The sequence below is a fragment of the Populus nigra genome, chromosome 4, assembly GCF_951802175.1.
Source record: "Populus nigra chromosome 4, ddPopNigr1.1, whole genome shotgun sequence".
In the NCBI taxonomy this organism is placed as follows: Eukaryota; Viridiplantae; Streptophyta; class Magnoliopsida; order Malpighiales; family Salicaceae; genus Populus; species Populus nigra.
In genome coordinates, this window is record NC_084855.1 from 14,203,534 (window position 1) to 14,321,414 (window position 117,881).

Below are 117,881 nucleotides of genomic sequence, written 5' to 3' on the forward strand. Positions count from 1 at the left end.
ATTTGGCTTGTTCTCATTTCCTGACTATTATTGTGCCCTATCAAACTTGCACACCTAACAAAACTTAGAGATGGAAGCTCTGCAAAGACCTGTGAGACATAACATAACAAGGTTCAATGAGAACCATGTTACAGGGAGCAACACAAAGACAGAAGTATTAACATATGTGACCTTAGGAAGAACCAAAGCAGCTACTACGCGCTCAACAAAGATGATCGCACGAAAATCCTCCGTGTGCTGATATCTGAGAAGTATTTTAATCAGTGACTGCACTTTAGGGGTCACTTTTCCATCAGCTACAGCAGCTCCTATTATCACATCAACATGTTCTCCACCAGAGACAACTACACCACAGAATTGAACAAGGAGAGAAGTGTATCAACATCATTTCCCTTCAAAACTACTGAAAACTGCTAAAGTTGTAAAATCAAGAGCAGAACTGAGGTCTGCACAGCGGTTCACACTGGTGGGTCATGTCCCCGGTCACATAATGAATATTGCATATGAGAGGTACACTTCCCTAAGTTTCCCTCTATGCCAATGGTAAGGTATTTTTGACACACTGAGATCATTTGTTTCAAGCAGTTTCAAGCATAGATCACTATACCAAGGAATTAATCTAAATTTCCCAACTAAATGGTTCTACACTACTCCTAATTATACTTTTACCGATGCAACTCCTAATTGTACTCATACAATAAATAATGGATTCAACTTTCTCCAGAAATTTCAATTCAATAATTTTCTAATTGTCAAAGTGAAGACTAAATCTAAGAAATTCAGATTGGTACAGATTTACAATCTCATCTGCACCAAGCCTTGATCTCAAACAGGTAATTGGGCCAGCTATATGAACCATTTTGTTTCACTATTATAGACTTACTGAATGTTATGTTGGCAAGAATTAACAACACCCACCATGACTGTCAGGGAGCTCTCCCTCCTCAATCTCATCAAAACCAGGCCCATCTTGAATATTGTCATTCCCATAGTCTGAAACTTTTGTATCCTTGTCTGTAACAGCTCCCTCTGTTAATTGGCATTGTAAGAGCAACACGACTCTTTCCAGGTAGGATTCTTGAAACTTAACATCAAGCTGATAGTTTGCTCTCTCGTCATTTTGTAAGGCAGTCAGAAAGGATTGTGCAACCTGCAATAAACATGGATGCAAAACCAAGTATATTGTTATAGCCATACAAAGTTACAGTCCCACAACGCAAGATCCTCAGAAAAAAAAATGTAGAAAGAGTCCTATCCATCAGCAATTTCAATAAAGTCATCACTCTCAAGATTCATGGTGGCAGGCCCAAGACATTTACCATTGTACTAAGCAATGGAACCCTAAACAATTGTGTTTTCAATAACAAAGGACAAAGTAAACCACTTTGTAAGTACCTTGTAAGCACACCACTGACCCAGATCACCAAGTGCATAATTAATTGCCCTCAACTTTTGAATTAAGTTAGCAGCCCCATCACTTTCCGTTCTTTCAGAGACACCATAAACCTGGCGCAGCTCTTCCTTGGCCCCAGCATCCCTAGCTCCCATAAATTGCCATTTACTTCTTCTCGAGCTTGACTGTGCAGCTTCCTCAACAGCCACTTCGATTTGCTTTATTTGTTCATGAAGGTACCACAAGCTAGCTGCTTTGTCGTACTCCACCACAACCTCTGCCGGCATTGGTACATGCTTTTCCAGTTCCTTGCGGTCTTTTATCGTACAAACAATTGAGTCCAGTTTACTTTCAAGATTGCGGATCTTTATTGCACAATCCACCTGACTTGAAACACCTGAAACACAACACTATAAGTACAAGGTTTTACAGCTTGAATACGAACAAAAAAATCCTGATTAAAGAAAAACTCTTCTAGGAAAGCAAACAGCTTCAAATTCAACAGTCACAAATTAATGAATACCCTTTAAGTTAACAGGAGAAGCTGTCATTCCAAAAATCGACGGTCTCTTCTCCTTGGGAGTTGTATGGTAAAACTCAGACATCACAAGAGAATATGGATGTTTCTTCACAGCATGATGACACTCATCCAGAATGAGGAGATTTATGGCTTCCATTTTGATTATGCTGTGCCTCAGAATGTTCAAAAGAATTTGGGCTGTCATTACTAAAACCTGCAGAGAGAAAAAAGCAACTAAATAGATCAAGGAACAAGCTACCACCAGAGTGGAAGCAAGCAAAATATGTATCTATTTCTTGTTACTAATGGAAATTTTGCATAACAAAAAAAAATAAAATTCAATGGACCACAAATTAGACAGGGATAGCCATAAGCAGCAACTCCATCGGTTTAAAATGACACATATTGTTGAAACACTTGGGCAACAGACAACATAAGTGTTATGAATGGTTGTTGTTATCCACTTTTCTAAAAGAACATATCTAAAACTGTGGCAGCTGTGATGGAAAGAGATTTCCAGGGTGTTTCCCCTTCATTCTTACTAAATGTAACCCCATTAATGGTTTTGATAAACTCCCAGCTCGATACATTAGCTACGTCGTAAAATATATTGAGAACAAAACGACAGGCAGATCAGATAGCTCAAAAAAACACATTCATCATCAAAAATTCTGGCATTCCTTTGTAATAATATTACCCCGATATGGAAATAATAGCAAAACACCCTCAAACATACCTATCTTCCCTTCATCAAAACCCAAAAAAACCATTTGCATCAGATGCAAAAATTTCTGGAGGTATTGTCACAGGTATCCCTCCCCTAAAAAATAAATTTCAACACAAAAGAAAAGATGCAGGGCAATGCACAACCAAATGATCGATTGGATTTTAACTTCTTTTCATTCTGCACATTATTAGGGCTTAGAGCTCCTTAAAACCTTGTGGCTCGCATATTATTTTGAGCCCAGCCTCTTGTGAATTAGTGACTGCGCTCAAGTCTAATTTTCAAGAAAACTTGGGACATACAAACACCAATTTGAGAAAAGTCACAAGGAGCACTGAGGTAAGAGAGAAGCCAGCAAATAAAACTAATATTTATACAAATCACACAATAAACATACTCAAAGTTTGGATAAGAGACTAGAATGAACTGCAAAGGTGGTGACCCGATTCTCTTATTACTGTACCTTCCCCAGACCTTTGGGGTTGTTAAAATAAAACTTCTAAGATAAATGGTTCAAATTATCAGATGCTAGAAAACAAACGGTTTCCCACATATAATTAAAGATACAGCAACCATAAGAAGAAACTACTGTTAACTGCAACAAGCCCCAAATTTCTTTGCACTGCTAATGTTTTAAAAAATCATGTCAAATTAATAGCCATTGTCATAATCACTGGTGATGACTACAGTGAACATGTGAAATAGAGAACAGAAAGATATAACAATTGAATATCACCAAAATATAGCTGTGGAATCAAAATCTAACATAAAGAAAAACTTCAAGAGCTACCTGTTTTGTTTCAAACTCACGCTGCCATCTTCGAGTATCCCAGAAATCTTGACCCATCTCACCACAATAATGGCCCACTTGGTAACCGCGCTCACGAATAACTTCTGCTTGCTGAAGTCAGAAGAGCAAGACAATATAATCAAGCAATACTTGCAGTCAATGAAGATTATCAAAGTTTTACATTCCTAAAGCAGCATAGTCTTCAGAATAAACTACCTGATAAACAAGTGGAACCTTCGGAACTAAAAATACAGCTAGAATTTTTTTATTCTGCCTTCGCAAGTCATTGCAAATGCTTCTGATGAGGAGTACAGCAATGAGTGTCTTCCCTGCCCCTGTTTCAAGAAAAGCTATTGTATTTTTCTTCTTAGCCTGGTCAAGAACATCCAATTGATACTGGCGGGCCTGTTCTTCAGGGACTTTCTCTTTACTCTCCTCTGATTTCTTCTCTAGCTCTCCTTTGCACTCCTGAATTTTGTCATTTGCCTCCCTTCCTTCTTTGTTATGATCAGCTTCCCAAGTGCCCAATCGGAAAACCATGTCTTTGGACCCTGAACGATCCCTCTCCCAATAACCCCTAAGTTCTCTTTCCCTCCAATCCCTATCTCTACCATCCCTCCTATTACTACCACTATATCTATCTCTTCTTCGACTAATATCCCTATCCCTTCTGTCGCTTTCATCCCAATCCCGTGACCTCTTCCTGCTAGAACATCTCTCCCTATCCCTATGCTCATGCTGCCCTCTACTAGAATACACTCTCTCATTTCTATAACAACAAAGTCTAGCCCTTTTACCGCACCTTTCATCACCATCAATACCTAGCTCCGTCGACTGCTCATCCTTCTTCCCATTTTCTTTAACAAAATTGTTTGAGACCCTCTCTTCTCTCTTCCCATTGGACAAATTCAACCCATTACCACCATTCTCCACCTGCCCTTTTCTGTCAATATTGTCCTTATCACCACCATTTGATTGTGAAACCGAGCTCCCATGGCAAACTCCATTTTCAACATTAATAAACCAACCATCACCAACAATGCAATCCCGACTTCCATTGGAAACATTAGCTGTCGTACTAGCATTATGAAGAGGAGGAAGACCACTACCATTCTTGATACTATCAAGAATGTGATCAATCCCTCCAAAGAAATCATTATTAACATTGGAATTATTATCAACAGATAATTCTGGAACAATTGAAGTATCAAAATCAACAAAATCATCTATAATATCACAAGAAATATCCTCACATGCATCAAGCCAGTAAGACGGACCACCTCCACCTCCACCTCCAATCCCCGAAACCCTACCATTACTCTCGCTCTCCATTACCTCAGATAATTTAACTAGTAGTGATCAATACTCTAAAAGGAGAAGAAAGAAAAGTAAAGTAAAATATAAGAAAATCAAGAAAACAAAAACAGAATCAAAATCCAAGCAAAAACAAATGAATAAGATCTCGATAAAGCGAATGAAAGAGAGAGTGGGTGAAGAGGGGGTTTGATTGTTTCTTTTCTTTTTCTTTTTCTTTTTCTTTTTCTTTTTTTCTTTCTGAAATGCAGATTAGGGTGGATAGACCGTACGAAGCACGCGAATATTTAAGAAGGGTAATAAACAAAAAGAATTTCTTTTTTAATTGCTGGTTGGTTGTGTGATTCTTTTAGATTCACACGGTCTATCAACCCTTAATTCTGCTTCCTTGCTCCTCCCTTTTTTCTCTCCTTTAGTCTTATCTTCTGATTGAAATCAAGCAAAACCTCCAATCCCAGCGTGATTTCTCTTCTTCTTCTTCTTCTCTCTCCTTATGTTCTCTGCAGTGGCTTTGGCTTTCTTCTTATATTCTCTTGCTGGTTTAAGGAAGATACGAAGCAAAGAAGGGGCTAGGCGAGAAGGATTCTTTTTCTCTTCTTTTTTCAGCAAAAAAACAAAAATAAAAAGAAGAAGAAGAAGAAGAAGAAGAAGGAACAGAAGACAAAAGGAGAGGAAGTTAAGGGCTTAAGGCAGTTCTGTAAGCAAAGTAGAGTAAGACCGTAAAAAAGCAGTGTTGGCCTCGAAGTTACTTCTGCGTGATTTTTTCGAAACTTCTGGCGGTGTACGATATCTTTTAATGTAGCAAATGATCTCCCGACGCGTGTTTTCTCCGCACCGTGGGCTCTTCTGAATGGTCAAGGCTGCCGGGGTTTTTTTGTTTTTTTTTTCTTCAAGGAAATTCAATAGTGGTTGCCTTGTTTGTTGCTTCATGCGTTTGCTTGTTTCCTGATGCTTTCGCAGCAAAAGGAGGGGGAGAGGGTTTAGGGTTAGAGACATGGGGGCATTGAATTTATGTTAGGAAAAAAGAGCCTTGACACGTGTCAATTTGACGACAGTAGGACCCACACGGGTGGAATTTTGGTATCATTCGATGGAAAAAAGATCGCCGGTAAGCTACAAAATATTTGCCGAAATGATAGGTCCGTCTGATGGGACATTCTGGTCCGTTTGATATATTCTTTTTTTACTATTTTTTAACCCGTATGAAATAAATAAATAAAAAAAGGGAATTATTCCCTATATCTCAGAACTGAATATATTTTATCCTATGAGATCTTCCATTGGGGGACCTAACAACTGTGTGTGTGGCCGTGATTGGGATTTTTTAGTTTCAGATAAATGGCCGTAAGTGTCATGATTAAGTTCTTATTTTCCTCATTCATTATTCTATATTGTTGACACGTTGCTTTTAGGATTGTAAAGTTAATTTCATTATATGATTTAAAAAAATTTTAATTCTTGATCGTTTTTTAAAAAATAATTAGTTGATTCGTATTAATTTGGATTAATTTATTATATTTACAACTTGGATCATGAGATTATATTAACAAATCAAAATAAATTATGTACTTTGATTTTTAACTAACTCAATATTAAAAAATAAAATTAAAAAAAAATAAGAAAAAAAAAAAAACAACCCAAGTCAACTTGCTAAACCTATAACTTGAGTCATGAGACTAAGATAACCCCACAAAAAGTAAATTAAAATAAATTATGAAGTCTAATTTTTCAAATAAATCAATGTTGAAGGATGAAATTAAAAAAAAATCAATTTAGAAAAGATAAAAAAAACATGAGCAGTATTATCTCAAGTTAACCCGTCAAAACTATGACCCGGGTTATGGAACCGAGGTAACCTCATGAAAAACAAACAAAAAAAATGATCCAGATCATGAGATCAGAATATCCTAATAGAAACTAAATCGAAACAAGTCATAAAACCTAATTCATAATTAACCTAATATTGAAAGATGAAATTGAAAAAAAAATATCAATTAAAGAAAAAGGAAAAAAACCTCAAGTAAATCGAGTTAACTTGTCAAATTCACAACACTCGTCATATGACTATGATAACCACATAGAAAGCAAACTGTAAAATATCATGAAAATCAATCTCTAATAAATTACATATTGAAAAATAAAATAAAAAAATATATAAATTTTTAAAAAACATTATTGTAATGAATAATATTTTGTAAGGTGGTGCATAGTTAAAGCATCACCTCTTTTAATTTTTTTTGTTAATATGCATGAACTATTTATACTTTTTTTTTCTCTGATTTTCTTTTGGAATTCAGTGGAATAAAAAAATAACCTTGTTCAAAAAATATTTAAGAAAATAATATAGTTTAGTGAGTCATAAGCCTCATCTACGACTCACGAGTCATATACGATTGCAAACCACAACACCATTTCCTTTCCTTTTTTCCCCATATCTTTCCTACTCCTTCATTGCCCCTCGCTCTTGTCACGATCCACATTGCACTACCACTATCTACCTCTACCCTCACCATAAAATACCCACCTATAAAACACGATACTAACCCCTTTTCTCTTTTCACAGTGAAGAAGACCAACTCTCTCTCTTCTTTCACCTATGTCTTTCTCTTGGATTTCGACCACCACTCACATTCAAGAGAGGCATATTACTTCCTCTCCCCCTATCAATTTCATAGAATGGGTGTAATTTGTGTTAATTGTTGATTTTGATTATTTTAAGGTTTAGAATTAGGGTTTTTGAGGTAAAATAAGTGTTTTGTTAATTAGGTTTAAATTATATTAATTAGCTATAAAATACATGAATTTGAGTTATTGATTTCATTATTTGTGAAAACAATCAATGATTTTGGGTTGTTGTCGTTTATGAATTAGGTTTAAGGTTAAGGTTTTTTAAGAAAAAATTAGGTTTTTATGAATTAGGTTTAAATTATGTTAATTATCTATGAATTTAAGTATGTCATATTGGTATAGTTAAGAAAGATATGGAACATGAGGATGTTGAGTTAGTTGAGCTACTAAACCAATTTATGTAACCGCTTTAAAATTTAAGTATTCACCGCTCTAAAATTTAAGTATGCGAGTGGATATGCCCAAAACGCATGCAATGAATAATAGGCTTTGAGTCGTAGAAATTCAGGCTTATCAGGTGATGAATTGAGGGTTAAAATTTTTTAGAGATAAGTCTTAATATATTGTTGCAATTAAGCAGTGACATGTTAAGAATTCATTGAAGTACAACGTCTAACATTCAACTAAAACTTATATGCAGTTAGTATACATTCAAGTACTAACATGTAGATGGTATTTGTGTAAGGGTATCACTAGAGGTCCGATTTATTTGAGATTTCAAAATGAAAGGGTCACACACATATCAGATAAACTCAGATGAAAAAGTTTGATATAAGTATGAATGTTACAAATATTTAAGCTACTATACAATGAATTATGAGCCATTGTGATTGCATATACTGGTCTAAATATATATGGATGTCCAATTAGATGAAAAACAGAAAAGGAGTTGAAAGAGATCTACTCATTTGTATAACGAGATGGATGGTAGAGAGGGGCACTCAAAAAATAAATATGGTGTATGCAATGAAAAGGGTTATAATAGGAAAATATGCAAAATAGATAATGCATCTTAATAATTGTATTTGTTTCAAATTACTAACATAGATTATTTTTTTACATTTAAGAAATTTTATATTTTAATTGTATTGCAATGCAAACAATTTGTTTTGATAGGACCTCGAGGTAGACATGGTTTGACCCGGGGGAGATTCATTTGTTTCTAGTAGTGCCAACTATCATGACCATCTAACGTGACCATTTGGTTGTGCAGATGAGTCCAGATGACATATCAGTTTTATATATGCAGGACAAGCTTCATTTTGAGTTAGAGGGTGCAAACTTGTCCACGAGCGTTCTAAGCATGTTCACGAGATAGGGTGATTTTTAGATTTAGTTAAATTATATGTTTTAATATTTTAAGAATTATGAATTTAGTTTAAATTTAATAAGATGTTATGTAAATTTTTATTGTGTTTAATTATGAATTGTTAATTTTGATGAATTGCGAAGTGTGTTGATTTTTTAATTGTGTTGGAAAGATGAATTGTGAAATTTTGAGTTATTTTTTTTTTTGTGGCAATGGGTTAAAGGCTTGAAAAAAAACACATTAGACTTTTTTTTTATCAGTCGCGCCCAACTCACTAATATTAGAGAAAAATGTTTTAAGAAAAAATCATAGACAATGATGGCCTTTGATATAAATAAAATTAATTTTATATTAAATAATATACATTTGTGATTTCAAAATATAAATGAAAGAAAAAAGTAATACTAAAAGAAAAAAAGAAAAGAGCACAAAACCAAGAGTTTCCCCCATTAAAATTCTCTCACCCCTCCCTTTGTAAGACTAACGCTCAACCCTATTTTGTGAGCTGAATGTTAACCCCTTGTAAAAACTTCCTTCCTCGAGAATCATCCTGGGATGAAAAGAAGTTAAATTTCACCTCGTTTACTCTCATGCCAAACGTTCTCTTAGCATTCTAATGAAAATCTTGCGTTTTTCTGTGAATTATTTGTGTTGAGGGGTTGGTGGGTGCAGCCTCGAGCATTAAAGTAAGCCTTTAATATGCCATGGGAATGGGGAAATGGAAAGGTTTCAGGCATCTGTGCACTCTGATGAATCGTAAATGTTGCAGACCTCTCTGTGTCTCTGCTCGATCTTGCAGCTTTCGTTTCAGGCTTAACTTGTTATACACACCAAATCACGGCTTCAATTTTGTAACGTGTCTTCCGGAGTTAGATTCCTTGGTACTGTCACTGTTTTCTTTCTTTTTCTTTTTTTCCAAGTAGTTTCCTGGTAATAAACAAGATTTGGTTTTCAGGCTTGGGTTCTCTTAATCTTTCTGTAATTTTTTCACGGTGAAATTCCTTGGTCACCGTTAAAAACAAAAAAATAACTTTAATCGGAATTTTCTTTGGACATGCACAGAGTAACCATTTTGCTTTAGGGCATGTTGGTATTTTCATATTAGTTTTTTTTGTAATTATTGAGTGGTTCCAAGGGATTTTATAGTTTAATTAATAAACAAATAAAAAAAAAGGATTTTATAGTTTAATTAATAAACAAATAAAAAAAAATTATTAGTGTGTTCGGTAGAAGATGTTATCGAGTGAGCCACTCTGAAATCTTCGAACAACACGTGTGGTGGCTGGTAAAAACCACTTCCTTTATGTTTTCTGTTTCACAATGATAAGTTACCTCTCCATGCGGCACGTGTGATTTAATTCTCGATGGTTATTTATATAAGATTTAGGTCTTTTATATTTTTTGATAGATTTAACTTTTTTTAAAAAAAATTAATTATATGAAATTAATTTTTCAATATTTATTTTAAAAAATATATCATCCATATATATATATATATATATATATATAAAAATATGAGCACCACCATCGCTAAAAGGAAACAAATACATGTAAATTAGTAGATTTATTATAACAAATATACTAACATGCACGAGAGATTCAATGCAGCCCCTCTCATATTTTTTTTATTCGCCATTATAATTGTTTTTTGATTTTTTTGTATTTTCTCACTAATAAATATATTTTTTGATTTTCATCCTACATTTGTTTTTGAGTTTTTTATATTTTCTCTTTTCTTCTTTTTTTTGTATAAGAATCTAAAAAATTGATAATAACACCAGTTATATAATTTAGACTACGAGTTTAATGAGATATCTCATGTAAGCTTAACACTAATTAGTGTTTTTACATATTTGTTATAAATGTTTTTATATATCCTTTTTTAATTAATTTTCAATACTTGAATTTTTTTTTTTAGTTCAAAAAATTGTTCAACCCCGTGGCGAAGCAATGGCGAGTATGAAGGCTACTATTTTCTATATTTAAAACGCCTTTAGATACCAATGAAACTAAATGCTAAGTGATAGATTGATTACAGGGATGAGGTGCATGTACTAGGACTTTTTATTTTTTTAAAAAAATTATTAATTAATCAAAGCTAATTTTGCTTAGGAAAATATAATGTTGTTTTCATGGGCATTATTCACTGAAAAGTACAATGATGATTTTGCTCTTCACATGAAAAAAACTTTGAATTGATTATTGGAGGTATTGACATCTTTTCACATGCCCGTAAGAAATTAATTAGGGGTGAATGTTCTTTTTTTTAATTTTTAAGCATAATGAAATTACTACATTGCTATTAAAGATAAAGTTTTTAAAGCCGGTTTATATGGGCCTTTTTATCTGTTTACTTTTTAAAATACAATAAAATAACAACTTTACTTTTAAAAGAAAAAGTTTTAAAGTTGTGTTGAGGGGCTTTTTAGTCTTTTCACTCTAATTCTTTTGTTATTACCAAATAAAGCAAAGGCAACTTAGTCTTTTAGTATACAATAAATGTTATTTAAATAGAAAACGTTGTTAGCACGTGCAGGCCTCTTACCGACCAAAATCCCTCTTCTGCCATGTCATTGAAAGGAAAATGACATCATCTTCCTTTTCTGGTAGCATATAAGGTCGTTTGTGACATGATTTATCATCGACGACACTTTCTTTTTTTTTCTTTTTTTCTCTTCTCCTCTCGAGATTCATGTTGATTATGCAAAAGTTTAGAGTTGTCTTGTAATTTATAGGGATTTTCATTTTGGTCCATATTCTTTTTATTTGTAATTTTTGTTCTTTATCTTTTAATAAGATTTGTTTTGAATTGCATCTTTCAATTTCAATTTGTAATATGTTATTTTTTAAAAAATTTGATCCTTATTCTTTTGATTTTTTTAATTTCTTTTTTTATTTAATTTTTCTTTTCAATTTCACTCTTCAATCAAATATTTATTTTTATTTTTTATTTCAGTGTTGATCGATAATCATTTGAATATTTTAATTTTTTTAGGGTCTTTTTGTTAAATTAATTTTTCTTTTCAATATTACTCTTCAATAAAAGAATAAAATCTATTTTATATTTCAATTTTGATCCTCATTCTTTTAATTGTTTTAATTTTTATAGGTTCTTTTGTTAAATTAATTTTTTTTCTCAATTCCACCCCTCAATCAAAAATAAAATTTATTTGGTATTTTATCTTGATTTTCATGACCTGAGTCGCGGGTTTAGCAAGATAACTTGGGTTGGCTCGGGCTGATTTTCTAAGGTCTTTTTTATCCAATTTTATCTTTTCGTATTTGATGAATTTAGAGTTGAGCTACATTTTTTTTTTTAATATTTTTTTTAAATTTGATTAATTTACTATTGTTATCTTTTCGTATTTGATGAATTTAGAGTTGAGCTACATTGTTTTTTTTAAAATATTTTTTTTAAATTTGATTAATTTACTATTGTTATCTTTTTATTATTTAATTAAAATAAAATTAACTTATTTAATCTAATCAAATCTACGACAAAGTTACCCATTTTTCTTCCTACTTTACAATGCTTACACGACACTAAACATTATTTTTGACTGAAAGAAAATCAGGCGTGGTCCACAGTTAGTCCAATTCTATTAGAGAAAACAAAACTGGCAGCTAGGCCAATTGTTTTAAAGAGACTTCAGCTTGGATCTTTTGAAATTATTTTTTCTTACATCATTACAGTGGTTCTTTTGACGAGATTCATTTTATAACCACAGCCAAAATCCAATATCTAAGCCAAACATACCTAAGCCGGTGCTCTTGGACCAGGTGCTTCGGATTAACTTGTAAATTAAACACAAAACCGAAACAAAAAAGAGGTAAGATCATTGATATTTTTTAAAAAGAAAAGAAAAGTAGATCCTTGATTCGTTGTTCTTGATCTCCTGAGACATATCTTAGATGACTGATCCTTAAGTGTGGATTTTATCTTATCATCCCAGCATCAGAAATATTTTGGAAAAAGCTGTTCGGGCTGGAGATAATCACAAGAGAATGGTTGGTCGTCACAAGCTGCAACAGATCAGTCATTGAAAGACACCATGAAGAAGTTTCCAAGCTTTTGAAGCAAAGGTACACATGTGTGGTTGACCACAGAGATGCTCTAATCCTTTGATAAAGAGGGTTGAGCTGAGGGACAACATGTAATTTTCATCTTTCGAGCTTGTTGACCTCTGGGAACCTGAAAGGAAAAGGTCTCGGCGCAACTATTTGGTCTCTTCTTCTAACAAGTTGATGTTAAAGTGCTCGATCCCCTGGACCCTGATAAAGCGATCTTGCATATCTTTGCCCTGAAAAAAGTGGAAAATGAGCATCGCATTCATCAATCAGTAAGAATAAGGAAGTGGAGCCCTACCATGATAGCACATGGTCTTGCTTGTATGGCTTGTTACAGGGATTCTGGTAAGACCTAAGACATGCAATGAGTCTGGGGTATGTGGAGAGTACAGAAGGGTCCTCAATTCTTTGGTCCCAGAATAGATTATGCTGGGAGTAAGTTTTTTATACGTTTGTGCCTAGTGGTGCCACTTGAAAAAAACTGTAAAACCAAAAAAAAATATTAATAAAAACCAGAAAAATTACTCAATTTTCTTCGTTAGTGTAAGGAAGTAAGTTTTTGCTGTCATTTCTTCATAGTTCTAGTATGTTTACACCTGCCTCTTTATCTTTTTTGCAGATTAGTTTTCCAGACCTTGAAAGCTACGGTGGAGACCTAGACAATTTTGTTGACTGGATGGAAGAAAAGTGGAGCTAGTTTCGCCATTTTAACAGTAAGGTAAGCTTTATTGTCTTCATCCACTCAAGTTGGGTTTTGAACCTTTTGTTATAGATAATACAAAGAAGAGAATAAAGGCGAATAAACCAGAGCTTTGAAATGTGAAATGGTTGTTTTCAATGGAGACTTTGTGAAGACTTGCAAATAATTGAATGAAGTCTGAGAGTTTATTTTTCAATGGAAGGGCCCATTAGGTTTAGGGTTACAAAATGGATAGTTAAACCTTTTCTCAACATGCTCACCCATCCTTTCAAGGTCTAAACGAGGACCTCCAATATTTTAAGTGGCTAATTAACCGAAATACTTCTAATTAATTTTTTTAAAATGGTAGTATTAAATAGTGATATTGCATTTATATATTTTCTTGTTCAAGGATTTTTTTTTTTGAGTTTCCAAGTCTTGTTCATTAATAGAATATTTATTTCAATAACATAATAGGGTGATCACAATGTCATGAATATTATAGTGTTTAAACTTTTAGAAAAACTTTCTTAGACGCCGTTCACCCATTACCACAAGCATATTTAAATCCCAAAAAAGGTGATAATATCATTATTCTACCTCTAAATCTTAAAATAAAATAAAATGAGGAGACCAAGAAAAAAATATAGACAAAAAGAACCAAGAGAAGACCAACCTTCTAATGTTAGAAAGTTGATAATTAGGTGCACCATTTGTTAGCATGGCAACAATTCCAAAATATGTCAGAGAAATAATAGTGAACAAAATAGAGGTGTAAGAGCTGCTGTCAAAGAAGGTAGGCGAGTTGCTACCAGAGGTAGAAGAGTTGTTGCCAAAGGTGGAAGAGGTTCTAAAGATCTCAAAAATGGTGTTGGTCCATCCTCCTTGTCGCGGGTGCGCGGCGTCGCGGTGAAATATTCCACTTTAAAAAACTAGAAAAATATATGGTATCTATTTGGCAAATGTGAGGAGACAAGAAAATATTGTCTTTTGTTGGTAGAAAATGGAATGGGAGTCGCCACCTAGTATTTTGGTCACTATGAACCTTAACTGGTCTCAGAGATTGGGTACGGGGACTGGTTGCGCAAAGAGAAGGTATTAGCACCCCAACTACGCCCTACCTAAGGTAAGCTGCATTGTTTATTTGTCTGATAAAATTCAAGGTCTCGTTGTGTTTCCTAGTTGTTGGTCCGTCTATGGTTCAAGAAAAGTCCTCCTCAATAAGGAGATCCTTATTTTATCGGGTAAAGCCTAACCGTTCTAACGTCTATGCAAAAAAACATATTTAATCAAGAATACGTTCTACGTATAAATTCGTAATCCCATATACTAAAAGAAGTCAAAAAGATTTTTTTAGAGTTTTTGAAATATTGGCCTAGTTCTCATGGCTTAAATAAACTGGTTATAAAAGCCAAAATGCATGCTAATACATATATTGTTTTGAAATTTTCTTTGTTGTGTGAAAATATGATGTTATAATATATATATATATATATATATATATATAATATATATATATATATATATATATATATTTGAGATACTAGGCCGTATTTTAAAACAAAACATTTTTTAATTATGTATATTTTTTTTGATGTTTTGACACAAATCGGGTATTTTAATACTGGGTTGGTATCCTTACAGTATAAAAATACAACCAAATATTAATCCACTTTGATAAAAATATGCAGAAAAATCAACAATATTTTTAAAGATATTGAGAAAATTTTTGAAAACAAAAGACATTTTTTATTTTGAAAATGTTTGATGTTTTGATGAAAACCGGGTATTTTAATACCGGATTTGTATCCTTACAGTATAAAAATACAAACCGATATTGATCAAAATACAGTAATAAACTTACAGAAAAATCACATATTTTTGGAAATAATTTTCGAAGAAATTAAATAATTTTTCTATATATATATATATATATATATATATATATATATATATATATATATAATACAAAACACAAATAATATACATAATATATAATTGGGCTGGGCTGGGCTGGGCTGAGCTGACCCAATGAATTGGGCCGGCCTCAGCCCCAAAATGTGTTGGGCCGATATCGGCCCAACCAGAATTTTTTTATCATGGGCCGGACCCAGCCCAGCCAGTAGAGCTGGGCTAGGATTAGTCCGGCCCACAGAAGGAAACCCATTTTTGCTGGGCCAGAACCAACCTGACCTAGCGTAATTAAAAACTATGGGGGGAATTATTTTCCCCCCTTCCTGCTTGCAGAATGTGCGTTCTGCATGCAGGAGAAGGACCAAACCGGCACACAAAAAAAAAAGGGGAAGAAGAGCACCTTGCGTGGAGGAGGCGGTGCGTTGCTGGGAGGCCGGTGGTGCTGCGGTGGAGGCTGGTCCCGGCTGGAAGAAGGAGGAGCGGATTCCTGCAGAGGAGAAGGAAAGCTCTCGGCTAGAACTGTTGGTGTGGTTGAGGAAGGAGCTGCTACTCCGGTTGCTGCTGGTAGGGGTGGAAGAGAGCTTTTGGGCAAGATGGTTGCTGCCTCTGCTGTCGCCGTCGCTGTTGGAGAAGATTTTTGTAGAGAAGAGAGGGAGAGAAAGAGAGGTGTTGTGACCTGTGGTGAGGTGGCTGGGTGATGGAGGGGATGTGGTGTTTCGTGGGAAGGATGGTGGCGAGATCAGTGGTGGCGGCTGGAGACCACGACGGAGAGAAAAAAAGAAAAGAGAAAACTGGTTGCAGGAACCGGGCAGGAAAAGCTTATTTTGTGCCGATTTCGGGCTCTTTTTTTTTCAACCCTCTGACCATGAAAATTCCTCCTATTTATAGGGCTGGAAAGAGGGTAATCTTGTCTTCAATGGGGAAAACTTCTCAGCCCTTGATTCGACTCGAGTGATCCAAACCGTCGGTTCAAAGTGTGCACCTCGAACTGTCAAATTTGCAGACTGCCCAAGGTGCACGATTTGGCCCAATAAACGGAGCCGTTCCAAACCCTTTTGACCCGACCGGACCACTCCCCGGGATAAAGGGGTTCTAGGTGGACATGTTGGTGCATGCTTTGTCGGATTTGGGGGCCAAACGAGGTAGAAAAAATGCCTGGAAGTCGGCCACTCGGGCAGCTTAGTGGGGAAGAAAATGAACAGTACCGGGCGACACGTCGCCTGGTCCCCCCCCCCTTTTTTTATAATTATGAAACAGCGTCGTTTTGGCTAAAACATGCCATTTCATTTAAAAATGGCGCCAGAACGCGCCAAGTTTCGAAACAGCCCTTAATCATTTTTTTTTCTTCAATTGCATCCCTGCCAATTTCGGTCTCTACCCCTCTTGTTGGCCGCGTTTTTCACTTTAATCATTGGCCTCTGATTTATGCAATTGAGCCCTTAATTGATCAATAAACTTTCAATTTCTTCAATTAGGCCCCTGAACCGAATAATTGCAGCCCCTCCATTTACGCGCCTCTTCAATTTTGGTCCCTGGTTTTGGATTTCTTCAATTAAGTCCCTAATTGGCCCTTAAACTTCAATATTTATGCAATTAGGCCCTTGATTTGACCTAATAAATTCCTAAAAAATATATTTTGGCCCCAGAACTTAAATTCCTTCTAATTAAAGCCCAAATTGACTTAAAAATCAATTTTTCTTGCAATCAAATCCCCTATAAATTTATTTAAAAATCCAATTAAGTCCATAAACATCCAAATTTGGGCTCTTCTCCTCAAATTTCAAATTTTCCTCCTCAACAGGGCTCTCCTCCTTCAAGAATATACTGTCAAAAATCCAATCTTTGTATTTTTAACCTCATTGACCAATTTTCCGACCATTTTCTGAGCGCTTTTGCCTCCTATTATTTTTTCTTAACCTCCTTTGGCTGGATATATATTTTTATATATATATATTTTGTAGGGGACCCAAAAATGGGTTACAACACTCCTCACAAACACAAACACAAGTTGGTCTTTAAAATGTTCAAGCAAGTCCAATTAATTTATAAATTATGCAATTACTAAACAATAGTTTTCAAGATTGCAGAGTGGTGCTGGCATTTTCTCTTTTCAACAATCTACCCAAACTACCATGCATTTAATGTTGTGGATCAATGGTAGAGATGTGAAATCATATGTGTTTGCTTGAACTTTATGAAGCAACAAGAACTTGGATATTGTGGATGTGTTTAGTTGAATAAAAATGAGTGTTTTTGCTTGAATTTGGATGAGAAGTTGATGATGATTTCTTGTTATGTTCAGTTGAATTTTGGATGTGTTTGGTTGAATAAAAAGGAGTGTTTTTGCTTGAATTTGGACGAGAAGTTGATGATTTCTTCTTGTTAAAAAAGGCATTTTCATAATTTTGAAAATTGAGGGCATTTTTGTTATATTTGGGCTCAAGGGCTTTTATAATAGCAAACTTGTAAATAGATATTAATGCTAGATTTATTTAGGTGGTTGTAATTTTTGAAAATTTTGAGACTTTAACATACTTTCAATACTTACTGTAATTTTACATTGCTAAATCTTTTACTAATTGAAATCTAACTTGTTGCTAATTTTTAGGGTCTTTTATCTTTTTGTGTTGCTATATTCTATAGATGCTACTGCAAACTATGCTAAATGTTTTTCTTCAATTTCATTTAATCTAGGTTTGTTCATATTAGATTTGCTAATTTGTTGCTAATATATCTGTTTATTAAGAAACGTGAACACCTCTATCTATTAATTTGAGGTGCCTATATTTCCCTAGTCTCCATGGTATGGTATGGTCTATTTTACTGAATCAAAAATTTATTTTTATGTACACCCACAGAGAGAAAAATAGAAGACTTAACAAAGTCATAGTAAAGTAAATTTGATCGTGCATGCTTAAGGCAACTAGCTAGGCATGGAAGAATGCAAATGTTTAATTAGGTTCCTATTAAATATAATTTCTAGTTTAGTAATGGATTTGGGTTGGTTTTGTTAAAAAGCCTAATAAAATATGTTTGATTAAAAAACCTACAAAAAAAACTAAACTCAACAAGAAATTGTTAAAATCCAATTTGATGTAGGCCTATGTTTTTTTCCAAAAAAACAAGCTATTAGGTTTCCTGATGTTAATGCCAAGAAATTGACCTTGATCAAACCAAACCGATTCAATTTGAATCGATTTTTTTATTTAATTTAGGTCATATTCTCAAGAAATAACAACTCTCGACTTGGTTGTTGTTCTTAATAATTCATGTAGATAGGCAAGTTGTGACCTTCTTCACATTGCCTTGAAACTTTTCTTCTATGTCATAAGTTATGGTCCGGACTTGATTAAGAACAAGTGAGAGATTTAAACTTGAATTCTTACTAAAGTTTTTAATTTTATTTTTTAAAGGTCGGTAATAATATATGCGTGTAAGTGATGTGCACAACTTAAATAACTAAATCTAGAGTGATGAATTTGAAAATAAGCCTCCAACCCACCTATAACTGGTGTTGGCACGACTAGGGACACTTAAAGACTCTTCGACTTGAGCCCGTAAGGACTCGAGGGTCAACTAGGTCCTATAACCCGAACCCACAATAATTTGTAGCTTATATTTTAGTTTGCCCAAGTTTATCATTCAAGTGGTTTGGGTTCAAGCTACACTCTTTGAAGAACCTAATTTTCTATAATAAATTTTTAAAGTTCAACTAAGATTCAATTCATGCTCACCATCTTTATGTGTATTTTATGAGGCATGATATAATGTTTAAGAAAAACCAATATTGGTCTCCTTGTAGGTGGGCTCGAACCAAACTAGATTTACTTGGACCTGGTCCTTTAGGTTTGCTTTACCTATTAACTTTTAAATGTTGGATGTTATGAATTTAATGCTAACATGTCCCCTCACTATCATCAAACATATAAAATGGAGATAAGGAACACGCATGCCACTGCAGTCACCCATTTAAACATCTTGCTTAACAAGTTGATACTGTTTACCCATTTGAAAGTCCTGCTTTATAAAACAATAGTGCAAACACCTATCTAAATATATCGTTTTACAAACTGATAATATGGTCACCATATTAGATATAATTATTTTGCATGATTATTCCTAGAAATAGCCAACGCAATCCTTATGCATCCTTACTACTCACACCATGTAAATCCATGTAATTCTTGAATATGTAAAGACATATGAATCACTAGTTATATATCTAAGCTCTAAGTTCATCAACTCTTATAAACACATAAGAGAGAGAATGATTCACTAGTTTCGTTCAAGAGTTTCATTATCACACACCGGTCTTTTTAACAAGTATGACCAAACAGTTACACGATCTTCTTATAGGTGCAAGATTAAACCCAATCCTTTTGTGGGCTTAGAATCAAACAATTATCCCTAATCATTTTCTGGGTTAAAAACTAGAAAACCTTTCACCAATACTTGTTGAAAGGTAAGTATTAAATCTTTCATAATTTTATCTTTAGGAGACTTTTTCAAGTGTGTAGAGTGTCATTTATACTTTTCCCAATATATTTTTTTAGTAGAGTTGATTGAAAAAACAACTCTTTAAGAGGATTTTGCCAATTCACACCTAACCTTGTTTTTGGATGATTACAAGTGAAATAAAGGTGTTATGGATTTGTTTTGGAGGGAGTATATGTAGATGTTTGCCTTAGGAGTTCCACTCTTGTTTTGGGCAAGTAAAAGGCTATTTATATGCTTAGAAAAGAAACTAGCCATTAGATATAATTTTTTTTCTATTGGAAAAATTGATTAGACCTTTTTATAATTGGCTAAACTGTTTTAAGAATCAATCAGACTCTTTTAGATTCAGTCATACCATTTTCGAAGAATCCCAAGAGTTTCTGGAAATTTTTCAGAAACGAACTAACCGTTTTGAGAAATGACTAAACCAGTTTGAGAAACAATAAGACCGTTTTGGCAACTGCTTTATCATTTCCAAAACGATGAGGTTGTTTTATCTATTGTCCAGATTTTATCCCATTTTTATATTTTTGATCTTTTCTTGTTTTTTTTTTAAGGTTGTGTGGATATTGTAAGGTTTCCTATACAAGTCTAGTGTTATTTAGCAAAATTCTATTACAAATTCTTAATCAGCGATGTTAATATCGTAATTTCTAAAAAAATTCATTCTTGACCTTTGTGAATTCTTTCCTTGCTTGTTTAATAATTTCTTGAATGTTTTAAACATGTCTATAACATTGCAAGGGTGTGTGCAACATATATATATATATATATATATATATATATATATATATATATATATATATCTTTATTTATGATATTAATAATATGATATGCATATATATCAGAACTATATCAAAACAATGTTTTTATTATATCAAATGTTTATTTTATCATCAAAACATATAATTAAATCAATATTGTAGCCATAAGGCTAACAAATATATCTTCTCCTTGCACAACTAGTCCTTTTATCCAAATTTTCACAGACTATAGAATTTCTAATGATCATAATACTAGGTGGTAACTCTCTCGAATCATAACTTTGTGATTAGTCCAAAACCTCTTCAATTTCAGGAGGTAACTTTGTCATTCAACATCGTCCACGTCACAACAATAATAATGATGATAATAAGGCTTAGAATATGGATTGTTTGTTATTGTCAAAGAGAAACAGAGATAAGAAATTGATTTCAATCAATTAATGTTGTTTATAATATATATGAGTGTGCTTTGATTATTTTTTTTATATTTGAATTTTTTCTACCTATGATACAAACTATATTTTTTTCAAAACTCGATAAATAAGTGCAATTTCAACCAAATAATAGGATGCTATATTTTTTACTCAAAATCCAAAGCCTTATTTTTAAAATCAAAATCCACTTATCATATAGATTTATACATAGACATGCAAACGAGGGCCCGTTTATTTTATGAAAATTGATTATTTGAAAATCACTTTCCAAACTTTCTTATGTTTATTTATTATTAGAAAAGTTGGTCAATGGAAAACACTTTCGAGTCAAAGAAAAATTTAACTTGATTTCCAGAAAAGTATTTTTCTTTTATTTTGGGCGGAAAATATTTTACAGAAGTTGTGAGAAATCCAAAAATATCTTGTTATTTGTTGATTATATCAAAATTGGTCTTTAATCTTTTTATTGATATATATTTTATTTTGAATTCTTTTTCTTCAATTGCATCCCTTAAAATTTGATTTAACTTGATTTTTTACATTAATTTTGGTCTTCATTCTTTTTATTGTTATTTTTTTATCTTATCTTTTTTTAATTGATTTTTTATCTATCAGATTTGGTTCCTATTCTTTTTATTATTATTTATTTTATTTGAAATTATTTATAAAATTGATTTTTTTTTATTTTCATCATTTTTCAACTTTTTTTATTTGTTAGATTTGATTTTCACTCTTTTGATAGCTATTTATTTTATTTGAAATAGTGTGTTAAAATGGATTGTTTTTAGTTTTATCCCTCTTTAATTTTTTTTATCTATCAAATTCAATCCTTATTTTTTTAATAAACTTAAAAAAAAATAAAAGTTATTTTCATCGATTCTCGATGGCGTCATTTTTCCAATTTTAGCAGCCCTATAATTTTCATGATGGAACCGGAGCTTGGCCCACGTTTATTTTCAAGAACCAATGGGCCGATGTCCGCTATACCAACATGTTTCCGTGGGAAGATCCGAATTCGTATGCGTACAAAAGCAAGAGAAAGACAACGTGTCCTGTTTTCGAAGGGATAAAGAAGTATAAAGCTCAGCCCTAATTATTTCCTTAATCAAACCCATCAGTACTTAATTACTATTATAGATGTATTCATGGAAGTTTAACCCTAGGGAATAAGATTGTAAGAACAAACAAATAAATAAAATATTCATATATGCAAGTATGTATATATTAACCTTTTTTTTTTAATTATATAGAATTTATGGTGAACTCTAAAAGATATTACCTGAATGTATAATAACACTTATTTAATCAAAATATATTTTCTGAATATAATTGATTTTGATTTGAAAGAAAAATTGAAATATACAATAAATCCTTTATTTCATGAAAAGAAAAAATTGAAATATACAGTAAATTGAAAAAACTTTTTATAATTTCTTGCTAGAAGTCCATGAGAGAGACACTTGAGTTTTATCATTTTCATATCAAGTACTAATTAAACAAAACGATATGATGAAATTAGCAAGAAAGTCTTAGAATCTCATTGTTTTTTTTTAAATTATTATTATTATTATTATTATAAAGTATCCATTTGTGAGGATATCTATAATTAGTCGCCCTTTGCGTTTTCTTTCTGGGTCAAACTTTTTCATGTGTGTGATGTGTCAGTTCCTACCACTAAAGGACTTAATTGTGAGCACAAATATAATTTGGGGGCCAAGCTAGCTACATTTTGGCAATATTTTTTTGCTATTATATTTTGAAGGATTAATAGTTAACAAAACACTAAAGGATTTGGCTAAATAACTATAGTCACCCTCACAAGGTGCTCTTAATTGTAATAATAATTTTTTTTTTAATTTCAACCTCAGCAACCCTATTTTTTTTTAGTTTATTTTTCAATCCTTCAATATTAGATGATTTGAGAATTGTGCATCGTAATTTTTTTTTAATTTTTTCAAGTTGGGTTATATACTAGTTTTATAGACTTAATTGTTTTCTCTTAATTTTAATTTTCAACATTAGATTTGTTGGAAAATGAACTTCATAATTTTTTTTATAAATTTATCCCGGTCTCATGAACCAGGCCGTGGGTTTAATAGGTTATCAGAGTTAACTTGAGTCATTTTTTTAAAGATTTTTTAATTGAATATTTTTTAATTGGGCTTCATAATATTTTTTTTACTTTAACATGATTTCATGATCTGAGTTGCAAGTTTAATAGGTTGACCCAATTCATTTTTCTAGGTTCTTTTTTAATTGATTATTTTATTTCACCCTCCAACAATTCAATCTTCTTCTTTTTTTTTATTTAGTTTTTTCATTCTTTAATACTAGGTTGTTTAGGAATTAGGCTTCTTAATTATTTTTAACTTGTTTTCTATGAAGTTATCCTGATCTCATAGATTTAGTTTTTTTTTCCTCGATTTTAACCTTCAACATTGGATTTGTTGGAAATATAGCTTCATAATTTTTTAATTTACCTTTTATGAAGTTATCTTGGTTTTATAACTCAGGTCACGAGTTTAATGGATTATCCTGTGTTGATTTAGGTTGGTTTTTTATCCTTTTTTTTAATTTATTTTTTTTTTAATTTTATTATTCAACATTTAGTTGGTTAAAAATTGGGTTTTGTATTTTTTTTTTATAGAGATATCCCGATCTCATGATATGAATGGCAGGTTAACACGAGTTGAATTGAATATTATATTTTTAATTTTATTCTTCAACATTTGGTTGATTAGGAATTGACCTTCGTAATTTATTTTGATTTGTTTTATAAAGGGTTATCATGATCTTATGACCTGAGTCACAGATTTAATAGTTTAACCCGGATCGATCTAATATGTTATTTTCTCAGCATTTTAAAAAATATATCACAATATCAATATTTAAAAAAGATATTATCTAATATATATCAAATCTTAATTATATTCATGATTTTTTTATTAGAAAACATGGTAATAATGTGTTTTAAGTTTATAATTTATTTTTTTATTAGAAAATATATTAATAATGATTGAATATTTTCTGACACACAACGAATAACGAATAAACTCTTTAAACTCCTTTAAGAATCCAATTACAGCGTGGCCTAAGATACTAAGTTGTCCTATCGACGCCCTCACAAATTGGCAGATGAGGCCAATACAATAACTCTGGCTTCCTAGTTCCTACACATACGTCCTTTTAGAAATAGCCTTTGCATATATATATATATATATATATAGAATGGCATACCAGGTATTATCATTAATCCAAGATTTGTTTGAATGTAACAAAAAAATTTCATGTCGGGGGGGAGTACTAGGTATTATCATTAAACTCAGTCTAATAAATATAAAAAATTTTAATCTAATTCCTTACTTGATATAAATTTCAAATTACATCTTGTACAAATTACTTAATATATTTTAGTTAACTTGACGAGTTCAAAAACAATTTATATGATCGAAAAAAACATAGCTCGACTTAAAAAACAAATTTCAAGATGATATATTTTATTTTAATATTGTGATGATGACATATTAGATTGACCATGACTTCAGCCTTCAAAGCTTCACTCATCAAATCCACAACCCGAGTTATGAACTTCATTTGATTTAATAAATTTATGTTTTAAACTATTTTTTCATTTAATTGTATGACAAAAAGTAAACATTCGCAGAATTGAGTACCGAACAAATGTCAGAATATTTATTTGAGACCACAGTAACCTATAAAAATAAGGTCAAAACAAATTATGAAACCAAAATTTCAATTAACCCAAATTAACATGTTAAACACGTGATTTGGATCATAGACTTCATTGGATTAATAATATTTTTTTAAGATTTTTTTATTTAATTATATGATAAAAAAATAAAAGGTCATAAAATTAAGCACTAACTAAATATTAGGATGTTTTTTTGAAAATACAATAATTTTATAAAGAGCAAACCAAAACAAATTATGAAGACCAATTCAAAGTTAATTAGATATTAAATGATAAAATTAAAAAAAAAATCAATATTCCTAGTTTCTTTTAAGTGGGTGACAGGTATCTTATCACCGAATAGACCATGTTTTTAAAATTTGACAATCATTATAGTGATCAAAAATCAAATAGGAGGGATGGTCTAAAAATACATTTTGCAATCCATTTTAACAACAAAACACGTTATAAATACTTTTGAAACCTCCAGAAACTAGTTGCCAAACCAAAACACTCCAAAATCATTAAAAAAATAAAAATCAATTGAATCAAAATAAAACAAATGATCTTAATTTTTTTTTTAATATGAATGTTCAAACTAGATTATATATACTTCGACTAATCCTGTAATTATCAACCCGTATTGGGAGGGAAAAAAAATATTATATTTTTAGTGCCGACGAAGGAACAGCAGTGCGGGAGGTGACATGTACATGCATCATTAAAGTTGTATTTTCCAAATTCCTTTTCAAGCTCCGAGAATCGAAAAGGAATTTGAAGTCTTGTAGTCAAAGAGAGGGCACTTGACATCGAATTCCATTGGGTTTCATGCGGACTTTACCAGGCAAATAGTTCTGAATGTGAACGAAACGACAGGCATTATTGCTCACAAGATTTAAATAAATAATAAAAAAAAAAACCCTCCCGGAACTGTCATCGTCAAGTATGCTCTGCCATAGCCATTTTTCAAAGTACATGTGGATCATGCTTCCATCACAAACGTAAAGTTTAATTATCAGGTAGTCGGGGCCGTCCAGTCAGTCAGTGCCCTCGCGTATAAATCTCACTTTCAGCACCTGGCTTCTTCCCTACCCGCCACACAACTTCAATCCTATAAAAGCAACACCATGTTCTAAATCGTGTTTTTAGTGATTGGAGTATTTCAGGATCTAATTTTTTGCTTTGATGATTTTAAATTTCTTTCCAATGATTTAGGTAAATCATTACTTTGTACTACAAGGCAAGGTTTTTGGAATTACTATGTAATTGGAGGGTGAAGCGGTGTATGTTTTTGTAATTTTTACATTAATTTTTAAATTTTTATTTTGTATAATTTGACTTTTTTGAGGCCAAATTAACTTATAATTATATATATTTTTAGAAGGAAGGTTTGAATTGAAAGATAAAGAACTAAAATGAAAATCTGGAGTAACACACGAAGCAAGTTGAAACTTTTCTTAACACATTCATTTTAATTTCTTATTATTTTTAGATATTAAATAATCAGTGTCTTGAATTTTTAAAAAATATATTTTAATACTTAATTTTTTTTTTGTTTTATTTTAGGTGGGAAAGATTATAACCAATAAAATAATTAATTTTTATATAAAAAAATTAAAAATATATATTTATTGAGATGTTCGACCCTAACTGTAAAAAATTAAATGATGATATAAGAAGAAAAACCGCTAGAGTAACATCCAAGAAAATTAGAGATAGCAGCTAACCAAAAAGGTCATCGCTGGAGCATCGTCGCTAACTAATTATAGATTTGTTTCGTCACTAAAAGGTCATCGTTAATTTGGTTAGCATTAGAGTTTTCATCCCTCATTCTTCATTTTTCATTGCTAACCAATGTTTTTAGTGATGGGATATTCCGTTTGGCCTTTTTTTTCTTTTCAAAATTTACCTAGAATCATTAAATATTAACCACAACATATACAATGTGACAAATTAAATGTAACCCATTATAATAATAAACTTCTTTATGTTATAAAAAATAAATCAAAAATTAATTTTTACATTAATCACATAAAAACAATTACTAATTTGAGATTTATCTTACTATCCAAATCATCCTGTCATTTCATTATAGACATCATCCATTATAAAAAAATATTTACTGGGACGGTTCAAATCTAACTACAAAAATTTAGATGATGATAGTAGAACAAGTCGCATGGATTGCTAGAGTAATATTATAAAAAAGCAAATCAAACAAAACAAAATAAAGTGAGTATCAACCTACATTCAATAAATCAATTCTATTTAATTCAAGAATAAAATTTATTTTTTTAAAAATAAATTTAATAAAAAAGCAACAAATAAAAATACTAAAGGTAACCTAATTAAAAAAAAAAGAATGATAAAACCAAGGTTATAGAAAGTATGAAAAAAAAAACTTAGCTCAATTTTCAATTAAATAAATATTGAAGGATTAAATTGAAAAACCAGTCTCTTAAAAAATGATAAAAGAACCAAAACAATTCTTGAAAAACCTTATGAAGTTGAGTGTTTTCAAAACTTGCAACCTGTGGAATCTTAGATACGGGCTTAATTAAGAAATTTAAATTCTAACAAATTAAACGTTGAAGAATGCAATTGAGTAAAAAAAAAACCAAAGTTGAAAATTTTGTAAAGCAAAAAAAAAACAATTAAAACAATAAAAATAAAATCTAATAAGAAAAAGATTTACGGAGGGTGGAATAAAAAAAAGCAACACTAAGAATTATTTTAGATTATTAAAAAAATAACAATTAAAAAAATAATATCTTCTCAGCACATGCCTTATATCCATGAAAAAGACTCTGAGATGAAGGTGATGACATTCTAGAATGGCCTTTTCAAGCACCGAAATCAACCGAAGATAGCGAGACAGCTAACACATGTATCAATGATTTTTTTTTATTTTTAATTTTTAAAAGACTAAACTTCACCTCGCCCAACACAATGAGAACCAAAAAACTAGTTGCACAAGGAATGAAATACCCTATAACCCTAGACTGAAGAAAATAGATCTTAGGGCGAGCTTTTAACTGTTCTTATAAAAATGAAAAGGATCAATGCCATTTTTTTTCTAATTCCGAAGGGTAACATGATAAATTTATTGCTCACGATCAAATGAAAAGATAAAAATATCCTCTGTTGCAGACAAACAACTTCTTTCTTTTAAAGGTATCAATGTAATTTTATTATATAAAAAAAATAAAAAAACTCGTCTTATCTCCGATCAATTTTAAAATATCAAAACAGTCTCATTACAAGAACAATCTTCTCTCCATCATTACCCTCCACTCTTGTTTTTAATTCTTCTTTTTTCAAGGAAGAGATGATGAATTCACTGTTCTCGATTCATTGTACAATGTTTCTAGGGGAATAGTGAAATTCACCACCCCTTTAGTTTTTTTTTTTTTTTGGGAGACGATTGTGAGGGACGTAAATGAGCATTTACTTTTAAAGGAGTGTTTTGTTCACCCACCCCCATACACATTTAAACGTGTCAAATTAATGTATTGGAAATACTTTAGAAATGAGAACGTTTTCTTCATCATGAGCACTCGATCGGTGGATAATTGGTTTAAAAGAATAATATTCATCTGCCCTAATATCAGGTTTGATTTTGGTTACGATAACATATTTATATTTGATGAATTTTATAAGAAATCCATAAGGAATATATATATATATATAGTGGGGATTTTTTTTATTATTATTAATGTAGATGTTCGGGTTAGCTTGTGTGCACCTTGACTTATCCTATAGGCCCTGAAGTTAAACGACATTGTAAGTCTCTAGTGGTTCTGAGGTTTGTGAGACTCGAACTAGTAATCTTTAAAAAATAAATCCAGGAATATCTGAACAATAAAGCATATATACCTGTAAATTCTTACATGTATACAGGTGAGTATCAACTACATGATATTCTCAATCTGACAAGCATATCATATACACCCATTTAATATAGACACTTAATTACTTTTACCATCAAATCAATGAGTTATTGAATATTTCTGATCAAATCAAGTCAATTAAGCATATAAACACATATCGATTCATGAATTGATTTTGGATTATATAATTTAAGTCGGGCATGCACAGCACAGATTATTCGAACATATATGTGCATGTGCTATGTCCATCCTCTTCGTGTAAATTCTTAGTTTTTCCCTAATGAAACTCATTCGCGTGCACATAGAATTCAACCAAATTATTGGATTGAGTTACCTAAAAATTGGGAATCAATGGCGTACGGGCAAGCTAGAGCTAGCTAGACAGGCTTAGCCAGGCTGCTTTCGAGGTGTAAAACGAAAGGGCAAAACAAAGGAAATCCTATATATTGTGCTAACAGGCAACAGCTGCTACTTTTTTCTTTCCTTCTCTGTTGCTACTTTGTTCCAACATTTACTAACTAATTAATTTGCTTACTGAAAGGTGGTGATAAAAAAGAAAAGAAAAATTAGCACTCAGTCAGTAAAAGAAAGAAAACTAATTAAATGATAGCTCCCTATGATAAAGAGAAAAAGGAGAAGGGAACCACAAAGAAGCAGGAATCGTTCAGGTTTATTAATTAAGAACCCGACAACTCTAACGACAAATGCAAACAGAGATGAACACGTTCAGAAGCCATTTATTAAGGATCGGCTGGTGTTAGAGTATATTGACGTGTGGAAATAGAGCTTGTCGGTCCAAGTGTTGTTTTTTTGGGCGAAAATCTAACATCTGTTCGGGTGTTGTGTGCCTCCATCGTGAAGGAAATTAAACAGGAATTATGCCCTCCGACCGACTTTGATTCATGTAAAAACCTTTCGGGGATCATTACAGGTAGATATTAATAGAGAAATTAATGCTTTTGAGTTCATTATCAATAATTCATTTAGAAACTCAAGCTTTTTAAAAATAGTGCTGATAATTCATTTAGAAACTTGAGCTTTTTAGCTGAGCTTCTTCTTCTTCTTCTTCTTCTTTATCACAAGACATTAATGGAATTGTACTATACAATTAGATTCAATCTAATTGGATTAAAATTTAATTTGGATAAAACTGCCATTGCCATTGATCTACCGAGAATTTCCCGTCTTTTATTTCTTACTTATATTTTCCCAATGACATGCAAGTATGGAACAAGATAGCGATCGCACTCAACCAGCTTAAGGGAGGGATGTAATTCTGTGGTCACCTCTTGGCGCTCGGATATAATGATATTTTGTGAGCATGGTTAGGCAAAAAAAGAAAAAGAAAAAAAGAGAGGTAGAAAACTAAAATTAAAGAGATTCGTATTGATTAATATATGGCACCACAAACATGAATAAATGAAGGGGCTAGCCAAGTTAGCCATGGGCTCTGTGTCATCTAATGAAGAGCGAAAGCGATCTAACAGCCAGAGAGGCTCAACGGTTTCTCAGAGAGGCAGAGGCAATAGACTCCTAGCGTGGGGTTATAGAAGAGGAGGCTGGTGGTGGTAGCTCTGGTCTCTGGACTTTGTGTGTGTGCATACACACGTATATATGCTGCTGCTGCTTCAGCTACAGCTGCTAATCCAAATAGTGCTTGTAGCCCCTTGTTTACTGCCCATAATATTTGAAAAGGGAATTATTTGGGTATCCTCGCCTCCATTGAAGTTCCTTTTCAAGCTACCTGGTTTGATTTGCTTGTGTCCCCCTCCCCTACATATGGGTCCACTGCAATAGTCTCTCCCAGTCGCTACACCATTATTTAATCCACAACTAGCTTAGCCCTCATGAAATTTGTCTCCCACTCTATGCTACTTAGCCCTAGACTATGGGGCATGACAGTTGTTACCATTATCATCCTCATGAAAGGGATATTGCCACTACTTGATGGAGACCCATCCTTGATGCTTCCATGCATTGGTTAATAATAAATGAACACGATTTATTTCAGAAAATAAATAACTAACTAAATGACCATCCTCCTCCTGCTATCCCTGGTTGGCACATAAGTTCTCGGAGACCCTTCCGAAGTGGCTGAGTTTTTGAAGCTATTGAAAGACGGGGAGTTGCTTAATTAAAGATGTTATATATATTGAATTATATAAATTACTCATGTAATGTAATATAGTTTTTCTTTTAAATATAAATAATAAATACTTGTCAGAGGGTACGTAAGAAAATCAAACACTTCGTTTTGACTGGATCATAGGGCGAGTCTGTGATTCTTCTGTGGTTGGATCTGTAGAGCTAGCTAGTTAGGAGTGGTCCAACCCTAGCTGGATTTATACCCAATTCTGAGCTGAACATATGTATATATACTGTTGCTAATTACAACTGCAGCCCCCAAACATTATTAGCATTTCAGCTTAATAATCAACTATACATGCCTAAATGGGCAAAGTATGAGGACCTTTCGTCTGAATAAATGATGAAAGAGAGGGCAAAGGGGTCCCAGATAGGGTTTTTATTTTATTTTATTTATTTTATAGGCTTTTATCGTTAGCTCTAAAAAGGGCACCTCCCCCACCGACCGCCCCACCCACCCACCCTATCCTCACACCCTTCTTTCGCCCTCTGGCCTTTGATGTTAACTCGTGATATTTCGTCGGAAAGTCTTGGTTGCTGTTACTTACCGACCTGTTTGCGTATGACCATAGTTACAATATGCTGCTTAATATACACGCGCCACATGTTAAAAGAAAGTAACTAGGTGATATATATATATATATAGCTAGCTGGTTACCGTAAATTAACAGTACTTTTGTTTATTCTGCTTTTGCTGTTTAATTACCACCCACCAAAATTCTAGTGCTCTGTAATTAAGTAAAATACTAAACCCCCGCGTGTATTTTTCACTGTACTCTATCCAAAGTTAAATGTATCTGGAGCGGAAACCAAATTATCTTTTTATCTTTAAAGCTTTATTTGAAAGGAGTGATAATTTTTGCACGCGGTTAATTTGTTATTTTTGATTTATTTAAAGGTGATATTGTTTTTATTTTATTTTATATATAACAGTACTATATTGCTCTAAGAGAGTAAATAATTAGAATTTTCGATCCAGAGACTTTGTGTTAATTTTAATTTTACCATGAATAATTAAATTATACAAGTACCTTTATCATGCAAATTTGTTACCCTTAGCTTAAAGGGTTTAATTGTTATTTTTAATGGTTTTTTTGTTATTGTTATTTAGTTCTAGGGGTATTTTTGGTTTTTTATAATTTTATGAATAGTTGAATTATTCCATTACCTTTTCCATTCAAATTTTTTAGCTTTGACTTCAAGGGCTTGGTTGTAATTTCATAAGAGTTTTTTTTGTTATTGTTGTTTAGTCATAAATGTATTTTTTATTATGTGCACATAAAAAAAAATAAAAACAAAGGCTATTAACGCATGTCCAACAGGCATCAGCGACCCCATAGCTTTCAAGCGGCTTATGCAACTTAAGCTTCGTCATATAATTTGATATGTCTTAGTGTCTTTTTCCTCCATGGAGGACACATGTATAATAGCGAGGTTTGGTTTGACGTCAATTGTCTTTTTGTTTCCTTTTTCTCCTTTTATTTCTTCCTCGATTGCTTGCTGGCCATGCAAAAAATTATACCAACCCTTCAATTTCTTTTTTCTTTTGATCAAGTCCTTCTCTTAATTGCAATTATTTTATTTACATTGATTGTTTCTAATTGGATTTTATTTTTGATTTCATCCTTGTTTGCTTGATTTTGTTAGTTTTTTTTTTTTATCAAATTTGGTCCTTATTTTTTTAATTGTTTTTTTTTGTTTTCAATCATTTTCTTGATTTATTTATTTTTCTTCAATTTTATCCTTGAGCATTTCTTTTCATTGAAATTTTATGTCAAGTTTGGTGCCAATTCTTTTAATTGTTATTTTTAATTATTCTTTTAATTGATTTGTTTTTTCCAATTTCATCTCTAAACATTTATTTTCAATTGGTTTTTATATTAAATTTAGTCATAATTCTTTTAATCTTCAATCTACTATGTAGAGTTACTATCATGCACTCTTTTATCTTTAAAGACTTTAAGTTTATTCTCCTCGAGTGAGGATACATAAACTTTCTCGTTAAATCTTTAGTGAACGAATCCACAATATTTGTACTTGATTTTATATAGTCAATGAAAGTAATTTCATTAAAAACAAGTATTTAACAATATTATATGTAGATTTGCCACTATATTATACCATTATATGCTTTTCAATTATCGATTAACTTTTATAATGGACATAAATTATTAATATTGGTTTAGGCTAATATACAAAATACTCTAAAAAAATATCGAAATCATTCCGTTTCATCTCCAGCTTTATTAATTTGGTTATGAAAGTCACAAAACTTGAAAATTGAATTTAATATTAGTCCTAGAAAAACATGATGCAACCCGTTTATCATTTATTTCTCAAATCAATATATGCTTTTATCAATTGGTCATGCAAGTTGCTAGAGGACTATATATATAAACTTATTTTGCAGTAGATATTCTTAGCACTTGTCCACACAGAGGTGTTATTTCTTTTTTTTGTTTGTTTGTTTTTTTTTGGTAACCAGGGGTGTCAGTGTCAGCTTACGCGCACCACAACTAATCCCCGGACCCACTGAACACCCTGCAAACCCAGTAGGCATGTAAGACACCGCGGGGATGACAGGCGTGCACAGAGGTGTTATTTAATTCAATCCATGATGGATGTTGGTACTCTGATAATTGAAGGGACTTGAGTCAATATCTCTTCCATCGTTATATTGGCCGGAAGACCATTTCATGTCATTTCGCGTTGCATAGATGCATGTATTTCTTTTAAATGATGTTTTTGAAAATATGATATTTTTATTTAAAAATTATTTTTAATATTAATATATTAGAATAATTTGAAAATATAAAAAAATTAACCAAAAAAAATTTAAATTTTTGAGAAATTAATACGGTTTCAACTGTGTTTCTAAACACACCCTATATATAGCATGGATATAAAACCGGAACTAGAAATTAATTCAAGGTAAGATTTGGATCATAGGTAGAGAAAATTAACCAGATTTAATCTCTAATTTTTTTAAAATAATTAAAATAACATTGTTTTAATTGTTTTTTTTAAAATCAATTAATTGAGGATCAAATTTTGATTAAGTTTTATATCAAATTGACTGATAACAAATTGATCCAGATTTTTAATTGAGTCAAGATTGGTCATTCTTTTCAATCCCTAAATATTTAGAGATAATATAGAAAGTTGTTAGAAAAGAGAGAGAGAAAGAGAGAGGTCGGTCATGCTTGGATTCTTTAGTTCTTTAAAGCTATTCTATTAACAAAAAAGACTAATTTTTGTGTCATTAGATTTATTTTAGTGAGAGGAGTTCTATTGATGCGGCTTGGATTATTTATCTTGTCAGAAAAATTAGATCATAGCTCAAGAAAAGTTTTTTATTCAATTCAATTTGGGTTTTCCAATTGATTATAGGGAGTTTTGGATTAAAATGGGTTTAATGTGATCCCTAGCATGTTTTTTTTTTTTTAAAATTTCAATTGATTAGCCTTTTTCCTTTTTTATTTATTTTGTAATAAAACAATCTTTAATTAAATTTATCAAAATAATATTTAAATAACTATTCAATTATGCAATAGTTTTCAAGAGCATTAGAATTTAATATGGTAATATCAACAGTATCTATACTATTAATTATATATTAATCTAATATGAATAATTTTTAAAATTTTACTTATTGATATTTAGTAAAAAAGAAACATTTATTTTCGCATCATTAATTTTTTATATAATTTTTCTCATTTGTTAATCATACTTTTATTCATAAAAGTTTCATATTTTTTTATTATTGAAATTACCTTTAACAATAATAATAATATTTTTTTTAAATAAAGTAATGCTTGTAACAAAAAATATTTTTGTCAAGAACAAAATAAATATGTGAATAAGAAAATAGGGTTTTGATTAATTTTTTTTTTTAGTTCAAGTTGTTAGAATTTTTATTTTAATCACCATTAGTTTTTATTTGATTAATCATGATGTTCATATGAAAGACATGTTATTGTCAAAACAAAAACAAGAAAAAATTACATGAACGAGAGAAAACAATTTTAATTCAATGAATACATTTTCCTCCAAAGATTTATATATATAAAGTGACATGTATAATATTGAGTAATTTTATAATTTTTAAAAAGTAATTAATGATATTTTATTGGTTACTCTTTTATTTTTAAAAAATAAAAAGATATAACTAATAGAAAATCACTAATTACTCTTAGAATACCATATAATTTTCTAGGTTTTGTGTGATACTTCCTATAATTGAGCTATTTATTAATTTAATTTTTAAGAATATCCGAATATTTTGTTATCTCTCGATTGTGATATAGATGGTGTATGACGAGAGACAAAAATATTAGGAGGTGGGAAAAATCTTAATAAAGTTATGTAAACAACTAAAGTAGAAGAAGGATTCACTGTAGACTCCTTATTTTTTTCTATAGTGGTAATGATCATTTTGTCATTTTCATAAAAAAATTACATGCCTTTGGACTAAGGTTATTTCAGTATTTTCACAAGGTACATTAGTCTTTAATGATTTGTTTGGGAGTATTTTCATCTATTCATTGTTTTATGAATAATAAAATAACCAAAACACCCCCAAGAGTAAAAAAAAATTAGTGGTCTCGGGTAGGGATATTTTTCAAACATAGTAGAATTACCCATGTACTCTTGGATGCAAAACATTTAGTTCATTATAATTAAGGGTATTTGGATCTTTTAACCTAGGTTTTGTTGTTAATTGTAAGTATGGTTAATGATAGTAATGTAATTTCCTTTGAAAATAATGATTTTTTTAATTGAAAAGTTGTTGGCGCGTTTGAAATTGCCACACTTTGTGTGACACATGCAACAGTTTTTGACGATTAAAAACTTTCTTTTGCCAACTTAGTCAATTCCTCTTCGTCTCCTCTTCCATTATAGACAATGCATGTACTCCAAATGTGGCCAATGTATCATAGATGACCATTTTTTTGGTTCTTCATTTGTCTCTTCTGCCCCGGTAAATACATTATGGTCCTTATTTTTATTTTTATTTTCATATTTAGACCTTTTAGTTTTGATTGTTGTTTTTTAGTCATTTTGCATTTTGTTGAAGTTTTATTTCTTTTTATTTTAACCCTTAGTTTTTAATTTTATATTCTGATTTGGTCCTTCTACTTTTAATTTTTAATTTTTTTCCTTTGTTTTTTTGTCAAAGTTCTTATCTCTTTCAATTTTATCCTCTAGATCAAGTTTATGATTTTAGTTTTTTCAATGATAATAATAATTTTAATTTGGTCCATTTTCTTTTGATTTCTTATTTTTTTTTGGTCTTTTTGTCAATTTTTTATAGTTTTGAATTCTATCCTTCAAATCAAGTTTATTTTTTTTTATTTTTTTTGCAACAACAACAACAATTGTAATAATGGTCATGACAATATTAATAATAATTGTGATGTTGGTTAAAATAATGATGATGATGATGATTATAAAAAAAAGAAATGAAAATAATAATATTACTGATGACAACAACAACAAAAATTAAATTAGTAATGATAATGATGATGATGATGATAATATTATTAATAATAGTAGTGACGATGACGACGACAACAACAACAAAATAATAATAATAATAATAATAATAATAATAATAATGGGAATGCTATTATTATTACCAATAATGACAATGTTAGCAATAATAATAATAATAATAATAATAATAATAGTGATAATAGTGATAACGATAGTATTACTTATTAATAATAATTGTAATAGTAATTATGATTTTTATTTTTTGAATTGTTATTTTTTAAAATCCTTTTGTAATTAAGAAAATTACAAAAGGAAATTATTTACGCATGTTCATAGTGTTAGAGTTTAGTTTGTGTCTAGATAAAATAATTCCATAGAAAATTATAAATATCATTGTAAAATCTGCAATATGTAACGTGTGTATTAGAATTGATTTATATAATTTATTTATATACTATATGAAAACATTTATAAGATTATGAAGTAGTTAAAGTTATCAAAACACATGAAAATAATATTTTAATTGGTTTTATTGCATTCATCATATATGTAATAAAGTCTCTTTATATTATCAATTAAAGCATTTTTTAAGTTTTGCTCTCATACCTAAGAATATTTCAATTATATTGGTCAATTAGAAAATATTAAGTGACTTTATTGAAAAGAAATATTATTATATAAAGCAATGTGAAGGTTTGTAAGTAGTTTTGTATTAGAAAAAAATTTGGGATAATTGTGTGCATGATAGACTAAGAGTCCGTTTAGCATTGTGGTAGTGGTTGTTTTTCATTTAGAAATGTATCAAAATAATATTTTTTTATTTTTAAAATTTATTTTTTACATTAGAACATCAAAATAATTTAAAAACACTAAAAAATATTAATTTGAAGTAAAAAGAGAAATTTTATTTTTTTGCAAAAGCGCTTTCCAACCTAAAAAACAAATAGAGCCTAAAAATGCATACGACATGTTCAACCACAATATTCGTCCATTCCAAGGTTCTTCCATTATCAAACCAGAAATGTCTTTGCTACCTCATACATATAGTACAATTATTAAATTTGGTATGACTGGTCGATACAATATCTAGTTAACTTGCACCCGACCCACATTAGGTGTTAAAAAAAAATTCAACCTTAAGTTGATTGGATTTTACTTGATCGACTTGATGAGACAACCTACAACCTGATCAAAACTTAAGTTGATTTTTTTTTCTCAAAACAACATCATTTTAATTTAAAAAGTTAAATGACATTGTTTTTTGACCCAAATCAAATTGAATTAACCCGCTAAACTCGTAATCTAAATCTTAAATCAAGTCATGAGCCAAATCAAATTTAATTACTATGACCTATATTATTGAAAGTTGAAACTAGCAAATAAATGTCATTTGTTTAATAAAATCCACCTACATAAACACAAATTGAGAATATGTACCACCTAGTTAACAGCCTTGGGCCAAAAGGTTTTTGGAACTCTTTTACTGGTGAGCAGACTTCGAACCATGTTCATGATTGTTCGATTTTTCCTTTCCGCCACTCTATTTTGCTGAGGAGTGTAGGTTATGGTGAGTTGACAATATATCCCATTGGTTGCATAGAACTTAATAAACTCGGTAAGTATGAAATCCTCACCTCGATCAGCTCGCAAACCCTGGATACTAATGTCAGCTTGTCAGGTTCTTTCTTAACCTTCATTTTGAAAAGTTAGAACATTCTAAAAATATTTGTTAAGAAAAAGACCTATAATTCTGACTAAAGTCATCAATAAAAATTAAAAGATACCTCTTGTGACTGTTAGAGATAGGAGAAATTAGCCTATATATGTCCGAATGAAAGAGCTGAAATGGTTGTGATGTTCTTCACATATTTTCTCAGAGAAAGAAACTTTTATATTGTTTTCCCAGCACATAATCTTTGCATAACAAGCTGGAACATTGTAGTTGTGGTAACCTATAAACCATCTATTTTTTCTGTAGGGTTTTGAGGCCTTCAAAACTTAAATGGTCATATCGATAATGCTAGAGATAATCCAGATGTTGTGTTGGAGTGAGAAAATAATGTTGGTCTTGAAGTTGAATCTTAGTAAGAAGGATAAACATCCTATTAAGAGAAATGATTGTTTCGATAATAAAACCTCTCTCTGAGTGGTACACCTTACACTTGTTATATCGAAATAAAATTACCAAACATTTCTCTTGCAGTTGGCTAATGCATAAGATATTGTTTTTCAATTTAGAAATATAAAATAACTCTATAATAACTTATGAAACATGATTAACTTAGAGATGAATATGACATTTTCCCATTTCACCAATGTTGGAGTTGTCGCCCAACTTTACGGACTTGCGAAAGCTCTCATCTGGTTATGAAAAGAATTCATTATGTATGTGTATATGGTTACAACATCTTGAGTCTAAGAACCATGTCATTTCATCAGGTGTTTTATCGACATGAGTCATGAGAAGCAACTCCTTCGTGCCTTTATCAACTTTAAAAGTATCATGTTTTGAAAAATAGCCTTTTAACTCTTTCTTATGTCCTACCATATTCGTAACATCAATATATGTCATGAGCAACAACGATTTAGTGGTTTTAGTGTTATAGGCTTGTGACTCATTTTCCTTGTCTTTCTTTGGACATTCATACTGAAAATGGCCAAGTTCATGACAATAAAAACATTCAACAAATGATTTATCAAAACCTTGTCTCTCATGCCTTTATCCCCTACCTCGAAAGGCACCTTTACCAAGGCCTGATTTGCCAACACTGTTATCATGAGTATCTTTAATGCTTGCTCTTCCACAATATGTCCCTGCATGTGTTGTTCATGAACCAATAGGCTACTTTGCAATTCATCAATGGAAATAATTTCCAAGTCTTTTTAATATAGCATAAGATCTTTTTAATAGCAATAACATTAGTCATTGTTTCACCATGAAAGCACATTCCATTAGCAATGATGAGAGTACAAGAAAAGTAGTTAGAGACAGTCTCACCTTCCTTTATATGAAGGATTTTAAAATCATTGCGAAGGGCCTACAGTTGTGCATGTTTGACCCTTGCATTCCCTTGAAAATATTTCTTCATAGAATCCGAAACTCCCTTCAAAGTCTCTTTGTCCAAGATAGTTTTAAGAATTGAATGATCAATGGCCTCAAAGAGATAATTATTTTCTCATAAGCCTTTCAATCTTTAATCCGCCATCCCTTTTTTTGGTTCATCTGAGAGATCAACATCCTTTGTTGTGATAGAAATTCCACTCTCAACTACATGCCAGTATTCTTTAGAGTGAAGAAAATTCTCCATCAGCATGCTCAAATGATAATAGTGCCCAACAAATCATGAAATTGTTGGTTGAACAAAACTGCCCTTAGTTGTCATCTTTAGCTGCGGCTACAAGATTTGACAAACTTTGGCACAGGTCCGAAAAAAAGCTCTGATACCAAATATTGGAGGTAGTTTTTTTTTATGAGAAAAGCTTTTATTATTTAATGTGCAAGGTGGCTTTATATATAGCCATACATAAGGTAACAAAATAACGAATACAATGTTATTCCACGTAAACATGAGCCATAGGCAAAGAAAAGGCTAGCGCCCTGATCTTCAAGGATTATATATCAATTACAGAAAGCAAAAATACTAAGTCAATACCTAAAGTTTGGTAATATATGTCACTCTGAATTCAAAATCTTCTTTTCTTAACTGCTGTCTATTTTCATTTTCTTCAAAAACCAAAAGGAAAAATGCACGACATCGTTCACTCTCTCTTTTTAAGTTGCTTGATGTTGTTATTGTTGAAAATAAAAGGCTGAGATTGGTTCATGTTTCTATTTGTTATTATTTCTTGTTTTCTCTTTAATATCAATTATCAAGTTGTTGTTATCATGTACGAGTAGAGGGGAGAAAAAGAATGATAGTATTTTGGGTGATCAATTTGAATAAGAGGTAAAGATAGTTTGGGTATTTTGCATTAAAAAAAATGTTTGATGCACATGATTTGGGTGTAGTTTGAATAAGCCCAGCAGTTGAATAAAGAGATACACTGCAAGATATCGTATGCCCCACAATTGATACGTATTGTTAAATCACCAGGCAATTAATAAGCCTATGACCAAGACATGGAAACAGAGCACAAGCTTCCCATGATTCTCTGACAAAGAGTTATTGTTTCATATGAAAGCTCATTATACCGAAGGCGCAGAACTCAGGGAAAAAAACACTATAAAGCTATATCAGCAATGAAATGTCCTTAATTAATGGATTTTTCGTTGCTAATTAAATATGTATTGAATTTTAGTTTTATTGTAATGAATTAGACAGTTGCTCCTCGATCATCTTATTTTTTAGCAGCAAAAAAATCTAATGTTTCATGATCGTGAAAAATATAATGATATCAAGTACCATTAATTATATTCCTGATTGGATGAAAAATCAAGAAATCATGATTGAGTTTTGTTCGTCTCTATCAAGTTGCTGAAATTTTCAAGTCTCTTAGGACTTATTTATTCTTTAAAAAGATGATTTCTTAGTGTATGTAAAAGAACCTGTTTATAGTATTGTTAACAAAGAATTTAAGAACATCAAATTAAAAAAATAAATTTGGTAGATAATAGTAGGAATTCTAGTCTAAGTAGTAATTCTTGATATAAAAAAAAGATTTATGTGCTGCAATGTCCGATTAATGTATCGAAAATTCGAGAGCTAGCATTGAATATAAATAAACAATAGCATGGAATGTTAAATATGGAGTGTTTCTAAGAAAGAGTGCATGAATGACCCAAACTCCAAGAAACTCTCTATACAGCTAGCTGACGTTTTCTTTTGATGCCCCGTTCGCCTTCCATAGCTTTATTTGGAGTGATTTCTGCATCTGAAATATTGCGAATATATTCTTTTTTTTCTTTTTGTTTTTATCCCTCTTTATTACACTTGTATCATGTGTTGATTTATTATTTTTAGCATATTAATTTCATTTTTGACTCGGGTTTGAACCTTGCTTACCATGCGCTCATTGACAAATTCGTTCACAGGGAGCACTTAACCAAGACAAAAGACAATATTCTACAGCACGAGAGCTGAAAGTTGACAATTGTTGATTTCAACCCCCCTTGTGTCGAGAATAAGGATTTCAGGAGTTATTTAACTTACGATAGTTCTAATAAACGTGGGATTGATTCTAGTTAGTTGTAAAATCAAAATTGTATCCATGGAACTAGGAATTTTAATCTGGGAGAGCCGAAATAGAGGAAAAAAACTTCACGGGGAGCTAAAATTTTGTATTTTGTATTTTTATTGAACGAGAAGGATGGAAAAAGGCACCTATTAATTAATAATCAACCATATATTGGGACATGAATGCGTAGATCGAAGCAATAAGGTCTTATAAAGAGCAGGAGTGGAGAAACCTAAATGGGTTTGGTTTGTTGTGCAGTCAAGCACGAGATAAAATGGAGGAATCTGTGCCCACTAGCTAGGATGAGGATGAGAATAGGAGGGCGCCGGGTCGGTCTGTCTACCCTCACTACCTTCTCTCTCTCTCTCTCTCTCTCTCTCTCTCTCTCTCTCACTGCCAGGACCAGCACACAATTTAATCAATGGCACCGAAGTCAAAACTCAAAACCTAACTTGAACATACCCTTTCTCTAGTAGCAACTGGCCTGTAGAAAAAATAGAAGAAACCCCAAAAATAACCATAATGATGCATGTGACTTGAAAGTAAAAAAAGGGAGGAAAAAAATCATCTTAAGCTGATTGCTAACTCCCTGATGTATAGAGAAAACCCAAGAATGATGAAAAGGACAGAGCTCACATGAGCCGAACCAGATCACCCATGGGCCCATACGCACAAATCCTCTCTCAATCCTCAATCCTCGAATCCTCATGGGTCTTTCTTTAATAGCAGAAAGAAGCGAGAAAATATTTGTGGTTCGTTGCTTGTAGAGAGAGAAGATTTTAGGAAACTATAATTGGGAAGCAAAAACCCTCATACAACAGCTCTCTCTCCCTCTCTCTCTCTGATGTAGCTAGGTCAACCACATGATGAACAGCTTGCCTTCTTTCTTTCTAATATTGAATTACCGTATGGCTTGTCTTGTTTAGGGTTTTGAGTGTTTTGTTTTTATATTTTATTTTTAGTCAAAGAAGAAGGCACCGACTCTTTGGTTTGTATTGAGCTAGATGATTGCTCCCCCTTTGCTTCTCTTCTTTGTGGCCTCACAGATTTTGAAAGAGAAAATCTTCTAAACAAGAAACCAAATCCTCTAGAGCAGGTGAGGTAAGGCCTTGTTTGTGCTCCATATTTCGCTAAAAAGTCGTAACCCCACTTTTTTCTTCTTCTTTTCTTTCTTTCTCCTCAATCATCATTTCTATTTTGGTTGTTGGATTTCAATTCTTCAAGATCTACTGTGATCATAAGAAGCTCTTAGTGGGTCATCATGAACTTCGTTGAAGGAGAAAGAGGGGATTTTGATAAAGAAGAACAAGGAGAAGAGAAACAGGAAGGAGAGGAAGCTGTGAAGACAAGTAAGCTCCTCTTTTCTTCTCCTTGTACATCATCTTCTTCTACCAAGTACACAAATTTTCTTCCTGGGCACCACAACATGTGGCCTGGTTCATTTGATCAGTCACAACAAGATAGCAAAACCCAAGAACCATCTCTCAATTTTGATAAGAAGCTAGAGCTCATGGAATTATCACTGGGAAATAACAATGAAACTGAGAGAACTAGTGCCGGTGCTGTTGTTGGTGCTAGAGAGTCTATGGAGAGAGAGCACATGTTTGACAAAGTAGTGACCCCAAGTGATGTAGGCAAGCTAAACCGTCTTGTTATACCAAAGCAACACGCAGAGAGGTACTTCCCTCTTGATTCTTCATCGAATGAAAAAGGCCTCCTCTTGAACTTTGAAGACCGGAACGGCAAGCCATGGCGGTTCCGGTACTCTTATTGGAACAGTAGTCAAAGCTATGTAATGACCAAAGGTTGGAGCCGGTTTGTAAAAGAAAAAAGGCTTGATGCAGGCGATATTGTGTCGTTCCAACGCGGTGTTGGTGAGTCAGGCAAGCATCGTCTGTTCATAGACTGGAGACGCAGGCCTAATGCACCAGATCCAACAACATTCTCACATTTAGAGCTCCAAAATCAGCAACACTATCCACAGTCAGTGCGGTGGGGCAGGCTGTACTCCATGCCCCAATCTAATTTATCCATGCAGCAACCTCAATTGCGACATTTGAATTACAGCATTCATCCTTATCAACAACAGCAACATCAGAATCGTAATCATCAGAATCATTATCATCAACCGTCTACGATTAGTTATGGCAATTCAGCGCAGTATTACTTAAGGCCACCAGAGACACTTCAGATTGGGGCAATGCATCAACAAGCTGGAGGAAGTCATGTCCCACTGGTGATAGATTCAGTGCCAGTTGTTCATGGTAAAACTGCGGGGAAGCGGCTCAGGTTGTTTGGTGTAAACATGGATTGTCCTACACAGGATGATGGTCAGTCGTCTTCGATCACAATGACACATGGCACAATGGGTTCATTCTCTTCTCATTTGGCTTCCTCTTCTCTCCCTCCTCCTCTCCAATTAAGGGCGCCCACTAGTGCCCCAATGCAAGCTGAGTTTTCAAAGAAAGGAAAGAATTCCTTATCTTTTGATCTGGATCTTTAATCACATATGAAGATACCATTTCTTCTGTTCCTTCACATCTGATTCCTCAATATGGGTACTAGATTTAGGTAAGAGGCTTTCAAGAAATTTTCAAGTCTAGCCTTTTTTGAGTTTCTTTTTGTTGATTGTTTAAATATTGTCAGCAAATTAAAAGATGAGGTTTTGGGTATATTGTGAAGATCAAAAGATGGAAGAGTGGTGCAAGAAATGTGGAGTTTGAAAAACGCTTTCAATTGTGTATAATACATATATACAGATAAATATCAGAATATTTCCATCAATGTTTTTCTTTTAGTGACTGGTGGCTTAACTTATTGTTATATCTTGACTCTATACATGCAATGGACTCTCCCCAGTTTGTTTGGGTAAATTTCTGTTCCCTCTTTAGCCATCAACTTCAAGCTTACTCTCTCTCTTGATGACAGCATTTTATGGTACATTGCTAGAGAAAGGATATAAAGTGGAAACTTCTTTCCTATTTTCTCTTCTTCTTCTTTTTGTTTTGTTTGTATTACCTCATTGGGTTAATATTCTTGATGATGCTTAGTTGAGTTGGATTGCAGGTTCTGCGCAGAAAGTTTTCAGCAGCTGTAAAAGTTAGCTTCTGTATTCTTACTCTTTTTTTACTTTATTTATTTTTTAATCAATCTCTCTACATCTTAAAAACTACTACTAGCATTGTTACATTTCTTTCTCCGCAACACGATGTTTCTTTTACAGCCACCTTCTTGTCTGGATTGCAACAAACACAAACAAAAACTGCTTTTGTGTTGAAAGAGATTTATCAATAAGGTATCGTGATACCACCGAATCTTTTTAAGCGGTCAAGTGCTTTGTTTAATGTCTTTTGAAGCCCATTTTGCGTATGGAAATCTGAGGTTAAAGAGAGCACTGTATTCTGTGTGTTTCAGTTTTTATATGATGGTTACATTGTATATTTTATGGTTCTTAGTTTAGAATCTAGCTCGCTCTAACATTGCTTGCATAGGCTACCCTTTCTAACTTTAGCGGTAGAAAAATTAATGGGGTGGTCTTCAGCAACTTTATGTTTTTGTTATTGCAAAATCCGACGAGCATTAATTCTTTCTTAATTCCTTGGTTTGTTCTTGAAACTCTAAAATTAACTACTGTAGTGATTCTATAATCATTCTATATACGAATTCTCAATCATGAAAGAGTTATGAATCCTTGCTTCTCGTTGAAATTCTGGATTTTTCTTTTTAGTTTTTCCAAGCACTATATCTAATTTCTACTGATTACAATCGTAGCCTTGTTCGATTTGATTCGGAAATGATACACACACACACACACACATTGATCCCTTTTTATTTTTATTTTTTTTCATTTTGTGCGTGTGTGTCTGTGCAGATGATGAATATGGGATTCAATATGCATCCTTCTTTACATGATAGCATCTTCACAACCCATAACATTTTGTACTGAGCTTTGGCTCTGTCTGTGGTCAAGACTGCTGTCATTTCGAAGGTACAATTACTGCCTTCACGGATGGTTCCTGAAAATTCCTTTTATGGTATGTGCACTGCCAACAAATCTTCTCCTGGTGCTTTGATGTTTTTGTTCATACTTCAAAACCTAATAAATTAATTTCATCATGTTAGAGAGATCATATCTTCGGGAAGCTGCTAAAATATTCTGTTTCTAATTGCACAAAAGATCATTAATTTGGGCATTGAGCTCAAGAGAGACCACGTTAAGACCCCTAAATCTTCAAAAATATTATAAATCTTTGGAATTGGTTCTTCAATTTATGGAAGCTTGATGGATAGCGTCTCTGTCAGAAACTCTGCAGTTTTTCACCTCATGTGGACGTCACTACAAAACACCTACCGGTCATAAAAGTAGAATCCAAAAAATCTTTGCAAACAAATCAACTCTCAATTAGGGAAGAAAATGACTGTAATTAATATAACAAAAACAATGAAAGTAATAATTAAGTACATTAAGAAGAAGTTAATTAGATCAATTCATGCACATGCATGATTGGAAGCCAAAACTATGTTTTGGTCGGAATAAGTATACGTGTACCTACACACACTACATGTTCTTTCACATCTGATTACTGTTAGTAATTCGATGAGTACATGTAATTAATTATGTACATTGGTATACTTAATTTGGGAAGCATGACGTTATGGTCAAAGAGATTGTTGTGCCTAAGATATTGTTTGAAGCCGCAAAACTCATCCATTGATTTGGACACCTGAGTCACGACTTCAATTAAAGTAGTTGGAGCTTTGATAATTTAGACAGTAAAACGGCCTCTTTTAGACAATTGTGGAGATTTTATCAACTTTTGGCTAATAAGAAGATAGCCAAAAAAGTAGAAAAAAGAAGAAGAAGAAGAAGAAGAAAAGCCATTAAAGCACGGCTGCTGCAACAAAAAAAAACACGTGATCACGGCCATTGACTATGGATCCATTATATGGAACCAACTGTTTTTCACTAAAAGAAAACAGAAGACATTCATCGAATCAAATTTAAGCAGTTGATTAGCAATAATATTCGATAATTACTGTATGTTCAATGTAAAATTGCTCCATAAAGCTATATAATTACACATTTCTTCTTCTTCTTCAGACCAACGATTTTTTTGTATGTATGAGAGTCCATTTGCTTTGCATGGTAAAAATACCTTTGGGAATTGATGATAAAATTAGTTGAATGTTTTCCCAATTAGAAAATGCTGTCCACGATTAGAGATAAATAACGAATTAAGTTTTTCATTATGAAATGCAATAGGGGATTAAAGATTCAAATTCGAATATATCACAGAAAGTGAAGATTTAATGATGGGATATGATATCAACCAAATCCTGAGCAGATATATACTCCATGCTTCTTTCATCAGAATCATGTGAACAAATCTAGCTGATATATTATCTTAGTCATATTTTAAGTAAGCTATCCACATCCAGACTAATGTAATCACAGATATATATATTCTTTCTTGTGACCTGCCCTCAAATTCAAACCTCAGATGATTAGGGGGGAGGAAATCCACTAACCACCAGATTCCAAAGTGTCTTATGATTTGTAACAAAATTAATGTATATGTTGTTGATGTGTTAATTTTAGTGCAGGTAGAGGAAGGCATTCATGGTAACCATATATGTCATCATTTTTATGTTTTCACAGTTTGTTAAATTCATATTAATCAGTTGCTTGCACAATGGGATTATGTTATTAAATGAGCCTTTCAATCTATCATTCCTTCTATATATGATCATCTTGTCGGTAAGTGTTTTCTTAATTTAAGATGATACATCATTAATTGATTCCTTCTTAATTAAGTTTGATTTGTGCAGCCCTAAACTGAGTTCCATGATCTTACACCGATCGTCCTCGTGCTGCACGTATCAGAAATGCTCTATTATACATTTTGCCTCCATAGCAAAACGATGATATATATATTTTTTGAGGAATAGAATTGGCATGTACAATTTCCCTCCCAGCTAGCTAACCTACTGTAAGAAATTGCTGAGAAGTTCCTTTTATATCCGGATCAGTGGTTTAATTTCGAGATAAATTCTTAATTTATGTTTCTTCTACAGTTTGATTATGAGAATGCAATCGCCGAGTTCGACGGCAAGCTCTAGCTAGCTAGGATGTGTACCCGTTAGGGGGTTGCAACTGATCAATCTTTGCCATATGAGCCAAGAGCTAGCAAGCCAAGCTTTCTGATGTAAACAGCTGACCACTGCTGCTTGTAATAGCACATGTATCAGAGTACTTTCAAAAGAAACGGACGGCATATACGTGCCACCCACTTGTATTTCTTGGGTACTATTTACCTAATTTGGCCTCAAACCTGTACACTCGTTTCTTTATATATGCTTTTACTCGGCTTTCCTGATCGAAGCAATGTTACATTGAAAATAATCTCGAATCAATGCAGAATATTTTATTATCTCATGTTGGGAATTGTGCCACTATATATATATATATATATATATATATATATATATATATATATATATATATATATATATATAGGAATCATGCCACTACCTAGCTAGTTTTCAAGCGCAAGCTTTGAGATATAGTTAAAATTCCATACTGTAGATGAACAGTAATAGCAGCTAAAGAACAACTATAAATGGTGAAAACAGGCACATAGAGGTGCACTGCTGATTTCCCTTTGTCTATGTCCCCGGCCTGATCTTGTAGATATGCTTCAAAGATGCCGAGCTAGAGTCTACAGTACCATGCATTTATAATTGAGAGAGAACCCAGAACAGCCTGCATGCTTACCCATCTTAATTACCATTGATGCACAATTCCTGCAACTGTATACTTAGCTCGATCTTGAGAGAACGGGGCTATGGGATGGTGCACACAACACGGACCAAATTCAATACGTCTTGGTGGTGTGGGACATGTACACTCACAGCTTGCACTTAATCAATATTGCTCCATACAAGTATTCTCAAAATAAATAATAAAATGAAAATGAAAAAAGAGAGCTACCGCATACAATTCAGTAATGGCGGGGTGCATGATATATTAAAAGCTAAATAATCACACTACATCTGATAAAGCTAATGAATGGAGGATGCTGGGAGATGTATTGGGGCAATAAACATGTATATATATATATATATAGTCGTAAGAAAGCACCATGGGCATAATTATATACTGACATAAAGATTCATCAGCAACTTGGTCCAATTATTGTCGTGAGAGATTCATTGATTTCTCTCACAAGATTCCTATGCTCAAAGTCTTGAAATTGAAGTCCCCTCCCGGCCTATAAAGACAGTATATGTAGGTTAGGTTTAATAGGCATAATTGATGATGGTAAAGAAGCTACATGTGTGAGCCATAGCTGGTACAAAGGAAAGCAAAGAAGATTAAAGTTGCCTCACTGTTTAGTCCTTTGTTTTTTTCCCAGTCTCAAAATGAGGAACCGGGGTGATGTACAGCACTGGTATACGTGTAGCTAAACCTGCATGGACCACGTTCTTGTTTCTGTGCATTTAATGCATCAAGTACCGCATGCCCTTCCCTCCTATTGCTTTCTCCTTTCTCTGGTTCACCTCTCTTCCTGTGCTTTAACTTCTTTAATACGAAAATAACTTGAGAGAATGATCAGAAGCCATTGGGTTGCGCTAGCTGAATTGATGGGTTTTCGTCATCATCGATTCACTGTAATCATTTTTTAAGACTCTGCACGTTGTTGTTGCTGGTCGCTGTGCATATATACAATATATTAGCGCTAAAATCACAGTAAGATCATGCGACCATTTCTTCTTCATCTTACTCTCTTGAGACCATCGATCGACAACCCACCCATTGATGGAGTACATGTAATCCCATTAATGGCTGGTAATCTTTTATTATTGAGATTAGAGCACATCATAAGACAAGCCATCTGAACAAGGAGTCCAGTCCAAGAGCAGCTAGCGCCGATGGAGGATGGATTGGACCTGGCTGTCTGTAGCATATATGGCTTTAGCTAGCTCATTATGGCGAGTAATTAGAAGCAGTACGTTTCTGTAGCTTATCAAAATCGAATAAATTAGAACAAAATGTATAGTGTATGGGATCCGATAAGTAATTAAACCATTCTTGGGATTTTAAATATGTCAATAACTTAACCCCCTTCGTCTTATTTTTGTTGATGTATCGATCGCTAAGCTGTCTTAGATTTTAATTTTATTTTATTTTTAATAAAAAAGGAATTTTTTTAATCTTGGAATTTTCAAATCCAATTTAATTCCTAATATTCACAGTAGTCTATCATCCTATCTAATTTTTCTCCACACTAATTTCAGAGGGATGATTATTGTTTTGCTCTTGTCAAATTAATTTCGTTAAACCTTTTGTTTTTACGGTAAAAATATTATTTTTAAAAAATTAAATTTTTTTTATTTAAAAGTTATAAATCTTTAATATTTTTTTATAATTTGAATGTGTTGATGTTAAAAATAAATTTTAAAAAATAAAAAAAGTAATAAACTTAAAAGCATGTAGTTCATTAAAAAGTGTTAGCATGAAGGTATTAAAAAAAAGAGCAAAAGTATAGGTTGGAGGTAGAAAACGACAGGGTCAGAGTAGTTCGAATTTCAAGCCATCAATTACTCCGACAACGCCCGAAACAGACACAGAGTGATCCGAGGCACCAAGAATCTGTCCGAACTTCCAATCCTTTTTTAGCTATGTCGATGGAGGGTATAATTATGCTTGCATGGCATGAGTGTTGTAATTCCTAGGCGTTTATAATAAAATTAATTAGTCTGCTATTGATTTGAAACGCTTTTGAAAAAGGTCTTGAGGGAAAATCTTAGGCTCGGTTCTAGCCTTGACCCAAGAGCCTAACAAAATTCTTGACACAACTCATCAACGTACGGCTCTTCTAGTTAGGAGATGGAGGGCCTCTCTCTCTCCCTCTCTCTCTCTCTCTCTGTATATGCAAACTCTTGATTACAGAAGGATGGTGAGGTGAGAACTGCATTGAGAACGTTAGAATAATGATACAAAAATCAAATAATAAAAATCTTGTTCCCTTTTCAACCTTAATTTATTTTTTGTTGTTTTAATTTTAGAAATGTTCTTCTGCAAAGATATTAAAAAGTTGATTTTCCATAGAAATAGAGAAAAAGATCATTTTTAAACTTTTTTTTTAGCTTTAGTAATAAAACACGAACAGAATATAACTCTCTTTTTTTTTTAACCATGGAATTTGAAAATCAAATTTCAGCTACTGAGTCTCTAGAAATTTGAATAAGGCATATGTATCTCCTTTCGAGCTCAAAAAATTAATTATAAATTTAGAATGGAATATGCTTACGATCATCAATGGTTAAAACTTTGGAAATAATTTTTTGTCATTAACCACAAAAAAATGCAATCATCCATAAGAAAGATGTTCGCTTTCAGAAAATTCAAGGTCCATATTAGACCCATTTTATTTGGGCTTATGCCCCAAATACATAAAGGTCGGAAGAGAACACACACAAAATATATATAACATAGGGGGGAATATATATATATATATATATATATATATATATATATATATATATATATATAAAGGGGGGAAAGTTGCAGAAAGCATGCAACTCAGCGAGCGAGAGAGTAGTTAAAAAAGATGGAGCATGGATGTGTTGAGTGTGGATTCCCGATAGAAACTCTTTTCGTCCAATACTCACCAGGCAACATTCGACTCATGAGATGTGTAAATCTCTCTCTTTCTCTCTCTTACTCGTTTATAAATTTTATTTTCCATTTTAAATTTCCCAACTTTACCTTTTTTTTTTGAGAAAAAATATGTTCCTGTTGCAGGCGAATTGCGAAGCAGTTGCAGACGAGTACATCGAATGTGAATTCATGGTGAAATTCTTATACCCTTTTGATTCTTGACTTGCTTTTTTTTTTTTTTTTTGGGGGGGGGGGGGGGGGTTGTTGATGGGTGAAGATTATTTTGATTGATTTGATTCTGCACAAGACAAAAGCGTATAGACATCTTCTCTTCAGTGTAATCAATCAGCGTAGGGTCAATTTTGAGGTATTTTCTTCTGCAGATACTCGTGGATGTCTTTGTTGGAAACTTTATGTTTATCTGTGTTTTTCTTCTTTCAATGAGGCTGTTGCTAAACACATCGATTCAAATCTCCAGGTAAACGTTTGCTTCAGTATCAAGCTGTTTATTTCTTTAATAAACTTCTTGGACTTGCAATATTACGGGTGTGAGGCCCTAATAGCAATTGCCATGTGTGCTGCTCCTTGTTGTTTTGGTTCAAGCTCATAATGGAGATTGCCTGGGGGGGAGGATTTAATTCTAAACTAGTATAATTATCTAAAAAACTGGTTTCATGTGTGAATAATAATTAACTGGGATGGATGAAGACGTGGTGACAGAGGTTTAGGTATGTGTGAACATTCAGTACTTGTTGTACGTACGATACACACACCTATCCTCTATTTGAAACTAGAATCTTAGTATTATTTATATGGATTGATCAGAAAATAAAATTCAATATTTTGCACTTGCAAGAAGTTAGAGGTATTTGTTTGGGAGTTTTTATGAGAGAGTTGGGTGATACAGATGTCTAAGATCATTGAGGAGAAATGGCCAAAATAAGGCAAGATAGAGAAAAGTTGTTTTTGTTACCAACTTTGAGATTTATCATGCTGCTGTTGGCAGGTGCAGAGACATTTTGCTTGCAGTCGTAGTTTCAAGTCACTTAAAGAGTTTTTCTTATTGCCACAATGGTATGGCTTCTTAATGTGACTTAATGAAAAGCAAATTGAACATAACTTTTACACTTTCAGCTTATATAATCTTCTAAGCATTGGCTCTTGTTTAATGTATAAGCTTGAGTTTGGTTTAATCTAACTTTTCTGAATATTCATTTTTCAGGTTTGGGAATTTCCATTTTCTGTAATTTTCATCATTGATTTATTTGTTTTATCATCCAACACAGTGGCATTAAAAGGTTAGATAAATCCTTTATTGTCCTATACAAGTATGCTTAACCTTTATTCATCAGTTTTTATGGTAGCACCATACTAGTTGTTATTGTTATATCATGCTTGTGTTGATGCTCAAAGAAGTCTCAGCATATACTATTGTGTAGATGCTGATTTTTTCTAATTACAGAAAAACATTCTATGGCCTGGCGTGAATCTGTTGCCTATGTTTGAGTATGAAACAAAAAATGTAGACAATTATGTAGCAATATATCCCAAATGTGAACTGCCAATACTTCAAACATAGCATATGGTTGCTGTAACAACTGTAAGTATTTATTTATTTATGTCATTGTTATATTGAAAATATCCTTAGCTGAAAGCTGAGTATCCAGGTCTGCAGGTATTTGTATGCACAATTAGCAGAAAGTTCAAACATTCCAATTGACATATAAGATATTTAGAAATATACTTTAATAAATTTATTACTCATTCTAGTTTTCTGCTGTTTCAGCTCTTAATACTGAAGTTCCCAAATATTTCGTTGAATATTGCCCGCTTTCCTGCTTTTGTGAAGTACATTTATCGTGTGGATTTGTTCTGTCAAATGTTAGAACATTGCTAGTTGATTTTTCTTTTCTTTTCTTTTCTTTCTTTTTTCCTTTTTTTTTTTAGTAGATTCTTGGTGGATTATTGATCAAGTTGAAATGAGCATTATAGTTTTACACACTTTTGCTCTTTTTATGAAGCAGTGATCAGTGAATCAGCTATGAATAGATGCATTGTGGCCTGCTTCTGTGCACATGCTGTTAAGTTGCTTGTCACTCAGATATCCACTCAGAGATCATTGAGATTTTTGTTCATCTTCCTCGTATTCAAGCACATCATGACACGCTAGCCATATTGGTTAAAATGCCAATTTTGGTTCACTGCTGAACATGAGTTGTGCAAATTTGATAGCCAAAATTGCAAAAATCAACATTCTGGAAATGTGATTGTGTCTTGGAACCCCTTCAAAGCTGCTTGAGTCTTTTTAAAGCGGGCGCTCTTCCAAGTTATTGGAGTGACGAATCTGCTGATAAAGCATGCACGCACCAAAGTGTCCTGGGAGAAAGCAGTGAACGTTTAATGATTAAGAGCATTGCAGTGAAATAGCAGCCACATCAATGCAAGTGATTCAAGGGAGCCAATTTTGTTAAAGAGCTGAATGGTTTAAATTGCAAGCCACTATATATGCTTGCTCCGGGCACCCCTTCCCATGAAAGTTAATCTTACCGCTCTACTGCAAGATCGGTAGCAATATGACCACTCATTCTAGTGTCTGTTCTATCTCTATTTTTTCAGCTGGGGAGAAATTTCATTTGTAAGTTTTTCATGTCTTTCTTTCGGTTCTTTGAAATGAATTCAATTTGCTATTCAAATTAAGATTTAAGAAAAAAAAAGTAATTGAGTTGGTTTCAGTTCCTATGCTACTCGTTTCACCTTCATCACAGGCCTGAATATCAGTATTCCCACCCCCCTTTTCCTTCAATTTGCAGACAGTGAGAGCCCTCTGCATGAGTTCAAGAACAAAACAATGTATGCGCTAGTGAGTCGCATGAATGTGAGCCACCTATACATAATACTAAATTTCTATGGCCGAAGAAGGGAAAGAAAAGAGCACAGAACAAACAAAAATCATACACTGAAACCACTCCTGCTACCTGCATTTCGTTTAATCACCTCAACGACCTTCCTATACACAAGTAGAAAATTCAATTGGTCCTTTTGTTTTTTTAACAAGTAAAAAAATATTATTTTGATATATTTCAGCACGAAAAGCAAGCAACTGCAACCACATTTCCAAATAGATATAAATTTATCTCACTAAAAGGGATGGAATAAGCTTGTTTATTTTTCTGCACAAGAGTTAATCTAATTAATTCGGCTTAACAATAAGGATAAAAATAATTGTTATCATAGTTTTAAAATTTGATTAGGAGCTGACCCAGGGCAAGACCAGGGACGCGGGTTGAGTTAACCATTGGCCCGAGTCAACACAAGGATAAAAAAGATTATTGTCATAATTTTAAAACCTGACTTGATCGAGAGTTGAACCGGAACGAGGCTCGAGTCATGGGCCAAGTTGACCATTGACTCGGGTGAATATAAGGATAAAAATAATAATTATTATAATTTTAAAACTTGACTCGGGAGCAACTCGGGGCCAGTGGCGAGTCGGGACTATTGACCCAGGTTAAAATCAGGATAAAAATAATTATTATCATAGTTTTAAAACCTGAATCGAGGTTAGACTTAGGTTCAGACCCGGGTCACGGGTCAGGTTGACTATTGATCCAGGTTAACGTAAAGATAAAAGTGGTTATTATCATAGTTTCAAACCTGACTTAAAGGTCAACCGTGGGCTAGGCTCGGGTCACGAGTCAAGTTCACCATTGACCCAAGTCAACGTGATAATAAAAATGATTATTATCATGGTTTAAAACCTGACTCGGTGGTCGATCCGTGGTCAGGCTCGAGTCACATGTCATGTTGACTATTGACCCCAGTCAGTGTAAGGATAAAAATTATTATTATTATAGTTTTAAAACTCAATTTTAGGGTCGACTTAAGGCAAAGCCCGAGTCATGAACCAGGACCATTAACCTGGGTTAACATAGGGATAAAAGTGATTATTATTACAGTTTTAAAACCCGACTCGAGGATCAATTCGGGACCAGCCTCTTGTCACAGGTCGCGTTGACCATTGATCTAGGTCAATATAAAGATAAAAATTGTTGTTATCATATTTTATAACTTAACTTGGAAGTCGATCTAGAGCTAAGCTCGGGTCACGACCCAAGGCTAGACTCGGGTCATGGGTCAGGTTGATCATTAGCTTGAGTCAACATAAAAATAAAAATAGTTATTATTATAATATAAAAACTCAACTAAGAAGTCAACCTGGAACAATGCATAAGTCATGGGTTGGAATTGTCAACCTGGGCTGACTAAGAATAACATAAAAAAAAAATAATAATTATTATAATTTTAAAACTCGACTTGAAGATTCACCTTGTCAAGTTGACTCAAATTCAAAAACAAATATAGCAGCCTCGTTTTGACCAAAGAAATATATATAAAAAAAAATCAATAGATTTTTTACTCGTATTTATCTAGCAATCACAAAATAAAACAATCTAGCAATCACAAAATAAAGCAAATTATCCGATCCAAAACACACCAAACACAATAAAATATAATTATATGTTAAATCCAGTAATATCTAGTCCTATCCAGTCCATATTGTCCATCATACGTAAGAGTTAGTATAAAATCTCCCTCTTTCTATACTTATTTAGAAGAGCTTAAGAAACAACCAAAACGTTGGAGATTCTTAGACAAAACAAGGGTCTTTAAACTTTACTTGGTAATTCCCGAGGCTCAAACTTGCAAAGATCAGCTTCAGGAATGTCAGTGCCAACAGAAGAATCAGAACCATCCATCTTGTGTTTGATGAGATCATGAGAAAGTAACTGATGATTTCTTCATCAGCTGGGCGGAATCCGAATCCCAAGTGTAGCTAAGAGGGCCCAGCTTGCTTGAGAAGCTATCGGAGAATGACTCGGTCAGATGGCTAACAAAAATTGGATTCGGATTTGGGAAAGCCACATTTTCGAGTACAATCGAATCAACTGGAGCCCTACTCCAGTGACGTGTCCTAGCAAACCCCCTGGTCCAAATTACCATGGTCTTTAACTGTGAAGCTGCCAAGTGTGTTTTTTAAGAATTACAAGATCGATTGATGAAAAAAAAAAGAAGCAAAACAAGGACTTCTATTATATTTTATTTTTTGTGTGGTCAGATTTATTTAATTTTCTTAATTAGATTACACAAGAAAAAAAATGGAAAAAATGCTGAACTGACAAGAAAAAAAAAACCATGTTCAATTTATTTAGTACAGAAGGTAATTAACAAAAACGTTTTATATACTTTTTCATTTGAAAATTTGAAATTACCATAACTTAAAAATTGTCTATAGTGGTTATTTTTTAAATTGTTTTTTATCTATAAATACATTAAAATGATATTATTTTTAATTTAAAAAAATTATTTTTGACATCAACACATTAAAACGATCTAAAATCATAAAAAAAAAATTAAATTTAAGCTAAAAAAATTGAATTTTCATTGATCACTTAATCTCATTCCTTTACCTTAATGTTTTTTTGTTGCTTTATAGGGTATTTGAAAATGTAATAAAAATTATTTTTTAAAGTTTTTTCATTTGGAAATATATTAAAATAATATTTTTTTATTTTTTAAATTTTATTTTTGACATTAATATATCAAAATAAAAAAAATATTTTAAAAAAATTAGAAGCAAAAAAAATTTAAATTTTGATGAAAAGCATATTCAACCTCAATGTCAAATGGACACTTAGAAAGTGTTTGAGAGTGTGGTTGTGGTTATTTTTCAATGTATTTTTTCTTGAAAATACATTAAAATAATATTTGTTTTATTTTAAAAAAATCATTGTTAATATTAAAACATCAAAACGATCTAAAAATATAAATAAATTATTTTAAACAAAATAAATTTTAAAATTTAGAAAAATATTATTTGTAACACAATGTCAAACAACCCCTTAAGGTTATAGTGATTGTAACTATTTAGGATTTTACATGTTAAAGTCTCGTATTGATAAATTTTAAAATAAAGTTATTTTAATAAAATTTTAAACAAAATAAATTTTAAAATTTAGAAAAATATTATTTGGAACACAATGTCAAACAACCCCTTAAGGTTATAGTGATTGTAACTATTTGGGATTTTACATGTTAAAGTCTCATATTGATAAATTTCAAAATAAAGTCATTTTAATGATTTTTTTTAAATGAAATTATTATAAGTAAAAGACTAAAACGTGTGGAATGAGTATTATTGAGGTGACACTGTGCACCCTCTCACTATAGACCTGCTATTCTTAATATATTTTTTTTAATTTGATACTTAAATATTTTTTATGCAATTGCAACCTTTTGGGCTAAATTCAAAGGTAACTGAATCAAATTTACTGACTAAAAATAAAATTAAAGAACATGGCATCAAAGTAGAAAAAACACCACAAATAGGTAACACATTCAAAATTCACACAAAAAATTTAATTCAATCCTCGTACTTTAAAAATTATACATATTTGGTACCTCAATATTTTCTCAATTTAATTTTGGTATATAAATTCATTTTTGTTGTTTTTAGTTCCTGGTTTGAGAGAGGAGACAAAGAGATCGTCAAATTCTAGCGCTGAAAAGAGAAAAAATATCGTTGACACCAATTGAAAGGTCAATATTTTGTGTCAAATGGTTTCATTTGACGAGGGAGTTCATATTAGGTTTTTTTACCTTTAAAGTCTATGAAAAAATAGATTTGAGTTTGGACTTAAAATCCCTGAATCTTAATTTTGGTTTGATTTTGGTTTTTGGGATGATTTTTTTTTTTTTAGGTTTTTTAGGCTATGGATAGGTTTATTAGGTATCTAGAATGTTTTCTAGGCTTTTGAATCAAAATAGATTAAAAAATAAATTTTTAAATTAAAAATTTTAAGCCTTGAATTTTCGGTCACCATGCGACTAAAATCTAAATAAAATCACATGATATGTGGTCTGAATTTTTTTCCAAAAAAAAATTGAGTAGACTCCACCCTAGATGCTTAAAAAAAAAAAAAAGCCCCTATTATTTGTCCACCTTGTGATGATCAGGGTGCTTGACAGTGTGGTAATAATTACTTTTCAAATAATTTTTTGTGTCAAAATACATGTTAATAATATTTTTTTTATTTTTAAAAAATTATTTTTGATATCAGCATATCAAAATGATCCAAAATATATAAATCATATTAAATTTTAACAAAAAAAATTAAATCTTTTAAGAACACGATTTGCATCAGGTTTGAAACATGTTCTAACAATGAGGCTGCAAACTTGATGGCTCGAAAGGTTTTTATTTTTTTTTTCCAGATACCATCTTTGGTCGTCATGTCTCATTATTTCCTTGAGTTGATGCTGTGAAACCAAATCTGATATTCTGTTTTATTCTTTTTAGCCCAGCTTACTGGTGGTCGCCGGTGTTCTCATGTCTGATAAGATAAAATAACCGGGAGCTGTAAAAAGTTTTTTATAATAAATTTAGAAATTCTTATATATTTAAATAATTTTTAAAAAACAAATAATGATAGTTTAAAAAATTAAACTCTGTTAAAAATATTTATTTAAAAAGTATTGAGAGCTGAAATGTATTTTTATTTAATTTTCGAAACCTCAGTTTATATTTTGGTCCTTTTTATTTTAATTTTATTTCTCTTTAAATATTTTTGATAAATTAGCCATGAATTTACTAACACAATTGAAGAGGACGAAATTTAAAAAAAAAAAAAAAAAACAATAGACACCGCAGTTTGCTACGTTGAAAAACCCATGCTGTTTAGAGTTTTCTTGTAATAATTATAACATAATATAATTTATACAGCAAACAGTAACTACAGTCTAGCCCCGGCAGCCATGAGAAAGGGGCAATATATATACAAGCTAGCAAAAACAGAAATCCATTCTGTCAGCAGGTTGAGGGTTTATTAAGATTTAGGGATTTCAAGTCCTCCTCTTGCTGACCTTTTCTCGCAAAAAATAAAGTGTTGTTGTTATACTGGAAACTCTTGACGATAGCCTTATAAGAGAAGCTTCTCTCAGTGAACAATCAGCACTTCTATGAGCATGATTGAGAGCAGAAACAGACCCACGACTAAATTGACAAGATAAACAGATGGAGGAGTCGACGTATGGCTTGATGTAGTTGTTTCAAGGTGAATGAAACGGCCCCACCTTTCATTGCCAGCCGAACCATTTGATCTCGACTTCACAGCCGGCTTTGCGTTCATAACCTGAACTATTTTCCTTTCTTTTACAGGTTCTATGCCAACCTTCTTAGGCAGATCAATATTAGCAACTTGCCTTGCACCTTCTCTGGCCTGCAAAGATATACCGGAAGAATTTAATTTCATTCACTAGATAGACACAAGTCGCTTCCATGTTTTTCGTCCTCCAATTTAAGATCCTCACCTTATGTTTGGATGCTGTGCTTGAAATCCCACCCCGCAATTGATCTCCTTTAGCAGGAATTCCCTCGTGCTCCATGAAGCTGTGGGGTATGGGTGCATGCTGAGCTTTGTGGATCCTTGGAAAGTCTGATTGAATTAAATTAATCTGTTCATGCCTAGTTACAGTGGTGGAATTCATGGAAGATGGCCCCATCAAGAGGGTGTCATCACTATGAGCCCTTTGCTTCCGCTGGTATGCTCTTGAACTACCGTGCCCACCATACAAGTTTGGAGACTGCCATGAAGATACAAACAGACGAATTAAATTTCGAAGTGTCCTCAACAGAACTAAACTGCATATGAAATGCAAATGACATCCAGCCCATAAATGCAGCAAATTTATAATGGTTGACCTGCGCAAGAAATCATAAAAAAATCCTCACTTCATCTTAAGATCTTTCATGACTGTAGAGAATGTACTTGGTGGCATTGAAATAATGAGTAATCACATACTGCTTCAATGCTCCCAGTAGCATTCTCTTGTATAATTATTGAGAGAACTAGGCGCTACTGAAGGAAACATTCTCCAGTGGCCATTAGAGATTTTCTATTACCTCTCCATAGGCAAGATAACTTTCGCTGCCACTTGCTTCCAAAACATAAGCATTACTTGATGACCTTGGTGCTGGTGGGTAGTCATTTAGGAGTGAATCTACAAAATCTATATCCTCTTCATCAGAAAGGCAATTCTGCACAAGGTTCTGTGGCTGCAGTGCAAGGGGAAAATCAAAACCCGCCTCATGACTGTCAAAGAGAGATTGCAGTTGCTCTGGATCTACCTGGACTCAGAATCATAGGCAAGTAAAACACATATGCTACTCATGCTTCACATGAAAAACTATATTGTAAAAATTGGAATAGGAAATGCTCCATCTCACCTCTTGGTTATTATTCTGCACATGGTTCTGTGCCTGCAGTGCGAAAGGAAAATTGAAACCCACCTCATGACTGTCAAAGAGAGATTGCAGTTGCTCTGCATATACCTGGACTCAGAATCATAGGCAAGTAAACACATATGCTACTCATTCTTCACATGAAAAACTATATTGTAAAAATTGGAATAGGAAATGCTCCATCTCACCTCTTGGTTATTATTCTGCACATGGTTCTGTGCCTGCAGTGCGAAAGGAAAATTGAAACCCACCTCATGACTGTCAAAGAGAGATTGCAGTAGCTCTGCATCTACCTGGACTCAGAATCATAGGCAAGTAAACACATATGCTTCTCACGCTTCACATGAAAAACTATATTATAAAAATTTGAATAGGGAATGTTCCATCTCACCTCTTGGTTATTATTATTCAGCACCGCATTATTTTCAACATTAGAACCCATAACCCGAATAGGCTCGCCTTCATCATCAGGCAAATTAGCAGCCGAGTCATCTGCCTTATGCTTTAACTTGCAAAGAACAAGAGCCCTCTACAGAAAAAAAGAAAAAGAAAAAAAGAACTAGAAAACAATAAGAACTCAAGCAGCAGTCTATCAACACAGTTCCAGGATAGAACAACACAAATAAGAAATCAAGCATCAAACAAGCATAGATGTAGCAGGCATTCTTCTAATCACATTGAAAACACTTTCATATGACTCAAAAGCAATGAAGAGTAGTAAAACACACCCCATGTTGAGCAAGATGAACTGGTTGGAGTTTAACGCGAGCAATGTCCAACATTAACATGGAATGTAGTTATAATTCAATGCCATTTAAGCACGACATCGAACACCAAAACTCTAACTTCTTCCACACAACCAAATAATAAAACACGGTCAAACCTTAACCCCAGGATGCCAAGAAAAGAAATGTGATGATCCCATGTACACTATATGGTATTATATAATACCTGGTCAGGAGTGGTAGTTTCAGCATGGAATTCGTGGATGACCCAGCTGGTCCCGACCACTTTTTTAGAATCAGGACATCTGTAATGGAAAACCAGAGTCCTCTTAGTACCAATCACCTCATTTGTGCGTTTAGCCTTGATATCACGAACCTTGCCGGTCGATTTCCAGAATCCATTCTTGGTTTCCCTGCTAGCTCGTTTACTATTTGAGTGCTTGTAATCAAGCCGACAAAAGTAATACCACACTCGATCATCTGACTTTTTTCTCGCAGAATCTACAAGCACATGATCACACAGATGCACACGAAAGAGACATTAGGATTTATCGAGAAAGTGTGGATTTAATTACCAAGAATAACTTAGCATAGTTGTAAAATCATGACTGCTTCATCAAAAATAATCAGCAATGTTTGTGGTACTAACCAGGTAATTCCCATGGATCCCGCCGATAAAGATCAACCTCACCAATATGATCATCAACGAGGGAATCACGGCCGTTCATTTTGTGTTTCAGATAATAACAGATGATTTCTTCTTCAGTTGGATGGAATCTGAATCCCACCGGCGCCATCACATACAATCACTGGTTTTAAAAGTGCTAGTTGAACGTAGAAATAAAGCAAAGTTGCAAATAAAACAAGAAGCAGGGCTACTAACAAGAAGGCAGTTTCATTCCTCGTCCTAAAATAAGTTGTGGATTGAGAGACAAGGAGGAGGGTGTCTTGTGTTGTTCTGTTGTGATCTTCAAGAAAGCATTGACTTGAGACTGACTAAGAGATTCTATTGAGAAGCCATGGGGTTGGAAGAAATGCCGTACATATTGTAGAAAAAGCGACCCCACCAGTCAATGGCATGGGTCCTAGTTCAGCTGGGACGAAGAAGTTGCCCGCTGCTATTTTACTTGTTTGCTGGTAAGAACCAAGAACTTTCCCAAACCCCTCTTGCTACTTTCTTCTTTTCCTATGACATTACAAGGTGCAGTAGTTATATTATACTCTGTAGTATAAGAGATTTGACTTTCACTGTCAATTCGCATTGTGAATGCCTGATTTTATGCTTGATGGATATGTTAGTGTTTAGAGATATGAAGGTATTTTTAATGGAATCTATTAGTAATTATATTAAAAAAGGGATTAATTAATATTTTAAAAATCTTATAAAAAAAAAACAACCGTTATTATCATTACCCCGTTACCGTGTCGAGATTATTCTAATCTAATTTCGTGATTCCAGGAGGTTTCGTCACATTTACGAGGGTAACAAGATATAGAAGCGGGAGTTTCCACCATGCTTCCCCCATCCTCCTCCTCCTGCTCCCACCAACCTTCTTTTCAAACGCTGACTACAGCTAAATAATCAATAATTACCAGTCGATAAACATAAACAAAGCTGAGCACACTTGAAATGCATTCAATTCCTCTTGGGAAAAAACAAACAAGGAGAAACACCATAAAGAACAACTTGAGGCAAGTTGTTCTTATGGCTTATGATCAACCACACTTCACCCAGTACATATGAACTCTGTTATTCCAGGCTAGGTTTAATACATATATATAGCAAAGTTTGATAGACATGGACGATCGAAAACCTATTGCAGGATAGGGTTTACATATAATTCCCAGGTGAAAACTGCAGGGCAGAATTCAGGCCGAAATCTCCATCATCAAAGCCACGGAATGATTCCAGTTGTGTTCGGAGTTGATTGATCTCTTCCTGTAAAACAAACACAATTGCTTGATATTCTCTTATTATGAAATAATTTGCCATAAGAAACTGCCTGTTAAATTCGTGCTATTTCCCACCTCTAGCCTATTGTTTGCTAAATTGGAAGCCATCTGGGCAGTATGCCCACCTTCTTCAAAGGTCAGGGGATAATTACGCACAGTTGGATTTTGATTTCCAAGACCATAAGGAACATTGGAACTTGATTCACTTTCTTCAAATGTTGGCATGTTCTCATCTGGATGTTTCTTCAGTTTGCAGAGAACGAAGTCCCTCTACACATGGTGACCAAACCATATTTTGATACCATAATTAAAATTCTATTATATCAATATAAAAATGAAAAGAAAAGAACAGCAAATACTAAAATTTTCAAAGAGTTCTTATAAACAAACTTCTCGGGGAAAAAAAAACCATCATTAAAACAAAATCACCTTGTAACGGGAAAAGAGTATTTCAAGTCTAGCCAGTGACCATTATAGATAACTGATATATATATATATAAACACAAAAGCGTGATGAATGGGCCTGATCTCATGCATTTCTGTTCATCTGTCTCTTCTACTATACCTTCAAATCCAATTCTCCTTTTTGGAATGAAAAGGGAAGAAAAAACTATAGAACAAATTAAGTGAAGCTTGACAGTACCTGGTTGTGGAAGCTGAAAGTTGGATGGTACTCGTGCATGATCCAATCGGTCTTGACTCCATTAGGAACACGATTCTCGTAGAAAACCAGAGTCTTCTTGGTAGCAATATGCTTCTTGGTAGATTTAGCTTTGATTATACGATTCTTGCCGGTCACTTTCCAGTATCCAGCTGCAGTTGTCCTATTAGCCCGGTGACTATTTACGTACTTATAACTGCGAGGACAAAAGAAATAACACTCTGGATCGTTTGACTGATATGTAGAAAGCCCTGCGCGCACATTAGCATGAGTTTTTGTTAATCGACAATTGCAAACAAAGATAAACAGGGAAGTAATTGAAAACATTGCACATGACACATGAACACGTACCAGGGAGTACCCGAGGCTCAAAATCGCACACATTAACTTCGGCGATTATGCTGACTTCTTGTTCATAGCCGCCATGCATTTTTAACCTCAGGTAATGATTCACCAATTGTTCATCGGTCGGACGAAATACATAGCCAACAGGAGATGATGGGAAAGATATAGATCTGTTTGTCATCCTTGCTTGATCAGGTTGTTTGCAACTGAAGAAAAAAGAAGGCAAATCAAAACAGATTAAATTGCTAAAGCAAAGGAGATTGCAAGATAAACATGTATATATAAGATGCAGTGCAACTACACCGTATTTTGTAGAAGAAAGTGACTTAACGAGAGGCAAATAAGCTGGTGGTGTGCACAAGAAACTGTGGTTCTGCAGGATGAAGGGGCGTGTTCTTTATATAGGCACAAGTAGAGTAGTGGTGCTTTTATATTCAAGACATCAACCCCAGAATCTACTTCCCCGAGAAGTTTTCATTCCAATGTCATTGGTCTTTTAGATAAGTGGGTCCCATGTTAAACCGTGTCCTGTATGTCCGTACAGTGTCTTCTAATAGCTGTTTGGAGTGTGTTAGATGTTAGTTTTAATATTTTCTATTTTCTATTTTAGTTTATTAAAATAAGCTTAAAATTCTAATATGTTTTATATCCATTAATAGTTAATTATCACAATCATAATAGTACAACTTGAACTGATATGATGAGTTCACTCATAATTTAATCTTAATTATCATACTCGATGAGGGAGTAAACTTGGTTAAAAAATTAGGTTTCAAGTTTTATGGATTAATCTAGATTAATCTAAATCAATTCAGAAAAATTTTAAAAAATTATTTAAAGTTTTAATATTTTATAAGAAACAATTCAGAAAAAATTCATGTAAATATAAGATATACATGTTATAAATAATGAAATTAAAAAACAATTATCTCACATTAAAAAAACATAACTTTTTTCTTATGAATATAGAGTATATATACTAAAGGGCTTCAAATCCCATATTAAAAAAATAATTTCTTTCTTGTGAACATAAAGTATATATATTAAAGGGCTTCAAATCATACATTGAAAAGATATTGTGTTATCATTTTAAATTGAAATATTTAAACTAAAATGTTTTTTATTCCACATTGAAAAAATATAATTTTTTTTGTGAACATAGAGTATATAACGAAAGAGTTTCAAATCTCACATTGAAAGAACAACTTTTTTCTTTGAAATATGGAGTATATATATTAAAAGATTTCAAATTTCACATTGAAATGATATTATATTATCATTTTAAGTTGAAGTATTTAAAACAAAAGGTTTTTTTATCTTATAATGAAAAAATATAACTTTTTTCTTATGAACATAGAGTATATATACGAAAAGGCTTCAAATCTCACATTGAAAAAATAAGTTTCTTTCTTGGAAACATAAAGTATATATAATAAAATGTTTAAAAACCTACATTAAAAAAATACAACTTTTTCTTGTGAAAATAGAGTATATATACTAAAGGACTTCAAATCCCACATTGAAAAATAACTTTTTTCTTGGAAACATAAAATATATATACTAAAGGGCTTCAAATCCCACATTGAAAAAATAACTTTTTTTCTTAGAAACATAGAATATATATATTAAAAGGTTTCAAATCTCATATTGAAAAGATATTATGTTATCATTTTAAGTTGAAGTATTTAAAGTAAAAAGTTTTTTTTATCTCCCATTAAAAAAACATAATTTTTTTTCTTGTGAACATAGAGCATGTATACGAAAGAGCTTCAAATTCCATATTAAAAATTTAACTTTTTTTCTTGTGAATATAAAGTATATTTACGAAAGGACTTCAAATCCCACATTAAAAAACTAATTTTTTTCTTGAAAATATAGAGTATATATACTAAAAACTTTCAAATCCCACATTAAAAAAATAAAATATTTTTCTAATATTTATATAGTGAACTTTAGAAAGTGTTAATAACTAACTAAAAATATATATAAAAAAAAGGGTCTCGTCCGAGTTATGGATCGACCAGGTTTTCTCGGGTTGTTGCACCGGCTGATCTTTTAACAAACTCGGACCGGTCCGGCCACCAGGTCGACCCGCATGTCATGTCTGGGTTTAATAACTGTAAATTTGATTAATCTAAAATCTAAATTGATTTATTTAAAGTAAAAAAAAGCAACTGATTTGATTAAAAAATTTAATTGCCTTGCTAATCTAGTTAAAAACAGGTCCTCAATCTCTTTACTTTTTATACATGTTATTGAGTTATTTATGACTCAAGTTTTGACCCAATTCTACTGCTAAGTTTGATTTTACAACTATGAGCAATATTCATTATAAAAATAAAAAAATAAAAACATTTATAGTATAAACTTTTTTTCACCGAACGAGAATCAAATAAAATAAATTAGAAATTCATTTCCACAACCTCCGATAAGATGAAAAGCCAAACACACACGAAGACTTGAATCTCACAACTTGCAATCCAAGTTCTGCTGGCTCCACTGCCTCCATCACCATCTTAGAATATTCTAGAACAATCACCAATAGCTTCCGATGTAATATATTCTCCAATATTCATATTTGTTTTTGTTTTGCTTTTACTCCACCAAGTAGTATAATAAATGAAAGAAAAAAACACGAACTCTTGATTGCTTTTGTAACTTTAATTAATTAAAATTACCAAAAATAATTAAACCACGAAAGTCTTTTTTTAAAAACAATACACATTGAACCCAAGATTGCAACAATGCAATGATATCTTTATTACAACAAACAATAATCATTTTATGAAGTAAGATGGTCTTTATTACAACAAACAGATTCTGACATAGAAAAAAAAGATATCATTGATAACAATTTAGATCACCAAAACGATTGTTTTTATGTTAAATTATTTAATACAATGATGAGAGTTAAGATTAGATGTTTTTTTTAACTATTATATTATCGGTTTAAAAGCTTTTTGGTTTCAAGTGTTCAATATGATGTCTTGGATTGGTTTACCAATATTCCTAATGTGTTTCCTAAGTGTTTTGGGTAAAAAATTAATTTAAAATAGATTTTTCAATCAACCTTGTTTTTTCAATTACTACAATAACCAAATTCTAGGCATTTATAAATGACACATCACCTTCTTTTTTTCAGACAATTAGAAAGTACAACATGTTGCCTACCCTTTAACTTTTAAAAAAATAAAATAAAGGCCCCGTGCAGGGGCCTGAACTTGCATGTCCGCACACGGGCCTACTCTTAGTTGGCCAGGTGTTGAGCCTAGCTTAGGAGGGCCCAAAAGGTCTACCCTCATTTTATTCTCTTTTTTTTATTAACACCTTTTTTTATGTCTTTTTAGATAATTTTAAATTTATTTTTTAATTAATACCCTTTCTTTATTATTTGTTTTATATATTTACCCTTTTTTAATATTGATTATTGTTTTTTTTAATTATATTGGGTGTATTTAATTTTTTTAAGAGGTTAAGCATAATTCATTTCTTTTTTTTATTTTATATAGATTAAATATTTATTTTCTTATAATATTTTTAATATGTGCAGCCTTGCATAATATATTTTTCTTTTTATTTTATTCAATAAATTTTATTTGTATATTGATTTTTATTACAAATTGATTTTAATAAACAAATTCATTAAATACAATTAGTTAAATGACTTGTGTTGCGATATTAAATATTTTGATCTATATTTGTCTCTTAATTTTTCCAATTATATTTTTATTTATCGTTGATGACTTTTGTTTTCATTTATTTACTCAATGGTTCTTGATTTATTTAATTGGATGCGTGTATAAATTTTTTGATTTACATTTAGGTTTTTTTTATGTAAAGAAACGCGTTGAAAAATTTTACATGTTCAAATTTTTATCATGTATTAGTGTTTTCAAGTTAATCCTTATTCTTATGATTTTTTTATTTTATTTTTCTTATCTCTTTTAAAAAAATTATATTGTTTTTAATTTCATCCTCCAATCCAAGTTAATAGTGTATTTTTTTTCATTTTGGTCCTTATTCTTTTGATTTTTTTTCTTTTTATTAATGTTTTTGTTCATTTCAATTTAACTCTTAAAGTGAAAATTTGTTGTTTCCTTTTAATTTATTTTTTATTTTGATTTTAAACCTAATTATTTTAATTGCTATTTTTTATTTTGGATTGTTTTTGTAATTCATTTTCTTTCAATTCCATCCTTCAACGTTTCGTTTCCTAGGAATTGCACTTCATGATTTTTTCATGTATAATGCTTTTAGTTTGATGACCCAATCCATATGTTTGAAAAGTAACAGGGATTGACATCTTTTTTTGTCTTCTTTTCTTTTCTGATATCGTCGTTTGACATTGATTTATTTTCTTTAAAAAAATAGATTTGTGGTTTTTTTCAATTTTCTTTTCTATCGAATTATTGTGACCTCATGATCTAAGATGTAAGTTTGTCAGGTTAATATGGACTAGCTTGCCCCTTAATGTCCAGGTTACATGTCTAACATGTTGGTTGACTCGCACCAATTTTTTTTATTTTTTTTTTACCATATTTCATCATTCCATTTTTAATTGACTAAAAATTAAACAACATTGTCTTTTGCTCTTGGATAAAAGTTCTTTCACATGATATCGTGATCGCTTATATATATATTCCTCTTTTGCTATCGTTGCTTCCTTTTTTTTTACATATGATTTAAATAAAGCTTGATTATTTAGTTGATCGGGACTATAATTTGATTTATTAGATTTCTTTTATTTTTTAAAAATACACTTGCGAAATATAAATAGTTTAATGGAAAAATAATACAGACCAGCAGTGTAGTGCGTCTATTTTTATAATTTTGAAAGTGTGGTAGCTTATATTTTTAGATACTTTTTAAAAATATATTTATCATAAAAAAAACACTAAATTAATGTATTTTTAGTATCTTTCGATGATTTTGATATGTTAATATCAAATATTCTAAAATAATATTTTCAAGTAAAAAACACTTTTAAAAAATATTCTACACCACAATACCAAACAAACTCTTAATAAATTTTTTTAAAAGAATCAAAATAACGATTTGTATAAAATTTTAATAAAAAACTCTACTTAAATTTTATTATATCCATCGAGTATCCAAGTTTGACCTGATAATATTCTGGTTTGAAAAAAAAAATCCAAACCAGATTTTGCGTCGGCAGGTCATGGGATCGACCAGCCGGACTGTAACAGGTTGACATGCATTAGGCTTTTGGCCCTTTTTTTAGCTGGTCTCGTGCCCTACGTCTCTTAACATGTCTAATATATCCATCAAATTATTATTTGAACTTCTTTGTCCAACTTGTAATGATCATGTAACTACAAATTTGATCGCTCAAAAGGTTTTTTTTTTTATTTTTTTTTCCAGATGCCATCTTTGCTCCTCATGTCTCGTGATTTCCTTGAGTTAATGCTGTGAATCCAATGAATTCTTGAAAAATCCAAATAGGTTTGGGAGTAAGATTTATATATTAAATAATTGATTAATTTTTTAATTTTTTTTTATTATCTTTGCTAAGATATTTGATGGTAGTCGATACTTGATATTTAATAACCTAAAAAAATTTGGTATTTGAAAAAGTTTTTTGTAATAGATTTAGAAACTGTTTGATGTTTAAATATTTTTTTATAAAAAAAAAATAATTATATTTTAGAAAGATAAACTCTAAAAATATATATGCTAAAAATATTTGTTAAAAAAGTATGAGGATCTAAGTGTACTTTTTGTCAAATTTTTGAAACCGCCACTTATTTCCTCCTTGGTTTATACTTTGATCCCCTTTGTTTCAATTTTTCCCTCCTTAAATTGTTTTGATAAAGTAGCTATGAAATCAGGCATTGAAGGACACAATTGAAGAGAAACAAAGATTGAGAACCAAATTGAGAAAAAAAGACACTGTCGATTGCTACGTTGAAAAACATTCAACCCATGCACTTTAGAGATTTCTTGTAATAATTATAGCATAATATAATTTATACAGCAAACAGTAAATACAGTCTAGCCCCAGCAGCCATGAGTAAGGGGCAATATATAATATACAAGCTAGCAAAAACAGAAATCCATTCTGTCAGCTGGTTGAGGGTTTAAGATTTTGGGATTTCAAGTCCTCCTCCTGCTGACCTTTTCTCGCAAAAAATAAAGCGTTCTTGTTATACTAGAAACTCTTGACGATGGCCTTATAAGAGAAGCTTCTCTCAGTGAACAATCAGCGCTTCTCTGAGCATGATTAAGAACAGAAACAGACCCACGACTAAATTCGAAAGATAAACAGATGGAGGACTCGATATATGGCTTGATGTAGTTGTTTCAAGGTGAATGAAACGGCCCCACCTTTCATTGCCAGCCGAACCATTTGATCTCGACTTCACAGCCGGCTTTGCGTTCATAACCTGAACTATTTTCCTTTCTTTTACAGGTTCTATGCGAACCTTCTTAGGCAGATCAATATTAGCAACTTGCCTTGCACCTTCTCTGGCCTGCAAAGATATACCGGAAGAATTTAATTTCATTCACTAGATAGACACAAGTCGCTCCCATGTTTTTCGTCCTCCAATTTAAGATCCTCACCTTATGTTTGGATGCTGTGCTTGAAATCCCACCCAGAAATTGATCTCCTTTAGCAGAAATTCCCTCCTGCTCCATGAAGCTGTGGGGTATTGGTGCGTGCTGAGCTTTCAGGATCCTTAGAAAGCCTGATTGAGTTAAACTAATCTGTTCATGCCTAGTTGCAGTAGTGGAATCCATGGAAGAAGGCCCCATCGAGAGGGTATTATCACTATGAGCCATTTGCTTCCGCCGGTATTCTCTTGAACTACCGTGCCCACCATACAAGCTTGGAGACTGTCATGAAGATACAAACAGACGAATTAAATTTCGAAGTGTTCTCAACGAACTTAGAATGGTTGACCTGTGCACGAAAGCATAAAAAAAAATCATTTAGGAGGTGGGGAGGAATTTCAACGCCATATTCATCTGGAGCAATAGGGAGAGAATCTGCAAAATCTATCACATCCTCTTCATCAAGGTTCTGTGACTGCAGTGCGGAAGGAGAATCGAAACCGGCCTCTTGACTGTCAATGAGAAATTGCAGTAGCGCTGCTTCTACCTGGAGTCAGAATCATAAGCAAGTAAACACATATGCTTCTCATGCTTCACATGAAAAACTATATTACAAAAATTTGAATAGGGAATGCTCTATCTCACCTCTTGGTTATTATTCAGCACCGCATTATTTTCAACATGAGAACCCATAACCTTAATAGGCTCACCTTCATCATCATCACGACCCGATTCCCATATCCATGATTGGCACATAAGCAAAGTTAATATAAAAGTTAATATATAATTTGATTGTCTTAATATAAGAGTTAATACAAATTCATAGTTATGGAGCACTAAAATTCATAGTTATGGAGCACTAACTAGACATAAAAGAAAAATACTAATTTCAACAAAAGAGCACGTTTTGAAGGTCCAATAAAAATGATCCCCTAACAAGCTATAAGCCTGAAAAGATAAATAATGAGAAGGCAAGATCAACAACTCAGTTAGTAAATAACGTTCAATATACATACACAAGATAATACAACAATGAGGAATATATATATATATATATATATATATATTCCTCATTGTTGTATTATCTTGTGTAAACCTTCTTATAAGAACCTAAATTATCTTGTGTAAACCTTCTTATAAGAACCTAAATTATATATATATATATATATATATATATATATAATTTAGGTTCTTATAAGAAGGTTCTTACAATTTAGTTCTTATCAGGATTATCTGAATACAAAGGAGAAATATTCAAAAACAACTCGAAAAGAATGTTCAACTTATTTAATATACTTAACTAAAAGTCTATTCTATAACCCTATATGTTTTTGAATTAAACTAGTTATTTTTTAAAAAACCCAAAATTAAACGGTTTTCCCAAAATCTAATCCATAATAAAACAAATAATAAAACTTAATAATAATTCACTAAATAACTCTCATTTATTCATCAAACCAATCTGAAAAGGCTAATATTACAGTTAGGGACCAATCTAGAATTTTATCATATTTTTAGGGTCCAATTATAACTTTTGTCAAATTGGAGGACCAAACTAAAAATGTCATAAATTCATGACTATAGTGGAATTTTGCCCATAATTCATCCTTAATTCTGTAAAGAATCTCTAAATATGCTCCAAGGACCATTCTGGATTTTTATCATATTTTTAGGGTCAAATTGGAATTTTTATTAAATTGGAGGACAAAATTGAAAGTGTTATAAATTCATAACTATACTGAAATTCTGCTCATAATTCATCTTTTTTTCTGTCCAGAATCTTGGATTATGCTCCAGGGACCATTCTGTAATTGTTTCAAATTTTGGGGACTAAATTGTAATTTTCACAAATTGAGGGACTAAACTGAATTTTCATCATCTTCAACCTCAAACCCAGAATTTTCACAGAAAACCTACTGATATTTCAAGATTTCTAACTCAAAATTCACCATTTACACAAATCATAACTCAAAATCATCATCTTTAGCTAAGTCTTTCAAAATCAACTAAATAACAATCAATCCATAACATTCAAATTAATTCCTCCATCAAACCCAAAATACAATCTTTAAAACCCTAATATTCAACAAAACAGAAATTTAAAGCTAAAGAAAACACATTTATACACATCAAAGCATAAATCTTACTTTTTTAACTTATTTTCTCAAACTCTCTTCTCCTTTCTTTATCTTTTCATCTTTTCTCTTCTTCTTCTTCTTCTTTCCCCCTTCTCCCCAGCCGGTTCTCTCTTTTAAATTTTTCAGATCCCTCTTTCTTTCTTTTTTTCTATTTATATTTATCATAGTTTGTTAAATTAACATAATACCCCTTATTTATTTATACCTCCTTCTAAACCTACAAGAGCTTTGTAGCGTTTCCCTACTCTCATTTATTTATAAACATCACAATCAGGCAAATTAGCAGCCGAGTCATCTGCCTTGTACTTTAACTTGCAAAGAACAAGAGCCCTCTACAGGGGGGGAAAAAGAACTAGAAAACAATAAGAACTCAAGCAGCAGTCTATCAGAACAGTTCCAGGATAGAACAACATAAATAAGAACTCAAGCATCAAACAAGCATAGATGTAGCAGACATTCTTCTAATCACATTGAAAACACTTTCATATGACTCAAAAGCAATGAAGAGTAGTAAAACAAACCCAATGTTGAGCAAGATGGACTGGTTGGAGTTTAACGCGAGCAATATCCAATAATAACTAGGAATTTAGTTATAGAAGGAGGGTGTCTTGTGTTGTTCTGTTGAGAAGCCATGGGGTTGGAAGGAATGCCATACATATTGTAGAAAAAGGGACCCCACCAGTCAATGGCATGGGTCCTAGTTCAGCTGGGACGAAGAAGTTGCCCACTGCTATTTTACTTGTTTGCTGGTAAGAACCAAGAACTTTCCCAAACCCCTCTTGCTACTTTCTTCTTTTCCTATGACATTACAAGGTACAGTAGTTATATTATACTCTGTAGTATAAGAGATTTGACTTTCACTGTCAATTCGAATTGTGAATGCCTGATTTTATGCTTGATGGATATGTTAGTGTTTAGAGATATGAAGGTATTTTTAATGGAATCTATTAGTAATTATATTAAAAAAGGGATTAATTAATATTTTAAAAATCTTATAAAAAAAAAACAACCGTTATTATCATTACCCCGTTACCGTGTCGAGATTATTCTAATCTAATTTCGTGATTCCAGGAGGTTTCGTCACATATACGAGGGTAACAAGATATAGAAGCGGGAGTTTCCACCATGCTTCCCCCATCCTCCTCCTCCTGCTCCCACCAACCTTCTTTTCTAACGCTGACTACTTCTAAATAATCAACAATTACCAGTCGGTAAACAAAAACAAAGCTGAGCACACTCCAATTCCTCTTGGGAAAAAACAAACAAGGAGAAACAGCATAGAGAACAACTTGAGGCAAGTTGTTCTTATGGCATATGATCAACCACACTTCACCCAGTACATATGAACTCTGTTATTCCAGGCAAGGTTTAATACATATATATAGCAAAGTTTGATAGACATGGACGATCGAAAACCTATTGCAGGATAGGGTTTACATATAATTCCCAGGTGAAAACTGCAGGGCAGAATTCAGGCCGAAATCTCCATCATCAAAGCCACGGAATGATTCCAGTTGTGTTCGGAGTTGATTGATCTCTTCCTGTAAAACAAACACAATTGCTTGATATTCTCTTATTATGAAATAATTTGCCATAAGAAACTGCCTGTTAAATTCGTGCTATTTCCCACCTCTAGCCTATTGTTTGCTAAATTAGAAGCCATCTGGGCAGTATGTCCACCTTCTTCAAAGGTCAGGGGATAATTACGCACAGTTGGATTTTGATTTCCAAGACCATAAGGAACATTGGAACTTGATTCACTTTCTTCAAATGTTGGCATGTTCTCATCTGGATGTTTCTTCAGTTTGCAGAGAACGAAGTCCCTCTACACATGGTGACCAAACCATATTTTGATAGCATAATTAAAATTCTATTTTATCAATACAAAAATGAAAAGAAAAGAACAGCAAATACTAAAATTTTCAAAGAGTTCTTATAAACAAACTTCTCGGGGGGAAAAAGCCATCATTAAAACAAAATCACCTTATAACGGGAAAAGAGTATTTCAAGTCTAGCCAGTGACCATTATAGGTAACTTATATATATATATATATATATATATATATATATATATATATATATATATATAAACACAAAAGCGTGATGAATGGGCCTGATCTCATGCATTTCTGTTCAGCTGTCTCTTCTACCATACCTTCAAATCCAATTCTCCTTTTTGGGATGAAAAGGGAAGAAAAAACTATAGAACAAATTAAGTGAAGCTTGACAGTACCTGGTTCTGGGGTTTGACTGATATGTAGAAAGCCCTGCATGCACATTAGCATGACTTTTTGTTAATCGACAATTGCAAACAAAGATAAACAGGGAAGTAATTGAAAACATTGCACATGACACATGAACACGTACCAGGGAGTACCCGAGGCTCAAAATCGCACACATTAACTTCGGCGATTATGCTGACTTCTTGTTCATAGCCGCCATGCATTTTTAACCTCAGGTAATGATTCACCAATTGTTCATCGGTCGGACGAAATACATAGCCAACAGGAGATGATGGGAAAGATATAGATCTGTTTGTCATCCTTGCTTGATCAGGTTGTTTGCAACTGAAGAAAAAAGAGGCAAATCAAAACAGATTAAATTGCTAAAGCAATGGAGATTGCAAGATAAACATGTATATATAAGATGCAGTGCAACTACACCGTATTTTGTAGAAGAAAGTGACTTAACGAGAGGCAAATAAGCTGGTGGTGTGCACAAGAAACTGTGGTTCTGCAGGATGAAGGGGCGTGTTCTTTATATAGGCAGAAGTAGAGTAGTGGTGCTTTTATATTCAAGACTTCAACCCCAGAATCTACTTCCCTGAGAAGTTTTCATTCCAATGTCATTGGTGTTTTAGATAAGTGGGTCCCATGTTAAACCGTGTCCTGTATGTCCGTACAGTGTCTTCTAATAGCTGTTTGGAGTGTGTTAGATGTTAGTTTTAATATTTTCTATTTTTCATTTTAGTTTATTAAAATAAGCTTAAAATTCTAATATGTTTTATATCCATTAATAGTTAATTATCACAATCATAATAGTACAACTTGAACTGATATGATGAGTTCACTCAAAATTTAATCTTAATTATCATACTCGATGAGGGAGTAAACTTGGTTAAGAAATTAGGTTTTAAGTTTTATGGATTAACCCAGATTAATCTAAATCAATCCAGAAAAATTTTAAAAAATTATTTAAAGTTTTAATATTTTATAAAAAAAATTAAGAAAAAATTCATGTAAATATAGAGTATACATGTTATAAATAATGAAATTAAAAAATAATTATCTCACATTGAAAAAACATAATTTTTTTCTTATGAATATAGAGTATATATACTAAAGGGTTATGGATCGACCAGGTTTTTTCGAGTTGTTGCACCGGCTGATCTTTTAACAAACTCGGACCGATCCGGCCACCAGGTCGACCCGCATGTCATGACTGAGTTTAATAACTGTAAATTTGATTAATCTAAAATCTAAATTGATTTATTTAAAGTAAAAAAAAGCAACTGATTTGATTAAAAAATTTAATTGCCTTGCTAATCTAGTTAAAAACAGGTCCTCAATCTCTTTACTTTTTATACATGTTATTGAGTTATTTATGACTCAAGTTTTGACCCAATTCTACTGCTAAGTTTGATTTTACAACTATGAGCAATATTCATTATAAAAATAAAAAAATAAAAACATTTATAGTATAAACTTTTTTTCACCGAACGAGAATCAAATAAAATAAATTAGAAATTCATTTCCACAACCTCCGATAAGATGAAAAGCCAAACACACACGAAGACTTGAATCTCACAACTTGCAATCCAAGTTCTGCTGGCTCCACTGCCTCCATCACCAGCTTAGAATATTCTAGAACAATCACCAATAGCTTCCGATGTAATATATTCTCCAATATTCATATTTGTTTTTGTTTTGCTTTTACTCCACCAAGTAGTATAATAAATGAAAGAAAAAAACACCAACTCTTGATTGCTTTTGTAACTTTAATTAATTAAAATTACCAAAAAAAAAAATTAAACCATAACAGTCTTTTTTTAAAAAAAAAAAAAACAATACACATTTAACCGTGGATTGCGAGAATGCAATGATATCCTTTATTATAACAAACAAATAACCACATAACCATTTTATGGAGTAAGATTGTCTTATTGAGAGGATTCATTTGGTATTATATAATTAATTGAGGATGTAACAGTATATTAACTTTTTTACACAATAAAATTACATAAATAGCTTTAAGATGTTAACACAAAAATAAAAGATGAGAGGGCTTTTTGCATCATTTTTGTTTTTTTTTAAAAAAAAAAAACAAATACTACATTGTTCTTCAAGTCAAGAAAATTAAAGAAGGGTCAAGAGATATTTTAGTATTTTTCTTATTTTTTTTATAATCTATTTGAATTATGAGTAAATCAATAGTTTAACTAATAAAAATAATAATAAAAAGAAAGGGTGGTATGCATGCGCTAGTGAATGGATGTTGTTTGTGCCCTTCAAGCAGTTCATGTGACGTATTCTGACGGCCAAAATTGCATTGTTGGAAGTTTTTAATGGCAACAAAGTTAATGGGATAGAACATCCAGTCAAATTTGAGGTTGCAGTTTTTTTCTTCTCCCCCTTTTTTTTCTTTTAATTGTGGTCATTATTTTTTTGATTTCCACATCGAGTCAGTCAAATTTCAGACTTGTCCTCTGTTTTTTTAATTGTGGTCATCATTCTTTTGATTGGTTTTTGTTTTTTTTGTTTTTTTTTATTTTTTTATTTCATCCATTTTCATTTGGATTTATTTGATTTTTATATTATGACACTTATTTTTATATATTTTTTAATCATTTTCTTATTTTGTTTATTTTGTTTAATTTTTTCCCTATAATAGTTTATTTTATTTTTTTATTCAATTTTGGTTCTTATTCTTTTAATTGCTCTTTTGTTATTCTTTTCTTAGTTTTTTTTTCAATTTTATCCCTCCACATTTGATTTTACTTAGTTTTTTATCCAATTTTGGTCCTCATTCTTTCAGTTGCTTTTTTTTAATCCTTTTCTTAATTTGTTTTTCAATTTTTTCCATCAACATTTTTTATCCAATTTTGGTCCTTGTTTTTTTTATTTTTTTTATCATTTTCTAATTTTATAAGGTTATCTCGGGTTGCGGGTTAGCCAAGTTAATCTAGGTTGTTTTAGATTATTTTTTTCAATGTCTTTTTTTCAAAAAAAAATTAATTTCATCCCATGACTTTAGGTTATTGGATCTAAAGCTTTTTTATTTTTTTTATACGTTTTCTTTTTATAGGGTTATTTCAGATCGCAAGTTAGTCAAGTGAAGTTGAGGTGACTCAAGTTTTTGTTTTTTAACTTTGATCCTTTTTTCTAGGTTAATTTTAAAAAAATAATAAAATTTTTAATCTTGATCTCATGTCGCAAGTTACGGGTTAGTAGAGTTAACCCATACTGACTCGGGTTTTTTCTTTAACGTTTCTTTTTTGTGTTTTTTTTTTCACTTTCTATTCTATATAATATCCTAATCTCATATCTCACGTATTTGTCATGTTAACCCGAGTTAACTCAAGTTATCATCACCTGAGCATCTTTTTTTACATTAAAAAAACTTGACCCGACTTGCGGCATAGTGTGGGAAAAATAAACTTAGTATATGCTAAAAGACCTTGGCATTTCATTATAGCAATGAATAGTGAAATGTCAAGGCCATTTTCACTATAGTCAACATATTTTAGGCCTTTTTTCTTTTAATTTCAAACCTATTCTTATCAATTTTTTCCTTCAAAATTGGATTTCTATGAAGTTCATAATTTATTTTGATTTACTTTTTATGAATTTATCACGGTATCATGACTTGAGTCGCGAGTTTTACGGGTTAGACAGGTTAACTCGGATTTTTTTCTCTTTTTTTTAATTAAATATTTTTTTTTTCAATTTCATACTTTAACATCGGGTGTTTGAGAATTGAAATTTATAATTTCCTTTTATTTTCTTTCTATAGAGTTATTTTGGTCTCCTAACTTGGGTTTTATAGGTTAACACGGGTTATTTTTTTTTATTATTATTCAATTTAATCCTTTAACATTGGGTTGATTGCGAATTGAGCTTTATGAATTTTTCATTTGCTTTCTATGGATTATCACAATCTTATGACCTGGATTGTGGGTTAAACGATTGAATCTGGTTTTTTTCTTATTTTTTTAGTTGATTTATTTTTTCAATTACATCTTTTAATATCAGGTTGATCTAAAATTAGGCTTTATATTTTTTTTTCAGATTGCGTTCTATGAGATTATTTCAATCTCATGACCCGGGTTACGGGTTTGGTCAATTAACTCGTATAGTTTTTAATATCCTTTTTAATTGATATTTTTATAATTTCATCCTTTAATATTGGGTTGATTGGGAATTGAGTTTCATAAAAAAAATTTATTTGCTTTATATGAGGTTATCTCAATATTATGATCTAGGTTTGCTAGGTGAATTCGGGTTGACTTGACTCATTTTTTTAGTTGATTTTTTTTATTCCATCCTTCAATATCAGGTTGATTGATAATTGAGTTTAATAAAAATAATTTTATTTGCTTTTTATAGGGTTATCATGATCATATGATCTGAGTAGCAAATTTGACAGGTTAACCCTAGTTCATCTAAGTCAATCGAATATATTATTGCTTTAATATTTGAAAAAAAAAAAGATGTCATGCTGATTTCTTTAGTGAAACTATATTTTTATTAGTTATCTAGGTTATCTTTAAATTTGTCAAGTTGATCAGGTTATATTATATTAATTCTCATATAGTTTAATTTTTTTTCCTGTTAAAAAACACATCAACAACACTTGAACTTCTTTTTTAAAATCCAAAAAAAATTGATCTGACCCGCAGCGAAACACGGGAAATGATCTAGTCTATCCTCTAATATACTAAACATGACCAAATTTTAAGGATTTTTTTAAAGAAAAAAATAGCATAATAAATTAAAAACATTGATGAAATAGCATAGTTTAAAAAAGAGAATTGGCAAAATGGTATAGTTTCAGCATGTCACGATTCTTAATTACAACATCTTACCCTGTCATGATTCGTAATCGCGACATGTTGGATTTAAACTCCAACCTCCCTTATTAATATGGTGTTTTTATAAAAGAAATCATGAATCGAAAAACTTGACGTTTTCTTAATGTGGTGTTTCCCAATCACGACCTTTTTATAAGCCACATTGTGGAACTAAGATAAGCACAAATTGTGTTATTTTGTCGAGACTTTTTGTAACTGTGTTATTCTGTGAAAAAAATTAGATTTATTTGAAATCAATGATTATATTAAACGTTCTGCATGCTATGCTGGGGTCTCTGTTTTCCGGGAGCTTTGATATCAGCTTCAATGGCAGGCGTCAGTACAATTAGTGTCCTCTTCCTACAGTAGTCTTGTTCGATTCCATATCCAGTTTACTTAATTTTACAAGTTTGATTTTTAGGTTTCTCTTCAACAGAGCTTCACCTTTTCTTTTTTCTTTTTACTTTCTATCTCAAAGGATGTTACCAGCGACTATGCAGGATTCATATAACATTCGAAAATGAGCTTTTCAACCACGACAGTACCATCGCCATTCTCCAGGCCAGAATGCTGTAACACCTGTTCAATGCTGAATGAACACATAATATTGATCTTCGTATATTTCTATGCTTTCAGCACCACTCAATGCTCACACTCAGCAAGCCAAAGTTTACAAAATATAAGAAATTTGAACAGGAATTATATCAATTGAACGTACTCTTTGCTCATTGATCTTTGAAACACAGCTGATACATTTAGATACAAGGCTCGTACGAGCAGTTTTCACTTGTTACAAATCCCCCTTCACACACTAAGTAACATGTAGCTAAAACAACCCAAGCAACTAAATATAGGAATTACGAAGTACTTTCTATTTAACAAATCCAGAACTGGACAGCAGCAAATGCATCGGGATTCTTGGACAAAACCAAGCATCTTTTACTACTAGTAATAAAATCTTCCTCTTAATGTTTGGATATAGCCACAAACTTTAGAAGGCATGGGCTTTAAACAGCCCGGAGCTGCATGGACTGATCAAACTCAGTAGCATCCACTATACAGAAAGTGAATTTGCAGATCAGATAACATGCAAGAAATCGAACAACTAGGCAGCATAAGTTGTATCGGTAGCAGATTTGGGGGTGCAAGGTGGCAACATTAGCCACATAGGAACTCCAGTTTCAATATTGTGTTTATATAAATACCCAAATAGGGCAGATATATAGGAAATAACAGATGTGTTCAATAAGACACAGAACCAATGACCGTATAATTAGGGACTTCCTCGGTGCTTGTAGATGCAGGTGGCTGAGGCGGAGGGTTAAGGCTGTCCTCTAGCTCCAGGAATGCTTCCAGCTCAGCCAATTGTTCAGGGTTTGGCTGCAGGAAGTATCATTTTGATGTAAGAATCAACAGTGTGTTTTCTATTTATACTCCATATGACCGGGTTTAAAACTGCAAGGCATGTTACTTCTATGTAATTATTTTAAAAAAAATGGCACTTCTAAGTTCTAACCTGTGGAAACTGCAGAATCGAATCATCTGCTGGACTGTTTTCTGTTGAAGCCATCAAGCAACACAAACCACCTTCTTCAAGGGTTGACATATCAGTCTTCCCCCAAGGATTTTCATTTTCCAAAAAATCCAAAGGCATTACTGTAGGAGAACTCCTTTCACCTTCATCGGGGGCTGATATATCTGTTTCCTTGTCTATATTTTGATTTTCAAAATCAGAAGCCAGTAGGCAATTTGTAAACTGAAAAGGCATCTCCATGGAAGGACCGGTTTCACCTTCAGGTTGAAGAGGTGATAATGGATCTTCAAAATCAGAAGCTGTAAACCAATTCTCATAGGATGACACATAATCAGAATCAGAAGCCATATAGTGGCTCTGTTCACTTCCATTATAAGCTGAATTAACTATCAGCTTATTTGGGTATTGAATTTCATAATTTGAAGTCATGGAGTGGAGTAAACCACCACTTCCATCATAAGCCGAATTAGAATTCAGCTCATTTGGGTATTGAATTTCATAATTTGAATTCATGGAGTGGAGTAAACCACTTCCATTATGGGATGAACTAGATATCAGCTCATTTGAGTTTGGAATACCAAAATTAGTAGCCATGGAGTGGTGCAACCCACTTCCATAATACGCCGAATTAGACATCAGCTCATTTGGGTTTTGATTATTAGTGGTCGAAAAGTGGCTCGACTCACTCGCTTCCTGAGCTAAGTTAGTCGGCAGCTCATTTGAATTTGGATTTTCAAAATCAGAAGCCAGACAGTGGCTTGATTCACTTCCGACACAAGCAGAATTCGTTGTCAACTCACTACGATTTTGATTTTCAAAATCAGAAGCCATACTGCAGCTTGGTTCAGCTTCAAAACCTGAGGTAGAAGCGGTATGGTTTTTGGGTACACCTTTACTGGTTTTCTCATCTAGTTTTTTCTTCAATTTACAGAGAACATATTCCCCCTGCACATGTTGAAAATGAAAACCTCGAGTCATTGAGTGAATTATCTGCACATGAGAGCATACACTAGCAAAACCAAATTTCTAAAAGCAACCTAGCATTCAAACGAAATTTGAAAAAACACAACTCATGAAGCCAGAATTACTGCCTATGCACAAATGACTATTTCTTACACCTCGAGATAATAACCAATTAACATCCTGGTTTCCAATTTCGTAGAAACGATAGCCATAAATTAAGTTAAGTTATTTTTCCCTCCCCATTTAAGAAAATCGTAACACATTAATTCAAATCAGCAATTAACTAATGTTTTTGCAAGAAGACTAAGACCTCTACTATTACAAAATAAACTACTCTTCAAACACAGTGTCACTAAATTACATAAAAAAATAAAAATAAAAATAATTTGCACTTACCAGATTCTTTGAATCAGATACGAACACTTCGTATTCATGAATGATCCATGCAGTCCTCTCGGCTTTAGGACTAGCTGATCTATAGAAAACCAAAGTCTTCTTAGTACCAATCACCTCCTTGTTACGCTTAGCCTTCACTTTAATAGTTTTGCCGGTTGGTTTCCAGAATCCGGCTTTCGTTTTCCGGTTAGAGCGTCTGCTGTTTGAGTACTTTAAATCGCGAGGGCAAAAGAAATACCAAACTGCATCATCGGACTTAATTTCCGATTTAACTACATAATAATCACTGCGTTAATCCACTATTGCGATAGAAACAATAATAAAAAAATTAAAAAAGAAGAAACGGAAAGAGGTGTATAGTTACCAGGTAGATCCCAGGGTTCATGTTTACAGACTTTGACCTCTGCGATGATGAGTAAGTCTTCCAAGTCATAACCGAGCAATTTTGGCTTCAAGTAATTGCTAATCAATTCTTCGTCGGTTGGACGAAACCTATATCCAACTGCTGGTGCGGATGGCATTCCGTCTGTTGGATTTTCCATAACTAAGAGAACAATATGACAGTTAGAGAGAGGGGGGGGGATTAAGGGGGTAAAAACGATCATTCAAAAGTTGCATTACGAGCAAGATCTGACTCACCTGATTGGATCTTGCTATTCATTCCTCTTCCTAAAACAGGAAAGAAAGCCATGCCTGAGTTGAGATGAGGTTTGAGATTGAAAGGGAGGGAGGGAGGACCAGCAGATTCAGCAACCGACGAGTGACAAACTTTTTCTTTCCTTGAAGAGGGGTTGGTGTTTGGGTTCGATGAGAGAGCGAGTGTGTGTGTTTATAATATACTGGGGAAGATGGAGAGATTCTGTATTGTGAACGAGGAGTCAATAGCCTTCCAGGAGAAGTTGTTAAAAGTAGAAAGAAACAAGAGGGTGTGCTGATGTGGCATATTGACATTTGAAACTACTTCGTTGAGAAGAAAGTTGAAGGGGGTGGACCCCACCATTCGGACCGCCTCGAATGGAAAAAAGTGAGAGAAAAGGATCACTCTTTTCCACCGGGGTTTGAACTCCACTCCAGCTTGATTCCCAAGTTTTCTGGGCCCCCACTCCACAACCTTCTGTAACCCTATCGAAAATCAAAATCTTGCTTCCCGTCTTCATTCATTCTACCATCTTCTAGAACGTTCTCCTGATAAAAATGCCTCCTAGCTGGTTGTCGTGATAACCTGTAGTAGAAGCAGGATAGAAGAGGATGGATGGCTGGATTTTCTTTTGTTGTATTGCTAGCCTAATAGAACCATGCAAATTGCAATAACTAGTAGCAGCAGCTGCGGTAAGTGTTCTTCAGCAGCAAGATTATTTATATACCAAGCAATCTTGGTATTATCTTCCAGGTCCAAGCCTTTTCTAAAATCAAATCGACCCTCAGAGCCCAAGTCAGGACCATAAATGGACCAGACTGAGGAGACGGGTGGCATCTGGACTCTTGGGATGCCATCGGTGAGCATGGCCTAGAGATAAGATTGTCTCATGGGAAGGATGAGACCAAAAAAATTCTGTCGAGCTGTCTATCTTATCTCACGAGGACCAAAAACTATACTTTGTCAAAAAAAAAAAACAAGAGAGGAAGAAATGGTTTCCATGGTAATTGTTTAGGAAAGAAACAGTTACTGATCAGAAGCATTCAGGCAACCCATAAAAAGGTAGCATCCAGATACGACATGACATGACATGACATGACGGAAAAGACAGTTCTTTAGAAAATTGATGAACAGATTTATCAACATTTGGAATGGTTCTGATTTGGCGTTTCACATTACAAAACAAAGATAATCTGGGATGCATAGTTCTCTCTTTGCCTGAAAATTTTGGCCAAGGGAACTAGTTATTCCCAGGGATGTGGATCACTATAGACAGTTATTTCTGATTTACACGCTTCACTCTCTTATCTACCCCTTTATTTTTCTGAGCCGGTTTTATCTACAAACGTGTCACGCTGGGATCCCTGGATTCTTACTGGAGAAAACACCACGGTGAGTGGAGCATGATCTGAGAGGGAATAATTTTCTGGCCACCTTCCTTTCTCAGCTTCTCGAGGGAATAGAACTGCTTTCTTTACATTGAAACCAATGGCTTCTTCCTCTAAGCCCTGTTCAGAGTCCCCTGTCCTCTCACTGCAGTTTTCCTCTCTTGGCTCTGAGCATTCTGAATTCCATATCCTCCTCTGCAATTATTAAGCATTTTCGTGAGCGATATGTAACACATGAAGTGGCAGAAACCAATCTAACACGGATATAAAGGTAAGCGAAACAGAATTCCATGTATTCTTAATATTCATAAGCATGCCTGGAATTGTAAATTTAACACACAGTAATGCACCAGCTAGTACCATGGGTCAGGGATGTACCGTACCTTAAATTCTTCAAATCCAACAACTCCATTTCCATTAATGTCAGCTTGCATCCACAAATCTTGTGTCTCCTGGGAACTGAGTCCATAAGGAAGACCAATTAAATTTACCTGAATAGGATTAAAATATGGTAAGTTCATCTTTCCACTTAAAATTGCACGTTTATTATCAAGCTGCTTGTAAAAGTACCTGGCGGAGTGCTTCACAGAAAGCTGAATATGTTATAAAATTGCCATGGTTGTCAGCCTTTAGAAATGCAAATGCATCATTTTCAACCAACGAAGCTTTTTGGAGCTGACACTGGAACCAAGAAAAATTACAGCAATCAGGAGTTGAAATCAGTAGATTATGTGCAGTTCCAAATCAAAAGACATTTATGTTATTGGGGCACTTTGCCAGAGCCAGCTCTAAGTTTTATGCCCCTTGATTTGTGAAATAAGGATGCTAAAATGTAATTCAGTTTAACTTTCCAATGTATAGTGTGCGCACACTACTTTGCATTGACGAAATGCTAATGGCAAGAAGTGAACTGAACAGCATAGCCATATATACAACACGGTATGTAAAGTACTTGTAGGGACTTGGAAACTAGCATGATGATAACTGGTTCTTGACTACAATTTCAGTGAAGTTTAACGAATCTTATATGTCAGAATAGATGGTACATGATGCAACAAGCAGCATCAGCTGTAAATATTAAGATTTCTTAGGCATAAATTCCTACTGTCCATGGTTGGATTGCGATTACTTAGCTAGCAGACAGTAAACAACTACGTCTTTCTTTTTTTCCTCTTTTTTTTTTTTTTTTTTGAAAAAGAAGCTTCCTCCAAATAATTACTTAAGAAAAGGAAAATAAAATCAAGGATTTCCGAACATCCTTGTCTGATACATAACAATTGTGTACTATATCAAGATGAAAAATTGAACTAGTTTTCTGAGACACATACAAATTTTAGGAAGATATGAACTGAAGTAAAACAAATGGTCTTGACTCATCTGTATAGTACAATTCTGTTTCCTTTTCTAACAATATTATTCCGTGTTTCATCTTCACTTCTCTAGCACAAAATATCAAACTGGCAGAGCGAGGAAGTAAAATGATCTGATGTGCTGGAAAATGATTGAAAGTAAAAAAGAACTGAAGAGTAAAATATGAAGAACATGTGAGAAATGATTGAACTCACCTTTATTATTCCAAATACTGCTTCAGACCAACTTTTCTTCAATGGTTTCCTTGATTTAATAGAATTACACAGCCATATGAAGTCAACACCACAGATGTTACCCCTATGATTTCGGTGGCTAACCCACTGTGTGATGCAGAAAGAGAGACGAGGAAAAAAAATTGAGGTAAGCAGCGGATTTAGATGTTGTTATCTAGTGATATGGAATCACTTGGATTGGGACTTGAAACTTACCCTGTGAGCATCTGCATAGCTGTCAGTGTATTGATGGGCAATGTCATATGAAGATACAAACCCCTGAGACCTCAGGAATTTGTAAACATGTCCACTCTTGCTTCCATTCCAATCACTGGATAAAGCATCAAACAAAAGAAAAGAAAATGAGGATGTCTATATTCAGAGGCTATGCAAGAATTATCTACTTCACAAATCAAGACGAGAAGCTCACCCACAGAGCAGGATTGGCATAAGGTTGAGTTTGTTTTCTCTCTGATATTGTTCCACAAATTGTAGTATTTTGTAAACCTAGAAAAAAACCAATTACAAACCTCAAGGTAACTATTGGAACAAACATAGCTAAGAAGAACTAGGACTGGAAATTCAAAACGAAGTAGACGATTATAACTAAAGAGATATTTCTATACCTGATCCAGTCTAACTACAGACAGACAGGAATCGTGAGGAAATAATAAGTGAGTGTTGACAATAAGAAATTCTTGCTGAGCAGTGCCTTTCCAGTTTTGTGAAAAGGGAAGCGCTGATTGGACATGCAGTAACTGAGCAACACGGTCTCCACAGTCATGGAAGAGCAACTCTCGACAATTTAGAACCGTAAAGCAGTCCTTACGCACAGCAGTTAGCAGGCCTGTGGAGAGAATAAAATTTCCAGTCCAATCAGCACTCGCTTGGAGGTCAGTAAAATCATATAGCAAAAAATAAGCATACTTAAGCGTAGAATAGCACACACTTTACATATGACTACCAAAATAAGCAAAAAGAAAATAATAATTCAAATTACTGCAGACCCAAGAAGATGGTTTTTCCACCTCATGGCCTGCCAGTATGTGAAGTCGGCTATCCAGAAATATGGCATGCCTAATTTTAATTTCATGATGTTTGTACGAAATTGAATGACAGTCAAAAAATCAGCCTGACCTAAGCTGATGACCAAAGATGTCTTTTGAAAAGCATGAGAACATTAAAAAAAAAAAGTTGCTTGCTTTAAGGATCCACATAGCCCAAGAAGAAACTAAAAGAAAAGGTGGAGCTTAAACGGCATATTAATTACCATCTCCCCGGTTATTGGTTCGTGCAAGCTGGAAAGTCACATAGCCAGCATCACCAAGTCTCTGCTGGTACATATGCACAAGTTCTTCATTTCCAACCCAGAATTCCTACAGATAAAAAACAAGATTTCAACACAGAAAAAAGCCAGTTAGCATAATTTTCAAATACAACAACCAACTCTTTTTATTTTTTCATACAAGGTTAGATCCACAGTGACAGTGAAATAAAAAGGGAATTAAGCACCCACCTGGAGACATATAATTGAAGATCTCTCGTGAAGCAACCAATTCAAAATCTTCTGGTTTCTAGAGAGCCAAACTGCTCTGAAATTGCTTTCACGAACACTTTGATTCTATTTCACAACAAAATAAAAGCACACAAATAAATTCTTAAAAAATTAAAAGAAGATGAAAAACAAGAAGAATTAACACTAATTTCTGAATTCAAAAGGGGCAAGAACAGACCTTTTGATCAAGTCGCTTGTAGATAGGAGCCAGGATGTTAAAAGTAGTGCAAGAAACACAAGGCTCATCAGTCATTGCTGAACTCGTTGAAGACACATAGCCACAACCACTGTTGGTTCTTGAAATAGTTCCATTTCCATTTAAAATATTACTCTCATTAAATCCTGAATTTAACTGACCCACGATGTTTGAATTCGCATTAGACTCCACGACCGCAACCTGTATCAATCATTCAATCAAACCCCACGTTAGAAAGACAAAACCCCAACAAAAACACTGAGAAAATCGAAGCAAACAACAAAGTTACCATCTTTTAGTGTTCTAGCCACCGTAGGAAAAACCTGTTGACTTTGTTGAAGGAAATGAGGGTTCGGGGAAACTTGTGGATGGAGATTGAGATTATTTTCTTCTTTGGCAAGTGTCACCCTCGTGAAGATGCTTTTCGCATTTTATAGAGACCAGAAGAGAGAATCCCTGTGCTGTTTTTGGAGTCTATTACTGGTAAAACCTCTTTTTTGAATTTTCAGAGAAATCTTCAAATTAAAGACCTTGACAGATTGAAATCCGTGTATGTTGCTGTTGGAGAGCTCAAACGGGGCCCGTGGCTGTTTTTGTATTTTCTGCTTGCTTGCTTGCCTAATAGGACAGCTGAGCACACTCTCCTGTCTGTGGGCTCCAGCTTTATTATCATACATTCCAGGCCTCGCAAATTTTATTGGACTGCGGTAAAAAGTTATATTTTAAAGGATTTTTAAAAAACAAATATCTTTATTTTTTAAAATTTATTTTTTATATTCTAAAACTATTTAAAAATTAATTTTAAATAAAAAAAAATCAAATTTTAAATAAATAATATTACCAAATTTTTCCATAAAAAAAGAGGTGTATTATTTCAATATTGAGTTAGTATTTTTTTAATTTAGAAATTTATTAAAATAATATTTTTTATTTTTAATATTAACATGTAAAAATATTTTGAAAATAATTTTAAAAAAACCTTTACGAAGAAAAGTCAACATGGCTGAAAAACAAACAAAACCATAGGTCTGTTTTGTTTAAAATAATCAGGTTCTATTTTTATTTTTATTTTTATTTTTATTTTTTAAAATAGGAAAAGTGTTTTAGTTTAATTGCTTTCTTTCTTATGTTTTTTTTTTTTTGTTAATTTGAAACATTGAGTTCCTTTTCTTATGTTCCATTATTTTAATTTCTTTCAATTTTTTCTTATTTCAGCTTATTCTATAATATCAAGAATGATTTATAATATTAAGAAAATAAAATATATTCAGGAAATGTGAAAAAATTACGAAAGGTGTGTGTCGAATCATAGGTGATGTTATTGTTCATTGCTAACGCCGTCACTAACGGAGGGCTAGTGATAAATAAACGGCTAATGTAAAGAGATCCAATCGACGCTTATATTAGATGAGGTACCCGTTCAAGCATGTTTCATTCGTATAGAAACTAACGGAATCAGTAACCCTATAAACAACTGTTGAGATTAAATAGACAAATATGTTCAACCTCGTTGCTAAAAATGTTAGAAATGGCAATGGATCATATCGGGCTATGGTGTTAAATAGTATAACTTCCAACCAAAAATTAATAAAGTACAAAGAAAATTTTATAGCTATAGATGAAAATCCTCAGTCTGATAATTAAAATCTTGGATGAAATTAAAATAAAAAAATCACTTGGATTAAAAATATCAACGACCAGAGATTCGCCAGAAATAACATGTTAAACATAACGGAGTGTCATTTTGTAAATAAAAAAAAACCCTTCCCATTCTCCTTGATGAAGTTTTCATGCATAATAAAATGACTTTTATACCTTTAAAAGTAAAAAATCATTTAACTCTAGTAAGAGTTTTTTCAGGCATTTTATTTTTTTAATACACATTAAAATTACAAGTTTGATCTTGGAGTTAAAAAAATTAAGCCATTGAGGTATTAGTGCCTTTTCATATCATTTTTTTTTTTTTTGTAATTGTTGGTTTGATTAGGGGTAATAAAGTAATTTACTATTTAATTATTATTTTTTAAATTGAAAAAATTGTTGGCATGTTGGAGGCTTTGTGCATTTTGAGTGGTGCATGCGGCGGCGTCTTCCAATTGTTGAAAATTTGCTTCTGTTGTCTCATTTTTTTTTTTCGTCGTGTCCTTATTTTTATGGGTAACGCATGTCATCTAAAAATGGTCAGTTTATCGTTGGTAACCATTTATTTGTTTTTCTTTCATTTCTCTCTCCTAGTCCTAAAAAACTAAATCCAACCCTCATTGTTCTTGGTGTTCCAAAATCTATCATTTTAATTTTGATTTTTAATTTTAGTCATTTTCTCTTTTATTAAAGTTTTATTTGTTTTCAATTTAATCCTTCAATTATATAATAATAATAATAATAATAATAATAATAATAGAGATAGTGATAGGGATAGGGATAATATTAATAATGGCAATTATAGTAGTTGTAATAGTGATAGTGATAATGATACTAACAATATTATTAATAATATTACTAATAATGATAATAATGTTAATAATAGTGATAATAATAATAATAATTTATTATGATAGTAATAGTGGTGATGATGATGATAATAATGAAACTAATAATAATACTAATAAAACTACTAATAATGATGATAACTGTAGTACTTATAGTAGTTTTTTTAATGATAATAATAGTGGTAATGATAGTAATAATTGTGATTATACTATTAATAATAAAAATAATAGTAATAGTAATAGTAATAATACTACTAATAGTAATGGTGATAGTAATAGTGATAATAATAATAGAAACAAATAATAATATTAGTAGGATATTATGATGGTAATGGTGGTTATGTTATTAATAATTATGGTGATGATAGTAATAATTATGATAATAATATTAATAATATTAATATTAATAGTAGCAGCAATAACAACATTAATGTTATTAATAGTGATAGCGATAATGATATTGATAGCAGCAACAACAACAACAACAATAATTATAATAGTGATAATGATGATAATAATAGATAGTAATAATACTAATAGGACTAATAATAGTAGTACTAACAATAATAATAATGTTGGTAATAATAATAGTAATGGTAATAATAACAATAATAATGGTAATAATAGTTTGTTAAAATAATAGTAGTAGCTATAACAATAATGATAATTGTGATAAAAATAAAAATAATGATAACATTAGTAATGATAATAATGATAATAATAATAATAATAATATTAATAACAACAACAATAATAATATTGACAGTAATAATAATGATAATAGTGGTCATAATAATAATACTACTATTAATAATGATGATGATCTTACTTGTTAGTAATAGTGATAGTTGTAATGATGATGATGAAGAAGATGATGATGATAATAATAACAATGACAATGGTATAGTGATAGTAATAGTAATAATAGTGATAATACATCATTCAATGTTAGATTTGTCCGTGATTGAGTTTCATTATTTTTTTTATATATGGTATTTTCAGTCTAGTAAACCCGGGTTACGGGTTTAAAAGGTTGATGTGGCTCGATATTCGCTTTTATTTTTTACCTTATCATTATTATTCCTGATTTTATCATTCAACATTAGTTTTTTTTAAAATAAAAACCAGTTGTTCAGGTTTTCCTTGAACCTATTAAATAAATCAATTCACATCGAGTCACTTCTTCATAATTTTACTAAAAACTCATGTAAGGTAAAGATCTAAGTCAGGAAATTTTAAGATTTATTTTCTTGTCTAAGTTTAATAACATTGTAAAAAAAATCCTAATACTCTTAGTGTTTTTATTATTTTATTATATATATATATATATAAAAAAAAAACTGGTTTGGCCCATGAACCAATAGCTAGTATAAAATATGGTACAAAGAAAACAAATTACAGGGAATAAGTCTAAAACAGTAAAAGCAAGTGGAAATTCATGGGTGAAACATTCTCGAATGCCGTTGTAGTCATGGAGAGATTAGAAATAAAGTATGTTTTGACGTTTAATTAAGATGCTCGTATAGATAGTCCAAGCACCAGAATTCTTATTGGTTCGATAATGGAGACCTAGTCTGGATATTGTTAGGGCATCTTAATATTGTAAGGTTACGAGTATGTTTAAAAGTGTGATTGTTATTATTTTTTAAAATATTTTTTATATTAAAATGAATTAAAATGATATTTTTTTATTTTTAAAAATTATTTTTAAAATTAACGTATCAAAAATAAAAAATAAAGTATATTAATTTCGATACGTTGATGCTCGTCAAATTTGTTTCTGTTTTTTTTTTTTAAGAAGCGACGGGCAACTTATTAATAGCAAGGAAAAAAGAAAAATCCAGTTGCGTGAGTCTCTCTCATGCACATCCACCTCAGCTTTTTAATAGGTCTATAGGTTTTTTTTATTGTTCATTTGGTTTTTTGTTTTGTAATTTTTATTTTTTTATATTAATTTTGTATTGAATTATATTATTTAATTGATTATTAATTAATTTTTATATTTTTTATTAAATAATAAAATAAAAATTAATTCAACCAATTTCATAAATCAAATTATGAGTTTAACGAGTTTATTAAAATAAATATAACTGTTTTTCATGTAAATTTATTTTTGAATGTATCTAATGGATAAGATCGCATCAAATCAAATCTCGCATAATTTCTAAATAAAGGATGTTCTTGAACTTTTTTGAATTATCTAAACAATAATATCATAAGTTTTTTATTCTAGAAATTATAAATTCAACTTGCTTGCAGCGAAAGCGCGCGACAATAACTAGTGGGTTTCTAAACCGGATAAACTTGACAGGATAAAAATCGGAAATGGGGGCCTCAACGTTTCGTCCGGTCTTTTTTTATAATATCCGTTTAGTTCGGTATTTTTTTAAGAAAAAAAAAAAAGAAAAGGAAAGGAGGTGAAGGGCATGTGGGCGGGAAGGAACCAGATTTATGGAATGAAAGGAGAAACGAAGAGCATCTTATCATCTACTTTTTCAAGCAAACAAACTCAAGTGACACGTGTGTGCCAGGATGCATCATGCAACCGCGTACACGTTGCTGTCAGCTCATGACGGTGCTCTTTTCTGGCTGCCAATGGCAAGTTGGGACCCGTGACGGTGATGTGACTTTAATTGTGCCAACCTCTTTCGGTGGTCAAAACTCATTGAGTTTTTTTTGGATTTTATTTTTTAAAAAATATTTCAATGAATATTTTATCACTAATTAAAGTAAGAAACTATAAGAAAAAAAAGAATAAAAATATTATATTTTTCAATATTGACACAAAACTACATTATATTTTTTTTTGCATGAGTTCACTGCAAGAAATTAAAAAAATTCATATTGTGAAAAAAAACTCCAAAAAAAAATAAACAAACCCATTATTATATCAAAAAGTAACCACATCATAACAATTATTAATAAAACACACGTTGATCAAAACTCATCAATGGATTTGTTTTCAGATTTAAATATTTTATCAGTAATTTTAAAATAAAAAATATAATTTGAATTAAATGAAAATCCAAATATTCTATGAAAAGATAGTGTAATAAATAAGAGAAAAAGAAAAGCAACATGAGAAAACAAAATATATCAAAGAGATAAAGCACTGATGAAAAAAAATAAAGAAAGAAAATACAGTGAAAGGATGTTGATGGATTTGATTATGAGACGTGAAGAATAAGAAAATAGGAGGATAGAGATAATGGAAAGAAAATAAGAGAGGGTATGAGAGGAAAATATTTTCTATGAAATTACTAAAAAAAATATTTTTTTGTTTTTGCTCTTAATTTCATCACTAATTAGTGACAGAAACCATTAATTCTTTTGATAATTAGCGACGGAAAGCCCCTGTCATTGATTCTGCTTACAATTAGTTCGTCACTAAAAAACCAATTTTATGATTGTGACGTTATGGTGTCCATTTCGGTTTAGTTACGTGTTTGGTGCTGCGACTGCGTTTATAAAAAAATATTGTTGTTATATGTTTGTTTACGGTATAAACACACATTACAATTTGTAGGACCCATGAACATCTGTGGTTAAACCGCAAGATAATCAAAAGCAATTTCAAGCTGCCTTTTTGTGCTGAATTGCAAATTATGTTTATAAACACAGTAAACAGAGGCGTCAAAGAAGAAGAACATAAACAGAGCACAACAGAGCAAAGTGGAGAGCAGCTCCCTCAGCTCACCATCGGCCTCCGTCGTTTCCACCGCTAGCCATCGCTCTTCCTCTTCCCCTTCCCCTTCCCCTTCTCCTTATTCTTCATCTTCTGCATTCTCCACCATTCACGTTGCATGTGAACAGTGGAGAGCAGCTCACCACTGCCCTTCGCTGTTTTCATTGCTAGCCACTGCTCTTCCTCTTCCCCTCCTCCTTCTTCTCCTTCTCCTTCTCCTTCGTCTTCTGCATTCTCCACTGTCTGAAGAAGAAGAACAGAAACATAGACCAATAGAGCACAGTGGAGAGCAAATCCCTCAGCTCACCACCAACCTCCGCAATTTCCACCGCCAACCACTGCTCTTCCTCCTCTCCTTCTTCTTCTCCTTCGTCTTCTACATTATTCTCTATTGTTCATGTTGCATATGAACAGTGGAGATCAGCTCACCACCAACCTCTATTGTTTCCTCGCTAGCCCCTATTCTTCTCCTTCGTCTTCTGTATTCTCCATTGTTCGAAGAAGAACAACAAAAACAGAGCACAGTGGAGAAAAGCTCCCTCAGCTCACCACCACCCTCTGTCATTTCCACCGCCAGTCACTGCTCTTCCTCTTCCCCTTCCCTTTCCCCTTCTCCTTCATCTTCTGAATGCTCCACTGTTCACGTTGCATGTGAACAGTGGAGAGCGTCTCCACTGTTCATGGCCGGACTGGGTTCGGCCTAAACCTAAATGTCCGGTGTCTGGGTCCGACCTAGTAAAATAAAAACAACCCAAAAAAATTTCTCAGATATTGTGTTTTATTTGAAAAACTAGTATTTAACATTATTCAATGACACTACATAATTATATTAGAAGGAGATCGCATGATGACGTAGCATTTGCAGAATTTGATCGCAATTCCAATTTTTTTCCTAATGATATTTTACCTGATATTATTGCACGCTCAGGAAGCCATGGAAATTGTAGTCATTGTCAGATGGATTTCGTACGTGATGAAATTGCAAATAGTTTAATGGAACAATAAAAAATACTTTATATAAAATGTTGTTTATTTCATGATGTAATAACAGTAGTTAAATATACAATATTTCAAAAAAAACCATTAATATTAATATATGTCTTTTTTAGTTATTTTATAACCTCAATTTGAAAAGCATTCTTAACCAAACACATTAAACAACTTTTTGTTCAACCTTAATTTCAACCACAGTTTTAACTAAATATATATTTTTCCAAACCAACCTCAACTAAAAGTACTTTTAAAACCACATATATTTTTAAAACAATTTTTTTTTTCAAACCACAATCACAACAGCTACCATAATACCAAACACAGATGGGAGAAGAAGTGGTGCTCAACAAGTACAAATAATGGTTTTTTTACGTTGAAATAGTTGTTTCTTAAATATTTTTTATTTAAAAATATATTAAACTAATATTTTTTTTATTTTTCAAAATTATTTTTTATATTAACACATTAAAATAATATGAAAAATATCAAAAAATATTAATTTAAAACAAAGAAAAAAATAACAATAAAATTAATTTTTTTAAAAAAATATTTTTGAAATACAAAAATAAACAAATTAAAAATTTTAAAACAGTGTTGGATAATTTACTTAATATTTTTTTCATTAGGAGGCTCGCGTTTCTGGAATAACAAATTTTATAATTTCTTTTACTTTAACAATAAGAAAATATTCGTACTAATTTTCACATATTAGAATTAAATTTCTCATCTGATTGATTGAATCTTAGGCAAATAGTTCACTGATGAGATGTTACATGTCTGTATTTTATATATATATATATATAAAACAAGAAATTACATTTTTGTAGCCTACAATTAGTGTGTATAATATAATGGAGAATGATATTTTTTAAATGTTTTTTATTTAAAATATATTAAAATATTTTATTTTTGATATTAGTATATCAAAATTATTAAAAAAATGAATTTAATATTTTTTTTCATATCAAACACGACTTTTAAAATCCATCCAAATAGAAATACAATGTCAAACAATCTTTGACATTTGACCTTTAATATACATGTGGCCAATAAGCTACTTGTTTAAGCCTAGAAAGATATGATAATTCTTAATAGTAATAGCAATACACAAGATTCTTGTCTCGCGATATGCTGATATCGGATCAAATCTTTATGAATGTAAAAAATATCTAGTTACTATTAATATTTTTTTAATAGAAAAAAATTAAATCATTTAAGGGTTGACTCGATATAATCTAGTCAACTTAGTGGCTATAAAAACAACTCAGATATTAAGTAAAAAAATAATTTAACTAAACAAATCGAAATAAGTTAGGTTATGAGGCTGAGATGATCTTATAAAAAGTAAATCGAAATAAGTTGTAAAACACAATTGTCAACTAACTTAATATTAAAGGATGAAATTAAAAAATAAATCAATTTTAAAAAGAACAAAAAATGACCCAAGTCAACTTAGGTTAACTTGTTAAACTTGTGACTCAGGTCATAAGACTGAGATAACCTCATAGAAAATAATCCAAAATAAATAATAAATCTCAATCTATGACAAAGAAAATGTTGAAGAATGATATCTAAATTAAAAAAAGTTAGCCTGCTAAACTCGTAATCAGATTATGAGACTCAAATAATTTATAGAAAATAAATTAAAATAAATCATAAAGTTCAATTTCAATAAAAAAATATTGAAGTATGAAATCAAAATTGAAAAAGAAACATATATTTTTTTTAAAAAAATGCTATTAAAATAAATTGTGTCTTGTGAGGTAATGCATGCTAAAAACACCTCTTTTTTTTTTAGTTTTTTGTTAATGTTAATAGTAAGAAAAATTTATCTTTCAATTAGACTGGCTTGCATTGCGGAAAAAAAGGGAGATGAAATGAAAATCATGAAATAACAAAATCATTTCTTGCTAGGTATATACATAATTTTTTTTAAAAAAATTTATTTTTGATATTAATAATATAATATAATTTTTGAATTTGCACATGGGCTACAAGCATTAGGTCTACTTGGCCGTAGCTTGAGCTTATGCAACTTGGCTCGAATTCATTTAAAAAAAACAATCCTTTTAAATTTTTTTAAAGAATTTTTGTTTGGATCTTTTAAAATTAGTTATTATTATTAATATTAATAAAATACAAGTGATATAAATAATTTATATATTTTTTAAATATCTTCTTAAAAAAATACTTGAAAGGCGAATAAAAAACCAAAATTTATCTTTTTTATATGAAATATTACCCTAAAATTGAGAAAATTAAAATTTCATCTAATATTTTAATAAGATAAAAAACTATTTACATGATTTGTAAGCTATATAAAGAGTTTAACTAGCTAACACAATCTCTTTAAATAAATAATATTGGTTTCAAAGGAAAATGAAGCTTGCAATCTTGTACTTGATTTTAGAAAATTATATTAAATTATCTTACAAAAAATACTAAATGAAAGTTAAAGCCTAAATTAGCAATATAATTATACAATATGATATACAAGTAAACGATATTTACGAAAAAGAATGAAGTTTAGAAATCTTTTACTTATTTTTGAAAAACCAATTTCACACAAAGTTACGATAAGAATTATTTTTCTATTAAAGATATTTCGGGTCCAAAACACTTTTTATTGATAATCAATTGGATTTTTTAAACTTGTTTTTCTTTCTTTTTGATATTTTTAGAGTAATAGTAATATCTTCCATGTAAAACTTAAACTTTAGAGGAACATTTAAGCTTCATTCTTTTGAAAGTTGAAGAAAAATGTGGCCTCGTGGGATTATGAATCCTACTAAAAATGGTCTAATCTAACCCTTTTTAATGGTACTATAAGTAATGGTAAGAAGTGTATGTTATACTAATGAAATCTTAGATTATTTTATATGTCTTTTGGTAGATTAATTTGAAGTAATAATGAAATAATGGAATTGAAAAAATAATAATAAGCTGGTGATTTTAGGCTACTGAAATCTAGTATTCCAGTGAGTGTTATGGTTGGAACTCGGTACCTAGTTATAGTGTGCTGTGGGTTCTTTGATTTAGTATATCATTTACCGAAATCAAAATTGTGGATTGAGAGTTATGATTTTTGAAAGTAAATCACTTGAATTTATAATTTCTAGGTTTATAAGAATAAAAATGTTTTTAAAGCTATTCTCGGTTAAGCGGAGAGTGCAATTCACCCCGAATATTTTATGGACCCAAAGTTTGTTGTTTCAATTTTAGAGCGATTTTAATATTTTTTTGATAATTTTTATGAATTTATGAGAAATTGTTTCTAATTAGTGAAATTTAGAAACAAGGTTGATCCCTTTTATTTTCTCCACTTGGCTCACTTTTTAAGTGTTTTTTTAGTTTTTAAAAGTGTTTGGAAATATTATGTTATTGTACAATTTAGTAATGAATTTGGGCTATATTAAAAGAAAAAAACAACAACGCACAAGCAAATTGAAAGGAAAAAAGTCAATAATTTTTTTTAATAAAAACTCAATGTTAAAGGTTAAAATTGAAAAACAATTAAATAAAAAATAGTTTTTTTAAAATAAAATTATCAAACCTAATTAAGTTTATAACTCCGATCATGAGTTTGATAGGTTAACTTGGATTAATTGATAATTAAATAAAAAATAATTATAAAAAATAAAGTTATCAAACTTAGTTAAGTCCATGACACGGATCGTGAGTTTGGTAGGTTAATTTGGATTGATTGACAATTAAATAACTTAATTTTTTGAATGTTTAATTTTTTATCACATAATTAAATAAAAAATAGCTTACAATTTTTTTTATTAAACCCAACAGAGTCAAAGACCCAGATCATAGGTTTAACATTAAATTACGAAACTCAGGTCAATCTAGTATGTCACCTTTTTAATATTTAAAAGAAAAATTATCATATTAGAATTTTTTAAAAGCCAAGCCAAATTCTTATCAATTATTCAGATTTAATAACATTATTAAAGAGTTTTAAGATATATTAACATTTTTTTAATGTTTAAAATAATTTTAATGATGAAAAGAAAACATAATTGAAATAAAATTCGATCTCCTCCCCCCTTGCTGTAAAGTTCAAATAATGTGTGTTTAAGCTACCTTTCTATCCTAAAAAGTGATGGAGATTAGGTGCTTCATTTGTTTTTTTTTTCCTTTATTGTTTCAACAATTATTTTTTGAGTTTACTTAATTTAGATTTTTATCAAGTGCTCACAATGTGTTCAACCTTTAAGATCTACGTGGATGTGAGTAAGAGGAGAAGTCTGTGCATGTTGATCTATGTTTTCCTTTCTCCAGGTTTAGGTCAAAAATTGCTGGCAGAGCTGACGAAAGTTTAATTAGGAAAAAGTCTATAAATGTTGATATATGTTTTCTTTTATCCAAAGGCTATTGAATCTTATATGATTATCATATCTAAAAAGTTTAGATTTTGTATGATTGTTAGTTCGAAATGTTTTGGGTTTATCTTAGCTGTTAGATATAAGAATTTATAATTAAAAAAATTAATTAGAATTTTTGTTTAAAATACTTTAAGGATAGTTTAAATGTTTTTTTTATAAAAATAAAATTAATTTATAAAAAAAATTAATTAAAAATTTTGTTTAAGATACTCCAAGGATAATTTAAATGTTTTTTAATAAAAAATAAAAATAATTTATAAAAAAATTAATTAGAATTTCTGTTTAGAATACTTAAATGATAGTTTAATTTTTAAAAACAAATTATAAAAAAAATATAAAAAAATTATTTAGAATTTATGTTTAGAATACTTAAAGGATAATTTAAATGGTTTTTTAATAAAAAATAATAAAAAATTTAACTAGCATTTTTATTTAGGATATTTCAAGGATAGTTTAAGTATTTTTTTATATAAAAAATAAAAACAATTTATAAAACTATTTATTTAGGATACTTCAAAGGTAGTTTAAATGTTTTTTATATAAAAAATAAAAAAATTAATTAAATTTTTGTTTAGGATACTTCAATAGCAGTTTAAATATTTTTATATAAAAAAAATATGAAAAATTAATTAGAATTTCTGTTTAGAATATTTCAATGATAGTTTAAATATTTTTTTATATAAAAAATAAAAAATTATAAAAAAACAATTAGAATTTCTGTTTAGAATATTTAAAGGTAGTTTAAATGTTTTATTTTTGTTTAGAATATTTAAGGATAGTTTAAATATTGTTTTTATAAAAAATAAAAAATTAATTAGAATTCATGTTTAGAATATTTATGGGTAGTTTAAATATTTTTTTATAAAAAATAAAAAATTTATAAAAAAATTAATTCTTATTTAGAATACTTTAAAGATAATTTAAATATTTTTTATAAAAATAAAAAAAATTATAAAAATAATTAAATACACGTGATTACTAAATCCAAGACAGACCTAACCACGACCCAAAGAGCTTAAAACATTTTTCTATGCTCTTAATATTTTTTTAATATTTTTAAAAAATTAATATTAACCCATTAAAGAGTACAGATGAATATACTAGTTACATTAATTCATGTTTTTTTACATGTAAAATATTCATGTTTATAATTCATTTATAGGAAAACGAAAAACAAACAAATCTACCTACTGGATTGAAGTGATGGTTACTTTTTACTGTAGATAGAGGTTATTTAAAATATAGTAGTGTTTTTTTCTTTTAAATGATTTTTTAAAAAAATGTATTAAAATAATGTTTTTTTAATTATTTTTAATATAAATACATAAAAACAATTAAAAACAATTTTTTTATAATTATAATATATTACACATCATGAAAACACATAAAAATGCATAGAAAATAAGAAACGTATAAAAATTATAATGGGTCGACATAATCAAATGATAAATATATTCATATAATCTTTCAAGTATTCCATAATTGAATAAACAATTGGGAAAAACTTACCACAATTTTCATTTTTCTATTTTTAAATTACACATTACAAATTTGATCAGGGTTTTGACATCAGTTGTTCAGGTACCAGCCCGGAATGCAACAAAATTTGCTTATACACCAAGACAAATAAACTGGAACGATCTGATGCAACTCACAAGAAAAACCTCCTCCGGCTGGTGTCCATTTCCGGCTGAAATTCAAATGAGAAGAAATATGAACAATTTCATAATCTCACAAAATTTGGAGGGAAATAAAGCGTCAACAAATCAAATCAATATATATACCAAACAGAAGCCATTCAAAAGCTACCTTGTGAACCCATTCATATTCACCGCCTTTGGTATCAAATGTTCCATGTTGGAGACTTCTCAACTTCAGTGTAAATCTAGGACCACACTCCTGCATGTTTAGAGGAAAACTATTGGCACACAGACTATCAAGATAATAGGGGGTTTCAGACAGAGATGTTTGGGGAAAATTGAGACCCATAACTTAGATGGAGTATCCAAATGTAGTTGAAATTATCAAGGGCCTAGCTAAAGTTCCAGATGCGTTTGATGTTTCACTAGTGCCCTAAGGCAGAATATTAAGATTACAAGGTTTGACTCAGTTCATAGAGTTAATCAACAGAAAAAGAAAAGTATAACTTATGATCCTGGTAGAAAGGATATCAACTCCACAACAACAAATGTAAACAAAAAATTTGATAGGGAAACATAACCTGAAGGCGTGCAATCACTTTCTGTTGAGAGATCTTCTCACCCTTGCCATCTTTTCCTTTTTTACCTTTTGAATCACTCTGTTTACTCTCTTTGGTTTCAAAGATGTAACTGTGCACATAATAGTTGGAAAACTCTATCGGAAAGGTGTTTATAGAAAAGAAAAGAAAAGATTACCCAGGTTTATTCTTGGCAAAATTTAATGAATCCAAAGCATACCGGTGATGCCGGAAGAATATATAATCACGTTGATTGTGAAAGGTTACAACTCTTCGACCCCGGAAATTCGGTTCTTGCGGGAAAAGTGACTGTATTATTCTGGAGGGCACATGAACAAAAGAATCTTTTATTAAGAAGAAAACCAGTGTGTAAGAAGTCAACAAAGAAAATGATACATAGAAAAACTGTGAGATCATACAAACCACACTGAAAACATGGATAAGTTATAGAAAACAAGAGTATTATCATTTTTGTGGGAAGATAGCACATATGATCACACAGCTTATCCCAACTCATTCTTCCGGTCAACTATAGTGAGGAAAATTTAGATGGTTTCTAACATGCAACATGAAGAAAATTTAATACCTCCCAGCACGATGTCCCAGACGAGTTGTAAAGTTGGTCAAGACCAGCTCGGGCTCATGACTGGTGGGATTTCCATGATTCTGCAAGCAACACAAGGCAGCAAAGGTAAGAAGTTACCCTCCTAGAAACTACATCAGACAAAACTGAAATCACACTCAATACCCCGTAAAATAAAATCAGCTTATTCTGATCCATTGAAACCTAATTAGATAACATTTCTAAAACCACATTTCTCCCTTCATTGATCAATTTCTCTTTGATTAGATATTATTGCTCCAATAAAACAGGCCATGTCCACTTAAAGACCAGACATTGATGAGAAATTAGATACAGTTTGTTGATTAAGAATCATTAAGGACTGTAGCTTTCTTTAGTAAATGAATAGAATCAATTAATTTCAGAATAGAAGGTAACATTGCATTAAATAAAAGTTATATATCAATATCCACAAGGTCAGCCATAAACCTTGATATCCTTGCGTAGAACAAGCCGAGAGAGTTTGAAATGGGCAGTAGGGCCATCAGGCAAGCCAATGATCAAGAGAGCATCTACAAACAGACTGAAAATTGTTAAGATTCTGATAGACAATCGCAGTCACCCAAGGTTTTATCCATTGATAAATGAAATCTATTTCAGTTATTGGAATAGGAAATCACAGTAAGAACATGCATATCCTAAGCAATTTGGCACGTCTTCTGTATTGAAAACTAAGAAGTACCACTCACCTGGTTCCCTGCGGTTGGTGTGAACAACTATAAGAGAAGTAAAATCCTGCTTCTTTGCATATTCTACAATCTACAAGAATGTTATGCACATCTTAATAAGAGATGAAACACTACTGCTAGGCATCTTATATTAGAAATAGTGAGAGGGAAGGACAACCAATAAAAAGCACCTTTTTCAAGTCATAAGTTCCTCTCTTGTAATAATGTGCATTTGGGATCACTTGAAGTAGTTCTGATATAAAACCCGGTCCCCTCTGTAGACCACAAATGACATGTAAAGGCAATTCAACCATATCACAAGCGCAGGGAGAGATTTAAATTGGCATCAAAATAATATTTCATCTTCCATGGCTATTCAATGACAAAACAAATTAAAAAGAGATCACGAACTTACAGTAGAGTTAAAACGGGAAGTGGTGATCAATATCTTCGGAGTCCGTTCACGTTTTAAGATGGAGCTAAATTCGTCAGCATCATTGCCAGCGAATAGCTATAAACCAAGAGAATTAACACATCAGCTACAAGAAGCACTTGCTATTTTGGCCATGAGTAAAATAGCTGATTCAATCGCAGAGCATGAGCTATGAGTTAGTACCTCGTCGTCGTCAGGCTTGCATACAGTCTCGTCATTCTCTCTAGTATTTTCAATGGTGCGTGGAATCTTCCTTGGAGGAGGCTGCAGAATAATCACACCACACCAAATCAATTCTGATTAAAAAAGAACAAAAACCCTAATGCGATATTTCAATTGGGGGCCTGACCTCCTCACCGAGCTCGAGAGCTCGCTTCTCTTCGGCGTCTCGGGCTTTAAGCTTCTTGCGTTTCTCGACTTTCTTTTCATGCTTGAGTTTGGCGTGTACAGCAGATCTCTTCTCCTTGTTCTTTATCATTGACGGGAGTATTTCTCTCGTTTTCCCCTTCTCCATCTTCTTCTTCTTCTCCTTTTTGTCTATCTCTACATCGCTGCCATATTCTTCCATCGCCTCGCTTTCGCTCTTCCTTCTCTTCCCCCCCATTTTTCGCTAGTTTATTTTTGCTTTATAGATACAACAGTTTCCAGTAGCGGTATACACCGTAGAAGAAGAAGAAGAAGAAGAAGAAGAAGTCAGTGCAACTAGGGTTTTTGAATCGTGCAGGGTATTAGAAGAGGATTTGTTTATGGGCCGGAGAGGCAAAGCCGTCAATGCGTAGGCCTGTTCTTATGTAAGAAGAAACGACATGTAATTTGGGTGGGGTAAACGACTGCTGAACTAATGACTATTCGTTGCTCCCTTTGGAACACGTGTCAGTCAGAATATAAAGCAGAGTTGCCTGTTTGGGCGTTCAAGGATGCTGCTGTCTTTCTATTCCACAAATTAGGAAATGATAATTTCAATCAGAATACAAACGTTTTTTTTATATATATAATTTTTTGATTTTTTTTCATTTCATGCGCGCCTTTTTATTGATTGCTTATAATTTTTATCACATCAAGAAAATATTTTTTATATTTATTTTAGATTTTTTCATCGATTTTAATTACTTATAATTCTTATTTAATTTAAAAAATACACAAAAAATATTATTTCATTAAAAAAACACATGTTAACAAGAAAAGAAATAATTATACCAGAATTTTTTTAAAAAATAATTGAAATAATGACTTTTCTTGCAAGGAATAAATTTATTATTGTATAATTAAATTGTTTTTTTTTTAAACTCCTTGCGAGATATATATATATATATTGATTTATTTTATTAATCAATCATCATGCAGTTAAATGAGTATACTTGTATAGCATCATTTAATTTTAATTTTAATACAGTACATGGAAATTGGGGGAACGAAGTTAAGACTCAGCAAAATGAAGTAATAGACAATGCCTTTTCTATAAATTCAAATGGTGCTCGTTCACGGTAGACTCGAAACTTTTTTGCCTCCAATTTCACTGCACTGCCTTGAATAACCAGCCTCCGGCCACCAAATAATTCACTTAGAGAGAGCATTTATTTATGGATTACTCCTTGAAATTGCTGCTGGTATCTGTGCTTCGGTGTCACGGTGTTCCTCTTCCCTGGCTAGGTGGGCTTGCTTCTCTCCACAATCCCCTGCTTCAATGCTTTTACCCCAAAGTAGAATGTACAGACCTAGTATAACTAGGACAGAACCCAGGACACTGTTCGTTGAAATGAAAGACTGTTAGGAACAGTAAATAATCTGTTGTAAAGTAAAAGCATAATACATGTAATGAAAGGAAACAACCTTCCCAGATAAATTTGTTCATGCAGGATGGAGAAATCAAACATAGCAGCAAATATCTGTGTGAAAGGGGTGAATGCTGATGTGAACACAGGACCCCTTCGTTTGACGCACCATGACATGCCAACATAGCACAAGCCAGATCCTATGATTCCCTGTATGAACAAGTGAAACGGTAATATTTCAAGCCTCTTGTTTCAACTCTTCTTCTCTTGACCTGAATGAAGCACGCAGCATTAATTTAAGCTACCCGGATAATACTTACAGCATAAAGGACGCTTATAATCTCCAATTTTTTTCTCAGAATCCACATGGAAAAATTCCTTCCAATGCTTAAACTCAAGATAGCAGACTGGACTGCGCCCAAGAAGGACATAAGGGCGGTGCTAGAATATTGAAATGGGTAACTTTTGCTAATCTTAGCTTGAATGAGGAACCACAAAGACCACGTGAAGCAGCCTGCAAGAGAAAGTATCGAACCAACCACCCACCTTTGTCTCTTCTTCCCTGAGATCATAGTGTCAGCATGGTTTAGGATGTCAGTTGTTGCAGCTCTTGAATGTGGATTAGTTAATGGGATTCCCTTATAAAAGATTAATAGGACAGCTCCTCCCATGCATATAAGTGCACCTAATACCTTTGTTCTTCCTGCCTTGGTTGTCATGCTCGCTTTTTCTTTACTGCAAAGAGTTTTAACACCAGTTACCAAGGAATATTATTTTTGGTCAGAAAATGCAGTAAACCACTCACTGCTTGCTGCGCTTACCCAAAAAGTAGTGCTAGTATGAACGTGTTTACAGGGACCGTGTTGAGGAATGCACAGGCGAAGGTAGCAGATATATACTCAAGTCCCTTAAGGAATAAATATTGTGTGAGAGTTAACCTGATAGACATCAATAATTCTCAGAGAATCAGAGTCTCTAGACATAATCATGGCAATTGTAGTTATTTATTGCGAAGCATAACGCACAGAACCATCTTGAAGATTACAATTATAGTTTAACTAACCCGAAAAGGGCACCGAGGAAGAGGTGGCAGAAGATGGAAGCTGTTAGCCTAGGTCTGGTTTTCCTGCAATCAAACTAGCTGTATTACAGACCCTTGTAAGAACCTTTGTACATCAAAGAAGTTCAGTCCATGCTCCAAACTCGGTGATATTTTCAATGAAGGAGCAACAGAGAAAATAACTAGTTGACAAACGTCAAAATCGTGCTCAGAGGAGCTAAACAAACATGAAAAAATAATTGTGCAGCAGCTGAAAGACTACCTTTCCCAATAGTACGAAACAGGCGCCAAGAAAATTGCAGAAGTTGATAGTCGGTATGTAGCAATAACCATAGTGTTCGTTCCTTGATCCAGAATCTTTTTAAAAAGCACATTCACTATTGCGAAGGCAAAATTAACGACCACCATTCCCACAACAGGCTTCCATTGTCCTCCGTCACTCATGTTTTCTCTACGAATGCAGTATAAACAGATATTTTGGAGAAGCAGTAGTTGAAGAATAGTTAGTTCCTCTCCCTAAGAGATACAAGTGGGTGCAATGGTAGTGTAATCGGACTGATAACCTTCATCTATATATAGGATCACCACTTCCCAAAGGGGAATAAGCATGATTACATTTCTTTAATCAGTATTCTCTTCACGCAATCTTTTGCCAGACCTTTAATTTTTTTTTTTAGTCGGTGAACACGAAATCAAATGCTAAGCTAATATTTAAGCATCATAAGAACATGACCTCATAAATTTGTCACGACTTTTGGTAATTAATATGGCTGATGACCGTATATATTTAGCAGAAGGAAGGCTCTATGTCGACACTTAGGCGCCTTTCTGCTTTTGAGCAGGTAGTGATTTAAATATTCAGTAAGCAATAAGCATCTTCTGAAGGAGGCAGATCATCCAAGTGTCCCTTTCTGCTAAGTATCTAATACTTCCCAGAACAGATCAACCAATTCTTTCAGCTTGGTGAATGGAAGAACAATGTGTCAAATCTTAAAAGTAAAATTAGTGCCAAAATAAAGGGGTGCTTTGTAGCTGTAACTTGTTCAAGCTATGTTTTTCCCCTTCTGTCACGCATTTAAAAGCTTTGTTTTGAAAGCTTTACCGATTACACTAATAGAAATTCAACAAATACAAACAAAATTAACGACAGTTTTTTTTCATCAATAATTTACAGTGATATTTACTGATTTTTTTTTTATCACTAAAATCTCGGTATATACCAACAGAAACAATTCGTCGATATATATCGAGGGAATCCCAAACAGAATATAAAGAATAAAAAAAACAAGTTGTGCGATAACGTGTAAGTTTTTGTGGACAATTTTACTGACGAAAATACAGTCGAATTCAAACCGGGCTATTCATACAGTGACATGTCAAAAATATCGACAGAATTTCCAATAGGGTGACAAACGAAATAATTCCGTTAGGAATTTTATCAATAAAATTTAATATATGATCGGGCATTGACCCTCTCCTATTTCTCCTTTTTCTCCCCCCTACATCTAAACAACCCCCCCCCCCCCCCCGCGCACTAACAACCAGCTCCCCCCCCAAACATTCCTCTTTATCTCAACACAAATTTTTCGAGTCTCAGCATCCGTGTTTTAATTTATTATGGATTTTTTATTTTTAGTAAGTAAATATATCTACTTTTAATTTTAATATAATTTTAAAATGTCAATTTTATTATTGAATGTTTTTTTAGTATATGTATTTTGTTTGGGTGTTTACTTGTTTGTTTTAGATTTGTGGAATTTTATTTGTTTGTAAATTGTTGAAACTTATGTCGAATTACCGACTTAGGTGTGTTGTGATGTAATAAATAATGGCTTGTTTAACATGTGTGTTTTATTTTTCATCAATTTTATTATCGATCTGTAATTTCCATAAGTTAATGCGTAGAAATTTGTATGTACGTAGATAATTGATAATGAATATTTAAGAAAAGTTTGACATTAAATTGGATAATCTAACCAATATTTTTGTGAATTTATTTACTTAATATAATTAATTAATACATGTTGTTATCATTATTTTATAGAGGTTCGATAGAAGTCATAGATGATTGTTCATGGATGTATCGAGATTCACCCCAAGGATTGCGGATGATGGATTATTGTAATGGGGTTTAGAGTTTTATTAATTTCACAACATCTATTCCGAGAAATATTAGTGGAGGCGACATTAAGTGTCCATGCAAGAGGTATAAAAATAAAAAGTTTTTTCATTTAGATGTTGTAACGATGCATCTTCTACACAAAAGGTTTATGGAGGATTACTTATGTTAGTATGCACTCGGAGAACTATTTGTTCGCAACGAGAGCACGGTAGAGAGGATGGTCGGGTCAACTTCTAGTGCTAGCAATGTGCATGGAGTTGTTAATGACAATAGTAATCCTTACATGAATATGGTTATGGATGCAATGAGAATGAATTAAGGTAATGACAACCAATGTTCAATCATAGAAGAAGAACCTAATACAGAGGCGGCCATGTATTTTGCACTTTTGAAAGATTATGATGAACCATTATGAGATGACTGCACAAATCGCAGTAAATTATTAACCATTGCAGAGGTGTTTACCATCAGTCGAATTATGGGATGAGTGGGGCCAATTATAACCGAATTGTAGAATGAACACGAAGTATTTTACCTAAAGGGAATAGGCTGAAATAGAACTTCTATAGTGCTAAGTCCATGATGAAACCCCTCAGGTTAGGATACCAGAAAATTAACACGTGTCTAAATTTTTGTATGCTGTATTACCTTGGAAATACTAAGTTGACCGAGTGCATGACATGTGAGCATTATTTCCGTTATAAACCTAAACTGGTATGAGAAAGACTCTTGTAGCATATCAAAAACTTAGATACTTCCCAATCACGCATAGACTATAGAGGTTATTTATGTCACCAAAGACTGCTGAGCACATGATATGACATCAATCACATGATACAGTGGATGGAGTAATGGTATATCCTTCTGATGGTGAAGCATGAAAACTCTTTAACATTGTGCATCCTCACTTTTCAGATGAATCAAAGAACGTGCGTCTTGGGTTATGTCAAACAAATTCAACCCATTTGAGTTATTTGTTGCTCCTTATTCTTGTTGGCCGGTTATACTCATAGTTTATAACTTGCCACCGGAGATGTGTATGAGGCCGGAGTTTATGTTTTTATTTATTGTCATACTTCATAACAGTTCGAATCATAATATAAATGTTTGTCTTCGACTGTTGATTGATGAGTTGACACGGTTGTGGTTCTCTAGGGCTTGACTTATGATGTATCGAGAAAATAAAATTTTCTTATGAGGACAGTTTTGATATGGACTATCAATAATTTTCTAACTTATGGAATGGTTTCTAGTTGGAGAACGTATGGAAAACTAGCATGTCCATATTGTATGGAAAACAACAAGGCATTCACGTTAATAAACAAAGGTAAAATGTTTTTTTTAACTGCTACCGGCGTTTCTTGCCAATAGATCACAGATACAGAAAGAAGATAAATGATTTTTTTATTGGCAGAGTTGAAAAGGACATTGCACCCCATGTTTTTCTGGTGAACAATTACATGACGTGGTGTCAGAGTATGATGACATTGTGTTTGGTTTCCAATCCAATAAGCAAAAGTTTCCCAGTTTTGGTTTGACCCACAACTAAGTAAAGCGAAGTATTTTCTAGGAGCTTTTTTATTGGAAGACCAATATCTTTTGGCATAACCTTGACGTCATGCATATAGAAAAAATGTGTTTGAGAACATTTTCAACACAGTCATGGACGTGAAGGGGAATACAAAAGACAACATCAAAGTTAGAATGGATATAACATTGTTTTGTAATCGTAAAAATATGGAGTTGGTTTTTGATGGGTCATAAGTCGCAAAGCCTAGAGCAAGCTTCACTTTAGAGAAGAATACATGACTACTAGTCTACTAGTGGCTTAAGAGTCTATGTTTTCTTGATGGACATGCCTCGAACATATCAATGTTGGTTAATATAAAAAAAAATACAGATTGTATAGAATGAAGAGCTATGACTGTCATGTGTTTATGCAAACACTCATTCTATTAGCTTATTGTGATTTGTTACCAAAGGGAATATGAGATACACTTACGGAGATGAGTCATTTCTTTAGAGATATATGCTCCAGCAAGTTGCAGACACATCACATTAAGAGACTTGAAACGAATATCATCGAGATAACATGCAAACTTGAGATGATATTCCCTCTATTATTTTTTTACTTGATGGAGCATCTACCCATATATTTATCGTATGAGGCAAAAGTTGAAGGCCCAGTCCAGTATAGATGGGTGTATCCATTTGAGATGTTAGATATTATAGATGCAATGTAATTATTAATGTATTTTCATTGTTTTTCTTAATTGAAAATATTTGTTTAATTCCATGTAAGTACTTGTTCAATCTTAAAAAAAAAGTTAAGAATAAGACGCATGTTGAGGCTTCGATATATAAGGCCTATATTGTTGAGGAGATCTCAACATTTATCTCATACTATTTCGAGCCTTATTTGAGAACAAGAATCAATCGTGTTGCACAACATGATGATGATGATGATGAAGTGCCTTTCAGTGAAAACTTGTCAATATTCTCCAATCTTGGACGACCCATACCTAAAAATATTATAAGGTGAAGATATTTATCTAAAATAGAGTTTAAAAAAGCATATAATTATGTGTTATTTAACTGTGATGAATTGAGACCTTTTATTAAGTAAGTATATATATTACTCAAACTTTGTTATAAAAGGACTATTTATCTATTGTAATATCACAAAGTCATACAATTTTGAAAACCTTGCAAGCAATATCGATAATATTTATTGTCTAATAACTCATAACTGACTGAACCCACATCTTTCGATTACAAGATGAACAATTTATCACGTGGTTCAAAACACATGTAAGTACCATCAAAACTCATTATTTATCATGGTACTTAATTTCATTACAAAATTCTCATTTATTGTTCATTATTGTACTTGATGTACAAGGTTTATTAAATGGAAATGAATGCTAGTGTTTCATTATCTTTACTAAGCCTGAGTCTTAAAAGAAAAGTGAAGTGATACAACATGTATTTTGTTAATGAATATGTGTTTCATACTGAAGAATATGGGCATTGAGAACGAAGACACAAGTGTCGGAGATGATGTCTTTCAAGTTAATGAGTTAGTTGAACCATATCAAGTTGCTCCACCAATTGACTTAGAAGAAAATTCAAATTTTCACGTCTTTGATAATAATCTTGTTGATATTGACGATGAGGAGTTGAATGTTGTTCTAAGCTCCAGCAGACAAGAACAAGTCGATAGAGATAATGATGATTAAAATGAAGAAGAAGAAGATAATTTTGATTAACTATCAGAATATGAAAATGTAAAGGAATTTTTTATCATGTAATATTTATGGATGAGATTCTGTACAAATAAATAATTATTATGTGAACTGCTGTTATTGTGTTGTGTTGTGTATAAAGTTTTCAATTCAAGTATTTGTAGGGAGGATATACAAGCAATATAGACACAATCTGTCATTCACTATACACATCACCAATGGAAACGTCGACAGACCATGTTCGCTGGTGTATTCCAGAAGCAAAGGGAGTTGTTCCCATCCCACATCACCGATGGAAATACTAACGAACACATTTCATCGGTGTATTTTATAGGCAAAAGGAACTATTCCCTGATCACCAATGAAGACATTGATGGACATAAACCATTAGTGTATTACAGAGGCGAAGGGAACTGTTCCCACATCACCGATGGAAACATCGATGATTTGTGTCTGTCGGTGTTTTTCTAGAGGTGAAGAGAATTGTTCATATCCCATGTCGGTGATGTCAATTAAAAACTTTTGAGTCAGTTGCAAGTACCGAGGGAATTACCAACGGACCACCGATGAATTGCATAACCTAAAACGTGGGTAATTAATGCATCTCTGACCGTGTGTACTTTTTAACATTAGCGAGGGAATTACCGACGAATCACCAATGGAGTGTGAAAATTTTAGAGGGCTTTTTGAAAATTTTAATGCGAAATTGAAATTTGAAAGTGAATTTACCAAAGGAATCACTGACGGATTAATTAAAAATAATATTATTTAACAGTCCGGTAAAAATTCTCTTCACCTTTTAGTTCAATATAAAACCCAATGAGTACCCTTTTAGTTCATTTTTTCTCTTGTTCAGTTTTCTTAAATCTCTCTCGTTTTTTCCTCTAAATTCAAGTGATTTTGCTTCAATTTCTAGTTCTATCTTCATCTTCAAAGTTTAAAAGGTATGTATTGTGGTTCTCGTTAATTGTTATGATTTTTTATTTTTCATCTTTTCTTCGGTTTATTAACAATATATTTTCATTTTTTTTATATTGTACGTAGATAAAGTTTAAAAGTAAACATACTCTTAAGATAAGCAGATAAAGTTTAAAAGTAAACATACTCTTAAGATAAGCATTTTTCATTCCTAAAGTCTATAGTTTTTTTTGTATTAATTTGTTGCCTATTTTATTGTTTTTATTGCAATAATGATTGATTGTTTTGTTGAATTTTAATTGTTGTTGTTGAATTTGCCGCATGAATGTTAATTGAATATATAAGATTAAATTTAATTGTTTTATCTCAATTATATATATATAGCACAATATAGTGTTTGATTATTTTGTTGAATTTGAATTGTTATTTACTCACGATGCTACTTCTTCCAATGCAGTTCCACAATGTGGAGACGATGTGCCTTCAAAGCGGGTCAATTTACCTATAAGTACGAGGCACATTGAAAGGACGACCTTTCAATGCAAGTTTGTTTTGATTTTAATTTTTTTTTCTTTTAATGTATTTTAGGAACAACTAATTAATATTTTATTAATTTTATCAATTTTCAGATTCACAAACATTGATGCCACCCGAGTAATAATATCGGGTTTAAATTGTCGATGATGATTCCATTATTTCAATGGAGTCAGGTGTCGAGACATCCTGATGTGAGACCTTATATCGATGCATGGTTTAGAAGATTTGAGGTTAATGTTAACTTTAAATTTTAACTATTTTGTATGTTATGTTGAAATTATTGATTTATTTTTAATAAATTATTTATACATAGCACAAATTCAAGTGGGATAACGCAAATGACAATGTTGCGAGGAGTGTGGGAGAATCATGTGACAATTAAGTAACATCGAAAATGATACGATATATTTTTTTAAGATTTTATGGATGTAGGTTGCATGACTTTTGATATGAAGCGTAAAAAAAAGTAAAAAAATACGCCAGAGATAATAGTTTACAAGGCTAGAATGATGTGGTAGTTTGAAGGGATTTTAGGCTGTCATACTTCCAAGAGGATATATGGGCACAATTTATCCAGCAGGTGATGTCTGAGGGGTTCACATGACGCTCATAGTTCGGTACCAAGAACCAGAACTGGAATATTCATGGTTCAGTTACCACGCACACTAGCAGCTCTGTTCCGTTCATTGCACATGCGAAACAGATGGTAAGATTAGTTTTAATGACATATATCTTTAATTAATTTGTTGTTATTTATAAATATATTTAGCTTGTAATATTTTTTTTTCTTACAAGTTACGTCTCTTGGACGTGAGCTGAGTCCAATGAAGCTTTTTGTAGAGACGCACATGCGGAGTGATGACCGCCAAAAGAAAGTGCAACAGTTTGTCAACAACCGCGCTCAACACTTCATGGTATGTTTATTCAACCATTTTCTTTCTTAAGTTATTATTTTCTTGAATTGAATTTCATGATTTCTTTTTTAATTTTCAAGAGACATATAATAGCTGGTTGAGGGAGAGATACGAGGATGATCCTTCAACCAACTAGGATTTCAATCCAAATTTATGGCCAGAGGCCGGATTGTCTAGTGGACTCGATAGAAATCGGGTGTACAGACTCTCCAACACTATAACCGAGAACTTGCGGGTGGCCCGTAGTATCTCAACCGTTAAGAGCTCGCAATTGGTATCGAGCACCCAGTCTCAGGAGTTTGTGGCCTTGCAATAACACAAGACTTATCTCACCGAAAAATATGAGCGACTTTTGGCAGATTATGAATAACTTCGCCAAATGGTCATGGACACGAGATCACGGAAGAGTGGTACGTGTGCGCCCCCCTTTAAGCCATATGATCTCGAGAATAACCAACCTCCTTCTCCTCTTCAAGCGCCATCATTGTTCTAGTTTAATTTTTATTTGTACAAATCAAATTGTAATGAATATTTGGATTTTATATTATTCAATTTTATTTTTACATATTTCAATTTTATACAATTTTATTTGCTTAATTTTTTTATTATTATTCTATACAATTTTATATTAATTATTCTATACAATTTTATTTTTTAAAATATTTTTTAATTATCACCGACGGACTTACAGGCGGAATCAATCCGTTAGTATTTTCTAGAGAGTTGTAAATTTTTTTATTGCATATGCCACAATCATCGACGAAATAATTCCATCGATGATTTACCAATAGTAATACAGACGGGATCAATCCGTCAGTATATTACAGAGGGTTGAGAAAAAAATTACTTCATATGCCATTATCACCGATGAGAATATACTGACAGAATAATTCCATTAGTATATTTCCACCAGGAATATTATTTTTTTGGCACAAATTTTTCGTTTGTAAACTCATTGGTTTTTAACTTTTTTTTCTCCCTAAAATTAGTGATAGATGATGAAATTAGTGGAAAATATTATACAAATAGATGCATTCTATGAGTGAATTAGTCGGTAAAAGTTTTACCAATGAAATGGTAATTTCATGCTGATAGAAAAACCCAGTTACTAAAGTTTGTTTGCTGGAAAGTAGTTTTCTTTTGGAAAGTGAATTCCGAGAAAGTGAATTCAGGAAAAGTGAATTGTTTTATGATGTTTGGTAGTGTAACAAAAAATAAGTTGAAAAACACTTTCCAGTGTTTAGTTTTGTCATGGAGAATGAGCTGAAAAATAATTTATTAATGTTTTATTTTTTTCAAGTTTATTAAAATAATGAGGAACAAATCTTACAATTAAAAAGTTGAATGAGAATGAAATTGAAAAAAAATATAATTTCATAAATTATCTCAAATAAAATAAATAATAATCAAAATAATAGAGATCAAATCTAAAAAATAAAAAATTAAAAGATGAAGAAATTAAAATAATAATAATTAACATTTCATAAATTATTTCGAATAAAATAAGTACCAATCAAAAGAATGATGACCAAATTTGATAGATAAAAAATTTCAATTAAAAAATGATAAGGTAAAAGCAAATAATAATTATAAAAATAAGGATCAAAATTAATATAAAAATTAAATTCTAAGGAGTGAAATTGAAAAAAAAAAAACATTCAAAACAATATATATATATATAGTAATTTTTAAGGATCAAATTTGATATAATCAGCAAATGATATGACATTTTTAAATTTTTCACAACTTTCAGAAAGTGTTTTTTATTGACTGAAAAGTGTTTTCATTAATCAACTTTTTTTAATAATAAATAAATATAATTTTTTTTTAATAATAAACAAACATAAATTTTTTTTAAAAAAAAACTAGGGTTTCAAGACGTCACAATTATACCGGTGGGAGAATTATTAATTTGTTTCTATGGGAGTACATTCTGTAAATATTGAGATTGTAGATGCCCTAGCCCCCAAGGCTAGAAGTGTACATGAAAATAGGATATGCACCTGGAAGCGCATATATGGATAAGATTTCAGGTAGCTGGTAGTGTTCAAGCTCAGATTGTCTCTCCTTTGCTCTCCTTTTTTCAGGTAGCACAAAACAGTTGTTGACTTTCATGATCATGTCCGTAGCTTTCATGGTGAAATGATATCCTTTGACATGCATAGTATAATATTGATGATGGGCATGCATGATGTCTACACATGAACAGATGGGTCCATGTCAAGCACGGTCCACAAGAAGCATATAAGCTTAAAGTTTTAATGGAACATGGAGCCTATTCAAATATCCTGCTCCGTATATATCATGTCGCTGTTTGCTCCACTCAATCTAGAACCAACTAGCTACATGACTCATGGTGCTTTGGTTCTGGGTCATAAAAAATTATATATCTAGAGAGTTTTTTAATATATTTTTATAGTTAAAAGAATATAACAAATTAAAAATTATATACACGCATACATGTAATCAAATAAACTAAGAATTATACATGTTAATAGATAAATAAAAAATCATTAATAACATGTAAAAACAAAACTTGAAAAATCAAGAGACAAATATAGATCAAGATATTTAATCTTGAAACATAGGACATTAAATTAATTATATATATAAAAAAGAAATAACATGTAAATATTATCTATATAAAAGATAAAAGATAAAAACAAAACCATAAATGAATAAGAAAAACCTTTCTGAAAAGTAAACGCATGATAAAAAAAAATCAATATTATTTAAAAGAGATCATATGAACAAAATAAAAGAGAGGAGGTTTTTTTAATTTTTTTGGCTTTTAGTTTTTTAACCGGTCACATCATTTTATTTCTTTTCAATTGCGTTCTTTAAAGTTAAATTTTTATGGTAACCATGCCAGACCCAAACGTCTTAGGTTTGACAACCTGACTGATTCTGGTCACTGTGGTGGCTGAAAAATCAGGATCTGTGTTCTTTTGATCCAAAAACCTGTTTTAAAACTTGTTTTTGACACAAGACACTTATAAAATACTATAGAAACCATGAAAAACTCATTTATGACCTTAAAAAAACCCAAAAACAGCCCAAAAAACCGAACTCGACTGGAAATAAAAAATCAATCTGAGCTCAGATCTGTTTTTTCATAAATTTTTAAAGTATAAAAAACCTAATCAATAGGGGAATTAGTTGTTCCTCTAAAACTTTTCATTTACCGGAAATCTTACCATATTCCGATCTTTCCATTTTTTGACCCATTTCTTGGGGAGAGTCTCCTAACTATATTTGAAAAAAGATTGGTTATCCATAAATTACGAGTACGAGAGTAATTGAATCAGAAGGTTGTGAGCATCCTTTTCTTGGGTTGGGGAAGGAAGTTTGCGTTAGCTTTACTTATAAACTCCCATAATCAAAGGAAACGATTTGAAACAAACACCCTTTATTTTGGTGGTCTAAATCGGTGCCAACGACAAGTTTTTCTCTCTACCGCTGGAATCCGGCGACCCCTCTTTCTCTCATCTCTCAACCAAGAACAAAAAAATAACAAAAATAAACCTCTGTATCAAAATAGAATTGGAACAATTTTAAGGGACCAAAATTGTATAATTTTCATGATTGTTTAAGTTGGAGGACCAAAGTGAATGTTTTCAAAACTTATAGTACGTCACCCATATTTGTTGTATTTTTCATTTTAGTCCCCCCTTTCCAATCCCGCCCTTTTATAAGAATTTGAAA

General features: G+C 32.0%; 9 protein-coding genes, 1 long non-coding RNA gene and 1 pseudogene across 18 annotated transcripts in view; 2 read left to right on the forward strand and 9 right to left on the reverse strand.

Annotated features, from left to right (window-relative positions):
• Window positions 1-5,719, reverse strand: part of LOC133692214 (endoribonuclease Dicer homolog 1) — an 11,721-nt gene extending 6,002 nt beyond the window's left edge. Inside the window, exons 1-7 of the mRNA XM_062112992.1 lie at window positions 3,644-5,719; window positions 3,428-3,538; window positions 1,917-2,127; window positions 1,396-1,790; window positions 919-1,150; window positions 172-344; window positions 1-89 (exon numbers count right to left, since the gene is read on the reverse strand). The exon at window positions 1-89 is cut by the window's left edge and continues 34 nt beyond it. Coding sequence (XP_061968976.1) covers window positions 1-89; window positions 172-344; window positions 919-1,150; window positions 1,396-1,790; window positions 1,917-2,127; window positions 3,428-3,538; window positions 3,644-4,759 — 2,327 coding nt within the window. The 5' untranslated portion in view covers window positions 4,760-5,719. The remainder of the gene's footprint in view (window positions 90-171; window positions 345-918; window positions 1,151-1,395; window positions 1,791-1,916; window positions 2,128-3,427; window positions 3,539-3,643) is intronic.
• A 36,031-nt stretch (window positions 5,720-41,750) lies between these two features.
• On the forward strand, window positions 41,751-47,867 carry LOC133691446 (B3 domain-containing transcription factor NGA1-like). 6 transcript variants are annotated; one of them, XM_062111958.1, is made up of 5 exons: window positions 41,751-44,002; window positions 44,498-44,530; window positions 44,655-44,726; window positions 45,303-47,421; window positions 47,507-47,867. In XM_062111958.1, the coding sequence occupies exon 1, from the start codon at window positions 42,693-42,695 to the stop codon at window positions 43,932-43,934; it is 1,242 nt and encodes a 413-aa protein (XP_061967942.1). In that variant the 5' UTR covers window positions 41,751-42,692; the 3' UTR covers window positions 43,935-44,002; window positions 44,498-44,530; window positions 44,655-44,726; window positions 45,303-47,421; window positions 47,507-47,867. The 6 variants fall into 6 exon arrangements, with proteins under 6 accessions (XP_061967942.1, XP_061967938.1, XP_061967939.1 ...); XM_062111954.1 differs by having other exon boundaries at window positions 41,751-44,726; window positions 45,303-45,465; window positions 47,261-47,421; XM_062111955.1 differs by having other exon boundaries at window positions 41,751-44,726; window positions 45,303-45,419; window positions 47,261-47,421.
• A 3,130-nt stretch (window positions 47,868-50,997) lies between these two features.
• LOC133691685 (protein ARV 2-like) lies at window positions 50,998-53,827 on the forward strand (annotated as a pseudogene).
• A 4,976-nt stretch (window positions 53,828-58,803) lies between these two features.
• LOC133692585 (protein CUP-SHAPED COTYLEDON 3-like) lies at window positions 58,804-62,352 on the reverse strand. The gene is made up of 8 exons (XM_062113650.1): window positions 61,768-62,352; window positions 61,345-61,619; window positions 60,785-60,922; window positions 60,582-60,686; window positions 60,379-60,483; window positions 60,055-60,279; window positions 59,463-59,735; window positions 58,804-59,371 (listed from the first exon to the last, which is right to left on the reverse strand). Exons 1-8 carry the CDS (start codon window positions 61,913-61,915, stop codon window positions 59,090-59,092), a joined length of 1,551 nt encoding a protein of 516 aa, XP_061969634.1. The 5' UTR covers window positions 61,916-62,352; the 3' UTR covers window positions 58,804-59,089.
• Window positions 62,353-62,734: 382 nt separating this feature from the next.
• On the reverse strand, window positions 62,735-64,519 carry LOC133692587 (protein NTM1-like 9). 2 transcript variants are annotated; one of them, XM_062113655.1, is made up of 5 exons: window positions 64,409-64,519; window positions 64,084-64,283; window positions 63,715-63,983; window positions 63,147-63,341; window positions 62,735-63,057 (listed from the first exon to the last, which is right to left on the reverse strand). In XM_062113655.1, the coding sequence occupies exons 2-5, from the start codon at window positions 64,256-64,258 to the stop codon at window positions 62,950-62,952; spliced, it is 747 nt and encodes a 248-aa protein (XP_061969639.1). In that variant the 5' UTR covers window positions 64,259-64,283; window positions 64,409-64,519; the 3' UTR covers window positions 62,735-62,949. The 2 variants fall into 2 exon arrangements, with proteins under 2 accessions (XP_061969639.1, XP_061969638.1); XM_062113654.1 differs by having other exon boundaries at window positions 64,381-64,496.
• Window positions 64,520-69,994: 5,475 nt separating this feature from the next.
• LOC133692586 (uncharacterized) lies at window positions 69,995-73,595 on the reverse strand. 3 transcript variants are annotated; one of them, XM_062113652.1, is made up of 5 exons: window positions 73,310-73,595; window positions 71,296-71,360; window positions 71,054-71,197; window positions 70,660-70,932; window positions 69,995-70,568 (listed from the first exon to the last, which is right to left on the reverse strand). In XM_062113652.1, exons 2-5 carry the CDS (start codon window positions 71,341-71,343, stop codon window positions 70,287-70,289), a joined length of 747 nt encoding a protein of 248 aa, XP_061969636.1. In that variant the 5' UTR covers window positions 71,344-71,360; window positions 73,310-73,595; the 3' UTR covers window positions 69,995-70,286. The 3 variants fall into 3 exon arrangements, with proteins under 3 accessions (XP_061969636.1, XP_061969637.1, XP_061969635.1); XM_062113653.1 differs by lacking the exon at window positions 73,310-73,595 and adding an exon at window positions 72,798-73,303; XM_062113651.1 differs by lacking the exon at window positions 73,310-73,595 and having other exon boundaries at window positions 71,296-71,620.
• A 1,375-nt stretch (window positions 73,596-74,970) lies between these two features.
• Window positions 74,971-75,582, reverse strand: LOC133690809 (uncharacterized). Its single transcript, XR_009841507.1, has 3 exons — window positions 75,452-75,582; window positions 75,156-75,355; window positions 74,971-75,055 (listed from the first exon to the last, which is right to left on the reverse strand). It is a non-coding gene; the product is annotated as an uncharacterized LOC133690809 (long non-coding RNA).
• Window positions 75,583-80,556: 4,974 nt separating this feature from the next.
• Window positions 80,557-83,664, reverse strand: LOC133690666 (putative NAC domain-containing protein 94). Its single transcript, XM_062110914.1, has 5 exons — window positions 83,390-83,664; window positions 83,115-83,294; window positions 82,751-83,022; window positions 81,374-82,336; window positions 80,557-81,237 (listed from the first exon to the last, which is right to left on the reverse strand). The coding sequence occupies exons 1-5, from the start codon at window positions 83,439-83,441 to the stop codon at window positions 81,100-81,102; spliced, it is 1,605 nt and encodes a 534-aa protein (XP_061966898.1). The 5' UTR covers window positions 83,442-83,664; the 3' UTR covers window positions 80,557-81,099.
• Window positions 83,665-84,483: 819 nt separating this feature from the next.
• On the reverse strand, window positions 84,484-88,625 carry LOC133692916 (uncharacterized calcium-binding protein At1g02270-like). The gene is made up of 11 exons (XM_062114091.1): window positions 88,399-88,625; window positions 88,092-88,310; window positions 87,875-87,979; window positions 87,629-87,734; window positions 86,985-87,205; window positions 86,789-86,865; window positions 86,575-86,689; window positions 86,341-86,466; window positions 85,346-85,456; window positions 85,159-85,266; window positions 84,484-84,970 (listed from the first exon to the last, which is right to left on the reverse strand). The coding sequence occupies exons 1-11, from the start codon at window positions 88,399-88,401 to the stop codon at window positions 84,704-84,706; spliced, it is 1,458 nt and encodes a 485-aa protein (XP_061970075.1). The 5' UTR covers window positions 88,402-88,625; the 3' UTR covers window positions 84,484-84,703.
• A 12,477-nt stretch (window positions 88,626-101,102) lies between these two features.
• On the reverse strand, window positions 101,103-104,372 carry LOC133691227 (uncharacterized). Its single transcript, XM_062111641.1, has 11 exons — window positions 103,958-104,372; window positions 103,792-103,872; window positions 103,591-103,686; window positions 103,367-103,450; window positions 103,197-103,266; window positions 102,937-103,019; window positions 102,472-102,551; window positions 102,106-102,204; window positions 101,889-101,997; window positions 101,477-101,566; window positions 101,103-101,357 (listed from the first exon to the last, which is right to left on the reverse strand). Exons 1-11 carry the CDS (start codon window positions 104,210-104,212, stop codon window positions 101,319-101,321), a joined length of 1,086 nt encoding a protein of 361 aa, XP_061967625.1. The 5' UTR covers window positions 104,213-104,372; the 3' UTR covers window positions 101,103-101,318.
• A 575-nt stretch (window positions 104,373-104,947) lies between these two features.
• On the reverse strand, window positions 104,948-107,223 carry LOC133691951 (WAT1-related protein At3g30340-like). The gene is made up of 6 exons (XM_062112579.1): window positions 106,703-107,223; window positions 106,444-106,506; window positions 106,202-106,318; window positions 105,701-106,115; window positions 105,439-105,590; window positions 104,948-105,352 (listed from the first exon to the last, which is right to left on the reverse strand). The coding sequence occupies exons 1-6, from the start codon at window positions 106,882-106,884 to the stop codon at window positions 105,187-105,189; spliced, it is 1,095 nt and encodes a 364-aa protein (XP_061968563.1). The 5' UTR covers window positions 106,885-107,223; the 3' UTR covers window positions 104,948-105,186.
• Window positions 107,224-117,881: the final 10,658 nt, after the last annotated feature.

Coding starts and splice junctions, on each gene's coding strand:
- LOC133691446 (XM_062111953.1), top strand. CDS start 42,693: ATGAACTTCGTTGAAGGAGAAAGAGGGGATTTTGATAAAGAAGAACAA.
- LOC133691227 (XM_062111641.1), bottom strand. CDS start 104,212: ATGGGGGGGAAGAGAAGGAAGAGCGAAAGCGAGGCGATGGAAGAATAT. Junction 103,687..103,791: donor GCAAGCCTGACGACGACGAG/GTACTAACTCAT, acceptor CTTGGTTTATAG/CTATTCGCTGGCAATGATGC. Junction 102,552..102,936: donor TTCTACGCAAGGATATCAAG/GTTTATGGCTGA, acceptor TGTTGCTTGCAG/AATCATGGAAATCCCACCAG.
- LOC133690666 (XM_062110914.1), bottom strand. CDS start 83,441: ATGGCTTTCTTTCCTGTTTTAGGAAGAGGAATGAATAGCAAGATCCAA. Junction 83,295..83,389: donor GAATAGCAAGATCCAATCAG/GTGAGTCAGATC, acceptor TTGTTCTCTTAG/TTATGGAAAATCCAACAGAC. Junction 81,238..81,373: donor CGATTCTGCAGTTTCCACAG/GTTAGAACTTAG, acceptor TACTTCCTGCAG/CCAAACCCTGAACAATTGGC.
- LOC133692585 (XM_062113650.1), bottom strand. CDS start 61,915: ATGGCGCCGGTGGGATTCAGATTCCATCCAACTGAAGAAGAAATCATC. Junction 60,484..60,581: donor TGCAGAATAATAACCAAGAG/GTGAGATGGAGC, acceptor TTCTGAGTCCAG/GTATATGCAGAGCAACTGCA. Junction 59,736..60,054: donor GTTATCTTGCCTATGGAGAG/GTAATAGAAAAT, acceptor TCTTCATGGCAG/TCTCCAAACTTGTATGGTGG.
- LOC133691951 (XM_062112579.1), bottom strand. CDS start 106,884: ATGAGTGACGGAGGACAATGGAAGCCTGTTGTGGGAATGGTGGTCGTT. Junction 106,507..106,702: donor GTTTCGTACTATTGGGAAAG/GTAGTCTTTCAG, acceptor GTTTGATTGCAG/GAAAACCAGACCTAGGCTAA. Junction 106,116..106,201: donor ATACTAGCACTACTTTTTGG/GTAAGCGCAGCA, acceptor AACTCTTTGCAG/TAAAGAAAAAGCGAGCATGA.
- LOC133692586 (XM_062113651.1), bottom strand. CDS start 71,406: ATGTGCCAATCATGGATATGGGAATCGGGTCGTGATGATGATGAAGGT. Junction 71,198..71,295: donor TGCTGAATAATAACCAAGAG/GTGAGATAGAGC, acceptor TTCTGACTCCAG/GTAGAAGCAGCGCTACTGCA. Junction 70,569..70,659: donor GCACAGCATCCAAACATAAG/GTGAGGATCTTA, acceptor ATATCTTTGCAG/GCCAGAGAAGGTGCAAGGCA.
- LOC133692916 (XM_062114091.1), bottom strand. Junction 87,735..87,874: donor CTTCAATTATATGTCTCCAG/GTGGGTGCTTAA, acceptor TTTTATCTGTAG/GAATTCTGGGTTGGAAATGA. Junction 86,467..86,574: donor GCTATGCAGATGCTCACAGG/GTAAGTTTCAAG, acceptor TGCATCACACAG/TGGGTTAGCCACCGAAATCA.
- LOC133692587 (XM_062113655.1), bottom strand. CDS start 64,258: ATGACAAACAGATCTATATCTTTCCCATCATCTCCTGTTGGCTATGTA. Junction 63,984..64,083: donor TGAGCCTCGGGTACTCCCTG/GTACGTGTTCAT, acceptor ATGTGCGCGCAG/GGCTTTCTACATATCAGTCA. Junction 63,342..63,714: donor CTTTCAGCTTCCACAACCAG/GTACTGTCAAGC, acceptor CACCATGTGTAG/AGGGACTTCGTTCTCTGCAA.